This window comes from Lutjanus erythropterus, chromosome 16 (genome assembly GCF_056507025.1).
Source record: "Lutjanus erythropterus isolate fLutEry1 chromosome 16, fLutEry1.hap2, whole genome shotgun sequence".
In the NCBI taxonomy this organism is placed as follows: Eukaryota; Metazoa; Chordata; class Actinopteri; order Lutjaniformes; family Lutjanidae; genus Lutjanus; species Lutjanus erythropterus.
In genome coordinates, this window is record NC_139332.1 from 4,306,868 (window position 1) to 4,440,327 (window position 133,460).

The 133,460-nt window shown below is 37.7% G+C and overlaps 5 protein-coding genes across 9 annotated transcripts; 2 read left to right on the forward strand and 3 right to left on the reverse strand.

Moving 5' to 3' along the window:
* The first annotated feature begins 15,494 nt into the window (after positions 1-15,494).
* tac1 (tachykinin precursor 1) lies at positions 15,495-24,134 on the forward strand. The gene is made up of 4 exons (XM_084738705.1): positions 15,495-15,903; positions 19,046-19,148; positions 19,235-19,258; positions 23,371-24,134. Exons 1-4 carry the CDS (start codon positions 15,793-15,795, stop codon positions 23,484-23,486), a joined length of 354 nt encoding a protein of 117 aa, XP_084594831.1. The 5' UTR covers positions 15,495-15,792; the 3' UTR covers positions 23,487-24,134.
* A 4,861-nt stretch (positions 24,135-28,995) lies between these two features.
* asns (asparagine synthetase) lies at positions 28,996-49,475 on the reverse strand. Of its 2 annotated transcripts, none has more exons than XM_084738982.1 (12): positions 49,382-49,475; positions 44,960-45,215; positions 43,206-43,443; positions 42,911-43,096; positions 42,724-42,825; positions 40,877-41,004; positions 40,644-40,770; positions 37,704-37,810; positions 36,682-36,782; positions 33,021-33,102; positions 32,769-32,924; positions 28,996-29,390 (listed from the first exon to the last, which is right to left on the reverse strand). In XM_084738982.1, exons 2-12 carry the CDS (start codon positions 45,206-45,208, stop codon positions 29,181-29,183), a joined length of 1,686 nt encoding a protein of 561 aa, XP_084595108.1. In that variant the 5' UTR covers positions 45,209-45,215; positions 49,382-49,475; the 3' UTR covers positions 28,996-29,180. The 2 variants fall into 2 exon arrangements, with proteins under 2 accessions (XP_084595108.1, XP_084595109.1); XM_084738983.1 differs by having other exon boundaries at positions 44,960-45,212; positions 49,382-49,442.
* A 4,479-nt stretch (positions 49,476-53,954) lies between these two features.
* Positions 53,955-78,629, reverse strand: anln (anillin, actin binding protein). Of its 4 annotated transcripts, XM_084738783.1 has the most exons (25): positions 78,472-78,629; positions 74,887-75,028; positions 74,343-74,780; positions 71,433-71,764; positions 69,778-70,135; positions 68,710-68,912; positions 68,511-68,618; positions 68,301-68,412; positions 67,487-67,803; positions 66,022-66,170; positions 65,542-65,683; positions 65,287-65,422; positions 64,162-64,344; positions 63,885-64,011; positions 63,597-63,645; positions 62,595-62,648; positions 62,387-62,431; positions 62,134-62,166; positions 61,981-61,999; positions 60,984-61,096; positions 60,727-60,771; positions 60,373-60,459; positions 60,173-60,280; positions 57,031-57,203; positions 53,955-56,946 (listed from the first exon to the last, which is right to left on the reverse strand). In XM_084738783.1, the coding sequence occupies exons 1-25, from the start codon at positions 78,487-78,489 to the stop codon at positions 56,832-56,834; spliced, it is 3,606 nt and encodes a 1,201-aa protein (XP_084594909.1). In that variant the 5' UTR covers positions 78,490-78,629; the 3' UTR covers positions 53,955-56,831. The 4 variants fall into 4 exon arrangements, with proteins under 4 accessions (XP_084594909.1, XP_084594910.1, XP_084594911.1 ...); XM_084738784.1 differs by lacking the exon at positions 62,387-62,431; XM_084738785.1 differs by lacking the exon at positions 60,727-60,771.
* Positions 78,630-80,349: 1,720 nt separating this feature from the next.
* On the forward strand, positions 80,350-95,246 carry matcap2 (microtubule associated tyrosine carboxypeptidase 2). Its single transcript, XM_084738948.1, has 7 exons — positions 80,350-80,629; positions 83,893-84,563; positions 88,639-88,782; positions 90,329-90,461; positions 90,754-91,059; positions 91,245-91,342; positions 94,101-95,246. The coding sequence occupies exons 1-7, from the start codon at positions 80,605-80,607 to the stop codon at positions 94,257-94,259; spliced, it is 1,536 nt and encodes a 511-aa protein (XP_084595074.1). The 5' UTR covers positions 80,350-80,604; the 3' UTR covers positions 94,260-95,246.
* Positions 95,247-99,774: 4,528 nt separating this feature from the next.
* Positions 99,775-104,201, reverse strand: LOC146312649 (stonustoxin subunit beta-like). The gene is made up of 4 exons (XM_084738600.1): positions 104,038-104,201; positions 103,364-103,463; positions 101,384-102,847; positions 99,775-101,249 (listed from the first exon to the last, which is right to left on the reverse strand). The coding sequence occupies exons 2-4, from the start codon at positions 103,452-103,454 to the stop codon at positions 100,699-100,701; spliced, it is 2,106 nt and encodes a 701-aa protein (XP_084594726.1). The 5' UTR covers positions 103,455-103,463; positions 104,038-104,201; the 3' UTR covers positions 99,775-100,698.
* Positions 104,202-133,460: the final 29,259 nt, after the last annotated feature.

Sequence of the window (133,460 nt, forward strand, 5' to 3'; positions counted from 1 at the left end):
TAGCCAAGGAGGCTAACAAGAACGTAAACACCAAAGACAACAAGTGCCTTTGCTAGCTGGCGGAGCTAGCAAAGCACACGGGGGTGCCCAAACAAGTGCCCTTGCCAACCATGGAGGTTAACAAGGCACATGAAACACAAAGACAAGTGACATCACTAACTGTGAGAGCTGGGCAAAGCACTTATCACTCAACCACCACGAGTAGTCTAACCTGCCACTGCAGGACCAGACTACAGACCTACAGACTGTAGTCTGTCGAATGGCCCACTGACCCTGACCGGCTGCACTCTCCAGGCTTGTAACACAGAGGTCCTGATTGCAGAGCAGCTGCACCTGCTGCCAATCACTGCAACCTGCAAGGGGGGAGGAGCAGAACCTGGGTAGAGGAGGGTACAACAACACACAGACACTGTGGCACGTAACAGTCTGGAAAGCTGAACTCCCCCAAACTTTTTTTCTACACTCTGTGGTTGATCTCCACAGCAGGGCCATGGTCACTGTGCTCTTTTGCTATATTAACAGCTATATTTTTGTTATGATCTTCTTGTAACCTCCCATCTTATCATACAATTGGGACATGGATGTAATGTTTGTAATAGAAAGATAATGGAGGGAAAGTTTCACCCACACTCGTCCTGTGCAGCAAATTCAACATCAGTGTCTGTGATGCTCGTATGCTTGTTTCCTCCTTATCTCAGACAGATATCAATATGCCTCTCACATCAGCCACCCGCCCACAAGTGAGCATCCATTATCTAGATGGAGCCCAGGGGACCAACTCCATCAGAAGGTCACAGCATTGTTCATGCAACCAAACTCTCAGCATATAAAGTAATGTGGCCACAAGGAAAAGAGCAGATTTTGGTCAGAAACCAAACTTGATCCTGTGCTGTTTTTCGAAAGTATGACCAGAAACTTGTACCATAGCTCATGGAACACAACTAGTCATATAATCATTGTTTAACAGAGCTAAAGCTGCTGTTTCTACTCAAAAAGCAACACATTTGCAGATTAATGGGTGACCTGACAGACTTTGACAGCTTAATGTGAGTCTTAAATCTATTTGAAGATAAAGCTGTGCCCTGTGGTTCCAACACAGACTGAAAAATTGTTGCACACACTGAACTGTGTTTGTATTCCCATAACTTTTTAAACAAGTCAGCCTGAGATTCCCATAGCCTGTTCTGTATCCTCTGTATCCAGAGGTGTGAGTTGCAGAGTTCTGGAGATATCAGCTGTACAAATGTCTGCTTTCTCTCTAGTATAATGGAACTAGATGACACCTGGCTTGTGGTGCTTAAAGGGTCAAAAAATGCATTAGAAAAACTCAGCACCAGTGTCTCTTTCCAGAAATTATGACCTGCTTATTTGAGATGATCTGCAGACCTTGTTTTGAGCAGTTTCATGTAGGAACTATTTTTCAGCCTTTCATGGTCACAGGTTGTAGATAATGGAAGGATGGATGAAATTAGTACCTTTTGATAAAGCTATTATCTTCTTTAATAGCTTTAATAGATCTTATTGTAATATAAGAACAAAAGAAGAAAAAGAAGAGTGAGTCTTGATGCTGTATAGCTCTATGCTCTCCAGAAAACCAAGTTTAGAGAGGAAGAAAAGTGGAGAGAAAGCTTTGCTGTTCTTAGACTCTTATTACTTGTGGAGCAAAATGACAAGTTTGCTCAGAGAGCAGTGCCATTGGATCGGCTGTACTTCAGCCTCCTTACCAGATAAAAAGTGCGTGTTGATGTGAAGTGGACGTAGCTTATTCCGATTGATTCGTCCGTTTATTGTTAGGTGGGGCCCCCTAGCGGATGTAGTAGATATGACAGGAAAAATATGGGGAGACTGGGGTTTGAGTCTTGTGTGGAACAAAAAGTAATTGTAGAGTTATTCAAAGTTTTGAATAACTTGGGGCGCCTGGATGGCTCAGTTGGTGGAGCGAGCACCCCATGAGGCTGTGAGTCCTCTGCAGCGGCCGTGGGTTCAACTCCCGCCTGTGGCCCTTTGCTGCGTGTCATTCTCCGACTCTCTCTCCCCATTTCCTGTCATGTCTTCAGCTGTCCTGTCATTAAAGGCATAAAATGCCCTCCACCCCCCAAAAAAAGTTTTGAATAACTTAAAATGTTGCCATCAACATGACATCTGTTGCGTCGCTTCCGTTGCATAAGTGATGTCACCTCCATCACGTGACATACATAACGTAGTTATTTTAACACAAACCACCATCTTCTCCTTAATCTAACAAGTAGGTTTTTTTGCCTCAACCTAAGCAAACTGTGACCATTATACAATGTAAATTACATGTTTCACGTGAATTATGTCATCACGCAAGTGAAATCACTTCTGTCATGTGACATATGTAACGTAGTTATTTTAACCCTAACCAAGACCTTTTCCTGACCCTAACCAAGTACTTTTTGTGCTAAAACCTAACCAAACTGCAACCGTTTAACAATGTAGACTACATGTGTCATGTGAGTTATTGTTGTCGGGTGAGTGACATCACTTCAGTCATGTGACATATGTAATGTAGTTATTTTAACTCAAACCACAATATTTTCCTCATCATAACCAAATAGTTTTTGTGCCTAAACCTAACCAAACTGCAGCTGTTCTACAATGTAAATCACATGTGTAATGTCATGTGTGTTATGTCATGTGACCCATATAACCAACTTAAGGTCTGGTAAGCCTATTGATGCCAGCACTTTCCACTGGTACCATAGTGACAATCAACCTGTTCTTACATTTAGGTACAAGGATGTGTTGACTCAGTGTGGTGTCCTTTTGACATTGTAGACTCGAGTTCACCTCACTGATGTCTTCATCACAGACAGGACAGGTCCTAATGGGCCCACATGATTCCTAATATTTGAGACCCAATTCGGGCTAGGTCCAAATTATACTTTCATACTTAGCCTGTTTGCTTCAGATAAGTTTTCCCTGTTTCATATCTGAACTGACTGCCTGAGAAGGTCCACTTCCTCGCAAATTCTGGTGAGGTTTGTGGTGTGACAGCAAAGTAGACCAAACACGGAATTCTGTGTCTCCTTTGATCCAGACCAAATGAACCATCAGACAGGTGTGAAGGCACCCTCAGGCTGATTGAGTAGGATCTTATTTTGCCCTGGGTTTTGGATCTGTGCATCATACCCATGTGGATCCAAGCTGACTTGCGATCAGATCTGATAATGTCGCCCATCATAATCATGTCAGAGAGTGAGCTGTGAAGTAAATATTACATGTATTGCTGCTCTTTTGACTGCAGCTGCTCTTTAATTGGTGGAGCACCATGCTGCTACTAGCGTTGGTGTTGTCTACCTCATTGGGTTTGATGTGCTTGACTGCATCTTGGATCAGGTCTAATTATCCTCTGCTGTATTCAGGTCTGAATGTCCCTTTGGAGCTGATCTCTTTTTTGAAAACTAAATTTTGCACTTTGAGTTCCAGTAGATTTTCCATAGGTCTTTTTCAGATAGGGTCCAGCAATTTGTAAGATGGTGAAGACCTCTGCTGAGCTGTCCTTTTATCAGTTTTACATTATTTATGTCAGCTTTGGTTATAGTTCCACTCTTACTTCTATACTCCACTGTTTTGTGCTTATTGCTAACATTAGCGTGCTAACATTAGCATGTTGCAGTGACTATATAGCAGTAGTATATAGCAGCCATTTTTCACTTCCCATGCATCAAATACAGCAGCTTGGACAGTGCCCCTTTGCTTTGAACTATGACATTGTGAGTCAAGGGCTTGGAACTGGGCAGTGGTGGACAGTAGTGAAGTACATTTACTTGAGTACTGTACTTAAGTACATTTTTTGAGTATCTGTACTTTACTTGAGTATTTGTTTTTTTGGAAACTTATTACTTTCACTCCACTACATTTCAAAGACAAATATTGTACTTTTGACTCCACTACATTTCTAGGAATGTTGTTGTTACTTTTCGACTGAGCTTTGAAGTCAGCTGTTGGTGTTTTTTCTTTTCTAAAATGCAATTGGTCACATGCTGTGTTCCTCACAAAAGGAAACCAATCACAGTAGCTCCTCTCAAATGGGATTGATGTAAAAGTGGAAATACATCATCCAGGCGCTCTGTAACAAGAACAAGCAAGCTCTCCCTCTTTCATTCAAACAAAAAGTGGTAATGGTGACAGCAGGAGAAAGACGAAATTAAATCTCAAGATGTTATTAGAATTATTCATTATTCCAGGTAGCTTTTAAATTTGGATGGTTTTATTGGGGTGAAAAATACGGTATAATTCATGTATATACTGCCTCTGAAGACAGAAAGAAATCTCAGTTATTTAACAGACTTGGAAAACTCCTTACAGTTATCTTCAATCTAATGTTATGATGTGATTTTAATACTGTTACATCAGAAAATGACAATAACTGTCCTTTTTGTTTTTGATTGTATTTCTATGTGTATTGTGTTTCTATAGACTTTGTGTAGCAGAGTGGTTCTACAAGCATCAGTGCATCATTTGATGGTTTCAGAGAGTTACAAGCTTCTGTAAATGCATCATGAAAACAATACAGCATGAATTGATATTAGAAAATGTACTTTGTAATTTGTATTTTTGAATACTTAAGTATTTTTAAATTTTTAAAAGCAAGAACTCTAGTACTTTAACTCAAGTAAAATTTTGACTGAGCAACTTTCACTTATAGTTGAGTAATATTTGACCAGGAGTATCTATACTTTGACTCAAGTACTGGGGTTGAGTACTTTGTCCACCACTGGAACTGGGTAGGGATGGTACGGACATGTCCATACTAATATCCAAATATCCAGGGACTAATAACTTGTTTCTAGCAATAATTTTGACTTTAAAAAAAAATACAACCACTTTTGTCTGTCAGTATCTAATCAATGTTAGGTACTGAGGTTCAGTGTCAGGGCAAAGCACCTGTGCTAATTATTGACACAAAACAATGTGTTTTTAAGTTCTGACTCCCCCCTTCAACCCTCATAGTGGTTTGGTCCACTGTCTACCTATAGCCATGGGTCTCTTTTTACTGCCCAAATATTTAACATATGAATTTGTGACTTGCAACAAATCTAGCGAGTTATTCAGACATTCAGAGTGAAAGTGAGAAACATACAAAAAAGTGTTATTGCAATTTATTCCCCTGCATACTGTAATCTAAGTCAGCACTCCTCTGGCAGCAGCACAGCATCTCTTCATCTCCCTTCTTCAGGCAGGAGACTGACAGCTTTTACTAACTTAACAACAGGAAACAGAAGAACAGCCACACAACATAGAAGAACAAAGTTGGGTGGTAGAAAATACTTAGTAGTGATGAGAAAATGTAACTTGGTTTGTTTTGTTCATTTGCCAGGAGCGATCAGACTCATGATGCTGAAGATGAAGATATTTCACCCAGGAGACTGAGGTTTGAGCCCATATGAAACCAAAATGTTGACTTTAAGTTGGTTGTGTACATAATAGGGATGTTTCTGGTAACTAATTTCCCTGTCAATTAAATGTAAACTTTAATTTAGACCAGTCGGCTAGTCTGTCAGTAAGAAAACATTCAGAGAGCAGTTAAAATGTATCAATTGATAACACTGCCTACATTAAGAGCCATTTGAAGCTGTTAATCAAATCCTACAATGACCAAATCGTATTTGGAATGCAAATGTGTGGCACCTTTGTGCCCTGCAATATGAACATTGTGCATTATCCTTCAAAACATGACAACTCACTAAATGCTTCACCTTTTCAGACCGAACATCCCTAGTAAGCAAGTTACAGTTTTACATTACATGAACTTACAGAACTAACATATTTATTTAACCGATAATATGATTTTTTTCCTAAACTCAACCAAGTGGTTTTTGTGCCTTAATTTTGAAAGTCTGAGTGGATGTTGCATATTTATTATACAGAGCCCTGCACATGCAAAACTGACGCTAGAGGGGTATCTATAGCATGACAGTTTGTAGTGTAGAGCCACACTGAACAACCTGCTGCATTTGGTAGTGTGAATGTGTTGTATATAGTAGTTAGCATGCAGAAGTAGAGTACTAGAAGTAAAAGTACTTTTGTAAAATGTAGGTCACTTAAAAGTAAAAAAGTAAGTCTGTTATGTTTCGGGATGTTCCTGGCAACTAATTTCACTGTCGATTAAATGCAAAATTTAATTTAGACTAGTCGACTAGTCTAACAGTAAGAATACACCCAGAAAGCAGAAAAAAATTGAGCACAATTTATTAATTGATCATGTTAAACACTGTCTGAAAAAATACTGTGTGTGTTAAGAGCCATTTGAAAAGCTGCTGAAATGCGTCACTTTGCGCTGTGCAATACAAACATTGCACATTAACCTACAAAACATGACAAAGAGACAAAGAGAATCAGTGTCAGCAGACAAACGACCCCGAGCTGACATTAGTTGCCAGTCTGCTACACAGTGTGGCTAACATTAGCAGTGCTAGCAGCAGCAGCAGCTAGTCTGGTTGCAGGTTAATGTCCGTGTCTGTGCTGAATGTGGTCACATGTTGCTCCAGTTGATTGATTTCCAACTAGTGGAGGATGACTACACAACACTTTAGAGGCAACAGATAACTGGCATTGTGCAAGAATAACATATTGATAAATAGTTTAAACGACTGGTATTTCTGGTGCCGACTAGCAAGGGTGGCGATATTTAATTGTGTAGTCGACTGTGCACACATCCCTAGTTAAAATGTACTCTGAGTAAACATTAGTTACATTTTTTACATTAGTGTGTGTGTGTGTGTGTGTGTGTGTGTGTGTGTGTGTGAGATAGAGAGCGAGAGATATGGCGCTGCTGAAATTAAAGTAGACCTTAAGGCTACAATTGCAGTAAAGGGCCAATATGTAGCAATTACCTGTCCAAAAATGAGACCTACTGGCTGTAATGTTGTTGTCAAAGAAGTCAGTTCAGTTCAGTATGTTTCCTGAATCTCTGATGGCATATCATGGTTATTTTATGATAAATTATAGTAAATATATTGCAGATTTCTCCTTGAAATGTGAGTCGAGCACTTAAGGAACAGCATAGTGACTTTTGTTTTCATGTTGTAATAGATATGGCTTGAAAGGTAGAAATAAAACACTTGTTATAAAAAGTACACACAAAAAAAACGACTTTGTTACAGTAATCAAAGTAAATGTAATTCATTACTTCTACCCCCGTTGCTATGTTACTGTGTTAAAATGTATTTACTCTTTTGTTGATCTGTCGTTGTTCCACTTGTTTCTGATATTTCTGAGCGAGGAGGAGGTTTTAGGTTACTGGTCACCAGAAAAATAATGAATCAGCCTTTGCAGACCATTAAATTTCATGGCAATCTGTCCAGTTTTTCTCAAGATATCTGAAGCAAAGACTGGTCGACAGATCGACCAATATTTCCATCCTCGGGGCCAACAGGTACAAGTCCAAATTTGATCACATTCTCACTTTGTGGTCCTAAACCAGGTCATATCTGGACTGGATCTGATATCTGTGTTCCTTTGGATGTAATTCAATCAAACAGCTAGGAAATTAAATAGCAGTTAGATTTAATTAGTGTTTTGCTGGGAAGCTTATTGGTGGCCCTTTGTGACCCCTTGACGCCAGAGTTTGAACCACAGGAGTAAACCGCTTCACTTGTTGTTTTAATCAAAGCACTGAGTGTCCACCAGCAGGAGACTGATTATCCTGGGTGACAGCAAAATAACAGAACATACACAGTTTTATGACTGTAAAATAAAGCAGACGATGCTGGAACAGAGACTGTGTGCTCAGCAAACCTATAAAATATGTGACAATGATGATTTAGGCTTTCTGGAGCCAACACAATAAAAACAATTCAGTAACACTTCCTTGGAAAGTTTAACTGCAGCCTTACACATACATATTTCAGAGGGGTTATTGGCCTCCTTGTTGGATCTGCTGCGTGGTGTTTTGTGCTGTAATTTAAATACATAAAATGCAACAACAAAATGCATTATCCTCGTGGTTAGTACAGGCGGTCAGCACACTGACCTGCATGAATACACATGAGATTCTAATTAAGAGTGAGGCTGCGTTACGCACACATAAATTTTATTTCAGGTCCTTTAATTTGAGGATTGAGTCAAGTCCTCTTTACTGCAGAAATGGTAAAAATTGTGTCTTGGAGTTTTAACAGGCCTCTTTGGACTGCTTCAGAGAGGGTGAGGGGAACAAACGACTGAAATGTAAAAATCTTTAGGTATCATGCTGCTCCAAATTCTCTTTTTTGAGAACCGGGACAAAACCTTATTTTTAGGAGGTTCTGATTTTCACTCTTCGATTATGCTGGAAAATATATATCAAAAGATCAAACTCTTGGCTATTAAACCTTGCAACGGGCCAATCTCCTGATGATAAATTATTAAATGTAGGCGTCAACTCCATCAAATGGAAAATCTGACAGAGTTGACCAAATGTTAGTTTTTTCATTTCACAGCATCATCATAGTGAGCAGCCATTTTAATTTTTAAAGTCTAAAGAGTTCTCTTAATGTTAATCAAAATACACATTTTTAAACCATAATTCTTATTTATCTTTGATTTAGAAGGACTACAGAGTCGACATGTTATGGTTGAGACACATCTGATAGAAATATTATTGAATGAATTTGTCTAAAAATAGAAGGTTTACCAGTGTTTGAGCTGTATTCCTGCCTTTTTTAAACCAGGAAGTGAGACAGGGGTCCTTATGGTATAGCTAACCCTTTTTATGCCTGATTAAATCATTTTCAGAAATTGATTTTAAAACAAAGATGATTATAAAAGCATGTTTTTTTATATCTATGTAATCAGTAGGTATTGTTAGTTTTAGATTTTGAAGGCTTTTAACACATTTTTAAATTGTTTGAAGTTGTGAATTCTTGTCAGAGACAAGGGTGTTTTCTGGCACAGAGCAAGTTTAGAAATTAAAAAAATTAAAGCAAACATTTCACAAATTACATTTATTCAAATGTATAATTCTTGTCTAATCAGCAGGGATATTTTAATGTAACATATGTTAGGTAATACATCCCAGGAGACCTGGGAACATGTCCTGTGTGAAACCAAAAGTCAACACTGATAAACTATGACACTGAGTAACTCTACTGCTGTGAAAATTATGTAGTAGAGTTACTTATTTTAAATTAAAAAAAAGGATCTTTTCCAAAACCTAACCAAGTAGTTTTTGTGCCTTCATTTTGAAAGTCTATCCAGATGTTGCACGTTTGAAACCTGACTGCAGTGGAAAACTGATATTAGAAGGGAACCTACAGTGTGATAGTTTGAAGCATAGAGCCACTAACCAAGCTGCTGTATTTGAAGAGTTTGCAGCGAGAACATGTTGGCCTTTCACAACTAAAGACGCTGACTAACAAAGTTGTCCTGGCACCAGATATGAACACTAATTTGTGTCATTTTTGGTGGGATTATAAACAACCTGTTTTGTTTTTAGTTTGCATGAATTAAGCATTGTTGTTGCAAATCATATTTTCTTGCCTATCTACATTAAAGGCAGCTCAAATCTGTCGCTGCCATCAGGTTCTCATGCTGTAAAATTAAGTGCACCAGCTCCTGTTGTGAAATATCTAGAAGTTACCCACAGAGAAAATGAACATGTGTCGGTCCTATTTAAATTATCACTGCATCTTTAATTTGAAAAGAATGAAACCCTGATGGTGGTGAGTTATTTTGTATCAAGACTCATAGAGTTGGCCGGGGTACCGCATGTATCATTTAATATCAATAAATTATGACCACATTAATTGCAAGACAGTGTAATTACAGAAGAATTAATTACCTCCCTCCCTCATTTGACATGTCTTACATTAGGTAATATATAAGGCAAGCGGGGCAGTTTCACTATAATGAGTTTATCTCCTGTATATATTTCTATGGAAGATCAAAAGATCCTTATTCAAATTTTCTGTTCATGATTGTTAATATTTTAACTAGGGCTGCAACTAATAATTATTTTCATAGTCGATTAATCGGTCGAATAATCAATTGATAGTTGTTTGGATGATAAAATGTCAGAAAATGGTGAAAAATTTTGATCAGTGTTTCCCAAAGTCCAAATGATGTCCTCAAATGTCTTGTTTTGTCCACAACCCAAAGATATTGAGTTTTACTGACATAAAACCAATGAACCAATAAGGAAACCAGAAAATATTCACATTTAAAAAGATTTTTTTTTTTCCTTAAAAAATTGCTGAGAGTTGGCGATTAATTTAATAATTGATTAAACATTGCAGCTCTAATTTTAACAAGTCAGTTTTTATTCATTTTATTCTATTATCCAGGATATTTTAATTGAAATATAAATTGAATGTTTGGCAGGATCCCTGTTCACACTGGGGATTTTTTCATTCCAGTGGCTCATGTATTAACTATTGGCACTGTGTTGCTTTGACTCAGTCGTCTCTTCCCACAAATGATCTGTTTTGGATTCATTCCATGCACGAAATCAACTTATCCTCTAATATATTCATGCATCTCACAGTCCCATTTGCTGCTGGGTGTCTTATCAAAGTTAGAGGAGTGTCCACAGTGACCAGCTACACAATCCAGCTGCTCATATTACCTACACAGCGGTACCGACCACAAACACCTCTCAGCCTCTATGGACTCATGTCCTATTTGTCCACATCTCCACACGTAATCTGCATATCTGTTTATCTCCTCAGTGGCGCCCTGCTCTTTTTACCTCCTACGTCTTCCTTCTCGATCCTCCTCCTCCTCCTCCTCTGTGGTAACTCCCTCCCATGGCTCCAACAGCTCCATCACCTCTCTCTCCACGGCTCTCTCTCCTCACCTCCCCCTTCCGTCTGTTAATTGGATGAGCTGTCACAGTTGTGAGGATGATTAAATTCCAGTCGGGAGTGGCTCTGCGACCGCGGAACCCCCCGGTTGAGATCAGTAATGACTATTAGTGTAAACCTACCCACACTTCACCTGCACAGGAAGTTCAACAGGACTTCTTCACTTACAACCAGGCATAATGGGAATTTAGAAAAAGAAATATAATCATGTTCATGCTTTGAACTCAGTGTTCTTGGCTCTTCATTCTCAGAAATAACAATAACCAAATATGAATATCAAGGTCAAACAGAGACAGTCAATGCAAAGCGTCCCTCCGTTTATGTAAATTGGCATTGCACCGTGGATTAATTAAACAAATAGATGAATAACAGACAGGGAAAACATTTGCATTTGCCAAGAGCACATGGGTAAATAAAATGAACATATTGTTAATGGAATAAAGGCACTCGAGCAAATCGAGCGCTCGTTGAGGTGTGTGGACACTGAACTTGGTGTGGCAGTGTGGTATCTATTCATCCTCAACATGCTGCTCTTTATAACACAGCTTTTCTAATGGAAATCAGAGATGCCCTCAGGTTACACCAACCCTCCCCTCTCCATTCAGGCTTTGATATGAGCAGTCTGTATACAGTATTTTCACTGAGCTGTAAGAACAGGCTGTATAGAAAAGTCAAATCCATGTCAGTGTAAAATTTGAGCTAAATATGATTTTTCTTACTTGTTGTTCTGGAAAAAATATGATCAAATTTGCAGATGTTTTACTTGGACTACCTTTCGACAGTTCGCTTTTTCTTATGGAAAAATACAGCAGAGAAAATGTATGTATTAAACCTGAATTAAGAAAAGGGATCAAATGCAAATAATATATACATAATATATATAAAGCTAACAAAACACAATCTGAGTTATGTTCTTTTAAAAGAAAAGTTTTGATGTAGGTATATATCAGTCAACTATATGATACAATATAGATCAATATAACTATGAAGGGACAACATCAGGCCGATAATACTGGTTGACCGATGCATCGGTCGAGCTCTAACAACAGGTAACACTTCCTGCCTGGTTTCAAAGCAGCTTTTCCAAAAAAAAAAATGTGTTGCATGTTGTAATGTTTCAGGTGGTTTTTTTTTATTGCAAAGAAATTGCAGGAACAAGTGAAAAATGCAAAAAAGTTGTGATTTCTTTTCTTAATATCCAAACCTTTTGATTGCATTTTAGTAGCCAATCAGGTGATCTGATCACAAACCGGCCAATGAAAACGAAGACAAATGTATGGAAAACAAAACAAAATGATTACTCATTAATCAATTAGTAGTCATTAAGAATTTAACCAATTAAAAATATTCCTCCTGGATATTTATATTGTATTTTGACATTGTTTTGTCTGGCAGAGCCGTTTGTTGAATACGGACGATTAAACTTGGACAGGAAGAAAGAAAGAAAATGAGGGAAAAAATGTGCTTTGTATCTTATAAATTATTAATGATTGATCAGTTGTTAGCATTTCAACTATTGGTTCAGGAAAACACACATTTTTCAACCCTAGTTTGGAGAGATGGCTGTGACATCAGCGTTTAAAAGTATCTAATACTCTGAGTAGTTTTTGAGACCAATACTTTGCACAGTGTACCAGTATTTGTACTGGAGTGCAGATTTTCTGTACTCTTTCTACCACTGCTGTCAGGAATATAGAAGAATTAACAGCATCTCATGCATGACTTAATGAAAGAACAACGTGTTAATTAATGCAACAACTTAGGCATTTCAGTCATTATTATTAATTATTATTATATTAATGATGTTCATGTCTTCTTCAGGTAAGTCTGTAGTTAATGGGACAAGGCAAAAAAGGACCAGTCAGAGCAGTGATGAAGCTCAGTGTACATTCAATCAGGAAGACCATCTTTACGGCTCATTCATTCACCACTCTCTCTTACTCTCTTTCCTGCTTATTCTCAATCAGCTGATTATGAGTGTTAACTCGTCAGTTAGCCAACCAGATGTAGCCGCTATCTCCATCAGCCAATCATGTCGCTGCCAACAAACTTTAAAATCTGTTCTCCTCTCTGCTGTAGTCAGCTGTCATTTCAGTGCGGGATCGTTGCGACCTTCCTCATCCTCCTCCAGTTCTTCTAATCCAGAGCCCAGGTTGAGCTCATCAGAAGTCCAGACCTCATCTCATCCTGATCTTCAGCCATCCCATCAACACCACCACCAGTCTCTAGGCTCCACTGGGGGGTTTCCTATATTAATCACGGCTTAACTACACGATGACGCTACTGTGGGGTTTAATCACCAAAGACTTTCCACATGTCTCATCCAGACTGTGCACATGTCAATTCAGTATGTTTTGTCACTAAGAATGAAGTCTTTCCTGATTGAACTGATGTATTCTGTTGAATTCCAGGTGCTTTAATCCTGATTAATAAGCATTACTTCTTCACTAAATCATCATGTTTGTGGCACTTCAAATAGAGTGGTGAGCTGTCTGTCTTTAACACTGATCAATAACATATGATTAATGGTGTCATAATTGTGACATCACATGTTTTAACTCTTTGGGGTGGCAGTAGCTCAGTCTGTGATGCCAGAGGGTGGATGGTTCAAGTCCAGCATGGACCAGTCATAGGGGGAATTATTATTATAGTATGCCTTCTTCTTTGCTGCTTACATACATACATAATATGTACACATTTTCTTCTCCTAAATAATCATTGATAATTGAAGTGGAGTTGAGGAATCATTATTTTGCATTTGCATCTTTTTTAAATACATGATGCCTAAATATATGAGAGGGCTGATTTTATTATGAGTGCCACAAACATGATGAGGTCTTTAAGAGGTAATGCTCAGTTAATCATGAGTACATCAGTGCTTACTGTCCTGACTGGTCAGGTTGTTGTCCTGTCCCTTTAACTGCAGACTTACCTATGAAGAAGACATGCATGAGATATTGTTAATTCTTGTAGGGTAGACTGGGGACAGTTGCAACATGGGGCATTTGCAACAGGGTCTTCTTTATCCAATCAGCAATTTGCTAGCGAGATGACACTCATACTGCACATGCTCTGTTTGACCCTACCCCACCAGGAAGACAGAAGACACATTCAACATCTGCTAATGCATTTGTTGATGTTTTTTTTTTTTTTTTTTTTTTTTACAAATTCATAGAAATTTACTGACTTTGAATTGTTGTTTTGTTGACATGGTCAGTGTGTCTAACAAGCACATGTTTTGTCATGGCCCAAGCCAAGTGGCCCTATCAAACCATACAAAAGTATTTTTCAACATAAACAAGTCATTGTTGCAGTTTTGCACAATATATGCATGGTTAATAAAAGTTTGTTGCAGCCCTCTGTACTTCCTGCTCACCCTCATATATGGAGAGTGAATGACATCTTTAACATCTGCACATAGACTCAAGGTAGGCCTATGTTTAATAGATAAAACATGGTTTATGTGTACTCCAAGGGACAGAACTGGCTGAGGTGATAAAAATCAGTAAATATCACAATATTTTTGACCAAATACCTTGATACCTTGATGGAACGACTTGATGGGATGACTACTGGTGCTTTCACAAAACATTAACCCAATGAGACTTTTTGACAAACAATCACCATTAATGTGGATATAGAGACTAAATGGGAAAAGGAAAATCATAGAACAGTGTGGTAAGTTTAGAAAATGACATCACTTTACTATAATGCAGGTTCTGAAACCAGGAAAAGACAACACTTATGCTAGATCACTGTATTATGATATCCTAAAGCTATCATGATATCTCTCATATCATGATTCAGTATAATATGAATATATTGCCCAATCCTTTTCCAAATTGTCTCTGAGGTAGCAAGATCAATGCAAAATGTGTTGCTATCGTCCCCACTCTCCCCTATATTCATGATAGTTAATGAAGTACTACATGAATGAACTCAAGCTCTTTCATGCATTCAGTCATGTATGAATTCATTATAATTCATGTATCCTTCCTAGAAAGTACGAGTACAATTACATTGTAGAATAAAAAATAAAAAAAAATAGATGCACAGACTTACCTCATGCAGTCAAGCCTAAAAGCTACGTAAAACCACCTGCGTCATCATAGACTTACGTGGCTGTTACGTTACTATGTAGTTCTCCGCTTCTCATACAGGTGACATCTGCTTTTAGATGTTTCCTCTAAGCTTTCAGATGATAAGGCACTAAAGTAACTAAAATCACTCAATCTCTAATTTTCATCCAAAACATCACATAGAAGTAAGCTACAATATTTTTCATCTTTTATCATGTAGAATTTCCCAATTTTAAACTGTAATTTTGCTTTTTTAATAAAATATGGCCTTAAATTAAGTGTTAAGCAAAAATATAAACGTCAATATAACACTGAGCTCCCTCCACTCTTTTTTCCTTTCGTTTAAAATCTCTTCAAAGTAAAGAATAACGGCTTATATAAGGCCTTTTCACCATTCTGGACTTTAATTTTCCGATGCATTCATATCAATCAGAATGACAGATGGTTCTGGTGTCACAAATCTTTTCTGAATGTTTACTTAGACAAGTGACGCACATCATGTACAGTTTCAAAAGTGCGTTTACTGGTACCTCGTGACTGAGCCGGAGTAATCACACTACAGTAATGGCGTTACCTGGCAGGGCTGTCCGGGCTCATATATAGGAGCGCGTGCAGCCTCACTGCCCAGGAGAACGCACGAGACTGAAGCAGCTGCTGCAGAGTGAGCGCGCGGAGGCTTTTGGAGACAGTGGTGGGAACCAGGCACAGCGTTCTGACGCACGAGCGCACTATGGACTACTGTTGAGCTGAGAAAGAGAAGAAGAAGAAGAAGCAGTGCGCACACAGTCCAGCTGCTGAAGAGTCTCAAAGCTTACTCATTTTTGTTTTCAAGTTGATTATCGACGGTTATTTTGATAGAATAGTGATTTTAAGTCAGTTTTATTGCGTGAAAAAACAGGTTTGGCATCATGAAGTTACAGCTTTTACCTGTTTTAATGGCTTTGTTCGCCGTCGCCCAAGTTTTTTGCGAGGAACCAAAAGAAGAGGCTGACTACTGGACGAGCAGTAATCAAATCCAGGTAGTCCACAGAAGGGCTTTATTATATTCTCATTCATAAATAACACTTTTTACTTAGTACTGGTCTAGTTTGAAGCAAAAAGGGTACGAAATAAGATTTGCTTCTTCTGTTCTGGATGAAATAAACCTGTACCTATTACTGTAAGTTTGTTTAACTCAAATATGAAAGAGCCAAATGTAAGCTAGTGAGATAAAAGTCGAAATATGTTTAAATTTTTCTTTTTCTTTTAATTTAGGAAGAGTAGTCTAGATAATCTCACCATCAAATGATACAGCAGGCTATTTGCTACTAAAAGCTTCTTGCACCTTATAACTGCTGTACATTTTTGTAGACAAAATTGGGCAGGGAAGTGTCTCAATTTTTAGACTATGCAGTCTATACGCTATACATCTCAATATTGTATTAAAATGTTTCAAAAATATAAATTATCATGTTATATATTAACATAGTGAGATTTTTGCTAAATAACCTTCATTTATGTGAATATAAGTGGGTAAAGGCAACAGTTAGAACAGGCTGGTATGTTCAGAAAATGACATCACTTTACTGTAATGCACCCTTTAAAACCAGGAAAAGACAACACTTATTCTATGTCATGATATATTGATATCCAAGACAATATCTAGTCTCATATCACTGTATCAGTATAATAGATATATTGCCCAGCCATAATATGAAGTTGAGTAATATTGATGAAAAAATATGGATAAAGGATAGATCATAATATCAGCTTGGTGGAAACATGAATCCAGATGTTTTCTGTAAAGAATTTTTTTAAGATGTGGTCTGATGGCTTTTTGTTATTTTTACTCATTCTTTCTTTGCTCTCTCCATTAACCATAATTTTCAATAGAATATGATTGATTACTACTAATGAGAAGTGAGAGTAGCCCATAGCATATGCACGGTGTCACTGTGTCACCACTGTGGACTGACAGTAGTTCTCTGATTCAAATGTATGTTCAAAAGTCCACCTTACAAGTGAATTGGTTTCACTTTCAACCTCCCAGGCTTCAAGGCATTTCCTACACCACTAGGGCTGGTGCAGACTATTATTGTCATAATTGATTTATCTGTCGACCATTTTCCTGATTTTCCAGAAAATGCTGAAAAATGTATTTCACAAAACTCAATTTGACATACTCAAATGTCTTGCTTTGGTCAGAAGTTGTATATATTCAGTTTACTGTCATAGAGGAGAAAAGAAATCAGAAAATTTTCACATTGAGAAGGTGAAATCAAGAGAGTTTGGACATTTTTTTCTTAAAAAATGACTCATAACAGTTGGCAACTCATTTAATAGTTATTTTTAGACTATGCAGTCTATACGCTATACATCTCAATATTGTATTAAAATGTTTCAAAAATATAAATTATCATGTTATATATTAACATAGTGAGATTTTTGCTAAATAACCTTCATTTATGTGAATATAAGTGGGTAAAGGCAACAGTTAGAACAGGCTGGTATGTTCAGAAAATGACATCACTTTACTGTAATGCACCCTTTAAAACCAGGAAAAGACAACACTTATTCTATGTCATGATATATTGATATCCAAGACAATATCTAGTCTCATATCACTGTATCAGTATAATAGATATATTGCCCAGCCATAATATGAAGTTGAGTAATATTGATGAAAAAATATGGATAAAGGATAGATCATAATATCAGCTTGGTGGAAACATGAATCCAGATGTTTTCTGTAAAGAATTTTTTTAAGATGTGGTCTGATGGCTTTTTGTTATTTTTACTCATTCTTTCTTTGCTCTCTCCATTAACCATAATTTTCAATAGAATATGATTGATTACTACTAATGAGAAGTGAGAGTAGCCCATAGCATATGCACGGTGTCACTGTGTCACCACTGTGGACTGACAGTAGTTCTCTGATTCAAATGTATGTTCAAAAGTCCACCTTACAAGTGAATTGGTTTCACTTTCAACCTCCCAGGCTTCAAGGCATTTCCTACACCACTAGGGCTGGTGCAGACTATTATTGTCATAATTGATTTATCTGTCGACCATTTTCCTGATTTTCCAGAAAATGCTGAAAAATGTATTTCACAAAACTCAATTTGACATACTCAAATGTCTTGCTTTGGTCAGAAGTTGTATATATTCAGTTTACTGTCATAGAGGAGAAAAGAAATCAGAAAATTTTCACATTGAGAAGGTGAAATCAAGAGAGTTTGGACATTTTTTTCTTAAAAAATGACTCATAACAGTTGGCAACTCATTTAATAGTTAACAACTAATCGTTGCAGCTCTAAAACCCACCAGCATCAGATATTTCCATCTGCTGTCAGCGGAGTTTCAATCAGTCTCCACAAATGAGTGTCATTCCAGAGATACACAGGATACAGCAAATCAATTATATTATTCTTATTAATTCATTCATTAATATCGATGAAATATTTCAGACTTGATTCAAGAAAACACAGGAACAGGTGAAAGAAAAGAAGCTCAGCATTAGGACAGAGACTGTTTTGCAGTGGTCAGAGCATTCGGCCAATAGGAAATTAGATAAAGCTGTAAGTGCACAGTAAAGCTCAAACCGTCTCCATTGACATGAAATGCACGTCCCGTGTTTGACATTGCGAGTTGGAGTCGTGCCAGTATCCTAAACTGTAGGCCGGGGCCATTCTGCAGATGAATGAGCCTCCGATAAATCATTACAGCTCAGTGTGCGAGACATTAGTGGCCCCCAGGTCCATATCTCAGTCACACTAATGCATACTGTGGAAATATATCCGGAGATGGAAATAGAAACGGTTAATGAAAGTTCAAAATTAAAGCTTCATATGGATTATAAATGTGTGCAGTGTATGTGTGTGTTGCAAGGAAGATGGAGGTTCAAATAATACACATATCTGGAAATATGATACCCTAATAAAAATAGAAAAATGTCACATTGCAATGCATTCAGGAGCAGCGGCAGTTTAATAATTTCTATCTCTGACCAGATTAAAAAATACCTTTTCACACTGAAGTTATAGCTTCATTTTCTCCAAAACATCTTTATAGAGAAACAACATTTTGTCAGGTGACATTAAATAGGAGGACTATACAATTGTGCTTCTCACCAGCCTGGTTCTACACACTCCATGAACATTCATTGAGATTTTTCCCCCTCAGGACGGCTGGATTTCCAACGACCCATTCAGAGAAATCCTCCTGAGGATGACGAGGAAGCCGCGGCCGCATCAGTTCATCGGCCTGATGGGGAAACGCTCCATGGGTAAGAGCTCGTTCTCAACACTCTGCAGGTTTTGTTTCCCTCGGTGGACCTGGTGTTTAAACATTGTCCTCTCTTTTCTCCCACAGCAAACGCACAGATCACCCACAAAAGTAAGTATCACATCACATTCACTTAGTTTTCCTCAGAAGGCAGTAAAAAGGGCGGGGATCATCTCTAACCCCTAAATATCATTTAATTTTACTGGAACAAAGATCTAATCATTTATTATATCAGGAAACAGCTGTGTGTATGAGCTCATGCCTCATTTCTGATCATTCTTTCATCACTCTCAAGTAAAACACCCTGTCTCCATTAGGACTGCAACTAACGATGATTTTCGTCTCTGATCAAATCTGCCTATCATTATTATCTACCTATTATTAATCGATAAATGCTCACTACAATTTCCCAGAGCTCAAAGTGACGTCTTCAGATTGCTTCTTTTGTCCAACCAGCAGTCCAAAACCAAAGACTCTTCATTAACTGTCAGAAATAACAAAGAAAAGCAGCGAATCCTTATATCTAAGATGCTGGAATCAGCAGATATTTGATGTTTTTAATTAGAAAATGACTAAAACGATGACTTGATTATCAAAATAGTTGGCAATTCATTTTCTTTCAATCAATTAATCACCCAAATGTTGCAGCTCTAGTGTCCATTACTCCCTCCCAATACCACCCTGTCCTCCCAGACACCTAAAAGATGATCTCTAAAATGTTTTGTGGAGGGTTTTTTTTTTTTTCATTTTTTATAACAACAGTTATGTTTTCTGTAAGTTTTATTAAATAATTGCATACTTTTTTTGTTGGGATAAAAGCCATCACATTTATATAGTCAAAAAAATTTAAAAATACCCTCCGTGTGTAACATAGTTGTCACGCCCTTCATGGTCTCATACTGATGCACAACATGCCTTTTAGTGCTGCCAGAAAGCCTTTTTAACATGTGATTAATGTTGTGAAATGGTCACAGTTTGGTTTGATTTAGGGACTAAACTACTTGGTTAGTACGTTGATAAGTACGTTATGTTCCGTAAGTCACATGACGTAATTATGCAATCACATGATGTAATGACTAGGGCTGGGTATAGTTTAAAAAATAACAATACCAGTACCAATATCAGTGCCCTTATGGAGTCTTTCATTTGATAACTATTTTGAATGTTCTTCTTTATGAAGAACGCTTGCAATGACTGGCTGAAAGCAAACCATATAAATAGTCATTTTTTCTAGATATGAGTACCAAAAAGATTGAATGTAGGTATCGTTTGACTAGAAAACCTTCGATAGTACTGAGTACTGATACCCAGCCCTAGTAAAGAAGTAATTGTATGATGTTAATGTTGTGAAACAGTTGCAGTTTGGTAAGATTTAGGCACCAAAACTACTTGGTTAGGTTTAGGACTAGATCACAGTTTGTTAAACATTACACTACACAAGTCACAGGATGAAATCTTATTTGGTTAGGTTTAGGAAAAGATCGTGGTATATGTTAAAATAAGTATGTTATGTTATATATCTCACATGATGCACATTATGTAATTCAGAACTTTAAATAATTTTGACTTCTGGTTTGACACGGGACATGAACTCTGGTCTCCTAGGTGAAAATTCATCCACCGCACCTCCTCCATACAAAGACTTTCTTGTTCTATATCCTACGTCACCTGACGTGGATGGGTTTATGCTGACGTTACTTGAACGCCTGGTGCGTCTCATTTAGACACTAAAGGGTACCTTGTGTGTGAGTCACCGAGGGGCGGGACCAAACGTCGGTGTTTGACGATTTGGGAATGAGAATGAGCTGATAATTGTAGAATGTAATCTCCCCCCAGGTGGCTTAAAACACCCACATTTCCTGAACAAACAACATGACATGAGTGTCCTCAGTGGAAGTTACGCCCCTTCTTCTGTGTCTCAGTCTTAAAATAAACCTTCTAAGAACCCATTCAGTTAGCTGATAATGACTAACACTATACCATCAAATTGGATTCCTATTGCCTCATCTCCGACAAGAGCCATACTTCTGATAAACTTGTGGATGCTGCATAATATAATAATAAACTTAATTTGTACGGCACATTTCATATAAGAAATGTAGTTCAAGGTGCTTTACAACAAAGATTTTAAGAACTACATGCAACAAATGGTCTCCTTTAACAAGTCATAGAATACACAAAAAAAGCAAAACAAAAGTAAAATAAGGATGAAAAAAGAAAACATAGAAGGCATAAAACTGTAATATACAACACTTTAAATGAAGTGCAGCAGTGCATTGTTGTGAGGCAAAGTGCAAAAGAGAGTTTTAGGCCTGCATCAGGAAAATCATGATTATATAATGTGGTAACATTTGCATTTTACCACATTATTAGCAGTTAAAAAAGAAAAAGTATGCAACCAGCAGGTGTTTTAAGGGCTTATCCCAGAACATTACACTTCAAACATTAACTGAAAGAGGAAAAGCTGAACTATTTAGTTAGAGATGCTCAGTTTGTGTGTGCACAAAGAGAAAAAGTGCATCTTTCGCCCACAGTATTACTAATTGAGTAGAGTATGTATATTTACGTCAGTGGTTAAGACAGAGTGGGCAAGCTGGGGGGCGCACGCTATTTCACAGGGTTTAATTAATTGACAAGGACCACTGATGATTTTGTTGTTGCTTTTCTTTTTGAACACTGCACCACATTAATTTGTGTGTAAGGAAGGTGGTCCAGAGCAGACGTCTGTGTGTGACAGAGAAGACAGAGATAAGGAGGAGCGCGGAGGAGAAAGGAATGAGGAGGAGGGGATTTTCCCTTCTTCTCTGTCGGGGGTATTCTGTTTTTTTTTTTGTTTTTTTTTTGTCTAAATTAGTCACCCACTCAGTGATGCAACACAGCGTAGCATAAATAAGTATACATCTAATTTATTCCTCTTATGCAGGCATGACTATAAGTCAGTCATCATTAGGGAGAGAGAGAGAGAGAGTGCTGGGATCAATGCCCCAAGGACATCTGAGAGTTAAATTGGATTGTTTACGCTTGTGATGGATCGAGGGAGCTTTGCATTTCACCCTTCACTTACAACGAGGATGTCTTCTACCCGGACACTTTTTTTTTCTTGCACAAATGAGTCAAAGGACAAAAAGAGTGAGACAATGAAAGACAATATTTAGTCAGTTGTCCAGGAGGTTCACGATTCAGTTCTGAGCAACAAGGGCGTATTTTATTTTAAGTCTAATCAGTGTAATGCGAATATTGATGTTTGTAATGTAAGCTATTCCCTCAGGGCTCCCTATAGTTTTATAACACCCCAATCCAATACCACCCCCTCCTGTCATCATATTACAGTCCATTACTGTGATTGTCAGGGGCCCCCGACAGTCTGTGATCATCTGTCTGTCACACTGACACCCCTTCAAACCTGACAGCACCCAGTGACTCTCTAGAGTTCAGTTTCGGTCTGTCTCTAAACAAACCTGCTCTGATTTCACAAAGTTAAAGCAGTGACATGTTACTAACAGGTTTGTAGCTGCCACTGAGGACACAGAGGTCACAGCCATGCTGTATTGTGAGGGAATCCTTTGACTCCTGAGGAAGAGTTTACTTTCTACAGTCACATGTGAAGATGGTTAACAGGGTAGGAGAGCAGAAAAATCATTCACACTATGATTTCTTTAGTTCAGTCTCCTTGTTTGCAACAAGGCACAGCTTTGTTGTAATGAGTCACAAGTCAGAAAGAAGAATCACTAGACTAAATGTCTTTGAGTATTTTGTTTGTTTGTTTTTTTTTTAATATTAAATTAAGTTAAAATATACACCAGAATCATACTCTGGTAGTGTGGAGATGGTTTTGAAACATTTAGACCAATATACAGGGAGATTGTGGGGATGTAGGGCAGTTTGCAGAAAATGTAACTAAACTTTCAGACCTCTTTATGGATCTTTTTTTCTAAGGGAGTTGGGCTTGTGCTTGGTGAATTTGAACTTTTGAACTTAATATTCCTAAAATTCTGGCTAAGGCACTTGTCAAAGTTAAATAATACTTCATCTATTCAGCTATTCAGACTAAGGAAGAGTAAATAGGACAATTATTTCAGCATTCTGAGTTTTAAGCCAGAAGCCAAGAGTCTAACCTCAGAATTCTCAGAACAAAATCAGAATCCTGACTTTAACCTGATTCTTCTGTACTAGAAAGGCTGGTCTAAGAGGACAGTTTCTAACCAAAATGTCTTTCCTTAAAGGGCATAAAGTCAACTCCTTTGTTGGACTGATGGGGAAAAGGAGCCAAGAGGATCCAGGTAAGTTCAATTCAAGCAAAGCTGCACCTCATAGTTGTAACTCCATCTTGTCAAACTGATAAAATGATTAGACAGGCACAATGCTAACAAGCTCTCCCCCCCTGCAGAGTCCTACGAGTGGAGCACAATACAGACATACGACAAGCGCCGTTAAACAGTCATCTTTTCCTGCCTGCTTCTCATCGGGCCATTCCTCATCCATGGGAGGGGTACCCGACGCTGGTTTTGTTTTCTCCAAACTGTGTGTAGCTGTTAGTCAAATAAAATGATTCTGTTTCCACATTGTAGTGATGTAGCAGTGCTGTACCTGTGCCAGTTTCATTTGTCCCAGCAGAAGGTAGATCAGGGCAAGAGGAGGAGGGAAATGAAGTCATTATCAATGTTAGTGTTTTCTGTGAGCGTTTTCAACCATCTGCCATGCTACAAAGACTAAATGTTGTTGTGGACCATCAAAGCAAGGCCATACTCCTGCTGGGTATGCTGAAAATTGCACTGCCAAAGTCACTGTATAGTGCCTCATAACTGTTTAATTGCAACTGATTGTTCTATAAATGACACACTGACTGGGACAGGTTCTCATTTTGGCTTTTAAGTGACTTTAGAAGAGCTGTCGTGTTCTCCACCTGGACATACGGTGTGATATGACAGGATACCTGTGTGTTATAGTGGTTTATCAAATATTAAAATTATTTTCTTTACTGGTTCAACTTCAGCTTGCAAGTCGTGAATTCCTTTTGATATTTGAGTGGTGAGAGCATCTTAAAAGATGAGGTGTGGGCACACTCTGGTGGACAACAGAGGTACTACACCAAGACAACACATTTCAGTGCTACAGTAAGAGGTGAATTTATTTTAGCAGCAGTTAGTAGAAAAAAAAATGTCATTAAGGAGAAGGCAGGTCAGACATAACATAAATAGGAGGTAGACAAGATTACACACCTTAAAATATAATGCAGTCCGATTAAATAGCCTTGGAATAAATCATTTCAAGAACTATGAATGCGAATGCTCAATTTTTCCTCAGGGTGTCAGCGTTTGATGCTGTAGCTGATGGTACTGAATTGTAATATACTGTCAGGCAAGCATTATGTCATCATTTAATGACATTCACTCATACCTAAACACTCAAACTAGTGGCAGGTGACATAGATAAAATCTTATGAGATCCGATATAATTTTTTATCATGATCAGAGCAGTGGGTACCTATGTTTTTAATGCTATCCAATTCTAATACTTGAATTTGGATATTTGCTGATACCAGTACCAGAGGTGGGACCAAGTCACAAGTAAATCTCAAGTTTTATGCACACTCAAGTGAGTTTCCAGTCCCTTTTTGTTAACCACCTCATAGTTTTTCTACATGAATGAAATCATCTTGGTAGTATCACTGGAGCTCAGCATCATAACATTAGTTTTTTCATGGTTCTCTTCTGCCACTTGATTGAATGCCGTCGGATTGGTTCAAACAAAGTGGATCCTGGGAATGAACTGCACTAATGTTAGTTGATTCGGGAAATGAATAAATTTTTGATTTTGTCACGTTGAGTCTAAAGTCATCAAATTTATGACTTGAGAGTCCACACCCTTGACCGACACCCAAACACAGGGGTCAGGTACCTTAACTATCAAAAGATTAAAACTGTCTGGATGCACAACTATAAAATTCTTTAGATACTTCACGTTGTTGTTTTGTTTTTTTGGATATGGTATCCCTAGCTAGCCTCGGGAAATTGAAAACACCAACAAAATTTAAAGAAACAGGTGCCAAGCTGTAGACGGGCTATCACGCACCTTTGATTTGATAAGATATTAAAAAGTTTATCTTATTCGATGTATAAGCTACAAATGTCTTCAGTTGGAGCATTTAAAGATCACTTTAGGCCTAAAACAAAGATAAATGACAATTTGGAAGCAGTTGTCAAAAGTCACAGTTCATGATCAGGTTATCTTTTAAGAACAGTGTAATTACTAATCAAGTAACTGATTTGTGCTACTGCATTTTGGTTGTGGTTTTAAAATAGCATTATTACACATTTATAATTTATGAAAACATCAGAGAAGGGATTCTGGATTGGTACATCAGTATCAGCACCCCATACTAATATTAGATCAGATCAGTCCCAACTCTAATCATGATAAAGTCGATTCTGTGGAAAATCTATTTAATTCATTGACACATTAAGGTTCTTCACATCGATGCAACAGTCCAAAGATTGACCAGTTTATTACAGTACATGACCTGACCCTAACTTCAACATTATCACCTGTAAAACACTCTGTTTGCATAGCCAGTCCTGACCAAAGACCTCATTCCCAGTGAAGAACACCAGAGGTGGAATTAATCAGTGTGAAAAGTCATGTCAGTCTCACTGACGCTGTTCACGAGTCACTTCGTTCCATGACGAACTGTAAAGATGTCCTTCACACAAATTGCATAATATACTAGTCAACAAGCTGGAGCATCAGCATTTTTGGTGTTAGCAGCTCTAAATAGTCATCTGTTAGAGGTTCAACCCAACACAGATCCTTTATCACACAGGCATCTAATGCACACACAAGTCAAGATAGTCTGAAGCTACTAAAATAGATTTATCATCATGTCTGTGGTCATTACTGAGGCCACAGTGTTTAAGAAGTATCAGCAGGAAAATTCTCCCGAACGTAGTTCAGTTAAAGTGTAGACTAGAACTCTCCAGAAGAAAACGTCCCGCTCAGAAGCTGACGTCACATGACGGTCTGAGGACAAGACCGATGTGGTGTTGTTTTGGATCCAAGATGTTGATATGGTACATATATAAAAATAAAAACAGAAAAGCTGATGTAACAGCATGTAACCCATATCAACAGCTCAGACTCAGAATGTTCAGCTCCGTGGAGCAGGTTTTACAGTCACACAACCCAACAGCTGCTCTGTCAAATTAGCCACTATAATATATCCGTACACACCCCAAAAGATAAGGTGTTTCCTGTTTCAAGCAAGTTTAAAATCTCATTTTCATCTCCTACAGTAATGAACCGAAACCAACGGCTGCCTGGAAAGTAGGAAATAGAACTCATGACAAATTGTATGTTTTGGAAAAAGGTTGACAAAAAATACTACAAAATACATTTGTAGTAAATGGGCTAAAATAAGAAACAAAACACAAGTCTGGTTCTTTAGGAACACTAAATACAGTCTAACGCTAACTTTCATTAAGTTTTACCAGGTCAGAATTTGATGGAGTTTGTCAGATTTAACAGTAGAAGAAGAACTGATTAGCTGCACAACAAAAGATTTGAGTTGGACTGATTGTTTTGGCTACCACACAGGCCTTTGTGGCCACTATTACACATGAATGGCACTTGCTGCATAGTGCAGTCAACTGCACAAAAGCCAACAGAGTATTTGATCAGGCTGGGTTGGACATTTCTTAGCATTAGCTATCAGTGTGCATATTACCTGTTACTTTCATTTGACAGTAATGTCACTACACAACATTACTGTTTGTGTATAGAAATGTGTTACTGGTTACAGTAGTTTCACCAAAATAACCACAGAAGTATGACTCACTATTATAAAATGGAAGATGTGGTTGTTGTCGATTGTTGATTCACAGCAGGTAATCAAAGGTGGGTGGGTGCTTGTTCAGCTGGATAAATGCTCTCCTCTCAGTCATACAATCACATGCATGTATTAAAGGACCAGTGTGGAGGATGGGAATACTGCTCACCTCACCCTCCCCTTCCAAGCCTCGGGTGCCTACGGTGGCTGTGAAACTTGCAAAAAACATGACAGACCTTATCTACAGACAGCGTTTGTCCGTTCTGGGCTCCTGTAGAAACATGGTGGTGCAAGCCGACGTTCTCCGAGGGAAGAGAACCAGCTCCCTCTGCAGATATGAAGGGCTCACTCTAAGATAATGAAACTGCAATGATTCTTATTTTCAGTAGGTTATAATGTAGGTTAAAATATTGTGGGAGTCTAGCAATGGCCCCATTTCCCATCATGCTTTGTGTTGCACTGAGTAGTTTTATTAAGTTTGGTCGTTGTTGTTGTTAACTGTCATTTCAAGCTGTTTTATAGTTTTAATCGACGTAACTCCCCCCCGCTTTCTGCTACTCCTGCCGCCCCCTGGTGGAAGTGACAGTGTGGATGAATTCAGATGGTAAGGTGAGGAGGGTGTAGCTGGAGTAGAGGAGGAGGCTGCAGTTTCAGGACCACATTTTCAGGACCTAGTTTTTTGCCACAGCATCACCCGCCAAAATGGACACTCAAGGACCACATTTCATGATTTAATCACATGATGATGGATGAAGAGAGACGACGAGCAAGTGTGAGCACTGAAAATGAATAAAGTTTTATTTGTACTGAACAGTAAAGTGTGCTTAATCTTGTGGTTAATCTTAGCTAACTATGATAAGCTGATGATAGCGTGCTGCAACTGTTACCCTTTGTTTGGCCAATTGTTTAATCTTTGCACGTGGACATTCCAGGAAAGTTGTCCTTATTTAGTGTTATGTCAATTTCAAAATGAACACAAGTTAATTATACAGGTGGTTGTGGTCACCTATAATTAACCCCACCTGTGTATATTGATAGTGATACGCTGAAAGAGGTGAGACGTCTGTGTAAAATTATATTAAAAAGTCAAACTGAACAACTGTCTTAGTCTTTATTTTTTTAATCTTTAACTTCTTAAAGGATCCAGCACCGATCTTCAAGGTCTAATTGTGATTTGAGCAAATTGCTTCTTTTTTTTTTTTTTAATGTTTAACACTAATGAAACCATAGTGTCTTATAATTATCTTTGACTTACTATTATAATTAATTTTAGCCAGCACATTTATTAAAATTATAGAGAGGATAAAAGCATGTTGATATGATCCATGTCAGCTAAATTAAATCTAAGTTTTGTAATACGGGATGAAGATAACTGGCATCGTTAACAGTTATGTCGCCATATTCTGCAGGCCTGCACCCTCACCTACACAGAAAATCAAATATATAAAATAAATAAAATATTACTGTTGACTCAGCAATGATTATGCTGCCTGTTTTACCATTTGAGTGAAATGGAAGAATTTAGCAGAGAGATAAACAATCAAAGAAAGAAGGAAGACCAGTCAGCTGATAAGTAGTGTTGTTACCAACTTCACAGTCTAAGGTTAGAATAGAATAGAATTATTGACTTTTCCTGACCCTTCAGTATTCAAATACTTTGGTGGAATAAACCTTTAGAACTATAAGGAAGTATCTGGTCATTGAAGGTGGCGCTGTGATGAAAAACAAGGGTCCTAGAAATGAAATATAGCTGTGCTCCTGAAACTGCAGCCTCGTCTACTGCAGGAACATAGTATCAGGTAAGGCAGTAATTGACATAATAACTGTAATATATTTCTGAAATCCTATTAGCAACTCATTACATTAATTCTGTTAAAAGTAATATATCACTGCATCATGTTTGTGACTGTTGTCCATGCCTGACTGGCCAGAGGTGCATAATCCACCTGCTAGTTGTTTGAATTTCGTCCCTCGGGTCTCATTCTGACACACAGAACGAGTGTGCAGATTTAAGGTCCCAAAAGTTGCCCCTCAAAGCTCCCTGAACACCAGCTCTGACAGGCACTGTGAAATCTGACAAACTCCTTTACAGTAACTAAATCCAAATGAGTTAAACAAAGTAAAGCTAAGTATGACACATGTAGAATGCTGGAAGAGGCCTGACGTACTGCTGACGGGCAGACAAGAGGCACGCAGCTGCTCCACAGCTTCTCACTGATCTTTATCAGGCTTGTAGATGGACAGGGTGCGGGCTGACGGGTCGGTGGCGTTGATCCAGCGAGGCATCCAGAAGTGTGAGAGCCACTTGGCTCGGCCCGGGTACTGCTTCTCAAACACCTGTCTGAAGTAGTAGGACTCTTTGGAGCGAGGAGGGTTGTGAGGAAACGTCTTGTGAGCCTTCTGCATCTGGTCGTCATTCACCTGAGAGAAGATACAGGGCAGCTCAACACTGTGTCTGTGGTCCTCCGATGCTTATTTATTTATTTTTTATTCAGTCTAATATGCATTTGAATGAATTTTTGTAATCCAGGTTGGCCAGTAAACTGCTTAATCTGGGTCTAAACAAGCCTGTATGCACCTAGATCCCAGACTTTCTGACCAACAGACATCAGGTGGTCAGGATGTGTGGTCAAATGATTATTTTTATAGTTGGTTGATCAGTAATTAATAGTTTTAAAATGTCATAAAATGGTGAAGTGTCAAATCCCAAGATGACGTCCTCAAATGTCATACTCACAACCAGAAAATACTCACATCTAAGAAGCTGAGATCAGAGATTTTTAACCATTTTCTTATTTAAAAAAATACTCAAACCAATTAATTGATTATCAAAATAGTTGGTGATTAGTTTCATAACTGATTAATCATTGCAGATCTAAACACTAAAGTTCCCTAAGGTTGTGTGCTGTCCCTTTTGCTGTACTCTTTGTTAAGGGTTAGGGGGAAAACTTGCATTGTGCTGTGGACACGGAAAATTCTGAATTGATTGACAAATATCAAAAAAATTTCCTCAGGTTTCCTAAATTTTAGTTGACAACATGATAGGCCTGTGCGGTATACCGGTTCGTACCAAAAACCGGTCTTTATTTTCGTTATGATATGAATTTTTCACATACCACCATACCGGTGAATAGCCCAAACAACGTCCGGAACGTGCGCAGCAGGAAAGTGTTTCAGCGGGGACCCATTTCACTGCTGCACACACACACACACCAATTTAATTTAGACTAGTCTAACACTAAGAAAACACTCAGAAAGCAATTAAAATTTAGCAGAATTTATTAATCTATAATGTTAAACACTGTCCGAAAAAAATACTGTGTGTATTAAGAGCCATTTGAAGCCTTTAATCACAGTCTACAGTCGCTAAATCGTACTTTAAATGCTGCTGAAATGCTACTTTCCACTGTGTAATACAAACCTTACACATTAATGTACAAAACATAACAACTCAATAAATGCTTCAGCTTTTCAGACTGAAGAGGGTCACAGTGTCTGCAGGTAAGTGACCCAGAGCTAACGTTAGCTTCCAGCCTGACACACAGTGTGGCTAACGTTAGCAGCTAGTAGTAGCAGCAGCAGCTCCGCCTGCAGGTTTATGTCTGTGTCTGTGCTTAATGTGGTCACATTTCTCCAGCCGAGTGAATATATATCAGCTTATTCTGTAACAGTCTACATTCATCTGTCCGACTTCGCTGATGTAAACATCCGGGGTTGCCAGGGCGATCGGTTCATACGCGCTGGGTGAGAGGAGCTGCTGTCTGACAGTGCTGCAGCCCAAACTAGTGGCGTGCAGCTGCATAAAATCTTAGAGGCAACAGATAACTGGCATCATGCATGAATGAAAGATTGATAAATATTTTATTTTTAAATATTTTAAACTACTAGTATTTCTGGTGCTATCTAGTGTGGGTGGGGACATTTAATCGTATAGCCGTCCCTACCATGTGATGTAACCATACTTTGAAGGCGTCATGCTTTTACCTGTGTCTGGACGTGAAAAAAAAAAAATATGATACAGTCCTTATGACAGTAAAATGGGCTGTTTAAAGACAATCAACTGCAGTAATTCTGTTCTCATTAGAAGAAAATGTGGGTAAGAACACTGTTGCATGAAAAAAAAAATACAGTCAAATACCGTGAAACCAATATCATTTAAAAAAAAAAAGTGAAAATTTAGTCATACCGCCCAGCCCTACAACATGATGTTGAAATGGCAGAACTCAGCTGCGAAGGCAGTGCAGCCCCTGGACAGTCTACAGCATGTGTATGCTGCAGTTATCAGCAGGTAACTATACACATTAGATATAATGTGTTGCTACTCATTTTTTCCCAGTGGCCACTAGCAGTATCACAGTGAAGATTCCTCACCAGTCCACAAAGCATTTTCCCCCATAGATCACCGTTATAAAAGAGACATCTGTAAAACTGTTGATGGGAGTCGCCCCTCCTAAGCTGGTAGAGCGTGCGCAGCATACTGTATGTACACATGTCAAGTCTATGAGCCGATCAGGAACTCGCAGGCAGGGGAAGGTGGGAAACACTACTTTGCATTTTCAGTGGCCCAGCAGCTAGAAAACGTATGCGGCTTATGCGCCAGGCGAGCAGCTCTCTCTTGTCTGATTGGTCTTTGCATTCACTATCTACATGAAGCTACAAGAACATGAAGTTCATTTTGAGTCCGTTTTATACCATCACCCAGAGACTAACGTTAAAATGTTAATGGAGCGGACCAGCATTCAGCTGTGACAAACAAGACCGGCAGTATGACACACACTGATGCATTAAACAACTTCAGCCAACTCTGTGATGAAGAAAATCACTCTCTGCTCCACTTGTTTCATCTCAAAAACACTTTGCCCACTCTTGGACAGTGATGTGTTTCCTCTGCTGCTCTACACTGCTGGAGACACAACATTAACACAGCAGATCACTCCACCTCCACCTCTCTGTCACTGTCATACAGGCAGAAGACTGCAGGATGCTTTCAGATTAATTCACAAAATCAGGCAGTTAAAGTTTTAAAATAAAAAGGCTGCAGACCATTTAATGGCAAGTTGTGTTTCAAATTGTTTTTCAGTGAAACTGAAGCACAGACTGAAAATTGTGCTCCCTTTTCTATTCTTTCAATCAAAAATGGAACAAAAAGTTCCCACCCTGAAATGTAACATATGCATCATGTTTACTTTTAAACCAGGCAACTTCTTGAGTTTCAGTGAGGATGGCTGAGTGTGAACAACTGCAGGTGGATATAATCCAACCGGCCAGCACCCCATGACCTAAAATCTTAAAATTCTGATGCATCAAGATGCACCGTTACTCGTTTTATCATTGTATTGTAGCCCTCTGAATCAAAATTGAATTGAATCATGGGGTACAGAGAGATTTCCACCCCTACTCCTTATACACAGATGACTGCTTCTCCTTCTTTCCTTCCCTGTTTTTAACTTTCCTTTTTTAGAGCAGGCCACCTCACCTCACCTAAATAAATATACTGCATATAAAAATAAAGCAGGATAAAAGAGGGAGGGTTACGTTTCATAATAATTAAGGTTGTGAAGATAATAATAATGCTAATGGCAGTGGAAAAAAGAGAAATCCAAGTGAGACTAGTAGAGAAAAAATAAAATAGAAAATAGAATAATTCAATAAAAAATAAGTACATAAAAAATAGCACAACGTATAAGTAAAAATACATACTATAGTACAATAATAATCAAAGATAATTGATGTCAAATAGGACTCAGTATCATTTAAAATATTCTGATAGAACAGCAGTGTTTGTCTTGATTTTCTCACCACAGACTCGAGGTGCTCCTGCAGGCAGGTATACCACGACTTCTTCACAGACATCATCCCGTCACTGAAGGCTTCTTTGCGTCTCCACAGGATCTCATCAGGGATCAGGTTCAGACCTTTGAAGGAGTCCCTCAGGAGATGCTTCTCCACCCCGTTCTGCTTACAGGGGACAAGCAACACTGTTATTACAGTGCAAAGCAATGCTATAACACTGCCTCCACAGTGAAAGAAACGCTGTACAGACGTACTGACCTTAGGGATCCTCATCTCTTCGGGCAGAGAGAGGTAGTACGCTGTCAGTCTGTGGTCCAGGAAAGGCACTCTGAGCTCCAGACTGGAAGATACAAAGTAAAGACATATGAATACAAAATAATAGTCCATAATTTATCACATGATCACATACAACCACAGGGATACACAACTTTCTTTGCAAAACGACAGGAGGCGTACATGCAGGTTTAACAGGCAACTGATCCTTTTCTCGCTGCCAGTAGAAAAGTTTGTTTCTGCTTTTTTCTGATGCGCACTAAAAAGCAAAGACTCAACTCGTGTGTGCAGGACAGCAGAGAGAAGAGGTCTGTGTACCTGTTAGTACTTCCGCTGTACTTTGAAGTTTCTGCGTCGCTATTCATGGTTTCAGGTATCTGCTTTCAGCTGAGTCAATCAGTCAGTCCCTCCAGGAAGTGGCAATCTCAATAATTAACACAAATCCAACCAATCCCTGTGAATTCTGCACAACCTTGTGTTGTAGATTTTATCCTTTTGCCCATTCATCAAGAGGAGAAAGTCCACAGGAGTCCAATATGTCTTACACTGAGCTCTGGTCATCCAGGATAATCTTCAAACATTCACATATAAGGTCATGATGAACCTATGCCCTAATAAGGTCAGACACAACACACCTACAGCATATAGAATTAGCTTGTTGGGCTGCAAATCCAAACCTGGGAGTGATGAATACACAAGATCTGATACCACAGCTCAGCACCCTTGGCTCCATAACTCAGGCTCAGTGTTATCCAAACCAGATTACAGTTACGTCTTTTCCGTTCAGAGACACAAGACAAACACCTCTCCGACCTCAGCCACCATAGCAACACTATCAAATTGTTCCCTTGTTTATCTGAAAGGAGAAGACAGCTGCATCTACTGTCTAGAAGGGAGACAGTATGTCTGTTAAGAATTAGTGTAGGCCTCGCAATGACTCCAAGCCTTTGTACGCTACCTGAAATTGGAAAAATTTTGTCCAGTCACCACAACTTTTCTGCAAATCTGACCAATCATTCTAACTTTCTGCAACTTATTTTTGCAATTCTCTCTTGCTGTCACAATTCCATTGCAAAAAACACCTAAAAACATTTGCAACATGCAATTTTTTTTAGAAAAGCTGATGTGAAATTAGGCATTTTTGGCTGCAACAACCCCAAAAAAGCACACTAAATCCTGAACGGACTAGATAGCAAGTGTGTTAACATACTACTGATTAAAAAACATTTCCTGATTTTGCTGCTTCATAATAAAAGCTTTTAGATAACAAAATAATGGGTAAGCTTTTATTGCATAAAATTAATTGGAATGAAATGTCAAGTGTTTTACAGACATCTGACTTTCTATCAAAGTGAGTCAAGTAGCATGTGTATGAAAAAGGAGCACAAGAGCTGCAGTACGTTCTGATGGAGGCGACAAGCCTTCAGTGCACTGAAGACTAAAGTCAGATGTTAGTGGGTTTTTTGTCCAGTGTAAAGGAGGCTTTAGCAGTAAATGCTTTGGTAAAATTTTAAGAGTTTATACAACATTAATCATAGCTGGAACATTTTCCATCCTGCAGTCACTGAAATGCTGAAATCATTCAGGAAACATAAACTGCTCCTGTCAGAATGAGGCAGATATTTAACCTCTGTGGTGTGAAATGCATCTCATAATCCTCAACTTTTGCTCCACTTCAGCTAATAGTTGTCTTCTCCTGCAGAGATCACCATCTGATCTGCCTGACTGTCACACACAGTCTCATTTATCCATCACAGAACTGACATATCTGTCCTTCCTTCCTGGGAAAAACTGTGTGATTAAAAACTCTTTTCATTGCGAATTAGAAAATGAATGGAGGAGCCAGATTTGGCCCATGAGCCGTGAGTTGAACATCACAGTTTTAGTATCTAAATGCTGTTTTCCTCAAGACCGTCTGAACATGTTTTCCTGTGTTTTGCTAATAGCTGAGTGGGAGTTCCCATTTGAAAAACCCTGAAAACAACACAAATGGAGTCGGCCCTTAATGAATTTACTTCTATCAGAACTAGTATTACTTTATTGGTTTGGAGGCTTTCATTCCTGCAGATCCTCAGGCTCATTATTAGGGTTAATTAATCACATCTGGCTCTAATTATAATGCATTATTCATTTAAACGTCGATGCTCTTCAATCATGTTGCTGTTGACCAGTTTATTTTTTCCTCTCCTGAAGGAATTACCTTTTAGTGGTTCAATTAAAGACCAGACCTGAAACCTTTCAGGCGTTTCATCAAAGCTACTGGAAATTAATGTTCCTAAAAGCTGTTGCATAATATTAATTAGTGCAATTTCTAATGTCAGTCAATTATGTCAGTGTTTTTCTTCCCAATTAATTAACTGACTTACTAAATAAATGTATAAAAAAAAAAGAGAAAGCGCGCTGATGGAGCAGAATCTGTTTTTGAGTACAGACATGCAGGCAGGACAGATTTGCACTCAAACAACTGAAAACTATATTCAGTGATTTAAGTGAGTCGGACAGAAAGAGTCCCACAGTTTACCAGAACTGAAACACTCACAAGATCAGTTCAGCACAAACAGAACATTAAAGGAAACACATTTAAACCAGCAGAGGTCAGATGCATGAAGACTGTGATGGCATCATTGTATCCGAGTGTCCTGGGTTCATCTGACTGGATATAATCAGGACAGGATGTCCAAACTTCTCCATTCAAACATTTTAGCATTCATTTAGAACATGCTACTTATTTGGAACATTGTTATTTATTTAGAACTTTATTTACTTACAACATTTAGTTTTTTATTTGAAAGAAAGATGTTGGTATTGATTTTGAACATTTTGTTATTTATGTAGAACATTTTATTATTGATTTAAAACACCTCATTTATTTAGAACTTTGTTATTGATTTAGATAATTTTGCAATGGATTTAGAACATTTTGTTATTCATCAAGAACATTTTCTTATTGATTTAGAACATTTTGGTATTGATTAAGAGCATTTTATTATTGATTTAAGACTTTTTTAATTGATTTAGAACATTTTGTTATTAATTAAGAGCATTTTATTATTGATTTAATACTTTTTTTTATTGATTTAGAACATTTAATTATTGATTTAGAACATTTTGTTATTGATTTAGAGTATTTTATTATTGATTTAAGACTTTTTTAAATTGATTTTGAACATTTAATTATTGATTTAGAACATTTTGTTATTGATTTAGAGTATTTTATTATTGATTTAAGACTTTTTTAAATTGATTTTGAACATTTAATTATTGATTTAGAACATTTTGTTATTGATTTAGAAGATCTCACTTATTTAGAACTTTGTTATTTATTTAGAACATCTTATTTATTTAGAACTTTGTTATTTATTTACAACATCTTATTTATTTATTCTTCTCTAAATGTACAATGAATACTCCAACATGGCAACAGCATAGAGGCTTCCTTACAGTCCAGATGGCATGGAGCAAACAAAAAAAAGGATTTATTCATCTAACTTAAGTGGATCATAGCGTCTCAAGAACTGAATCAAAGCGCAGGTGCTCTGGTTGAAGATAACACTGTTTCAGTTGAAATAATTGCTGGATGCAACATTTTCTTGCAGGGTACATGTACCCAGCCTGAATTCTTGGATAATGAAGTGAAAGGTGTTACCCGTGTGCAGCAGTGGTGCGATCAGCACGAAGGACATCAAACAGGTAGAGTTCCTTCATGAGGCGAACACTGTCCTCTGCTGCTGCTTTGGGAGTTGGAGCCTGGAGGAGGAACAAACCTAAACTTTATTAAAGCCTCTTTCACACACACACACACACACCTGTTTACATTCATCTGAGGATAATTTAACATGTTCACACAGACACTCTCACGTCTAAACACCGTCAGATGAATGTAAAGGCTGCAGCAGCAAAATAAAACATGCTGAGATATCAAATGTGTGTTTTATTCCATTTTCTAAATTCACTGCAATAAATGAATGATCTCAGTCTTCATCTTTTATGATCACAGAAATAAAATCTGTTTCATAAATCATGAAACATGATGAAATAGGTAGTTTTAAGTATTTCAGAAGACAAAAAAACCCAACTTCACTTCTATACCACTACAACAAGATGAGAACTTCTTCAGCCACTGGAGGGCAGCAAACACGAGGTTTCCTGTTCAGTGTTCTGCTGTTCTGTATGAACTCAGTATACTTCTTTCAGGGAGTTCAGTTGGTCACATGATCCCACATGTTGTTTCTTAACTTCCACTTCTTTGTCATAGTTTGTTCGGTTTGGCTACTTCTCTACTGAATTAGAGCAGCTGTGTCAAAACTTTTACTGCACTTGTAGAGGAATGAAAAATATATAAAAGACCAATACACTATGGCAATTAAATTATGAGAAGAGGAGGAGTAGAAGTGGAAGGGCAGGAAGAAGATGAAGAGGAAGGAAGGAGGAGGGGAAGAAAGAAGAGGACAAAGTAGAAGAGGAGGCAGAAAAAAAGGAAGAAGAAGTCATAGAAGAGAAAGAAGAAGAAGAAGAGCAGGAAGATGAAGAAGAAGATGAAGAGAAGGAAGTACACAAAATCTCGCCATACAAACAAAAGAAAAAATCTCAAGTAGTGAGTTTGCAGTGAGTGAGTGTAGTGAGTAGTAGTGAGTTTGTGTTGTGTTGTGTGGTTTGTGGAGGACTGACCTTGTGGAAGTAGATGTATCCCTGAGTGAGTTCATCAGAACCTTCTCCAGAGAAGATCACCACACTGTCTGACTTCTCCCTGATGTACTTTGACACCAAATACATCCCTGCAGTGGAAGAGACACAGACGAGTGGTGGATTACAAAGACATGGAATCACAACATGAATTTATAGAACTGAATCATGAAGGTGTCCTCGATGCCAAATCCCAAATATTATAATACTGCATATGGAAGTATTTGATAGATGACAAACATACAATCACATCTCTCAATACAATAATAAGAGGAAAACACACTTCATAATGACAAAAGTAATTTACATTTAATGCATTATATATAAATACATGTTACTTTAGTACTTCATATTTCAGAACTTATAACATGTCATTCAACAGACGCCCTGAGAGTAATGAACATGACTGGAACATGGTGTCCTTCAGCCTCTTGTGGCCAAAGTGAGTATTACAACAACAAACACTAAAAATGTTCCACCTTTTTTCACTGATAAAAAAAAGTAACTAAGAAAAATGATCTTTGAAAGAACTTTTTCCCCCACCTCTTTGACAGATGAAATAAAAAGAAAGATCATCTGACAACTAGAGCTGCATTAATTATTAATCACCAACTATTATGATAAGTGATGAATTATTTTGAGTCAATTTTTGATCTAAAAATAATATCAAACTTCTTTGATTCCAGCTTCTTTAATGTGAATATTTTCCGGTTTCTTTGCTCCTACTCCTTATGACAGTTCAATGAATATCTTTGGCTTGTGGACAAACTGAGACACTTGAGGATGTCAGCTTGGACTTTGGTCCATAAAATGTCAGAAAATGGTGAAAAAATATGATCAAACAACTAATTGACTAATCGAGAAAATATTCACCAGTTGGATCGATAATAAAAAATAATCATTAGTTGCAGCCCTACTGACAACAACATTTTTTTACTTGTCTTTTGAGTCCTAAACACTGGAGGGAAAACAGTGAGTGTGCAGGACAATAACTGTCTGACCACATAACACAGACCACAGGGTTTAACTCCCCTCATCACCACAAATTTTGTTTCGTAGAGTCAATCTTATTTTACTCCAATGTGCCATGTGTTTGAGATCAAAGCTAAACACACATGTCCAGTCAGGGTCACTGCCTCTGACTGATCAACAGACTCAACCCAAGTGTTTTCAACATGGAAAAGTGTATAAATAATTACAGAAGACATTCTTCTAAGAAGACGCTGCAGTTCAAGGCTGGTTTCTATCTGAAGGGGACACAGTCTCACCTGAGTGGTTCAATAGAACAGCAGTTTCCTGTCAGAAAGGGCTGTCTGACAGCAAGGTAAAGCTATGAAAACACTTAAACTGACATGGATATTTTTAGGTGTCAGAAATCTGTTCTGTAGCTTCCTACACCAGTACATCTGCTGCCTCTCCAAACCGGGTGCCCGTTGGCCGCCATCTACTGTAGGTAATACACTGACTGTGGATGAGTACCTCATACATGCACGCTGCAAATAATTTGAATTATCCCTTTAAAGTCCCATACAGTGCCCCGCTGACCTCTTTGACCATTTAACTAATCTCAGTGGATTCCAGTGTGATTCAAACAAGCCAGTCAGGTGGAAGAGGAATGCAGTGATGCAGCATACGTCAGTGAGCACCTCCATCAGCAGAAATGTGAAGCATTCAAACTTTCACCCACAGACAGAATATGGACGTGTTATTTCAATATGTTTTGGAGGAACTGGATTTTGGATCAGTGGTGGATCAGTCACTCTTGGGCTGAATCAGTTGTTGTGACCTCTTAATATCCATACTGGGATTAGATACATTTTAAATAAGTTTCCTGTAAAGAACGATGTGATATGGTGCTAATGATAGAAACTCAAGCTCCAGTTAATCTCATGGAAATTATTACTGGAAACCAGAGGTGGAAAGTAACTAAGTACAAATACTTCATTAGTGTACTTATGGAGAATTTTCAGATATCTCTACTTTATATAAGTATTTATTCTTCTGACAACTTTTCACTTTTACTCCCTATATTTGAACACAAATATCTGGCTCATTATTTTTGTTTTAATACATTTGAGGAGAATTATTGATTGTTTCCACGAAACTTTTAGGAAATTATTATTAGTCAAATTATGTAGAAACTACAGGCCTAAAAAATATTGTGTTACCTGTAATTATCACAAAATTACGGTAGCATATTGCTGCATATGACATGAAAAGTTTGTTATAACAAAATGCTTTTTACATTATAGAAATTATGGCAATTATAAAAAAGAAATTATATACAATCATGTCTCGTTATTACAATATACTGTTAATCTTGTTATGACATGAAATGTTTCGTAGCTTTAGCCTCTGTCTTTTAGCTGTCAGGTAACTTTACATTTGCACTTTCACAGGGTTCTTTTTATTAAAATGTGTCAGATGGAAACAATAAGACATCAGCTGGAGACAGACTCTTCAGCTGACTGAAGGACGTAGCATTAGCTTACATCAGCTAGTTACACTTACGAAATCTGCTTGTGAGAGTCGTCATTTTAGCTCACAAAAACCACAACTGTCAGCTAATATGAGAAGTTGCGTTTGTTTACTTCTCTTAGGAATTAAAGAGCGAGTGTTTCAACAATTCTGCTGCCGTTATCACTCTAAACTCCATACATGCTGTGTGAGAATGGAAAGCTTGACAGGTGTAGCAACAGTAAGGAGGGTGGTGCTTAGCAAAGGGTCAATTCATTCGCCACTTCCTGAGCATATTCTGAGATCTGTTCACTGCCGTTAGCTGCAGCTCGTTTACTATAAATTAAAAAGCTACTTCTTTAGCTCAAGCTCATTACAGCAGATGTACATTAAAAATAACTGCTATTAAACTGGCCTAAAGGAGGTATGGAGGCCATGTTACAACCTGTTTATTTTTAATACACTCACCGACAGAGGCACGTATGGTGGTGATGTCATAGGTCTCCAGGTGGAAGATGACTTCCTCTACAGCTTGGATGCCTTCCTCCACACTGAAGTTCACCTCGTGGTGTTCACTGCCGATGTGAGCTGCAACCTGACAAACACAAACCAGCTGACTAAACACACACCAAAGTCTGGGTTTTATTTTCCTTCAGCGCTGCACCCAGAGGAAAACGCCGTCTTCTGTCGGGAGAACTGACCTTGCGAGCGGCGATGATGTCTGGGCTGTCCTCTGAGCCGATTGAAAATGTCTGAATGGGATACTGCAGCTTCTCCTCCTTGGCCAGCTTCACCAGCGTAGCAGCAACCAGGCTGGAGTCCAGACCACCTGAGTGACCATCATCAACACAAACTACATTAATCCCCACCTGTTTTATAACACTTTCCAGATAATAGCTTAGTTTAGCTAAATTAGCTTAGATCAGCTTAGCTTTTTTATAAAATTATCTCCATTCATATGTAGATATCTGTTTATGGGACCTAAAAACTTGGCATAGTCTTGCCTTGTCATGGTTGCAGCTGGGGATCAGTACAAGGAGCCAAAAGCTAAGCGCAACTCAAAAAACTAAAAAAATCATCACTGATTGAAGTTAGAGTTAGGCATGAGGTGTCCTGTAGGTTTTAATCTTGCGGTTAAGGAGAAGATCCAGTTAATAGATCACTTTTTAGGTTATGGTTTTGCTAGTTTCTCCAGAAAGTGACATGACCCAAAAAATTCAATTATAGATAGAAATATTGATTACAGAGATTAGTTGTCCCTCAACCCCAACTCCATTCCCATGTCTCAAGTTGTTAATCAGACTGTAAACAATGACCGGCACGTGGAAGAGGAAGTCTTGGTCCGGATATCTGTTATACAGATATCTGCTGGCTACCTTAGAGGTTAAATGGTCATCAGACAAAAGCCATTGGGTTCCAAGACAGTGGTAACTATTGCAAAATAATCAGACCCACACACAAGAGTGAAGCGGAAGTCTGAGGGAATAGATTTCACAAGGCCAAGTGTCTAAAAGGGCCTGTTAAAGACAAATAACTTTATGGTGTGAAAAATAGCTATTTGTTCTTTCAGGGTGCAGTGGAATATGGGGATAATTATCAACATTTTTCTGCACCACTGTCGCCTTAGTGTTTGCTGTTGGTGGGAACTATTATGTCTCTTTATGACTCTAAAAATCGTTGTAACTTAAGTGGATAGTGAAGCAACTATAAAGCTGCAGTCTGGACTCCATCCACTTGATTTCGAACAGTTTCTACAATTAATTAAAAGTAGTGCTATTTCTCAATCTATACTGTTTTTGGCACAGAGGTGTCTGCCTTCTCTCCAATATAATGGAACTAGATGTTACAAGCTCAAAGCACCAAAAACATATATTTAAAAAAAAATCAAAACAGCAAAGTCTCTTTCCAGAAATCAAGACCTGGTTGCTCAAAATAATCCACAGACCTTTGTGTGAGCAGCTTCATGTAAGACCTACTTTCTTTCAGCAGCAGAATGTAACAGAACTACTTTAGAAACTACATGAAAGTGCTCACGACAAGGTCTGTGGGATATCTTGAGTAACTGGGGTCATGATTTGTTTTTATTTTATTTTTGGGCACATTGAGCACCTCCAGCCAAGTGCCATTTAGTGCCATTATATTGGAGAGAAGGCAGACATGTCTACGGCTGATATCTCCAAAACTCTGCAACTCACGCCAAAAAAATCTGGATTGATAAACAGCACTGCAAGAAAGGGGGAAATGCGTATTTTTGTTTTTAGGGTGAATTGTCTTTAATAATAAAAGGTATTTTCTAGACCTGCTCTATATGAAAAGTGCCATGAGATAAATTCTGTTATGATTTGACTTTATAAAAATAAAACTGAATTAAAAATTGAACTGAACAGAATATTTAGTTGATTTATTTAATCTGTATGAGGAGCTTTTTTGTCACCCAAGACGTTGAAATAGTGTAAGTTATGTATTTTTCCAGTTTTCTTTGCCATCACTGTATTAAGTAAGAAACAGCCACTGGAGTTGGTTCAGTACATAGATGGCAGGTTCTCACCTGACAGAAGACAGCCGATCCTCCTGTGAGCCATGAGACGTTTCCTTACAGCGTTCTCAAACAAGGTTCTGATGTTGAGTTTCACTGTTTCCTCATCAAAACCTGTGGGGACATCAGTTTTTTTTTAAGTTGTATAAAATGCTTACCAAGTGACTAAACAAACAGGTTACAATGAAGCGTTTCATACTTGCAGACAGTGTCTCCACAGTGTCGTAGATGGCATGAGCAGGCTCTTTTGTGCAGCAGTGAAACGGCTCCATTTCAATGGACTGAACTTTCCCGTTCTGTTTCAAATCAAACACCTCAAAGTGTCCAGGGAGAAAGGGGACGATGTTGGCAGGGGTTTCCATTGCATGAGTAATGTCTGTGAGGCCTTCGATCAGAATAAAAACAAGTTGAGCAATGCTAAAACGCTGTAAAAGGTATATCACAAGAGTATAAAAGGCTCTGATTCAAGGAGGGGTAATAAACCATCCCGTTACCTTTGGCTTCTGAGCAGACTGCAAGGAATCCATCGTCTGTGAGGAATTTGAACAAAGGCCGGACACCGTACGTATCTCTTCCCAGAAAGACTTTTCTGTTGGCAGTGTCCAGCAAAACAAAAGCAAAGACACCATCCAGGAGAGAGGCCATCTTCTGGATGCCGAAGCGGTCGTACAGATGGAGCAAAATCTCACCGTCCACTTTAGTCTGGTAATCAAACTCAAACTTCTTCCTCAGCTGGAAGAAAAATGGAGAAGCACAACTTATAAATACTGAATTAAAAGAAAAATGTGTTATCTTGGCAAGGGCAGAGTTTGTTCTCTCCACCCTGTAGTTTCAGTAAAACCAAAGCAACAGTAGAAAATTTGAGACAGCCATGAGAGAAAAAATACCATTTCGATTTTATTCTTCACATAGTATTTAAACTTTATTCTTAACACTTTGACTTCATTCTCAAAATGCAAAATAAAGAAAATCCCCTGTTACTTTTCTCTTAAATGTGGCACCAATACTCCACCATACAAAGCTGATCTTATAAAACAGGCTGGAAAGTTTTATATGGCTATTCCTAACAAACTAGACAAGATGGAGAAAAAGGTGATGAATGAAGTTCTCCTTAATCATTTAAAAATCTATTGGGGAGTTTCAAAGTCTGAGACTGAGTCTGTGACATCATAATGTTCAGCTCTCTATCAGTCCTCTGTCCTCCTCTGTAAAAACAGTCTCTAAGTGAAGACAGCATGTTTCTACCTGGAAATTATTCACTGGAATCACACATGTATAGTGAGAACTATTATTTAGCCAAAAAATACATTTTATTAAATTGCTTCAAAGTCACAGGTTTATATAGTGGTAAGTTCTACATTAAATTTCTTCACTACAGACATTATATGAGTGTGGACAGACATGGACATGAACTGTAATTTGACTGGTTGGTGAAGACAAACAACTGTGAGGCAATAATTCTAATTCTATTACTGAGCTGAAATATCCTAATACTGCTGTTTTATATAACTTCCGTCAGTCTGTCCTAAGGCATTCATTAGTTTGTGACTGAGAAAAACTTTAGTAAAATTTGTTAAAATTGTTTCTCTTTGACCAAATCACACACATTTAGGCTACTTTGTCATCTCCTTTATATAACTAATGTAATATCATTATATTTATAATCATTATTATTAGTAGTAGTTAGGTGTAAGCTGCCTGTCTACAAAAGAAAACCCACCAATTTGGCAGATGCATTGCAAATTCAACCCACTACCCAGACAAAAAAAAAACAAAAACAAAAACAAAGACTCATTGACCTCAAGGTAGCACTGTAACAATAAAGTGTACATTTTCACAATCATCTTGAAAACAGAATCGCTTGACTCTGAATTCTTTTGCTACTTTATTCTTTCAGTTCATCTACATCTTTTCTCAATTAGTCTTTTGTTTTAAAAATGTCAACTTTCATGACCTTTTCTCAGTTTTATCAAAATCCAATTTTCATGAACTTCTTCTAGACCGTTTGGCCAATTGTCCCTGAAAATGAGTCAGGATCCAAACATCAATCTAACAATAAATCAATAGATTACATTATCAGCCTTAGCCTCAAAAGATTTGTTTTGGTCAACCAAAAGTTGACACCAATGTGACAACTGTTCAAGAAATTACAAAACAGAATAAAGTGACTCTGCAGAACAGAGTTTCTCAATGACCACAAACAAACAGTAGTGGTTTGAGAGGCGCAGCGAGCAGTGAGTGTCCTTACTGTGTGATGGTTGTAAATCTCTCCATTGTAGCAGAGCCACAAGAAGGGAAACTTCTTGATGCGCAGGGGCTGCATGCCATACAGCTGGTCCACAATGGCCAGTCGGTGGAAGCCGAAACAGCAGTTGGTGAAGCCGTTGACGTTCTCAAATCGAAAGGCATCGGGCCCCCTGTGAGCGATCTTCATGGCACTGGTGCACTGAACTGACAGGCACTCATCACTGCCAAACAAAGCCCAGATACCACACATCTCACTGCTGACAGAGACGGAGACAAGAACAGAGACAGACACATACAGTGTTGATTAGTGTTCATTTTATAACTACACTAGAGCTGCAACTTATGATTATTTTCACTGGCCAAACATTGGCTCTGTCGATTAGTTAGTTAGTTTGGTCCTTGAAATGTCCGAAAACAGTGAAAAATGATGACCAATGCTTCCCAAAGCCCAGGATGGTCTTCAAATGTCTTGTTTTGTCCACAACTTTACTGGTTTTCTGTCATAAAGGATTAACAGCAAAGGAAAATTTCCACATCTAAGGAGCTGGAATCAGATCACTTCACACGAGGAGTTAATGCAGCAGACAGTGTTGAATAGTGTGTTTGTTTCACCTGCTCTACATTTGGTGAATTACAGAGAGGATCAGTTACACATTATGCACAGAAAGGATCACTCTATTCTGCAGGGACACTCTGTCCTTTCTGGCTTTAATGTGGTGGAGGACTTATGTGTCCAAGGAAGACAAAAGGACTTGAGGTATTGCTCACACACAGGGCTGCATGTTACATAAGACGCTGTGTGAAAAACTTGCAGGGGCAACTGGCACCCGACAAACAAGAAAGTCCCATCTTGTTATGCACTCAGACTACATCTTTGAACTGGTGCCAAAATATGTGCTAACGCAAAACAACCTGTGTACCAAAAGATGAACATCAACAATACATCTTAACTGCTCCTAAAAAATAACCTGTCAAACTAGAACTACTTTCACAAAGTAGTTCAACTACATCCAAACTACATCAGAGGGAATGTTCACAATCCGAGTCTCTCATCTTGTTAAACAGAGATACAACTAAACTGACAATGAGTAAAGTGTAGGTGTGTTGGATTTAAGGACGAGGGCACGCCAGTTCTCACTGAGACAGCCTGAGGACTTTAGGGAGCAGCAGAAATCCATAGTATTCAGTTGCAGACATCTTGGTCATAAACTGCAGGTGATTTTTATTAGAGCTGCACAATGAATCGCAATATTATTGAAATTGCAATGTGGCCGAGAGCAATATCCAAATCACAGAGCCAGAACCAAACTGCTATTTTTTTAAAAGAGGGAAAATGTATGAGGATGACATTATTATGAAGTATTGATGATCTGACCTAAAAATCTTCTTCTCCACATTAAAGAAATCATGTTTGTTTTGTCCAGACCTCAACAAATATCACATTATCATGATCTGTTTTTTTTCCAGTAAAAATTAAAATCACCATTTCCACTAATTGTATCACATATTGTAATTGCAACATCAGTCAAAATAATTGCAATATGACTTTTTTCTTAACCATATCGTGCAGCCCTTACTTTAATCAAATAGCAGGTGATGGTCATTAAATGACACTTGTGGCAGTATGCCATACTGTATGGCAACACACATCATGAGAATACTATGAATTAGGGCTGGGCAATACAGACAAAATCAAATATCACAATATTTTTGACCAAATACCTCACTATTGATATATTTCAATATTTCTTGATACTGTGACACTATTTTTGCAATGACTACTAGTGCTTTCACAGAATATCAACAGAATGTGATTTTGATATATAATAATAATAATTTGAATTATCCATCTGCTTTTTTGTAGCCAATAAGGCTATCTGATCGCAAGTGGGCCAAAGAAAATTTTTATATACTAATGGAAAAATAAAAATGCTGCAGCAGGCGCAGGTTTGGAGAGGCAACTATGACCACTGACAAGAAAAGAGCAGGAGCTGGGACTCATTTATCTCACAGGTCTTAAACATTTTTCAGGCCAGAGACAGTGCAGGGACCCGCTACAACATACTGTATATTGCAATGAATATTTTTTGAGACTTCTCAGCACATAACAATAACTGCTAAATCAGTAGCATGGCTAATGTTAGCTATGTTAGCATCATCTTCTGCACTTTCGCCGGTGGTTTCTGAGGTAGAGGTGGAGCTGATTTATCTTTTCACCTTTATCTTTTTCATCTTTTAAGTTGTTTTCATTTTGTTACGTTCGTAATGTCATTTTTGTCTTGTTACATCATATTTATCATGTTACATCTTGTTACATCATTTTCATATTATGACATCTTATTGTGCTGTTTTTGTCTTGTTACACCTTTTATGTCATTTTTGTCTTGTTCTGTCATATTCGTCTTGTTACTTCTTTCATGTCATTTTCACCTTTTCTTCTTCCATCTTTACACCATTTAGACTTGTTACATCTTGTTAAGTTCCTTTTTTGTTAGATTGTTTTCGTCTTGTATTAAAACTAAAGTTACGAGCCTGTTTTGAGTAGAAAGTACAGATATTTGTTTTACAATGTAGGGAGTAAAAGTAAAAAGTTGCCAGAAAAAGAAATACCTAAGTACAGATACCTGAAAAATCTACTTAAGAACCACAATGAAGTATTTGTAATTAGTTACTTACCACCTCTGGATAATGTGTTTTTTCAGATAAATTTTTATTTTGGAGGGGAAACACTTTCAAAAATTATCAATACAACAATAATTTTAGGGGGGGGGGGGGGGCTGCAGTAACTCTGAGAGGACCCCCTAGGGGTCCCAGACCCCTTATTGAAGACCCATGATTTTAGACTGAAGATCTGGAGAAACTGTCTGTATGGTATTGATAATACACTAAACATTATTTATTAAAAAATCACTAGTACTCTGAGTAGTTCTTGAGAAGAATACTTTGTAATTTTACTTTAGTATATCTTAAACACCAGTAGTTTTACTTGTAACTGAGTAATTCAATCATGTAACAGTACTTGGACTTGACTAGGGCTGCGCAATTCATCAAAATTTTATCATAATCGTGATATGACTTGCTGCAATTTTCAAATTGCAGGAGGTGGAATATTTGTTAAAGGCAAAATGCATGTAAAAAAAAAAAAAAAACTTTTAGATGGATGAACGTGGTGAGTCAGATATACTGTCCTACAAATCAGACTCGACAAACTTAAAAAACATCTTCATCTGTAAAGATTCCTGCAAAAAAAGGTCACACCATAGTCATTTTAACATGTTTTTCCAATATAAATAAGAATAATGATGTTAAAGGTATATAATATCAATTTATGGCAATAAATCTACTATGAATATCCTATGTAGTTTGTAAAAGAAGCTTTTCACGGCAGTCATTCTGATATGAAATAGAAGAGCAAACCCGGGTGTTACCAGACGTACTAATTATGGTTTCATTCCATTTAGTATAGCAGAGCCTTTCCAGTGAGCCACCATGCTAGACAGCAGCACTCTGACTCCGTTTAACCTGAAGGGAACAGAACCTCATTTGTAACACCTGTGTTCATTTTATTTCAAAATGGCTGCTGAGAAAAACTACATGACCCAAAGTAATTATCTCTCCAACACTGTATACTGTATATATACTGTAACTGTGACTCACAGAATATTTTTTTTTACTTGAACTTGTGAAAAGTTTATTTTGTTCAGATAAATTTAATTAATAATGTCCTATTTTTTCCAGAAATTATGAAAGTACGTAGTTGACTCATACATATGTACCCCACTGTCCTATGAAAGAATTATTGACCAAGTTTAACTTAATTAATAAATATCAGACATGACGTATACCAGCTCAAAAACTCTGCAGACTTGAATATGAACTTTTATTAGTTCACAGATTTTTAGGTGCAGACTTTTAATTTAATTCGGCTTACGTTACACTATGTTCCCTCCTCTCGTGTCAAGTGCACCCACATCCAAACTCCATTCAAAAACCGACCTATTAAAAGTTACCATTACTGCGGGAAATAACTTAAGCCGCTAACAACACGGAAACTGAGCTCTTACAGATTCCTATGGTTTATTAGCAGACTCGGAAGCGTTTATTTGCATAATGACAGATTGGCTCCTTCTTAATTCCCACCGTTTGCTTCCAGCTCCAGGGGCGGGCGGAGGTAATGTGCACTGAAATATCCGGATAAATTTTAACGTTAACACGCTGCTTTGTTGGCTCAACATACACGCCGAATTTTCAGACACACCCTACTGGGTCGGACTTCATTAATAGTAATGGTCTATGTGTGTTTTCATTGATAACATATCAAAGGAAATTTCAAAATTAAGGAGTTTTTGAAGCAGAATTCGTTTAAAAACTCCTTCTATGAAAACATGAACAGAAGACATTTAGTCCAAGATCAGCCACTTACCTCGTTTCTTCAAATGATTCCGGAAAGATAAAGAGAGAGACAGGACCGTCACTTGTCTGTACTGATGCTACTGCTCATGGTCTTTAGACGCGACAAGTGTAACCGGAATTACTCATTTGCCTTCAAAATAAGAGCGCATTAATCTAGCATACATAATAACTTTGTACTTATGAGGGGTAAGAAACTATGATGAAGCTGAAACTTCCATTAAAATGTGTTGTAATGTCGACAGAATATATTAACCCTTCAGCTATTAGACAAATATTTAGTATAAATACAGTTGAAAATACAATTGTTTGTCATATGGACATAATTTCAAATAAGAAAACTTGTCACAGTCCTATGATTATAGGCCTATATATAGCCTATATATGTTTACATTCACATTAAATTTCATTATGGAGGTTTTTGCTCAGATATATTTTAGGTTTAAAAAGCCAAAAATATTGGAATTATTCAGGAAAAGGCGTTTTATTTTGAAGGATATACCCACAGTGATTTGAATTTTGACGGTGCAGCCTCACATCCGCCTGCAACATCAAGTACTGTTGCATCACCTAGGTTACAGAAGTGTCATCACAGTATATAGTAGTTTGATGTAGAGATAGCTACAAAGGCACATGTGAGAAGTAGCCCTTCGGAGCTTCCTGCCAGAAAACCCTTTCTTGCAGAAATCTCGACATTATAACCCAAACCTTGATTTTTCCCCCCTAAACCTAACCAAGAAGGGATTTTTGGCAGAAAGCCTTGAAGGCTGACTTCTCCCAACTACAAAGGCAAAAGCCCAACTATGTGCCGCTTGAGATCCATGTATCTGATAAGGTACAAATTTTTGTACAAATTGTACATTAAATTGTATATTTTTACACATTAACTTCATCAACTCTGTTACAACTCGTTCATGTCTACATGCCTGTACTTGACACTGCAGCGTCTGCGTGCGTGACTTTATCACCAGAAGAAATGGTGTCCAGATGAAGCAAGTCTGTACCTGCTGGATACTGATTTGTTCACTCCCCAGTCATTAAAAACTATGGGAATCTAGCAGCGTAACATGGAAAACACGGAAGTATGAAAATGATATATTTTACTGTAATTTGCTGTGTTTTAGTTACATGCATTATTTTATGTTGTATGTTTTATTTTGCACATAATTATGATTTACATTATGTTTTGCTTTAATTACTGCTTGCAATGTAATGCAGCAAACCTGTGTGGAGGCAGTTGGTGGAGGTGGAGCAACCCACCATCCATCTAGCAGCAGAGCTGCAAAGGCCAAGTTGTACCCAGGCAAGCAGCACACAGTTTGGACAGCTGGGACCTGATGTCCAGACAAAGTGTGAGTACAATGGGGTGAAGGGTGGATCAGGAGCAGCCCTGGGTGGTTGTAGATCTCTCCACTGGCAGGTATGCTCTGGTCTCCCCAGGTGACAGCAGCCTTAAGTGTGTGAAGCAGGAGCGAGGACTGGACAGGGTCCCAGAAGAAGACAGAGTGATAAGATGACAGCAGGTGAATGGACAGCTTACTGTATTTTACATTTACATTTTTAATTATTTTTAATAAACTTTTGACTTTGTAGTGGCAATCTTTCCTCCATTCAGTACTCCGTATTTACCACCACTATTAAGCAGTCCCTTGGCAATAAGCTTGACACAAAAAGAATCTTCTGAGGCAGTAACTCCATTCAAAAAACTTTACTTGAAAAGTAAAAACAAAGATACAAGATTCTCTTTCGGCTCAACTAGGCATTTTGGCATTTGCAGCGCCTGACTCTAAAATCTGTGGTCACCTTGGTCTTGTGAGGTTATTGTTGCCCACATGTGCATGATGTCAGAGCAGGCAGGATCAAGTCAGACACAAACCTAACCAGCATGCATTGTGCAGTGATTGCTGGTGATCGATTCTGCGCAGGTCTGGCTCATCTTGAAGACACATCTCAAGACAGGAAGAGAAACAACAGGAGATTCTCCCTGCCTTCCAAATCGCATACTGTTTCTTTTTACTTCTAGTTAATACATTTGCATGCAGTATGCATACAATGGGGAAACACTACTTCCTCATCACACTGTGCCTTGAGCTTTGAACATCTTGCTCATTCACCTCATCACAAAGGACTGTGGGTCAGAGGAGCCCAAAAAGCTGGCTTGCATACTGCAAGATGCAACTGGATGCAGTAGGACGTCCTCTAATATTGGGGCATTCTAAATCTTTTTCTGGCATACTAAATAGTATGCTGGTATGGGTATTGGAACATACAGTTTAGTGACCTAATAGATCTTTTCTATCGCAGCCTCATTGATATAAAATAGTAAACACAGGTGTTACCGATGATACTATTTAAGGTTCTGTACCATTTAGTCTAGCAGAGCCTTTCCAGTGAGCCGACATGCACACCAGCAGCACCCTGACTCCATTTGACCTGAATGGAACGGGACCTTAGATTGTATCAGTCCCTCCAGGAAGTTGCAATGTTGCAGTCACAACCATTAGTGCAGTCGATCTCTCTGAATTCTGCTGAGTTTCCTGTGAGTCCTACCAATCATAGCAGTCCCCCATGCAAACATCATAGATATACACCAATCAGGCATAACATTGTGACCACCTGTCTAATATTGTGTTGGTCCCCCTTTTGCTGCCAAAAACAGTCCTGACCCATCGAGGCATGGACTCCACTAGACCCCTAAGGTGTGCTGTGGTATCTGACACCAAGATGTTAGCAGAAGATCCTTTCAGTCCTGTAAGATGTGAGGTGGAGCCTCCATGGATCAGGCTTGTTTATCCAGCTCATCCCACAGATACTTGATTTGATTGAGATCTGGTGAATTTGGAGGCCAAGTCAACACCTCAAACTCGTTGTCGTGCTCCTCAAACCATTCCTGAACCATTTTTGCTTTGGGTCCCGGAGCATTATCCTGCTGAAAGAGTCCACAGCCATCAGGGAAAACTGTTTCCATGAAAGAGTGTACATGGTCTGCAACAATGCTTAGGTAGGTGATACATGTCAAAGTAACATCTACATGGATGGCAGGACCCAAGGTTTCCCAGCAGAACATTGTCCAAAGCATCACACTGTCTCTGCTGGCTTGTCTTCTTCCCATAGTGCATCCTGGTGCCACATGTTCCCCAGGTAAGTGATGCACACACACCCAGCCATCCATGTGATGTAAAAGAAAACGTGATTCATCAGACCAGGCCACCTTCTTCCATTGCTCTGTGGTCCAGTTCTGATGCTTTCAGTGGTGCACAGGGGTCAACATGGACACCCTGACTGCTCTGCAGCTATGCAGCTCCATACACAACAAACTGTGATGCACTGTGTATTCTGACACCTTTCTGTCAGAACCAGCATTAACTTCTTCAGCAATATGAGCAACAGTAGCTCGTCTGTTGGATCGGATCACATGGGCCAGCCTTCACTCCCCACGTGCATCAGTGAACCTTGGCCGCCCATGAACCTGTTGCCGGTTCACCACTGTTCCTTCCTTGAACCACTTTTGATAGATGCTGACCACTGCAGACCAGGAACACCCTACAAGAGCTGTAGTTGTGGAGATGCTCTGACCCAGTTGTCTCGCCATCACAATTTGTCCCTTGTCAAACTCACTCAAATCCTTAAACTTGCCCATTTTTCCTGCTTCTAACACATCAACTGAGGACAAAATGTTCACTTGCTGCCTAATATATCTCACCCACTAACAGGTGCCATGATGAAGAGATAATCAGTGTTATTCTCTTCACCTGTCAGAGGTCAGAATGTTATGCCTGATCTCTGTATGTCTCAAGTGAACAGACTCAATGTTTTATTATGTACTTAGAATTTTGTGCTGTTTTGATATATATATATATATATATATATATATATATATATATATATATATATATATATATATATATATACACATATATATAAATACATATATATAATTTTGTACGAATAAAAAGTCCCTTGCACATCAGATTTATTTTCCAATATCATATCATGGACTTTTTATCAACCCAACCCAGTCCCACCCCTTTTGACTCTGTGCTCCAATAAGAGCTTGGTACTTGATGGAATTAGTTTTCTCTTGTACTTAGATGCTAAATGTTTAGCTTGTCTGTGTAAGGGATGTGTCCATAGCAAAAGTCTATTCTTCATAGCAACAGTGTGTTATGTAAGGGATAATTTAGAAAGATTTCATTACTGAACAGAGTCACGTGAGCACAGGAGCAACCGCCACAGTCTGTTATTTGTGATCCTTGACATGTCGGTCCTCATAAATAAAGTTAACAGAAATCATTCCTTTCCTTTTCTAGTACATGAAAGACACCATGACATCCAAATATCTCATAGCTTTGAAAATCATTGTACGTTCAATTTAATGTGGCATTTTGATAAAATGACAAGGAAAAAAAAGACTTGAGCATTAGCGATGTGGTCCATTTTGGTCAAAGCAGGTATTTATTCACGTCTCACCCACAAATACCTGACAAACGAATCCAAGTCTCTTAAAGTATCTAAAGTATCACTCATTCATTCATTTTTCACGATGAAAACATATGTAGGTTCATAGAAACAATACATGTTGTGTAGTTGTTGTAACTTTGTATTCATTATCAACATGATGAAAGCATCGTCTCTTACTTCATACACAAGTGAAAACTCTGAAATTATATTTACCAACACCTGCAGGGTCCCTGTAAAGTCTGTTACATACTCTCCATAAGCAACACTAGCTAAATATGTAGTAAAACCACATATTTCACATATTACTGCTTAATGAGCAGCTGCAAAGTATGGGCTTTTGGTGGCCATCGCTTCATACACTGAAAAATCAAATATGATGCTGGAACCAAATAGCTTTCTTTGTGTACATGAGACATTTTTTTGTTTTTCCATCAGACATGGAGTAAAGCCTATAATTTTAAACAAATGCGTCTGCGTCAGCCATCTCTGTATCACGTCAAAGCATGTAATCGATCCACCATGACAGTATGGATATTTAAGTACAGAAATTTAAATTAAGACTAGTCAGTCACTAAAAGTAAGTAAGCACTTGGGGGCTGTAAACAATGTCATGGCTTGCAGGGAGTGGCTAATGTTAGCATGCTCTTCTTGCAGGTTAACATCCACATGCCTGTCCAAAAAGCAGTTACACATTACTTTAGGGCTGAAGCTAATGACTATTTTTATTATCAATTAATCTGTTGGTTAGTTTCTCAAATAATCAGTTAGTTGTTTGGTCTCTGGTGTTTCAAAAGCCAAAAGTGACGTCCTCAAATGCCTTGTTTTGTCCACAACCCAAAGATATTCACTTTACTGTCAGAGAGGAGTAAAGAAACCAGAAAATATTCACATTTTAGAGGCTACAAACATAATTTGGACTTTTTATTCCTTAAAAAAATGACTCAAAATGATTAATCAATTATCAAAATAGTCTGATTAAATTTAATAGTCGATTAATCGTTGCAGCTCTACTATATGTTGGCTGAGTGGTTATATAGGTGTTTATTCTGACAGCTCACATAACATCTTATTTCATTTTCTAGATCAAAATACTGCCAAACTGCACTGTTTTACCAGACATCAGCTTTACTTTCCAACAGGCTGGTTACATCGAGGCATTAGTGCCCGACTGTTTGTGCTGCAGCTCAGCAAGTAGTGGCTGGCTGCATAACATCATAGAGGCAACCATTAGCCAGGGTTGTGCATTAATAAAATATAGTTAATATTTCTGGTGATAGCTAGCAAGGCTAACTACAATGATTGTCATGTTTTGCCATGCCTAGGTGTGAAAAGTACACGCATTCTCACTCTGCTATCAAATTAGCAGTAACAGATTTGCAACGTCCAGTTAGACTTTCAAATTAAAGCTTCCTGAGAAACATTTCAGGTGATGGTCACTGTTTAGTTTTGGCAACAAAAGTACTTGCTTACATTCAGGAAAACATGATGGTTTGGGTTTAAATAAGTACTTCCTTACAACCATCTACTTTCACCATTTGTCTCACACAGGACTGGAGTCCTGGTCTCCTGTGTTTGACCCATCCATCCACCCCGGCCTCCACCCACGCACTTTCTCACTCTCTGTACTTCGTCTGTCCTTTGCTCTCATTATTTCCCCCTGCTCTTACTGCACCTTCTTACACAAGTGTACTTTTCAGACCTAGGTGAGCCAAAACTTGGCACTGACATTGCATCCTCTGGTGTATTACATGCTTCAATATGAGATTGTGCTGCAAAGTATATACCAACTAGGAATAAACTCGTACAGATAGCACGAGGTGTTCCAAACTGCCAGAAAACTGCAGGTCTGCTGCAACTTCCTTCTTCTTCTTCTTTCAATTCAAGGCTGAAGACGGTTCTGTTTGCTTCTGCCTTTCATTAAACAAAATCTGAGACTTTGGATTAATAACTTAAACTGCATTCTAACTTTTACTTCCCTGTTTTTTCTCATTTTATTTCCTATTTAATTCTTAATTGTGTGGAAATGTTATTTTATATATTTTTGCTTTGTTATGTTCCTTTTGCACTTTGTCTTGATGCTTTTTATGGTTTATGCAAAGTACTTTGAATTACCTTTTTGTTGAAATGTGCTACACAAATAAACTAGCCTTGCCTTTAACAACCTTGTCACATAGTTTATCCAGAGAGCACTGACAACTTTATTTCTGTACGGTAAAATGTTCTGATTTGTACATCAGTTGGTCACAAGTCTGTATTATCAAAAATGGGATCCTTATATAAAAAAAAATGTATTGGCCAATATGCAGTTGTTGGATTTACAACTCAAATATCAATCAGTGTAGCGTAGAGTATGCAAGAGACTTTACCTCCACTTATCCAAATTCAACACTCAAACAATAACAAAAACACTGAACAAACAGTACAAATAGAATAAAAGCTGGTGTCAAAAATCTGTGCATGACAATGAAGACACATGTGAAAGTCCTGCCACAAGTTATAAAAGCTAATATATAAAGTAAAAACTTGCCAAAGATATAAATCAGTAGAATTGTGTGCTGTCATGCAGGATAAAATGAGAGAAAACTGTGGTGCTTTAAATCAATATTCATCATTTATATACTGATTTCAGCACTGAAACCAAATAATTTAAAGCCATGCATTATATGTCAATTTGTCTAAATATTTGCATTAACATAATAATGCGGAAACTCAACAATCCCCCAAAACATAAGAGTATCGAACCAGTCTGGAAATGTAGAAAATACAGTGCCAAATGTCCTCCCCACTCCTACACAAAATACTGTCCTGAAATGTTTCAAATGTATGGCTTTATTTACTCTCCTCTCATCTAGAACTTGTGTGTTTGCTTACCAACTCCTGTAAAACATCCACAAGTAGAAATATTCAACTGTTCTCAGACTGTATTGCACTTAGTAATTGCATGTGTCACTGATACTGACAGTCCAGTAGATAGAAGGGCTGCTTGTGACGCAGTGCAGAGATTACTGTGGCCTGTAGCAGGCGTCTGGTTGCCACATACGCAGATCCACCAGAATCTGGTTCAGTTTCTTCATCCACAGATTCCTCTCGTCTTTAGTGTCCGCACTCAGCCAGTTCCTGCGCACAAAGACACTCGGTGTTACTGTGATTTACAGACACATTTATTAAATAGACATGTAAGGATATATGTATGGAACTTACTTGGTGACACACATAGTGTCCTGGCATTGACTGACAAGTGTCTCTCTGTCGTCCTCTCTCTGTGGTCGAACTGTGATGAGCTCAAATGTGTTGGGTCGAGCGCAGAACTCTCTGTTGGCTGGTTCCACTTTCTTGCTGGTGCAGTTGGCCAGGTTGATGCGACCAATGGGATTCTGACAGAGGAGGAGAAAAAGGGGACAACACAAACATTAGGTATGAAAGTTCAAGGCTGAGTGGGTAAGAAGTATCTCCTGTTGACATGTCATATCTAGTTTGTCCTGCAGTGTTTCCATTGCATAACAACATTATGGGATGGTAATATGGATGGAAACTGATAAGATTTTATTGATAACAATGCCATTCTGCTTATCGATCTGCGACTATCGATTGCCGTGGATTTTCTGTGTGGAGGAAAAAAGTAGGCCTATTGTCATCATCAGTATCATTATTATTATGTGTAAGGTTATATGAGGCTGAAACTTAACTTTAGTTTAGTGGTGAAAATTTCTCTGTCTTGTGAACTGTTGGACTGTGTTTGGGAGTTTTTCACCATCTGGGAGTCTTGTTTAATGTTCACGGCTTCCTTCAACCATTGTGGGGCGCTGTAGGGTTCAGACTTGTGAGGTTCATGTGTACTGACGATAAAATGTATCTGCTCATGATGCATTGCTGAGAGTTTAAGTTTACTATTTTATGTTCCAAAATACAAATGTTACATTTTGTTGGTGTTTTTAAATGTACAGATGTTACTTTCTGTTGGCGTTTGTGATGTGTTTGTTCAGAAAATCAGGGTTTATGTTGTTAATTGTCACATTTGTGCTGGTTTGGAGATGTTTTAGTTGACACAACGAATTAGCGATCATGTACATTTCTCCACTCTAGCTGGAGTTTCTATGAAGAGGTGAGGACTATTGTTTCCAGTGCATAGTGTGCTGTAAGATGTAAAGGTAATGCTTCTAATGCCATGCTTCAAATGTCTTAGAGAAGGTAAACATGTCATCTTCAGATTTTGATTGCAAAAACACATGAATATATAAATTAATGTTTTGTTTTCTTCTTTATATTTTTATGTCAATGTAGACATACAAAAAGAAAACAACAACCACAACAATAACAAAAACAGCAACAAAAGCTACAAAATGTTACAATGACACATTTTGTGACGACTAAATTTACTAAATTACTGGTCTTAATTTTTCTTCCTTTGGCCAGTCACCATGGTATTAACTGGATAATGTACATCAAGGTGCCCATTATCAGGAATTAATGGACTCTGCAGAGGCAACTGCCCTCAACTGCACATCCAACGGTTCTGGCCTCCATGTCACAGACACATCGTTGGGCATGATTCCTTAAACTGATTTGTTGTCTCGATTTAACACATCTTGTTATTAGGAGCAGTGGGCACTCAGGTACTGACTGGAGAACTGACATGATTTTCACAGTCGGGGAAACTGGAGAACCTAAAGGAAACCCATGTAAAAACAGGGAGAACATGCGAACTCCACACAGAAAGGCCAAGTTTAAACTAGGATTCGAACTCAGGACTTTGTTGCTGTAGGGTGACAGTGCTAACTTTACTATGCAAGACTACTTTGTCTTTATTTCAAATGAGCTGTTCAGTTAGTGCCGCTCTCTTCCATTTCAATTTCCACTCTCACTGGAATGGTACTGTGCCGCATCGCCCATGCACATGCTTGAACAGACACAGAACAGCATACCGATGTAAGATAGAGCTTGTTCTACTCTGGCTTGCCAGCCACAGCACAGCAGTTACTCCCTATTTACAGATGAGTTTTGTAAGTAAAACAAATCAACATCAGATGTTGCCAAGCTAAACAGGACAGGGAGTCTCAGGGAAGACACTAAATTTTGATCACTCTGTTTGAGACGTGGTTATGTTGTGGCCAACATGATACATCAGCATAACCAAAAAATTGCCAGCTTATCAGATATATTGGTAACCATGGGTATTTGTTGGTCAGTCATTATCGGATGATATTCATTCTAAATCTAATCTTATTGACCAGATGACAAGGCAGCAGGGTCCAAAATTAACACCCACCAAGAGACAAATGCGGGTAGATTTTCCATTTGGCACATAATTCACCATCACAATTGTGGGTAAATGTTTGCACAAAAATAGCCATGTAATAAAAAAACTATGCTTAGTCGCACACAACAGAGGACATATGACAACAAAGCACAGTAAAGACGCAACACATGCGCATGCATGACAGGTTCATGGTGCGTGCAGGTGCACCTCATAAAGCCTGAAATCTACATCACTTTGTTTGGCAAAGTGCATGGGAACCAACAAGGACTCCATGGTTCATTTAAGTGCACCTCATAAACTTGTTAATCTTTACATAAATGCCAATGAAAGTTGTTTAAAACAGCAAGTTTTTTTTCTTTTGTTAAAATACATAGGTCTATATCTGTCATTACTTTCTTGTTCTTTCACTTAAGCATTTTTAAATGTACAAGTCTCAAAGTAACTCTGTGATAACTTTCAAGTTGTTTTATACTTAAACAATGTTGTTAAGTGTAATTAGAATATACCATGTGATCCATATCAGTCTCCATTACACAGTTTGTCCACCAGAGAGCACTGGGGAGCACTGTAAAATATCCTGGTCACTACATTTCTTGGTCACATTTCTTTAAGAAGCAACTTTAAGGGATTATCAAGTCACAAAAAGTCACATTACGACATTAGCATTGTCTTGGATAGAAGCCTCATGTATAAATATCTAAAAATATTAATATATGGGATGTCATAAAGTTGATGGAGACTAATATTTCTTCAGCAATACTGTTGTTTTACACTATTAAGTGTGCCAATGTTGTTTAACTCCCCCTTTTTCTGTATTGTTGTATATAATAGTAAAATGCACATATTTTATAACATACAATTTCTATTTCCAATCTTATACTTTCTATATTCATATATATATGTATGCTTTTGAATGGAAGCAACTGTAACACAATTTCCCCCTGGGACCAATGAAATATTTCTGATTTGGGTCAATTTGCAGAGCAAATAGCAACAACTACAGTCTTTCTTGATCATCCAGCAGAAGTCTATGAAAACTAAATAAAATGCAGAAGCTGTATAACAACTGTAGAAGAGCTCAGTTACCTTGCGCTTCTCGTCGTCTGGGTAGGTCCAGTAGGAGATGCAGTATCCTGATAAGACACACCACCTCCTGTGCCAGGCTCCAAATCCACTCACATCTTCAAACATCGTCTGGGGGGTTGAAAATCAAATGACAGAACATTTGTATCAGCAAACCAGTGGCTGCCTCATCTGTGGTGGTGATCTAATGTGCTGTCACTCACCAGGAAGCCCCTCTCCTCCACCTTTGAGCCGACTTCACACTGCATCTTGAGGTAGATGTGGCCCTCCAGGGGGCACAAGAATGGCACCTTCAAGCCAAAGTACAGACGGTTTACAAAAGGCTCAGGCATCACGTTCACAATTTAAAAAACGTTAAAGTTACCTGACATGCTTTTAATTAAAGGTTACAGTGTAAGTTTCTGTTAAGATAACAACACAGCTGAAAAAAGATTTATATCCTCGGTGAGAAGAGCTTTGTGATCAGAAGAAGCTTATAATGTTAGTGCTGTTATGGTGTGTTCACCCTCCTTCCCACATAAACACAATACAAGAAACACAATGGGACAAGTAGTAACCTTGGTATGAAACATGCCACTGAGTAGTTCTCCTTCAAATCTGATCTAAAAGAAAGATAGTAAGGCAGGAGAATGAGATCACAGGCAGAGAACAGACAGGGTTACTGTGAGTCTCTGTAAAGCCTGGACACAAACACATGACTAAGAACCAATATAGCATGAAGAAGAGTTTGCAGACAAAAAGAAAACTGTCATGCAAGTGTGGAAAAAAAAGCCACGAAGGGAAGATGAAGAGGTGACATTAGTGGCTTCTGTACCTTCTCCAGAGAAAATTTGTTTTTCCCAATAGAGGACAGGGTGAGCTTGTGTGATCCAACCAGGACGAAGTTACTAGTTCGAACAGCATTGGGGCCCCCTGGACTGGCCACAACTACACAAAGAAAGAAAGAGACCATCAGTACCTTGTATGAATCTTAAAGTGACACTTCACTGATTGGTTTACTTGTCCTGGTGAGTGCTACTGAGCCAGTGTAAACTATTGTATAGCATCTTCTCTGTAAAATCTTAGCAAATAACCCCAATGATGTCAGCAGACAGGTTTCAAAGTAGTGGAGTGTTCACTGAGCAGAGAGGGTGACCAAGAGACATATTCCAGTTGCATTATGTTAAGTGTGGGATTAAATGGTTTTAGAGCTTGACCCATACTCATGATTGCCACTCTTTTGTAAAGACACATTTTTCAAGGACAAACATTCAAGAAAAATATATTTTAAACTTAAGTACCAATAATTTACATGGATGATAACACATAGCAGTCTAACCCAGCACAGTACTATAAGAGGACTCTATTGAATGGCTCATCTTAATTAGAAGGCAGTAGATATTTAAGTCCGGGCAACATTCAGGAATATAAGGAAAATGTTTTTATAAATGTTTTTTTTCCCTAATTAAATTATTTCACTAATTAATAATTAGTAAATTAAGTAAAACATTTAATTGAATATTTGCTAATTTACATATATGTAGAGACCAATTTTAGGCCCAACTTTTTCCTTGCTTTATTGTGAACATTAATAGATGGTGATTGCCAGAGGCTTTTGACAATATATTATTTTAAAACATGGTGAAAAATGTGTTGTGTCCTGAAAAAAGGGTTTTCAACCTGAGCACAGGAGCTAATGGGGACTGCTGACCAACATCTACTGTAGGTAATACACTTACTATGACTGAGTACATCATAAACCCACATAAATAATCCAGACTATCCCTTTAACTGTTCAAATTGTTTTAGATCAATCTTATGTTTTGACATACCTGGTGTTTGGACACTTTTCTGCAAGAAAAAAATTAAAGAAATTACAAACCAAGTTTGTTGCAAGTTGCAGGAAGATGAGAAGTTACATTTTGATTTAAAATTCTTCTAAAATATTATTGCTGGGCAATAGAAAATAAAAGTCAAATACTTACAGTGATGGCGAGGAATCTCTTTGGAGTGATAGCCTAGAAAGATGAAAGTAAAGAAATGAATAGATTTTACTTGAAAAATGTGTCTGAGGTTTTGTATGTTGCTGACCAGTAAACATTACTCTCCACTAAATGAAATGAGCACCCAGAGCTGTGTAGACAAAGTTTGACAGTGGTGACATTATTCAAACGTCATGTGCCCACACAGTGCACACCCACCAACATGTGAGCGAGCTCATACAGAAACTGTTCATACCGACATACACAAATCATGGGCCTCATGAACCTGTCTCCAGATCATCTGAACACACACACACACACACACACACACACACACACACACACACACACACACACACACACACACACACACACACACACACACACACACACACTTTTTTAAGTATTAAAGCATGTTCCATCATTGCCTGATAATGTATTTAACATTTAGTGTGAGGTTTTACCTTTGACTTGCTTGGTTTCTTCTTCTTGTCACTGCACTCCTCACGCTTCTGCACCTGTGGATGTCAGCAATAAAGGCACACGATTGTAGTCAGCCAGTCATTTTAGATAGCAACTCAACACTAAAAACACCAGCTATCCAAAATAGGTCATCAGTAACTGCAGATACTCTTCAGTACTGGAAATTATATAGAAGTAAACTGAGGGGGAAAAAATTAAGTGAGTACGGAGCAGTTTCTACTGGTTGCTGATAATGAATTTGTTACAAGACATTTTTCCTATTATCTTACACTTGAATTTTTTTTAAAAATCATGTAATCAACAGATCTGCATCTGCAAGATATCACAGAACTGAGTTTCCCAGACTTTCAGATTTCATTTGCACCTAAAAAGAAGATGCAGATCAGGAAAACTCCAAAAGACATGAATGTCTGTGGAAAGTTCAGGGGTGCAGCATCTGTTAAAAGGATAGTTCACCCCAAATCAAAAATACATATTTTTTTCTCATGACCTGTAGTGCTGTTTATCCATCTTGATAGTTTGGTGCGAGGTGCCAGAACTACTTTCTTTTCTACTAGAAAGAAAGTAGTTCCTACTCACAACAAGGTCTGTGGATTATCTTGAATAACTGGGTCATGATTTCTGGAAAGAGACACTGTTTTTCAACTTTTCAAATGTATTCTTTTTGTTGTTTTGAGCACCACAAGCTGAGTGCCATTATGTTGTAGAGAAGGCAGATGTCTCTATGGCCGATATCTCCAAGATCTCTGCAACTCACACCCAAAAAAAAAATAAATAAATAAATAAATAAATTTAAAAAAATGGATAAAACAGCACCACAGGCCAAAGGGAAAAAAACATTTTTTTGATTGTGGGATGACCAGTCCCTTTAAAGATGCAAGAAAGTTTTCCTTATGAGATGAAAATGTAATCCAGAAAATACAGTGCATGTGTACAGAGAATCATTATTTTGGTATCAATAAACCATGACGGAGGACACTCACCAGGCCGTAAACCTCAATATCAATCTCAAAATTACTGGAGACATCAGAGCTGAAAGTGAAGAAGAAGAGAGGTATTTATCAATATTCAACAGTCGTGATTAACACAAATCAGACACAGTTTGATCTATTCCCTGTTCAATATAGACTAGTTTAAATTTAATCTAAAAAGTCAATTTTTATCACAGTAAGCATCATAATGTCAAAGGTAAACAAAGTCAGAATCACAATCATAATCAGTCGTTATCAAAAACTTTGAAGTGTGTTGGTTTTACTGAGTGAGTGATTTACATGGTAAACTTGGTGGGGAAGGCGAGGGTGTCTCCACTGAGGCCTCTGTGTGTGCTGGCTAACGGTGTAGCCACAGTGTTCTCTGCTCCAGCACGGATCATGATGAAGAAGGAATGTTTGGTCGCATCTAAAATCATCAAAAGACACAGTAAGATTGATAAACATCACATTGTGACTAAATCCCCTTAAAAACATCCATCCAACTAAAATGGAGTTTTTATTATTGTGATTCCTAACACATCAATTGCAGAGACGCAAGTCTGAATTGTGGGTGTACCTGGTTTGTTTGCAGTGGAGCAGACAAAGTCTGCCTTGAGAGGCAGCCGTAACTCCTGCAGGGTGATGGAGCCCTTGGAGGCAGACGTGCCTGTAGGTTCAGGAGCTGCAGGGGCCTTTTTCTGGCCTGTTGGGTCTCCTTTCAGACGGTCCAGCTCCGCCTTCAGTGCCTCCCTCCTCTCAGCTAAGAATGTCGAAAGAAACAAGAAGGAAAATTTTGATACTACCACTAGGAATTGCCATAGCCTACATATACATGGCTTAAATTATATAAAGACAAGCTGTAGAGGTCCGATGTGGGAGGCAACCAAGTACAAATACTTTGTATGTATTAGCACTTTTAGTTGCAGTATTAATTGTTTTTGTACAACTGTGCTCTCAAATGTCACATGCTGATTCTTAGTTAATATGACAGTTCATCCAAAATCAAAAATACATATTTCTCCTCTAACCTGTTTTATCTTATCTTATCTTTATTGTATTTATCCAGCTAGATAGTTTTGGTGTGTGTTGCAGAGTTTTGGAGATATATAGATGTTTGCCTTCTCTCCAATATAATGGTACTAAATGGCACTTGACTTGTAGTGCTCAGAGCACCAAAACAGATTAAGAAACATCTGAAAAACTCAACAGGAAAGCCAGTAGCGATCAGCTAGTGTTGCCACGGGGGGGGGTTACTGGAGTTCTCCCCCCCCCCCACACACACACACACACACACCCCTCACCGTCACCTACACACCTCCGCTCCAGAGCCAATGGCCACCAACACCTCTTTGTCTACTACTGATGACCGTTACAAGCCTCTTTCCAGAAATCATGACCCAGTTACTCAAGATAATCCACAGGCCTTGTTCTTATTGTACTGGACAGAAGGCAGACATCTCCACGGCCGATATCTCCAAAACTGCAACTTTTAGTTCAATGGATTGAGCAAAAGTATGTTTTTTGGGGGGATGAATTGTGTTTTTAAATATTAAACCCTAAAATGAATGTGATGGCTAGATTTAGAAATTTTAATAAATAGGAATACAATAAGGCATTTACAAGGACAGTTAGTTTTACAAATAAATAACTTCTACGTCTAAGTGTGCTCAGTACAAGTCATGTATTGTCTGGATGAACTCACTTGCCACCAGCAGCAGCCTCTGTGCCTCAGCCTCCACCTGGGATCCTTTGCCGTGCTCCTCATCTGTACAGCAATTGAGAGCCTGACTGGCCTGATGAATGACTGTCTGCTGCAGGTTCATCTCATTGGTCAGAATCTACACACACAACAGAAAGATAAGCTGTTTGAAATTTGTTTCTGATACATTCTGCCGCTAGAATCGTGTATTTTCAGAAAATGTACTCGCAATGAAAGTTCAAAGTGTTTATTTCAAACCTTCATCTTCTGTTTGATACTGAAGAGACTGGATCCTCTGGGCTCCTCCGCTCTCTGAGAAACATCCTCTTTTCTCACAATCACCTGCTTCAGATTGGGTCTCTCGGTCTCTTTCACCCTGGTGGACCTGTAAGCATCAATGCTAAGACACACAGAGAAACAAGCAAATACATATGAGAAACACATTTGCTGCAACAACAAGGACAGCTATCTTTAAAGGATATTTTTGGGGGGCTTTTTGCCTTTATTGATAGTGACAGCTGAAGGTATGACAAGGAAAGGGGGGTGAAGAGAGAGGGGATGACACGCAGCAAATGAGCCGCAGGCGGAATTCAAACCGGCGGCCGCTGCAGAGGACTAACAGCCTCAATACATGGTGCGCACGCCCTACCGACTGAGCTATAGGGGCGCCCCAAGGACAGCTATCTTTAATACATCAGAATGCTACATATAGAACATGTAGGTCAAGACTCTGCTTACCTGTAGGGCAGTTTGTGGTCCTCATCTGAGGCCTCGATGCTGTCTGAGGAGGCAGTGCGTATCATGTTAGTTCTCTGGAACTTGCTAGATTTGGGAACAGCATCTGGAGTGTTGCTCTTTACAATGAATGAGCTGGCTGGAGTTGACGTCTACACAAAGACATGAAGAAAATGTTTTTAAGCCTCACTCAGAAAAGTCTCAAGTGTAACTTTGACATGTACAAAAATGTACATGACATGTAAATGCATGTACAAAACCCAATTCCAAAAATCTGGGACACTGTACAATAAAAACAGAATGCAATGATTTGCAAAAACTTTCATTTATACTGATGGACACTGACAAACTGATTAACTTTGCAGGCATCAGAATGAGTGTATATATACGAAAAAGTAAAGCGTTCCAAAAAAAAGTGTGACAGGAGCATGTTTACCACTGTGATACATCACCTTTTCTTTAACAACTCTCATTTAGGAACTGAGGACACTAATTGTTGATGTTTAGAAAGTGAAATTCTTTCTCATTTTTGCTTGATATACGACTTCAGCTGCTCAACAGTCCCTGTTGTTGTATTTTGTGCCCATAATACACCACACATTTTCAGTAGGAGACAGGTCTGGACTGCAGGCAGGTCAGTCTAGTACCTGAACTCTCTTACTACAAAGCCACACTGTTGGAATATGTGCACAGTGTGTATTGGCATTGTTTCACTGAATTAAGCAGGGACATCTCTGAAAAAGACGTCGTCTGGATGGCAGCATGTGAGAACAGATGTGACAGTTACCCATGATGCCAAGGGGACTAACACATCCACATACCATCACAGCTGCTGACTTTTGAAGTTAGTGCTGGTAACAATCTGGATGGTCCTTTTCTCTTCAGCCTGGAGGACAAGACGTCCATGATTTGTGAAAACAATCTGAAACGTGGACTCATCAGACCACAGGACACTTTTCCACTTTGTGTCAGTCCATCTCAGATGAGCTCAGATCCAGAGAAGTCTGCAGTGTTTCAGGATGTTGTTGATATATGTCTTTCTCTTTGCATGGTAGAGTCTTAACTTGTATTTGTAGATGTAGAGACAAACTGTTTACTGACAACGGTTTCCAAAGTGTTCCTGAGCCCATGTAGTGTCCTTTATGTTATTATTTATATCTTTTAATGATATTATGGATTGTAGATTAAATAAAAAAATCCTTCAGTTTTGTGTTGAAAAGCATTCTTACACTGTTGGACTATCTGGACAGTCTTTTGTTGCTGCTGTCCTTTTTTGAAAGGTCTATAATTACAAAAAACAAAGTTTATCACTTTGAACATTAAATATCTTGTCTTTGTACTGTTTTCAACTATGAAAAGGATTTGCAAATCATTGCATTCAGTTTTCATTTGTGTTTTAACCAGCGTCCCAACAGTTTTGGAACTGGGGTTTCTAAGTGGTAGAGAGAGACATCATGTTGCTGCCTACCATCAGTCTTCTCTCTGGACTCTTCACCACAGCAGCCACAGTCTCTGCTAGTGGAGTGAGGAGGGACATGGAGGAGATATTCAAAGCATCTTCCTCCTCGTCCTCATCCTCATCATTCTGATCTTCACTCTGCTCCAGGACTCCATCAAACAGCTCATTGATAACTGCAGAGTTGATGGACTGGTCCACGTTCATCTCTATCTCCCTGACCACCTCCTCGTCCTCTGGAGTCTCATCAGTTGTTTTCTCTACGGGAGGGGCGACCACCCTCAGAGGACTGGATGTTGAGGCTGGAGGTGAAACCAGCAACTCATGACCTATTATTTAATATAATTTAAGTTAGAGGACAACATATTTTCCCATCTTATCAACAAATTGAAGCTCACCTCTCATAATGCTTACAAACTCTTTAAAAACTTGATTTAACATTCAACACCCTCTTTTTTCAGTCAAGTGAAACAGAAATATTGACACACTTCAGGCAGGAAAAGAACTACTCAACATTATGCTAGAAATTTCAAGCAAATGTCAGAGATAAAAATAGATTCTTGTCAGAAAAAGTCTCTAAAATCTTGCAGCAGGTAGACTCATGAGCAAAATACGGCTGGTAGCACCATCTGGTGAGTAGTAAAGGTGTTGCCTTTAGTTCAGCCAGGATCACACATTGGGATGGTAATTCCTAACTTTACAAATACTTTAGAAAATATTTAAGTCAAGTGAAATTTGTGCATCAAAGAACCCAAAGCAACAGCTGCCAGTGTTTGCAGCTGATCACTAAAACTGTTCAATCATCAGTCTGAAACATAATTGATACCTGGAGGAGTGCACTTTGTTGGTGTATCTGTACTATCAGTAGAGGGCGCTGTGGGTTCATCCTGTGGCTCCCATGAGGCAACCACAGCTTCCACAGGCTTGTGAAGTTGCTCCTAAAAAAGACATAAATTAAATTTAATCTTTCATCTCGTATGACAACATGACTATTTTATGTCAAACATTTGTGTGTGTCAGTTGCTTCTTAGCCCACCTTGATGTCTGTGTTTTTATTGGTTTCTGCTGCTTCATCTTTGTTTTTCCACATATTATTCCCCTTCTGAAAGCGATTGCGAATCTGAGCCAGCTCGGACTCCCGCTCCTGAAATTAGGGGGATTTTTTTAAATGCTCATTTTGCTCTTGTGATACCAAACAATAAAAGAATGCACTGTAATATCGGACATGAACCTACCAGCTTCTGTCTTTGGGTGAGATCAGCAGTGGCTGTGTTTGCAGCATGGGCAGCTCTGAGCCTCTCCTGGACCAGTCTGGTGTTTGGTGTGACTGATGGAGTTACAGTGGGAGTCTTGACATGGGTGGTGCTGCTTGCTGGGGAGCTCTGGTTGCTCCGCTCCTGGCATCTCTCTCCAAAGCGCTCCAGGAAAGATTTTACACCTGTAGATGTACATATATTTTCATAACATATTCTTTGAAACATGGGGAGGAAACTAATCACATCAAACATGAATGAAAACACTATGCTCGTAAAAAAATCAATTAAGGATAATTATAGCAATAAAACAAACAACACCAACAAGGACATCACGTTCCTAATTCGTAAACAGGCCAGATGATTTGAAAACACAACAATGGAAGTGTTCAGTGAGGAGCTCCTGGAACATATCTGAGTAAAAATGGTTGATTGATGGACAGCCTTTACGGGCATTTCTATGTTTTCAAAAACTGTGGTCTTGTTATTTTTTTTACCTGACCCTAACCCGTCCCTCACACGACCACATACTAAATCTGCTTGATATCTTTCAGGTATCCGCAAGTTCTTGGATTGTGTCTCTGTACAGTTCACACATAGCCATCGTCGCTCACAGAAACATGTGGCAATTTCATTCTGATCTGGGGCCTTTTCTTGGGAATCCCCAAAAACTGTCAGTGAGTAGAAAATGAGGGCTAAAATCCTATAGTGTGAACTTTGCTTTAGACCACAGGTCTGACCCAATTTGAGAGGATTTTGTCTTAAGGAAGGATTTTTTTGGTTTGACAATAATAGAGTATTTATAGTAAAACAGGGATCATTATAAATTACAATGAATGAAAACGGCCCTTGGTGTTCCAACTTTCAAATTATGAGATTTCATGTAAAAAATTTCCTCCTTTTGCTTGGGACCCCAGTTTGAAAAGCAATTACTTAATATGTTTGCCCAAGTAATGCAGCAACTGTGACAGAGCACATGTGAAGAACTGGGTCATCACTCCTCATCCAGTCTTGTAAAATAATTCTTAAATGAAGTGCAACACGACTCACCAGGTGCTCCAGCAGCGACCTTTTCCTGGGGAGCAGAAGCACTAGTGATGGCGGGTTTGGCACGGAGTTCTGGCTTCTGGGGGCTGGAGGTAGGGGTGAGACCCCTGGAGACTGCCTGATTCTTCAAGGGGCTTTGAGGCACTGATGTTGAGGACGAAGGGACAGACTTCAGGGGACTGGACGGTAAGGCTGATCGCTGAATGGTGCTTTTCTGGGGACTTGAGGGGAAGTTCATCCCCTGGTTAGAATTCTTCTGAGGACTGGTTACTGACTTGAGTGCCGGTCTGGTTTCAGGGATGTCAGCTTTCTGAGGGCTTGGGAAAACCACATGGCTGGATTTCACTGGAGAATACACAGCCTGCAAAAAGACATACAATCCATTTATTCATAAGGTATATTCAGTACAAGTTGGTTATCAAGGGGTCTGCCTGGGCGTTCAAAACAAAGTCTTGTGTTATTATACAATATAAATTTATTTTGGGTGAGCACGTTGACAAAGTTTTCAGTAAAACTGGCCCAAGTCAGACTTCTTCCTATCCTACAATTAAGGATTTAAGAAACTTAACGCAGCATGCTTAATTCTGTGCCACCTGGACTATTGTTCAACAGTATGTCCCATTAGAACTGGTGCTGAAAAGTTGCACTCTTAATAGCTCATCACTGAGCAAAAAACATATCAAGCCTGGCAATTATTTCCATCTGTACTAGTAGCTTAAATATGCAACCAACTAGTTTGCTACAAGAACACAATTGCAGCCTCCTGTTAGGAAGCTGCGATTACAACAATTAACGCAAATTCAACCAATGAGCAGGAATTCTGCACAACCTTGCAATTTTGTCTAATCACCATTATTTTTCCACAAATTTGACCAATCATTATATCGTCCCATGAGTTCCAGCACTGAAAAGAATAAAAACAAAACAGAACAAAGTTTGTCATTGTTACTGACATTTATCATTGCTTTGTGCATTTTTGTGTTTCATAATTTCATGCCGGCTGTTTTCACTGAGTTCACAAACTCAGTCAAATAAAGCTTTTTTTTTTTTTTTTGACTTTCTGTAATCCTAAGCCATTTTGTAACAGTGTGTAGGTTTTCTTCTCCATGGGAAAAAAAGTTAAGTTTGATTTTTCAAGAATTATACAAAACAACAAACACGCTTACCAAACCAGTAAATTCTCACATTTCGGGACTTGGAACAAGCAGATATTTGGCAGGTTTGCTTGAAGAATGACTAAAACAGTTAATTGATCAAAATAGTAGCCAGCTAATTTTCTGTCAATCAAGCCATCATTGTAGCTTTAAATGTAATCGCTACAGAGTCATTCAGGAATAAAGTTATTTAAGCAGGAACAAAGAGAGACTTACTTCTCTAAGACATAAGCAAACAAAAATAGACTATAGACTATACACAAATAAAAAATGTGTAACAAATATAAATATCCTGGGATGCAAAATATTCACAAGATAGATGTTCTCACAATGTATATCCATCATATTTATATAATGCAGCCAAGTCATGAATCACTGTAAATGGATTTTAATCAGGTCAAAATCAAAAAGTAGCCAAATTCACAGAAGCAGACAGCTCATATAATATCATTCAGAAAGAAATAAAACAACATTAAAGAATAAATCAATTCCAGGTAAACCTACCTGAGTAGAGCTGGATGTGGTCTTGCTGCTTGCAGTTGAACTGACCCCCACACAGCCTGCAGCACTTGGTTTGGTGCTGGCAGTCGCTGTAGCATCTCTGACTGCTGATTTGGAAGCAGCTGTACCAGGCTTCTCTGTTGCATTCTTATTGGGAATGTTAGCATGGCTCAGGTCGTCTTCCCAGGATCCAATGGTGGCAGCAAGGTTAGCCAGTCTGCCTTTCCTCCCCAGAGGAGTTCCTGAGGACACAGTGGGGACGGTGGCTGCTGGGACCTCAGCTTGTTTCCTCAACAGGGACAGAGGAGTACAGTCTGAAACTGCATCAGAAGTCTCTGAAAAGGGACAAATGATATGAGTATCAGACAACTGAACGAGTAGATGTTGCACCAGTGACTATTAGCAATCACAAATGTTGACTTCCAACAGAAAGAAAAAAAAACAAAAAAAAAAAACAGATGGAGCATTTTTCTTTTGGCACACCACAGCTGCAACTAACTTTTATTATCATTGTAGATGAATCGGTTGGCTATTTTCTCAATTAATACTTGTTTGTTTGAAAATCTCATAAAATGGTAAAAAATGGCAGTGTTTCCAAAATCCTACAGTGACGTCCTCAAATATCTTGTTTTACTCACAGTCCAAAGATATTCAGTTTACTGTCATAAAGGAATAAAGAAACAAAAAATACGCACATGTAAGAATCTGAAATCTGAGAATTCTGACTTTGCTTCTTAAGACAAATTATTTTACTAACAGTTGGTGATTAATTTAATTATCGATGAATTGTTGCAGCTCTACAGCACGCTGTGCCCTTTCCTTTCTTTGACAGCTTACTCTTGTCCAGCTGAGGACAGGAAGAGCAGCTCAGTCTGAATTTATTTTGATTAATAAAGTTATACATAAATAGGAGTCCAGAGGTTGTAGCAGGTGCAGTTTTAAAGCTAAACAATGCTTCAAAGTTATCCAAACTTTTGGCAAGGGAAAAGTTGGCATTCTATGGCTACAGTTATACTTTCTGTTTCACCACATGTTTAGGTTCCTGTCCTCAAAGTTTTAAAATCTGAGGATGTGCACAACCATCGCTCCAAAGGATATTGCAAGGCAGCCATGCCCACTTCGTGCTAATCCCATGCATTTTGGGCAGTAAACCCACTGTACTAAAATGTTATTTTCACTTATTTGATTATTCCAGCATACTGGGGTCCCTATACAGCATTGAATGTCAAACTGGGTCTGACTGGAAAGCTGAGACTCTTGTGCATTCAGTGAGAGGAGTTGTATCCATGTGTGATGATAGACTCCATCGTAACAATTTCATTGTAGTGAGATCTTTTTTTTGAAACTTGAGCTCAATGTATAAATGACCTTTAGTGACCTCTAGGATTATCACAGCCTCATGAAACTTCACAACCACAAACTAGAGACCTGGATCAGTCAGAGGGTGGCTGGTTTACCCTAGGTGTATGCACAATAACATAACAGATAAGATAGCAAGATAACAGCCAAAAAAATGTCAAAAGTTTTTGACACCAAATCACAGCATGACTCAAGACCTAAAGGTCTTGGTGTCTTCATGTGGTATTCTGGAGAAACATTTAATAATTTTTTATAAATTTGAGTGGTCAAAAATGCTTACATTTTGCCCCAAACCTGTAATAAAAAGGTGTCAACTCAAAAAAAAAAAAAAATTGGCTCGGTGATATGTCTTGTATCTCAATATTTCCAGCCTATAGGATTTCGCTTGATATACACATTCTCTAAAATAACATATCCTAAATTATCAAATGAAGCAACCATAAATGATCTTATAAAATATGATGCATTGCTATACATTCACCTACTGAACAACAGCACTGGGTGATACGGACAAAATCAAATATTTTTGCTCAAACCCCTTGATATATACATTGCGACAATATTATAGGGATGACTACTGTTGACCTAACTCGCCAGATGGTTTGTTACACAGAAGTTGTCCTCAGAGCCTGTTTGGAAAAGGGCATGCACTTTCAAAAAACACTTGACAGGTGATTGGATGAACCATCTGTCTATCTCATCTAACACAGGCTAACTTCCACACACGCCTCTCACTTCTGACACACCTAAAGCCACGGCCATGGCTGCCAGTAGTCTCTCCTAGGACACTGATTGGCTGCACCGCTTTTAGTGCAGACACAAACAGATAACTTGAAGTGGCAAGATTCTTGTGTGATCTCGCAAATTCAGCTGTCTCCCAAGTTAAGACTTTTGGTGCTTTCACAAAACAGTAACACAACAAGATTTTTGATAAATAATCATCAGTAATGTGGATATAATGAGTAAGTGGATAAAGACAAATAATAGAACAGCAGAACATTCTCTTGAGTTCAGAAAATTACATCACTTCACAGTAATTCAGCCTTTAAAACCAGGAAAGGAAAACACTTATGCCATGTCACAATACCACAATGTCTGAGATCTAATAAGATATGGGAGAATGGGAATGGCCATCATAATGTTCTTATATACATTATAAACTTTCAAATTTGAATAGATCCCTAAAGAAAACAACTTGTTTATTATAGATTTATGACTAGAAAAACTTAACACAGAGTGCTGAGCTGAATTTCAAAATATTTTTCCTAAACTCTAAAAAAGACAAATGGGTTAGTGGTATAAAGGGGGGAGTTAAAGATGTTAAAAGGAACGGTCAGACAGAGAAAAAAAAACTTCATTAAGTTTTGATGTGGTTGCTGTCTGCTGTCAGTCAGATATAGCAGATTTTAACCTGTTTTGTTATTTTGGTGTGAAGCTTTTTTGTTTTGACTTTGATCATGGATTGTGTCTTTAAATACTGACTGCTATTTTTAAAATATTTTATCTGAAAAGCTAAAATCATATCAAAGAGCATGACTAGCAAACTATTCTTACCGCTGCCATCCCAACACTTCCTCTGCTGTGCTAGCCTCTGTAGACGAGACCTCATGCCAGCAGCAGATGGAGGTAGATCTTCCAACATCTCCTCCTTGTTCCTGTGCAGGGCTGAACTGCTAGAAACCATCTCTGCATCTCTGCTGCTGGGAGCATCAGGAGCAGGGGTGACAGCCATCTTCTCTGGCTCTGGTTGCACAGCTTTCTGCTGACCTGGCTGAGACTGGACAGCAGGCCGGGCAGCGGTTTTCTCCAGGGAGGAGGAATGTCGGACGCTGGCCGGGCCCACCGGGGGTTTCTTGTCTGTAGGAGGATCTGATGGGGGGGCCATGGGTCGTGTTATCATCGGCTCCTGGTTCTCCTCGCCGGCTGCAGGTTGAATATTTTCCCCTGACCGACTGCGCTTGGAAGGAGAAGGTTTGGAGGACCCCTGTGGAACTGAGAGGAGGTGATGGGGAAATAATTAAAGAGTAAAGCCGCTACTTAGGTAGTAAACTGACAGGATCTGTCTCAGCACACAGCAGTCCAACAAATATCTTAATACCTTTATCAATGACTGGTTCACTGATCACACTGTTGGTGTCAGCCAGTGGCCTTTTTACCATCGACCTGTTTGCTGCATTTGGTCTCTCTGCCATCTTCTTCTGCAGGTTTTCTCTGCGAGCCCGGGTCCGCTCCAGCAGTTTCTGGTTTGACAAAAAAAGACATTGTTTAATTGTTACTCCAACAGCTATTTTATATGGATACAATAAAATCATCATCTTTATGATATTTTATAGCGAGGCGAAATCACACCCCTTCCAGTGTACCGCCATGGGAGCTAACTTGTGAAAAACATAACTGTAGTCAATGACAAGAGATTTTTTTTAGTCCTGTTTGAACTGTATCACAAATTACATGTTTGTCATTTTAAAATATAATTTTACAAGATGAGGCAGCTGCCGTTTGTTGTAAAACTGTTAAAGAATTAGATGTGATGATACATAATTAGAAAGACTACACGCCCAGAAATCACATGGGTGAAAAGACATCATGACCTCCTCCATCCAAAAGCTGAAGCTGCTATGCCTGTATACTTTTATACTGGGATGAAGTCACACCAGCAATGGGTCTTACTGGTTCTTTCTCTTCCAGACTGATAAACAACCAGGAGTCACTGGATAAAACACTTCCTACCTACACACCTTCCTGAGTCTGACTGGTATCAGTATCTGCAGAGACTCAAGGTTGTGGTCTTAGTATCAGATGTGAAAAAGTGGTATTGCACCATTGCTAAAATTAACGCACTACTTCCTTAATGTGATAACAAGAATTTGTTGTTATCTTTGATGTCAGAAATAATGCAAACCAGATCTTTCCAGCATTTTCCGACCAGGCAAGAACACAAAGACGCTGCCACTGAAATTGATCCTCAACAGAGACAAGCAGCAGGGGTGTCACAATATCTGTATTTATCAAAAATCGATTGAAGTGTGCTTTAATTGAAATCAACAGCAGAATCGCAGATTCTCACTGCATTTTTTCTTTCCACCCTCACCTACTTGCAGTGCCTAGTGTGTGTCCAAAGAAACAAAAATTACACAGCCTACCTGGTGCTATATCACACTTGAGACCATACATATTTTTTAAAGAACGAAAGTTGTCACTGCATGAAACCAATGTTCATTTTTACGAATCGATTTGATATTCTAACATCGGCAAAGCCCTCCGTGCTAAAAAGAAATGGTTAAAATGCTAAATCAAATCAAATTGTGACCTTTAAATCAAAAGTCAAATCAAATCATTGGAGAATTGTGTCATCCCTACCAAGGGAGAAGATGTTTGTGATCCAGCAAACTTCTTCACTTTGCATTTCTCTTCATTAACCATAACAACTTCCATTCTCCTGGGGGCTTGGGGAGAGAGGGAGTAACAAAAAAAATCTCCAAAAGTTTCATGATTGCTGTCAGGGGGAAACAGCAAATGCCCTAAATGGGTTGGAGAATTTTTACAACTTCTAATTGTACATTTTGGCTCTGCAGCACAGCTTGTGACTTCCAGTAGTTTGTTGTACACGGTGACAGAATGTGAGACTCAGATATTTTTATAATTAGACTCTTGTTGCTGTGAGCCTTAAAATTAGCCTGGGGCTTTTTCAAATAGGCCAAAATATGCTGATTCTCCATCTTCTAGGATTACAACTGGATAAAGGCACTGTGTGCAGAAAAAGGCACAGCACATTGTCACTGTATGGGCTATTTTAATGAGGAACATAACAGCCAAAGACACACACAACAGTTGTCCTCCACAGAGATAAAAAGGTCCCTGTTTGCTCGCCCTCTTTCCTTCCTCTTTTCTTTGCATGACATTCCCCTCCCTCTGCCTCATCACACAATCTGATTTACAGTGCTGAGCGTTAACTGTGCAAGCCCCAACACATTCCTGCAGCTGCTCCTAACAGCTTCTCCAGGCAGTGTGGAAAAACTCTAGTCACACATTTAGCAGCATTCCTCAGGAATGAGCCACTCCTGCTTGTGGTTCCAGGATTTGAAATTTCAAACTCTACTGGCTCGGCCACTGGAGTGACAAGAATTGTTGTAAGGTATAATAGATCATTCCTAGTTTTAGCTCACAACAGCAAGGCAAAGAGAGAAAATCAAGCAAAGACAGCCAAGTGCTGGACAATTTCCAGTCCTGACACATACCATTGCCTTAAATGGAGACAAAGCTGTTTCGTTTGAATAATGTTACGTTATACAGGTTGTGGTGTGTTTTGGTTCAATGAATTGATAAAGTACAAGGATATGGATTTTATAATACTGTAGAAGGAGCTGGGTAGTCAGCAGCTGCCTGGCCAAATTACTTACTTACTTACTGCCAAAGGTGGGAAATAACTGAGTACAAATACTTGTTACTGTACTTAAGTAGATTTTTCAGGTATCTGCACTTTACTTGACATTTTTCTGACAGCTGTTTACCTTTACTCCTTACATTTCAACAAAAAATATATGTACTTTGTACTCCTTACATTTTTGAAACAGGTTTATTACATTAGTTTTAATGCATTTAAGGGGAATTGTTGAAAGTTATGGCTTTGCATAACTGTGCAGTGCCTTTCCAACATCAGGGCCAATTTCAACCTAAATGGATGGAACAATAACACACACTGTAGAAAATACAATTCCTTGGAGCATCCATTGATGCATATCACCCACAAGCATGACAGATAACAGGACAAAACAGACTGAGGGAAACTCAAGTGCAAAAAAAGCATGCAGTGAATATGTCAGCTGCCTCTGAGAAGCTTTCAGCACTGCAATACTTATTTTTAGACCCAGAAGGGCACGCCTTGCCTCAGAAAACGTTGAGAGCCAGCCTCTGCTGAGACTGAACATAAGATTTTTGGTCATCCTGTAGGGGTGAGATCATCAGTGTTTTCTCACGTTGACCATAATGTTTCACTTCTGTTACTGACATTAACAACCAATTTGCACACTGGAGGAAAATTAAGGTTCATTATTTTCAGTACATTTGTTAAATTCCAAGTTAGAATGATTTCAGTTTAGTAATCATTGTTTCTTCAGTCAGTAGCAATGTCCTTCAGGGATACTTTTTATTTTTATACTTTAAGAACATATCAGCCCCTATACATTTTCACTTTCACTAAGTCAGATAAGCGCTTCTGCTTCTACCAAAGAAGTATCTGTCCTTCTACTTCTGCTTCTAAGAAAGCGTGTACTTTTGCCAACCTTGCTAACTGGTCTAACATGTAGAAATCTAACTACATATATGGCCGTTAAAAGTTTAAGGTCCTGGCTAATTGTTGTTTTTATTGCAGATCTGGGGCTGCTTAAGGCTGACAAGACAAAGAAACAACACGTGACATGTTTTCATTTGCCACGATTCCACGTACCTCCACATATTTCTGTATGGTAACGTTATCTTACGTTAAAGTACCAAGAGAGTAAACATGCTGTATGTAGATGTGTCTTACAACATTGCGAAAATACAAAATATTACATTGTGTAGCTTAGCATTAGCAAGTAACGTTAACGTCACTAACTACTTCGACTTAAACTCAGGTTAGTGAGCATACATACGTGACAGCAGCTAACTAGCAAACGTTAGTTAAGTTAGCTCACGGACTCACCTCAGTAAATGGATCCATTTTGGACAGTTTCTCCCTATTCGAATAATATTTCAACAGCTGAGTGATTTAAAAGTCTTGTACACCGCTGTGTGTACACTCCCAGGACGGCTCTCAGCTTCTCTTCTCTCCTCTCGGCTCCTCTTCTCTCTGGACAAAAACAACTACCGTTCAAATTTGAAATTCAGCGCTACGCTTACTGCGCAGACTCCAACCGTTGAACGAGGCGCTTGAGAACCAATGAGAATCAAGAGCCGTGCTGAGCCAATCACAGCCTGGGCGTATGGAAAAAGACGATCGTGTCTAGAAGGGAACCCAGGCCCCCCAAAATCTCGCAAGAGTTATATTTTTAATCCGAATTACGGTCGCTCCCTTAGCCCAACCGGGTGTTTTTGAGCCATAAACCCTAACACATTAGTTATACATTATAAAATAGTATTTGTTTGTACAATGTGGATAAATAAGAAACAATACGTACAAATCTCGCGAGCGTTTCACAAATAAAAGGTTCCTTTCTAGACACGATCGAAAAAGAGCTGTCACTTCACAACAAGCCACCGTCTAGACCACCAGAGGCCGCAATTCACATCAGTTCACCATGCTGTCCGCATTGTTTATTAATCACTCATCTGTGAATTCAAATGCTAAAAACAAGCGGTTAGAACGGACGTTGATCTAATACACAGACTCATTTTCAACAGAATCGGTGCACAGAAGATTCCGTTCATTAGCTAATCTTTCATTTTGAGTGAACTAGAGAAAATGTGAGATTCTAAGTAATGATAACATATAACATATGGATTATCGTAAGAAATAATATATATGGGATTAAAAGAGTAGACAGCGTTAGTGACTTCAAAAAAGTTAAACTATCTGTCTATACTGTATATTATTTTGAAAATATAATTTATATGAATATATTATTGTGTGAATAAAGGTAAAGAAATATATTCAGAATTCGTTTATTTATTTATCTATCTATCTATTTAATATGCCTTGTATTAGGGGATCCTGACCTATTACACAGGAGTGTCTATAAAAATGGGTTATTTTGATAGTTATAATCAATTTACCAATGGCAGTGGGATAAATTCCTGACTACATTTTGTTTGTTGCTGACATTACTCTGAATTGCTGTGAAAATTATGGGTGGGCTTTAGCAGGGGCCACCAGTCAATGAAAACAGCTTTTATTATGTCTAATGGAAACAAATGTCTGAGTTTGAATAATATGAGCACTAAATTCAATTAGAATTCATTGACCTGTTTATTCTTTTATTCATTCATTATTAATATATTTTGTTATTTTTTCACAGATTTATTCTTTCTTTTAATGGCCTTCCTATGGCTCCATATACAGGATGCTAAAACAAAGGAGCCACCAAATAAAGGTTTGCAGACATGCCAAGAAAAAGGGCAGCATTTTCTTTTGTTTTTTTTAAAAAAATTAGTTAACTTCTTTTTAGGTATTTGTCCGCCTTCAAATAAATAAAATGCATTATTTGGGTAATCAATGCTAGCAAGACAAAACTACTTGCCGTATATTTAGTTTATTGCTGACATTACACTGAATTGCTGTGAAATATAATAATATAATAAATTTTATTATATTATATTATATTTATAATATAATAAATATAAATAATAAATATAAAGGATAACAGGTGCAACCAGTCAATGGAAAACTACTACTAAGTGCTGTAGAATTACAAGTTATGTGTGAATTTCCGACCATTTCATTACAAAGCCCAAACGTCACAATCCATTCTTGAAGGGACTTCATTTCCCATGAGCGTCAGTGCGTATGGCGTAGCTGCCAATGAAACCATGGAAACAGCTCAGTCAATGCAGGGCTTATAATAAAGCACACGGACAACTCGATTCCTTCTTGTCAGTTTGGCTGCAGCTCAGTGTAGGCGGAACAGCTAATGTCAGGCAGTTGTTAGCCATGGATATGTTTTAAAAATGTGTTTCTGCGTGTCGTAATACACAGTCACGACAGGTTTCTGGTTCTCTTGTTTCTAATTTGACGTTAATAGCCGGCTAATTTAGTTAGCTAGTTGAACTTGCTAAATAACGTTTATATTCTTGGGAACAGCACTGTGTTGTTACAGGTTTACAGACATCGTCACAGAGGATGCTGGAGTCTATAAAAGTAACAGGTAATGTTGACTTTCTCTTGTGTTTCTCTTATTTTCCTGTGACTGTATGTAGGAGCTTGTCTACTTAACTGATTAATAACGAATAATACTGTAATAATTGTAGTATGGCAACTTTTCTTTAAATTACTGCTGTGGCATTAGTTATTCTAGTTGTTAAGGGTATGTAAGTTGAAATATGAGCTCCAGTTATCTGCTAAACTAACAAGAGGAACGTTAATGAACAAACAAAAAACATTATATTTTAGGAAAGTATTAATTTGTGGTTATCCTTTGATATTATATATATATATAACCTACATTCTACGCTATAGCTAGTGTTTAACATTCTCTGTCCTACGCATTTGTGTAGGAAAGACTGATGGTAGTCCGAATAGCAGGTTCCTTGTGAGCTTACTCACTGCTGAATCATTCTGATTACTAAGAATCATGATAATTATTGCTAATCATGTGCTTTATTTTGATAATTTGATGGATGGCAAGTCTTGGTCACACAGTGGCCAGGCTGACTACAAGTCTTCAGTTAAAAAGAAGTAGGCTAGCTATTCTCAGGAGTGCTTAAAGTGGTGGAAGTAACAATTATTTCCATTTTTTTTGGATTAATCGATTAGTTGTTTGGTTCAGAAAATGTCTGAAAACGGTGAGAAATGTTGATCACTGCTTCCCCGAGTCCAAAGTGATGTCTTCTGATGTCTTGTTTTGTCCACAATCCAAAGATATTCAGTTTACTATCAGAGAGGAGTGAGGAAACTAACTAAAATATTCAGATAAGAAAGGATGGAATCAGAGAATTTAGACATTTTTTCTTAAAAATGACTCAAAATGGTAAATCAATTATCAGAATAACTGGCGATCAATTTAATAGTTGCCAGCTAATTCACTAATTGTTGTAACTACAAAGATAGACCTTTAGTTAAATAATAAGAGCCTCTGACTCACCAGACTCCCTTTGCAGAAATGGTAATTTTATCATTGTCATCATCCTCTCCATTCAAACTCAACAGTAGGATTGAAACTAGAGGTTATTTTGATAGTTGATTAATCAGTTGATATTTTCTTGATTAATCAGCTAATAGTTGTTCATAATTTGTCCATAAAATGTCAAAAATTGTGAAAAATGTCAACCAGTGTTTCTCAAATGCCAAGATGTCATCTTCAAATCTTGATTTGTCCACACCTCAAATATATTCAGTTTACTGTCATAGAGGAATAAAGAAACCAGATAAAAAGTCAAATAATGACCCAAAGAGATTAATAGATGAATTACTCATGTCACACTCTTGTCAGCTGAAAAGCTGACATGGATCTATCTAGTGTATTTTTCAAGTATTTCCTGTAATGATTATTTTCATTATTGATTAATCTGTCGCTCATTTTCTAGATCAACTAGTTTTTTGGTCCATAAAATGTCAGAAAATGGTGAAAAATATTGATCAGTCCAAGATGGCATTCACATTTAAGATGTTCAAATAAGAGAATTTTGACTTTTTTATCTTTAAAAAATTACTCAGACGGATTAATTGATTATCAAAATAGTTGGTGATTAATTCTGGTTTGGTTGTAATAATTCCTTAATTTTGCAGATTTAGATGAGTAAATATTGGGAGAGGAGTGAGAGAAAGGTCGGACATCAGAGAAGCAGCAGTAGGAAACAGCGTCGACAGACATATTATTTTCACATCTAATGCTGCGAATTAAGGGTTTATTAGACCAAACCAGAGTTGGTGATTGTTGGAATAGTGGAAATATGAACCAAGACAGTTTTAGTGAGTTTTATTTTGTTTTCTGTGTGTTACAATAATAAAATTAATGTTTCTGTTAATGGAGTCTGGTGGATTTAGCAGGAGCAGCAAAACAGCTGGGTCTGTCTCTGTAGGAATCATTTCCATAATGTTGTCAGACACATAGAATAACAATTTGAGCCTGTTAGCACTTTTACTGGCCAGAATTTGATGGGATTACATTGTAGCTTAGTTTTGCAGCATTCTCCTTCAATCATAACAAGAAATACTTTAATGATTCCTGGGGGGAAATTACAGAATAGACATTATATAAGTGTAGAGAGAATATCAGTATATAAAAATATGTACATTATACTACAAAAATTAACAAAAATGTTATAACAGAAATATATATACAAGTATGTGAAAAAGACAAGTGCCCTGTTTTCTGTTTTCTGAAGCAGCAAATCTGTTTATATACAAATATAATACTATATATCTTGGAAAGATAGAAGAAATAGAAAATAACCAATGTCATGAATTATGCACTCTAATGTGCATCTGACTACAATATATAAAAGTGTAAATAAATAGTACTGTTCTATGTATAGTAAATTGAATTACTGGACTAGTGCACAGAACGTTGCAGTTGAGTTACTGTACATTATTTTCATGTAAGTAAGCTGTACACAGTTGAATTATTGCACCTTTGGGTAATTGCACAGGAACTGTATTGTCAATACCAGGCCACCATTTCAAAAACTGATGTTCCCATATGGGAAAATTTGAAAAAATAGGATCCAGATTGAAAAATACAGAAGTTACCCTTTAACTGTCTTGAAAATGTCTTAAATTAACTTTCTAAAACTTTCCTGAACCAGTATTCTGGGTTGATTACTGTCTTGCCCACAGTATGATATGTTAGCAGTCTGTCACATCAGTGGAAAGTAAATGATGAAATACCCAGCTGATGTGTTAGATAATAGTATTTGATTTGGTGGCTGTGCAAACCAATGAAGCCACAATTTGCACTCTCCCTCTTGCAGTCATTACTGGGCTGCAGAGGTCATTAGTTTGTGCTGTGTGTGGTTGCATGGATTCCGTCTCAGTGCTCCTGTCCCATCAGAGAGCCTGCTCTCACCGTGATGATGCTCTGTGCTCTCTGACTCTTAGCTGTACTGCCAGTCCCTGGAGACATAATGAGAATAATTTCCTCTGTGATCACAGGATACTGACTCTTGAAAGTGAACACTGTATAGCCATGGACTGCTGACAGAACAGGAGTCCAAGACAAGTAAAAAGATTTCATTTGAGTCAGATCATACTATTATGATTGTAGAAGCACAGATTACAAGTTCCATTTATTTAGTAGTTTGTTTTTTTTTAGCTTGGCATTGCAATAGATCTAATTTTATCCTGCCTTGATAAGAGGATTTGTCTATCAAGCTATCTATGAAAGGTCTGCACATGAAGCGGATTCTAAACTAAGCAGCAAACACATTCACACTCCCTTCCCTTACTGGTGTCTCATCTTACTTCTTTCAGAAAGACTCCACTGGCCAGAAGTAGAAATGTCCAAAAAGTATGTCTTAAACTCTGCTGACAAGGTACTGAGTCCAAGCCAGGTATACCTGGAGAAGATTTCTTCAGGTGTCCTCAAAGACCTTTTTAGCAGTGGCTCCAGTAGCTACAACGTCCTGCTGCAGGCAGAGGAGGAGGAGGAGAAGAAGAGCCCGAAGCAGTCCCCATACAAGAGGCCAAAAACATTGAAATGTGGCACCACATTAAGTAAAAGAAATCGTCCAGGCATGGCTCCTAAAAAAGTACGTGCTGCAGAAGGTGGCGGTAAACCTGCGCAGACGAATCGTGTCCACTCAGGCAGCAACTCCAATCTCCCTAAACCAGCACGCAACATCGCAGTAGTGGGCAGCACCATGGGCCTTACACCCCGTACAGTTCCACAGCTCAGGAAGATGATCCCCAATTCCCCTCGCACCAAACTTCCCTCGTTGCACAAAGCAGCAATCACGCGGGAAGTGGAAAATGCCAAGAAGCTCTGCATCCTCACAGCCATCAAGCCGTCTAATGTTGAAAAAGAGAAGGCCAAGTTCTTTAAGTCTGACTTCAACTACAATCCACAGTTTGAGTACAGCAACCCCGTCTCTCCGCCCGTCCTGGCACGGCACAACAATGCCTCAGATCGTTTTCTGACACAGGTAAATAATGGTGTGTTTGTGCTGCATTGTTTTGGTTTTGCTATTCGTACATACATGACTCAAGCATTCATTTCCAAAGACAATTCATTTTTTGCATGTTTAGGTCATAGCTGATGAATTTTATTTTATTAAGGAAATAAATCAGAACTGTTTTAAATTAAAAATAGGGCTGCAAATTCTGTGCATTTTCCTTTCATTTCATTTCCTTACAATTGATTAACCAGTTACTAATAATTAATAAGCTACAAAATGTTTTTTCTCTCAGTTTTTTGTCATTTTTATTTTATTCTTGTTTTTTTTCCTCCCTTTTTTCCATTGTAAGTTTAAGTTCCCTTATTCAGTAACAAACTTCCTTTGTTTTTTAATATTGTGATAAAAATCATAGCGTGGACTTCTGAAGTGTCACACCTGCATATACTGATGTTAGGAGCAGGGTTCCAAAGTCAGGTATCACCTTTGGACCAATTCTTACCAATGTCAAATACATAGTCTCTGAAACTCTCGGAGAAATGCAGGTAAATATGGGATAGAGAAACTCAAAAACCTGAAACGTGCTTACTTGCATGATGAAAAAAAAGAGAGTAAGCAGTCAGTGAGTGCAGAGGGCCACCAATTTGTGGCCTGGAGGCAGTGACAGGTGATTCATCACATCTACAGCAGTGTCCTCAGTGCACAAAAATAGTGCTGAGCTGGCTGGTTTGAGCTCACCTACCTCCTCATGTGCAGTCAGGTTGGATACTGTGATCACAGAGACCTGCTGCCAAAGCTGTTTAGCGTCAGGGCCGATCAGAGCTGATGCAGGCTGAGTCTGTTGTCTCAAAGTGAAGTGGCTGGCATTAAATAGCTCAGGATGCAAATGCATACAATGCAAATACTTTGTTTAGCAAACACTGGAGGGTTAGTTGCAAACTGTCTCAGCTGATGTCTTAAATCAACATTTACAGTGTGAGTACATGCAACAGTAATAAATCACACACAGTGTTTTCAGGTTTTTGTTCTGGAAGAAGACAAGAATTCACGTTCTGCTCAACTGACCCACAATTGAATGAATAAGTGTATTAGATCCGACGAGTTTCCAGTGAACAGGATAACAGCCCTGTGGTGTTGTGTTGCAGGCTCTTTAGTAACACAAGTAAACAGACACTAAGATAAGGAAAGAGTCAGTGAGCTGAACAGGAAATGCAGTAAAATGATCCTGTGGAGGATGCTCGTGGCTTGTTTTGTTTTTCCTGTTTGCCGCCCTGGTTTGTTTTCTTTATCTGTGTTGAACTTTGGAAGTGGACTGTCAGTTGAATCATATTTGTCTTACTGCGTGATATTTATAGCGTTTGTTGGGGCAAATGGAGCACTCTAGTACTCAGTGGAGCTGTCATTCATGCAAATGTGAAGCAGCTCTTCTAATGTAAAATAATATTCAGCATGAATCTTTTTTCCAGACTGACTGTTAAGAGTTGTACAGGAGAAGAACTTGTAAAAAATTAAAAACAGCATGAATTAGGTCTGCACGATATGGTAAAAAAGTCATATTGCTATTATTTTTGACTGAAATTGAAATTGATAATTTTTGTATTACAATGTAATTTTTACTGGAAATGAAAATATTAAAATTGTGATTATGTGATATTTGTTGGATCCTGTACCAAACAAGCACGTTTTGTTACATCTGGAGTGCAAGATTTCTAGGACAGGTCATCTCTGCAGCACTACAGTACATTAAAATGCTGTTTTCTCACAGATTTTTTCTTTTTCAAAATATTGTGATTTGCAAATCTGGTTCTGTGATGTGGATATTGCACTTGTCCATATTGCAATTTTGATAATATAGTGATTAATTGAGTGTGAATCAACACTACATGCAAGAATTCTTCTTTACATATTGGATGTTATCCAAAATTTAAGGGTTGAAGAAATAATCCAGAGAAAAGTCAGATGTTACACTTTCTAATATCTAGGGATGTCCCAATACAACTTTTTCATCTCCGATACGATACCGATATTGCAGCCTTGAGTATTGGCCGATACCGATATTGATCCGATACGATATCAGCACGAATCATACATACTTTTATTACTTATTTTGTAGTGTGGACTGTTAGAAAAGGCTTGATCAAGTGATGTTACTCAAACAGAGAACAATAGTCAGCAAACAGAGTCACCTATGGATAGAAGTGCTGGAGCGGAAAATGGACTGCTTATCGGAGCGCTTATATCGGAGATTGTAGATGCAGTCCGATAAAATCTGATACTCGTTTTTTGGCTGATATCGGACCGATATCTGATATCAATTTCGGATTGGGACACCCCTACTAATATCCATCATTAATAAATGGTAAACTGAACTGTTAAACTTTTAATGTTATAATTCATGTTATTTGATCAGTTTGTGTAATATAAAAACTTTATTTTATAAAATACATAGTTTTACAGTTGATAAAAGATGATCACAGTTACATTCTGATTACTGATTAAATTAGTCAACAGTTTCTTGTTGCACACACTGGCATTTTATATACTATATTAAGTATTTGTCATTGATTACCAAATCATTTGTTAACCTTTAACAGAGAGATGAACCAGTTATTGGAAAAAATTGTTAATGGTTAATAATTAGTTTGTTAAACGTCCATAAACATTTTGATGGCTATGAAGCAAGTGATGTTTATAAAACGTAACAATTTCTTAATACATGGTTTATAGCATATAAACAAACATTATTTGAATGTTTTGAATGTTAGAAATAATTATTTATCATTTATTAATGATGGTTATTATAAAGTGTTACCTTTGTCCATGAAGTATACAGTACAGTACAGTGTACTGTAGAGTATAAATTTGATATGATTTGTGGGTAATGAATCTCTGTCTGCTGTAGAGCTGGAACGATTAATTGAATAATCATTTACTAAATCAGTCGCCAACTATTTTGATAATTAATTAATTGGTTTGAGTAATTTCTAAGAAAAAAGTCAAAACTATCTGATTCTAGCTTCTTAAATGTGAATTTTTTCTAGTTTCTGAGCACATTGGACTTTGGGAAACACTGATCGACATTTTTCACCATTATCACTGATTAATGAAGAAAATTATTGTCAGATTAACTGATAATGAAAATAATTGTTACAGTAAAGACTTGAAGTACGTCTGTGTGCTCCACATATTTGGACCTATTCTTGTGACAGGATTAATTAATTGAGAAAATAATTCACAGATTAATCGACAATGAAAATAATTGATAGTTGCAGCACTAATAAGTTATGATAACATCAAATGATCAGACTTTCCATTAATCAAGGCTGGTGAGTTATCAGCCATCCAGAATTTGATGTTCTGGAGACAGTTATTTACATCAGTTTATTGTAATTATTAGTAGAGCTAGGCTGATAAATCTTAGCTCATTAGAGTCAAAAGAGGACCAAGTATAGAACTTTGAGAAACCCCATAGGTTAAAGAGGACTTGCCATTTTAATACCAGCTTCTCTACATCCCACAGTTGCTGATTTTACCCTGTCTTGTTATGTTTTCTTCTCTGAATAAGTTGTTTGACTAACTTGGTCTGTTTAATATCTGTCTGATTGTCTTACTGCGTCTGGCTGCACAGTTAATCAAAATATTATCAAAATAGTAATACATCCAAGTTGCTGTAATTTTTTGATAAAGGAAAAATGTGTGACAAAACAGCGTTATAATGAACTACTGTGGTGCTGCAGAGACACCCTGGTCTGCAAGTTTTGTTGCCTGGATATTGGTAAAAACCCCAACGAATGTCACATCATCATGATTTTAATAATGACTTTCGGTGAAATTAAAAATGGCAATACATAAATAGTCGTTCCCACTAATCTTGCAATTGTAGTATCTGTCAAAATAATTTCAGTATGCAATTTTTACCATATCATGCAGCTATATTTTAACAAAGCACTGTACAGTAATAGTTGTCATTTCTTGCTACCACTTGGAGCACCATAGTTAAATGTTTCTAAGTTCTGCCTACCTGTCCAACGCGTCACCAACACAGGATGTCAGTCGCTCAGTAATCATGGGCAGCTTTTACATTATGAATTATCATCTCTTGCAGGCAGTGCACATCATGGAGCTTGCCCTGCAGCGATATGGCAGCTATGAGAAGTTTGAACAGGTCACTGGGGGCAACCTCCTCACCAAGAGTCGCATCTGGCACAACGTCAAGAAGTACATGGAAAAGGAAGGCTGCTTGGGGGAGGTAAGAGGACATGTGGCTCAGGCTTATTTGATGCATTTCAGTTAATTTGCTCACTTCCGTGGTATTTTAGAATATTTTTTTTACAGTTTGAGTGTAACATAATGACAAAGCTAAGACAGCTCTGGCAGTTCTTGCTGTGGATTATTTACGTCCAGTAAAAAAAGTCATTAAGAGGCTATCGTTTTGGAGCGTGGTATTTTTCTGTAGCCGCACTCTGCAGTGCATGTCACGGTGGATTTGCACATCATCCTTACAGAGACAACAGGGCATCAAAGTGAATGAGCTCCAGGGAAAAGCAAGACCTTGCAAAAAGCCGCCACATCACTGAAGTCATCCTGCAGTTTGCTTGTGCAGAGCTGCGTTTATGTAACCATCAACAAATACATGTTACATCACCAAGTTAATAATGTTCCACTGAACACATTACACCACATATACACACACCTTGTGTGTGCTTGGTATGGTCCTAATGGGTTTAGACGTAGAACCGAAAAGAAAATTCAAAGCCAAACTCTGCGCAATTCTTGCATTTCTCTGCCCAATATTTTGAGATGATAAAAGAACATGTTTCAGTGTAACATGTTTAGAGTGTACATGGTGAGGGTTTGCAGAAAGCAGTCCTAAAAGCTGAAAATAAGTTAGAACATTGGCACCTCCATTTCCCTTGTCTCAAAGTCAACAGGATTTTTGAATGAGTTTTTGGTTAGATGGCTGAAATAAGGTCTGTGGTTAACACAGGTTTTGTTCTACAACGTAAAAAATGTCAGCAATTACCTGAAACTTTACCAGTCCCTCCAGGAAGTTGCAATGTTGTGATCACAACAATTAATGCAAATTCATGTCCTTGTCCTTGAATTCTGCACAACCTTGCAATTCTGTCCAATCCTGCAACTTTTCTGCAAATTTGACCAATCATTGTAGCTTTGTTTTTTATTTTTACTTTTTATGTTGTCACAGGTATTGAAAGAACACAAGGTTTGTCATTGTTACTCATATTTAAAATGCTCTGTGCACTTTTAGATTTTATAATTTTGCGATCGCTGTTTTGACTTTAAGTTAGAGCTACAAAAAGTTTTTCTCTTTTTGTGTAATACCCTCTAAGTGCACTTCTTCATTTATAAATAAAGCATATTTTGTTAGAATTTTTATAATCTTGAGCCTTTTTGGTGATGGTTTTTCAAATACTCAGAACAGTGTGGTTTTGTTCTTCTTGCAAATTTTCCTTGCTTCCACAGTTTCATTGTAACTAATTTTATTTTATTAATTTATACATTTTTAGAAAAGCTGCCATAAGATTAAACTTGATGTAGGGTGGGATTATGTTGTGACAAGTAAATATGTCTCGTCCCCTTTTTCTCAAAAATGAATGGGGAGTAACTTGATTTAGGGGCACTCACAACCTTTTTTCAAGCCACTTTCCAAGAAACAAATGGATGTATCATCTAATGCTAATCTAGTGTTTTTGTTGTTGTCACTAATATCTTGGATCAAACATTCAAAGAAAATACTCCTAAGTAGTAACATTGAGTTGCATCTGTGTTGATAGATTGTAGTCCAGGTGACAGATGACCTTCTGTCCAGAGCCTCCATGACGGTGGTGAACAGCAGGCCCACACTGACCATCAACATCTCCACAGCCCGAGAGCACTGGCTGGAGGGCATGCTGAGGCATGAGATTGGTTGGTACAGCAGCTCTCAGATATGGTGCATGCTATATTCTTAATGTGGGGCTCCTGGGGGTCACTAGCTAAATGGAAAACCATTGAAATTTGACTGTAATGCAGTTCATTAAATTACTTCTCGAATCACAGGTCTATTAGACTGTCATAGCCTGGGTCCAGACCTACTGTCTTCCTCTTTCTACTAAGAAACTGTTATTGATATTTGTACACTGTATCAGTAGACAAGTGTATGAATCTATGGTCAAAATCAAGTACAACTCTACAAAAGGTCCTTGTCTCTGTCCACCAGGCACACATTATTTCCGTGGCATCAACAACTGCCACCAGCTGTGGAGCAGCAGCGCAGGCAGGAAGAAGCACAACCTGAAGCCTCTGAACCCCACAGAGGAGGGCCTGGCCAGCATCCATAGCGTCCTGTTCAGGAAGGACCCCACACTGTGGCGCGCCGCCCTGCTCTACTACACAGTCTACCAGGCCAGCCACATGTCCTTCTCTCAACTCTTCCACAATCTGGGACGCTTCGTCCAGGACCCCAACACCCGCTGGGACTATTGCGTCCGAGCGAAGAGAGGCCAGACCGATACAGCACAACCAGGTCACCATGTCCCTAGACAGGGTTTAATACTCAACAGAGAGTATGCTGATATATTTCACCAATGTTGGCTTTGATTATGCATTTGATGTAGAGTCAGACAGTCCTCACTGGTTGTCTTAACCTAACTTTATTCACATGTAATACGTTAAAAATATTCATATCTTTTCTTACCTCCCACATTGCAGGATGCTTCAGTAAAGACCAGGTCTACCTGGATGGTATCCTGAAGATCCTGAGATACAGAGACAAGATCAACTTTCCTCTGTTGATGGCTCTAGGAAAGGTGATACAGCTCAACTATCTCTGTCTCATGGCATTAGTCAGTTCGTCAGTTCACTAAGCAGTAATGAATAACTGCTTCCTGGATTATCCTCACGTGAGTCTTTTATTTACAGTAGATGAGTCAGTGCTGTTGTTCACAACCTGAACCAAGCAGGTTGATCAGACCTTCACCAGGTGGCTGCTCCTCCTCCTCCCTGAATATAAATCTAGACCCTTGCAGGCATCTGTGATACATACTGTGATGTGTTCTGGAAGTCTGTCAAAAGTCCACACTTATCTGTCAGTGTGGTGAGGTCCTGGCATTTGGATTCAGCCAGTGTCCCATTTGTAGAGCAGCCTCTTTTGTAGGACAGGCTACAAAGGTGGGCCCTATAGAAGACAGAAGAAGTGGCTGAACTGACTAGTAGTGGCCTTGTTCCCTTGTTCCCTTGATACCCACCACTGCCAGGCACTACTCTTTCCATCTTCTCTGGATGCACTCATTAACCAGAGACTGATACTTGTATGGCTGCCCCTTGAATGTCCATGTCACTGATGATGGGTTCTCTGTTATAAATAATTTATCTGACCTCACACTCAGTTATGTTCCCTCTAAAAGCTACTTTCCTGGGTTCTGTTCTCACTACTGCAGACAAATTGTCCTGCTCTGTTTTTCGATTTTCCTGTCAGTGGCGTCATGTTTCTAATGGTTTCTCCTCCCTGCCAGTGCTACTATGACACCAACTATAGTAGAAAGTAACAGCAGAAGAATATCTTTTGTGACATTCAGTCGCATGAAATAAAAGTTCAACTTCATAGACGCTGGTTACAGTTCAGACATAGAGTAAAATGGATAGAAAGCAAGGCCGAATGTCTGAGGCTTATATAAGAACCTCTCTAAGAAAAGAACAGACAGTGTTCTGCTTCAGAGGAGCTGAAGGCACTGATGATTAAACAAGGTTATGATTCCAGCTGTAGATGTTGAACATGATGTAAGACATGTTTTTAATAACAACAGAAGCTTGAGGGCAGAATACACAGAATAACTGGCATGAAATGATGAAATTAATTGAAATCCTGCTTGTCACAATCCAGGTCATCACTCACTTTTCACTTTACACAAATTCACTTTATTTTGAATTTAAAGGTAATTTAGTCATGACTGCTGTGTGGTTTTAGGGATGGCAGTGCTGGTCTATCACTTTGGTCCTCATTGAAATATCTCAGCAACAATTTCATACATCATCATGAAATTTAGCACTTTCACTAATAACTGTCTTCTGCTGACTTTTCCTCTCGTGCCATTAGTTGATCATCAGGCCAAAATGTCTGTCTGATTCTTTTCTTTATGACCACATACCTGCCAACTGATGACATTACCATCAGTCTTGTAGCAAACCAAACTTGGAACCAAGCAGCAACCTTCAGGGCTGAAAAATGAGAAGTGCCAGGCTGGCTCCAAAAATATAGATATAATATAAATATAATTATATAAACTCCTATATTAAAATGATCAGCTGTGCAGCAGAAATAAACATGTTCACAGCCTGGTACGAAAAAAAAAACGGTTTGGTAACTAATGGTGTGACTTTTTATGTATCTCACTCAGTTATATTAAAGGAGTAATATGTAGTTGTAGTGCCTACAAAATCCATTAACATATCAGTTAACTTAACCATAATTAACAACTACACCTTCTACAAGATTATTAATTATTTCTTATGACACTAACTCATTCAGTGAACATTCAGCATTAATTTGAACTCTAATTAGGCAACATGAAAAGGGCAAACAAAAACTGCCTGGAAAAGAAATTTCACTGTGGTTGCAGCATTGATGTCAGAGAAGCGTGCATTTCAATTTCACGTTTCCTTGATCTCTGATGACATATCTTGGTCATTTTATGATTTATTACGGTAAATACATTATAGATTTCTCATTAAATAATTAAGGGCATGCCTATTTTGAGTGACAGGTGGGTACCATCACAGATGGCTAGCAGCTAGGTAGCCTTCAGCTGCACCCACGCACCACCTCTTTGCCCATTTTTAGATTAGCCAGGAATTAGCTAAGTTAGGCACTGCCTAGATACACTGGAAACCTATGGGTGATGTCCTGGACATAATTTATATACAGTATATGATTGGGACAGCAGTAATCATTACATACTAAACATCACCATGTGTCAGCATTTGTTACTGTGAGCATGTTAGCATGCTAGCATTAGCCTTGAGCTCATAGCACCACTCAGCTAACAAAGCTATGCATTGTTTAAATTAAATCTTAAGTAATTAAAGGGTGACTCCATGTCTTAATCTAGGATTACAAAGGTGCTTTGTTTTCTCCTGTACTTTTGTACATAATATTTCTTTTCCAAATATAAAGGTGCATTTGTTTTTACGCTTTTAAATTCTTAACTTTACGGGTCAAACAAAAACAATGTCCAGCTCCTCTGCACTTTACTTTATTTATGTATGTATGTATTATGTATGTATTTATGTATTTATTTTTCCAAATCTGGCACTTCTAGGCCTGAGATAGGGATTTAGATGTAGCAACATCATCATGCAGAGACCTATGTCAGGTCATGTGGGAAAACATTTTTAGAAGGGCTTGGGAAAAAAGCATTTTGATGCTAAAACATACGACCAAAAAGTTGAATGTTCAGATTTAAATGCATGAGTAACATTACTGAGTGGATACAGAATGATATAAAAACAAGTTCTGGTTCTGATCAGGAGGTTGCTAATTGTGTCTCTCGTGTGTTCCTGTGAGCTAAGGTGTCATATGAAGATGTAGACCGCCTGAAAGCACTGGCTCAGATGGAGAACGTCCGGATCCCGCACTTCATGCAGGACCAGGCGAGGTACACCGAGCAGCTGACCAAAATCATGGCGGTCAACCAGCTGACTGATGAGGAGCTCAAGACCATCATCTGAGCCCGCTCTGCGGCCCTGCACAAACCCGAACACGCCTGAATAAAACCTGTCACACCACTGCCAGCTGTGGCCCGCATGCCTCAACACCACCACCGTGCATGGTAACAGAGTGTGTGACTTGTGCAGCGTGCTGTATTGCATGTAGTTTAGAGTAGTGTCAGACAGAATATGTGAGTTTATTCTGTTTATTATTAATCTGTTATTGGCTTTGAAATAAAAAAATACCTATTATTTGACCAGCTCAATTCTCCACTCATACAGAGGAGATGACCTGTGGAATCATTTCAGTTTGTTGTGTTTAGAGTTGGATGTAGTTTGAATTTTGTTACCAGTGCCAATACAATACCTGGATTACTGTAACAATACAAAATGATACTTGTTTGTTACCTGACTTTACTTTTCTATAACATTTACCAAGCACTTAGTGCCAATTCAGTTGTGTTTGTGGTGTGATATCCAGTCTTACCTCTAAAGGATTTTCATTAATAGCTTCTCTGTAGCCACATTAGCATGCTTTTCAAAAGAGAGCTTTAATTTCCCACAGTGACCTAAATTAGAGCCTGACTTGATTGGACTAATACAGATATTTGAGACTTAAAAAAAATTGATAACTATATGTCAGCCAATATTAGTTTTTTAACATGAACGCATCACATTAACAAATGTATTTGATTAGGATGCCTTAAAGGGATAGTCTGGATTATTTGAAGTGGATTTTTATGAGTTACTTATCAATGGTCAGTGTATTATCTGTATCAGATGACAGTGGACACACCCCTCGTTTAGAGAAGCACAGAGGGGCACCAGCATGGAAGCTAAGCAACGTACTACTTTGGATACGGTCAGCATCAAAAGGTATTTTAGATACTTAAAATGTCTACCTAGAAAAATTCATATCAGCTTAAGTGCACACTATATTTAGAACATTTTCATTGCTTTACCTTGACTTCAGACAGTCTTTTCCAAAAGGAAAGTGCCATTATATAAGACAAGCCTCGAACTGAAAGTATGTTTGCGTCACTGTGTCATCCGAACTATCTGTTCAAAACACTATAGTCACACAAGAACCTCAACAAACCAACAGATCAAGGCAGAGGTAGATCAGCAACTCCCGTGCTCTGTGTGGTAAAATGACTGATTTTACTCATGGAATTTGGTTTGGACAGAGTGATATTTGCCTTTGTTGTTGCCCCTGTCCGCAGCAGTACATTTCTCTGCTTCTCAAAATTGGGGGCGTGCTGGCCAGCATCTATTGTAGGTTTTACACTTCACACACTGTCGATGCAATGTGAATAAACCAAACAATATTAATTCTACAACATATTTTAGCATTAGGCTAATTGGGTTTAATTCAAATTCAAACAAGTTATTTACTAATTTGAAAATATTCAGTAACTAATAACAATAACTCTGCCACAAACTAAAGTAGCAGGTGAAAATGGACGCTGCATCCGTCAGGCTCTAATCTAGATGCTACCCCATAAGGCAGTTTCAACCTGACAAAAATGAAGACGTTTACATGCACACTAATTTTCCACTATTATTCTGAATATGACAATATTCAGAATTTTATACAGGTCATGTAAATAGCATATTCCGAATTAGGCGTTATTCTGAATGTAGCATTTTCCGATTAAGACCTGGGATATGCTGCTGCTGTTCCGATTTTAGGAACATTCTTTGTATCTTAATTTGGAATTTGTGTTGCAGTTGATACATGGCCTCTTGCCTGTTAGTGGTCTCTTGCTTCTTGGACACGAAGGGGGTCTTTGGATGTGCTTTGGTTATGATTTAAGCTGCAGGACATACATTGTTACGTTACTCGGAGTATGCATGTAAATAGGAATATTAGTGGAATAGTGGTTGTCATTAGCCATGTAAACAGCTTAAATTGTTTGCTAGCTAAAAAGTTAATAAAACATTACATTGTGTTCTAACAAGCTAAAAATGTAACAGAAGGTTAATTTGTTTACTAGTTAACTAAAAGGTAACAAAATATGGCATTGTTGCTAACTAGCATAAAAGTAAAAAAAAAAATTATGTTGTTTGCTAGTTAACTAAAAGGTAACAAAATATGGCATTGTTGCTAACTAGCTAAAAAGTTGACAAAAAGTTATGTTGTTTGCTAGCTAACTTAGAATTTAAAACGTTACATTATTTGCTATCTAGCTAAGAAGTTAGTTTAGTCATGATGGCTTGGCAGAGAAGCCCTAATTTTTCCTCTTTTGAGAAAAACCTGTTGGCTGAATTTATGGAGCAATGTGGCCAAATAACAGAAGACAAAAATGCAAACAACAGGACAGTATGGAAAAAAATATTACAACTTTGCAGGAATATTGTGTGTTCTTTGAAAAAGGGCAAAAACTGGAATATTTTGTGCATGTAAACAGCCAATGAAATTCTTGGAGAATATCTGAATGATTATTTTTTTGTGAGCTCTTGTGCATGAATATGGTTACATTTAGATGTGGAATATTCATTAGTTTTAGCATAATCCATCAAGAAATTGTTGATCTTGTTCTAATATAATGATTCTTTCTCTCACGCACCTATGATCTAAGTGTACTTACCTAGTGTTTATATCTGTCTCTTTAGTGAAGATGAACACATTCTTGCACTTTGTTTCCTCTAGATACCACTTAGGGTTACAAATATTTTTGTAGAACAGATTTTAGTCACTATAATAGAGAGTTGTTACTGGTGAAAGCAGGATGGTTCACAACAGTTCTGTCCCGCAGGAAAAAGATGGACAGATAATGCTGCGAGTGCTTCATCAGCGCTGTCGCACACAGGCCTGCTAATTAAAGCCGAGCCTGTCAGCATTGTTCTACACTGACTGAATAGAAAATGTTCCTGAAGTGTGAAAGTCACTTGTAACGCTGTGTCTGAGACTTTGAAGGTGTGTTTCTCATTACACTCGATGAAACCCTTAGTGGTCCAAGTGCACTGATTTGAAGCCCTGTTAGACTATTTGCACTTTGTAACCTTTGATCTACCTTCTCCACTGCACTGATATGGGCAGTTACTGTGTTGGTGTCATTTATACAGATTGGTATATTCATGTTTTACAAAACAAACCAAATGCCTCGTGGTTTTACTGTGATACTTGATGAGTGTTTGTGTTGTTAAAACCAAGAATGACCTAATATTGGGAGCATGTGTGCTACTGTTTCCTCAAAGACCTCTTAAATGGTACAGTTTAATAACATGGCATTTCTATGTGATGTTTTCTATTTGAATGACTTTTTGTGATATTCATATCTAGAATCTTCAAATAAAGTAACAAAGTGGACTCCCTGAAATGAGTTATATGCATCATCCATGTGTTTATGTGATTGTATCATTACTCACAGCATTAGAACAAGGGTGTCATATTGATTTTAGTTCATGGCAGTAGAATTTTTCTACAGGGAGGCTACACTGAAAAACAGGCAGACATCTTAAAGTATTGCACCAGTCTATTTTAATACACAAAAAGGGCCTTTATTTGTATTTCCTTTTTATGTAACAATTTATGCCGAAAGACCAATGTAAGCAAAAATTTCCTCAATAAGTATGAAAGAAATCTGATAGCACAAACTTTCAGATGATGGAAGAAAATTCTGAACATGCTAAAATCTATTAGAAAATAACATTTAAGAATAAATAAATAAATAAATAAAAATGGTATTACATTTGAAATCTTGTGTCTACCAATATGCTTTTTGTAAATAAATTCTCTGAGAGATGTAAATTTCTCTGACTGATTAAATATATTTGCCAGGATTATATAAAACACCTACTTTAAGGTGTGTTGCTCACTTTTTTTGCACAAAACAGCAACTATTTAAAAGTTTGTAAAAAAAAAAAAACAAAACAAAAAACAACACCACAGACTCAGCCTCTATCCTCTCTGGTGGGGGAATGTAACTAAGTACATTTACTCAAGTACTGTACTTAAATTGAATTTTAAATTACATCCATATTATATTACTTTGTAGTACTACTCAACTTTTTACTCCACTACATTTGCTTGACAGGTACAGTTACTAGTTACTGACAGGGACAATTTTACTACACAATGGTTACTTTTACTTTTCATACTGATAACAGTTGGTAATACATAACAAGTTTTAACAACACATTTTATCGCAGATGACATGTTTTACTCACTAACTGCATAATACTATCCTTTTAATAAACAGTATATATTTCAGAGTAATTAAGTCTTATTCATAGAGGTTTTAGGATGGAAGAAGAGGTGGGACAGCGCCCTCTATTGATCAGTCACCACAATGGGCCACATACAGCCCAATTTGATGTCAAGTGGGCCTGACCTATAAAACCACTGCATTATAACATAAATAACAACACTTCTAAATGTTTCCTTTTTAGTGTAAAGAGGTTAAATTCTGCAAACAGTCACAATTACTGAACTAATAAACAAAACAGAAGAAAAAGTAAAATAGCACAATCTCAAGTGTCTCAGTTTTTCTACATTCAGTCATTTTACTGTCATGATATGCACATTACAATATACAGATCACAGTCCATCTACAAATGTACAAGATATTTATGTATTTCAAACTGAACAACAATATTGTATTTTACTCATAATATATTTTGCACAACATTCAGTATCTACTCATTTTTTTTTGCACTTTGCAAAGTCACCCTGTGGGCTAGACTGGACCCTTTGGTAGACTGGTTTTGGCCTAGGTTTAAAGTCCACCTCCAGTCATGTTTTAAACAATATAAAGTATAAATATAATATATTGGGGTTTTTTTGCCAAAATAACTTGAAATGCCTTGTTAAAATGTCTTACATATGCCCTGAAACGCTGAGAGTGTGTCCACTCTGCTGTCTCAGTGTCAAACATCACTACGACTTGAAAACCACTAGGGGTGTGTATCTCACTGACTGAGACGATTCGATACGTATCTTGATACATGTTCAACAATACGATATATTTTATAAATCTTTAAGTGGCCAACAATTCGGTTTGATACGATTCAGCTCTGTCACAATACGATACGATACGATACGATACGATACGATACAAGACAATGCAATGGGTCAGTCTTTACATTTTGATTCAATAATGCTACATTTGTAGAGTGCTGTTAGTTGCCAAAATATCCTGATAGTTTGACTAAATATAGTAACAGTAGAGACAGAGAGAAGGAGACATTACAGTGATGTTTATATCTTATTATGAGTCTCATGTGTAAATGAGATGAGATAAATGAGAAACTTAAAAACTGTTTAAAATATGAGTATTTTTGCAGTAAGATGATGTGCTGCTCTGTTTCATATGAAGAGTACTGATGGTTTTGATCAGTGTGGAGGAACAGTGAAGTGTTACCTGCTCTCACAGTGACATGATGTCTCTGTGGATCAGACTCGTGTCTCTGTCCTCTGCTGTCAGACACGTTTTACATAAATGATCTGTAGCAGAGTTTCTCATCTTTCTTATAAAACAAACTTATTCTTGGGCATTATTAAAGTTTGGTGGTGCGACGCGGTACAAAGAGTAAATGAAAAGGAGACACAGGAGAGGGAGGAGGGAGCGCTTGTTTTGTGAGCGCGGCAGCGGGCGTCCAGTTGGGTTGTGAAGATAATGTTATGGAGCATGCGCGACAGTCGTTTCGTCAGCTCTCGCGTTATTTTAGAGATGAAAACTGTAAAGCCTCAGGCAACCGATTCCTAGTCTCACGATAGTCGATCTATAGCTCTACAATCGATTCATATATCCGATATCCGGTCATATCGGTTTATCGTTCCCAATCCTAGTACAGACTGCAGAAAAACAAAAACATCCCTCTGAAACAAATTAAAGGAAAATGAAGAAATGCCAAACAATATTCCCCTCAGTTACCTTATGTCCTAACATAATCAGCTAAATTCATCAAAACAGATGAATATTTTTAGATAAAATCAAGTGAATTATCTGTGATACATCAAACAATGAAAGTTTAAAGTGACTGCAAAGACATTCATTGAACCTTGTGTCGGATCAGACTTGAGAAACACAAAATCTTCACTCTTGTACTCTGAAAGAAAACAATTTTTAAAGTACCTCACAAAGGAAAAAAGAAACAAATGTTAAATAACAATAAGCATTTTAGCTACATTACTTCATAACATAATCAACATGATAAATTCAACAAAACAAGCTTTGCAGACATTGTTTTAATTGAGCCATACATTTCTGTTTCAACATACTAGTGTTAACACAGCAACTGTGTACTGACTGAAGCTCTGTATCTTTTTGCATCAGGGGTTATAAAGTTATTGTAAGCACCCATCAGATGTTGTTTTACAGGAGGAAAACAGATTTCAGATTTATTTATTTATTTATTTTACCTATATTGGTAGCTGTACAATATGACTGGGACAGGATCTAAAAGGGTTAAAATGATGCTTTTCAGTTTAGCTTGCGTTTAGCAAACCAAGAATCTAATCAAATGGACACAGGTATGCAGAATTGGTATAATCGTACACCCAGAACCCTGGGTAAAGAGGCTCAGTGAATGTGGTGTAAAAGGTGTAGATGTGACTCAGTGTGTTAGCAGAGACTCTGTAGAAGGACAGCGTGCCAGCAGGCCAGTCAAGAAACACCCCAACTCTGCTCCAGTCACATTCAGAGCTACTTTGCCACACCTCACCGTTATGAAATGCCATACATGGGTCCGACCCGTAGGTGGTTTTGCCAAAAGCCCAGGATAAATTATTATTTCCAAGTTCAGCCTGTGAACTGCTATCTTTTCTTTCAACTCCCTTGTATGCAGCACATACGTAGATTGATTCAGGGTTACCATTACTCCACTCTACCTCCCAGTAATGGCACCCAGTCAACCCCTCTTTGCACAACACCTGAGGATGTTCATCAAACCTCTCTGGGTGATCAGGATAGTGCCTCCAGGCCCCACATGTTGCCTTCTTGTTTCCCTCAGACAGATGGAGGTAGCCGTTTGCAGTGTTTGGGTCCAGGTTGAGATCACAGGCATCTGATAAAGAGACCAAAACAAGATGTTAGAATTAGTCATTCAGATGGTCAAACCTTTTTCTGCTCCTCCAGAAACATGTTTGACTGTTTGTACAGTGTTTTCTTTAAATTAAAACAGCAGGGAAAATGACTTACACCAGATCACATCTCCCCTGTTTGTGATGTTCTCCACAGGAGGGATGTTTGGCTTTGAAAAGTCATCAGTGACCAAGATGCTGTTCTTGTAATGGTAGATGGTTGCTCCTGTGTACTTCTCATTTGCAACAGCTGCTATAAGGAACCGGAATCGACTGTTGTTCTTGAGTCCTTCAGCAATGTTGTGGAAAGCCTTGGCTTTTTCTCTCATTTTGATTACAACTTCACCTGAGTCATACCACGTGTATTCAAGGGTACATCCGAATTTAGGTGAATCCAAGTACTTGGCCTTTGCATCAAGGCAGGGGTCAGTACTCTCCAGGGAGGTGAAGACGAGGCACAGAGCATCTTCAACGCCTGCAGCAAGAACCTCTCTTTCCAGCTCTGACTGATTGTGGACGATCTTTGTTCCCTTCATGGTATCCACACAGGACCTGATGACGTTGATTTCTCTCTCTTTATGATCCAGCCACTTGGTCAGTTTTTCTTGACTGAATGGTGACTTGTCTCTGTCTTCAAAGAGTTGTACTACTGAGCTCTCATCTTCTTTACCTTCACGGATGAGGGGAAACTTCTTCACCATGGTCTGCTTGAGGTTAGATTCGTAGTTATCACATAACTTTTGGAACTCACTTAACTCTTCTTGAATCTGTGGAAGATTCTTGACCACTTCTTCATCCAAAGAATCGCTGCATCTCATTCTGATTTCCCTGAAATCTTCTAAAGTACTTTGCACCTTCCTCACTAGTCTGACACTGATCTCTCTCTTCAGCTCAGCAGCTCTGGAGTCAAAGTGTTTCAGTGGCATCAGCCAGACCTTCACTGGAACACTTTTCTCTCCATTTTCTCCCAGCAGCTTTGGAAGTTCTGCATAGGTCTTCACTGCATCTTCAAATGTTGTTGGGTTGCTGTTGAGAATGAAGTCTCCATAAAATTTGCAGGAGAATTTGTTGGTCAGTGCTTTTTCTTCATCAGTCAGCTTGATGTCAACTTGCCCCTCAACATTAAAATTGGGGATCTTCTTAATCACAGCTTTCATGCTGCCCTGGATCTCCTCAACGCTGCTGCTGTCTAACTTCTCACTGTCAAACACAAAGAAAGCATTTGCCCCATAAAGGATCCCTGTGACTACATGTGTTGCAAGGCCATTCTCAATCACATCTGTCTGCTGGGTGTCCACAGGTTTACGTTGAGACACTGACAACTGTTTGAAGTTGGTGGTAGCTTTGTACTGACACGTCACTCTGCTCTGATTCCTGAATTTCTTCGTATCATTCAGATACTTGGCAGATCCTTCAACTTCAATCAGTCCACTCATGAAACTGGCCTTCAGAGAAGCATCGACATCCAGCAGAGAGGACCTGGATTCAATGGAGTCAGATACAGAGATTTCAAATCCACTGCTGTGATGAGGAGTTTCACCTGTTTTCCCTTGGAGAGTTTTATCATCCCACAGTGTCAAACCTACAGACGTTGGAAAACATCATTAATATGATAAAACACAAAGTTAATCATAATCATTTAGATTTCTACATGTTGCAGATCCTTTTCATGTTCGCAGGTTTTTTAAACAGATAATATTTAATGTTTAATCAGTTGTGGACATGACCCCAGTTAATAAAGGAATTATGGTAGGGTTTCTCATCAGGGACAGTACAACCACCCAGGGGGTGTTCACAGATGGTCAGGGGGCACAGGAGGCAGTATTTCTGAAAGAGGGACATTGAGGTGTTCTTGCAGACTGCTAGACAGCAGTGTGGTGATCTAAATTCACTGTTCTGATTTCATAGAAAAGTTTTTTTTCTTTTCATTCAGATGTTATGCATATGGTTGTGTGTTCTTTACAGTGACAGGTTTCCTCAAATGATATTTTTTAAAAATGTATTGAATTGCAGTCCCTGTATTGTGATATGTATCCTGTCACCAGATTCTTGCCAATACACAGCCCTAATAACAACATAGTCTAAGTCTTTGACTTACCCGGGATGAGTTGATCTTTCCAGGCATCATAGAGCATTCCCAGGGTGAAAGGTCGACCCAGAGCAGCGACTTCTATGATGTTCGAGTCCATTTCTCCAACCTATTGAGAAATGAGTAAGTAGCACTCAGCCTCAGTACTTAATTCACACTGTTTTAGGAAGTTGGATTGTCAAGTTTATCACAGTGGGAGTCGACAGTGTTGCGTCACACAAACAGGAGGAGACAGAAAGACTGACAGTCTCCAGTTCTCTTTTAACAGAATACACACATTTTATATTATTATATCTAGATGCTTCCTCACTGTAAATGACACAACATAGCCAATAGTAGGTAGGTTGCTATTAGCTAGGGTACGATATGATACGATACAAGACAATGTGTCAGTCTTTACATTTTGATTCAATAATGCTACATTTGTAGAGTGCTGTTAGTTGCCAAAAACTCCTGATAGTTTGACTAAATATAGTAACAGTAGAGACAGAGAGAAGGAGACATTACAGTGATGTTTATATCTTATTATGAGTCTCATGTGTAAATGAGATGAGATAAATGAGAAACTTAAAAACTGTTTAAAATATCAGTATTGTTGCAGTAAGATGATGTGCTGCTCTGTTTCATTTGAAGAGTACTGATGGTTTTGATCAGTGTGGAGGAACAGTGATGCTCTGTGTTACCTGTTCTCACAGTGACATGTCGTCTCTGTGGATCAGACTCGTGTCTCTGTCCTCTGCTGTCAGACACGTTTTGCATAAATGATTTGCAGCAGCGTTTCTCGTCTTTCTTATAAAACCCAAACTGACACAGACACAGGAGAGGGAGCGCTTGTTCTGTGAGCGCGGCAGCGGGCGTCCAATTGGGTTGTGAAGATAGCATGCGCGACAGTCGTTTCGTCAGCTCTCGCGTTATTTTAGAGATGAAAACTGTAAAGCCTCAGGCAACCGACTCCTAGTCTCGCGATAGCGGATCCATAGCTCTACAATCGATTCATCTAAGGATTTGTGGCTGATTACTATCAATTGGGCAGTCTGCCACCCATAGACATATATACTTAGACGCCGCATAATGGACACAACTTCACAAAGCGCCTTTCTACAAAGTGATTTAAATTAATGCCCTTTATTCACCCATTCACACACACACTAATATATTTGGGAAACAAATAGGCATCAAAAACAACGTATGTAACTTTTAATGTGATGATTATAAATGTTTATTCCTTATATGTTTAGGATATATAAAGAATAAACCAACATATGTATTTTTCTAATGTTTTTATGAGTTTTTACAGCTATCAATGTACATAACACTGTTATTGTGATGATAAATATTGAAATATTAATATTAAACATCTGTGTTTATAGTAACCAGATCCTAAAACGTAGATGTGACAGGTTGGTTTTCTGAATAAAGAGCATGGACGTTTAAATTTAACTGATTTTGATTAATCATTTTGATATTCAGTGATGACATATTACACATATATACATACATATATCTGAACATATATATATATCTATCTGTACAGGGGGGCATTGATGAACATATATTAGGGGTGCAACAGATCGCAGTTGCCCTATACGGATCGCCCTCTACGGTTCGGCACGCATGTGATCCGCGGTCCACATGTGAGCATCATAGTTAACCGTCACTGTTACTTTTGTATAAGTTATAATACCTGAAATCTCAATGCAGAGTTGCAGTGAACAGACAGGACAGATGCTGCTGTGTGCAGCTCATCTCTGATTTAAAAGCCGTCACATCACCTTGAGTGAAATCCAGACCATAACTTTTTTCACTGATGTAACTCTGCTATCACCAAAGAAACAGATCATTAAACTGTGATGTTCATTGAAACTTTGGTGATATCAGCTGTCTTAACTTCTACACAGCTCCTCTCTGCTCACCGGTGCAGCTCTGTCTGTGACACAGTGTGTCTGCTGATTGATCATGACTTCTAACCAATCAGATGTGCTGCTGTAGGCGGGACATTGAGCCAGACTACAGAGCGTAGTTGTGTATTATACTGTACGGTGTATAATGATCTAATATATTTATAGTATATACATAGTACAGCACTGTATAAGTTTGAAGTTTTCAATATTATTACCATTATCATTACTATTATCATTATTATTACATTACATAACTATGGTGATAATTATAGACAGACAAAGATCAAAGACAAGTGCATTTTTAAAATAATTTAACCCTAATCCCACCACTTTTTTCTTTTTTGCTGATCCGAAAAATGATCCGATCCGTGACTCAAACCCGTGATACAATCCGAACCGTGAATTTTTTGATCCATTGCACCCCTAATGTATCTATACAACTATACAACTACAGTCTCTCTCTGTGTGTGTGTGTGTGTGTGTGTGTGTGTGTGTGTGTGTGTGTTTGTAAACTGAAAACCTTGGAAAAGAATGGTCTGCATGAATGAATAAGGCATATTCTCTGTTCGCTCTTGCCACAATCCAATATGGCGGCGACATATGATTCAGGACTCAGTGTGGCATCTACGTAAACCACCTGTCCAGATGCTTTATCGGACATGTCAAGACATGTTTGAGCCACCAGAGACAGAGGATGTTTTTTTTTTAATTCTGTGTCCGGTTGTTCAAAGTGAAGTGAGCTGAAGTGAACTGCTGGGCTGATTTGGACTGAGAGAGTTGCAGGGCTTATAGTGTTGGGCACCATGGCTCCAGCACGTCAACAAGCCATGTTTCAAGTCCACCGAAAAAATTGTGAACAACAGTTTAATGGTCTAACTCCACAATATAGTTCTATATAGTTCAGTTTTCATGTGTTCAGCAACTATTTTCTAACATGTATAATGTGTTTAGAGGAAAAACTCTGAGTTCCCTTTACAAACCACCTGTTTGAGTCCATTTACTCTGCATATCTATCCAATGTTGAAGGAAGATCCAGATTTCTGAAGGATTACATGAACAGAGTACTATAATACCAAGTGGATAAAAATGTATTAGCCTAATACTAGCTGATATCACTGAGGTACGAAGCTTATAATGCTAACAGAATATAGACTAATTATCTGGAGCTCATCTCAGTGTCAGAGATCAGTGAGGAGTTTTCTGAGCTGGACGTGCTGCTGACCCACAATCTGAGTGAGCTCAGTAACCAAATCTGTCTCAACACACACTGCTGGCCTCTCCAGACGCTGTCCTGAGGTGTCACGCCGCCCGTTCATCGGCGTCTGGTTTCACTGGGAAACTGGAAACCACTGACTGGTGACTGACAGCTACAAGCAGTGACATGCTGGACAATAGGTGTCACACACAGTTACCCACACACCTCTTTACACCTGGCTCTGGTGTGATCAGACATGGGGAGTAATTGATTACATGTAGCACAGTTGTGTAATTAGCATACAGAAAAAACATAAGTGGATTCAGCAGTCACAGAACAAAAGGACATAATCAGATTATAGATACAGTATATTTAGTAAGAATTTATGTTTTGCAGGCTTACAATCATTAAACTGACAGTTCTGCCTTCACCTGTGAAAATACTATCATCATCTGAGAAGTCAACATCTAATTTAAATAAACAGGTAGACAGACCAACTGCTAACGTTAGCTACACAGACCAACTGTTAATGTTAGCTACACAGAAAAATGGCTAACTTTAGCTAAACAAACCAACTGCTAAAGTTACTCTGACCAACTGCTAATGTTAGTTACACAGACAGACTGCTAGCATTAGCTACACAGACCAACTGCTGCAGTTAGCTGCACAGACCAACTGCTAATGTAAGCTACACAGACCAACCACTAACATTAGCCACACAGACCAACTGCTAATGTTAGCTACACAGAACAATGGCTAACTTTAGCCACACAGACCAACTGCTAAAGTTAGCTGCACAGATCAACTGCTAACATTAGCTACACAGAGCAGTGGGTAACTTTACCAACACAGACCCCCTGCTAAAGTTAGCTACACAGACCAACTGCTAACATCAGCTACACAAGACAATGGCTAACTTTAGTTAACTAGACCAACTGCTAAAGTTAACTACACAGACCAACCACTAACGTTAGTAACACAGACCGACTGCTAGCATTAGCTACACAAGACAGTGGCTGTGTTTAGCTACACAGACCAACTGCTAAAGTTAGCTACACAGACCAACTGCTAACATCAGCTAGACAGAACAATGGCTGGCTTTACCTAATAAACCAACTCCTAAAGTGAGCTACATAGACCAACCTCTAACATTAGTTACACAAACCAACTGTTAACATTAGCTACACAGACCAGCTGCTAATGTTAACTACACAGAACAATGGCTAACTTTAGCTTAATAGACCAACTGCTAAAGTTAGCTACACAGACCAACTGCTAACATCAGGTAGACAAAACAATGGTTGGCTTTACCTAATAAACCAACTCCTAAAGTGAGCTACACAGACCAACCTCTAACATTAGTTACACAAACCAGCTGTTAACATTAGCTACACAGACCAGCTGCTAATGTTAACTACACAGAACAATGGCTAACTTTAGCTTAATAGACCCACTGCTAAAGATAGCTACACAGACCAACCGCTAACATTAGCCACACAGACTGACTGCTAACATTAGCTACACAGGACAGTAGTTAGCTTTAGCTACACAGACCAACTGCTAATGTTAGCTACACAAACCAACCACTAACATTAGTTACACAGACCAACTGCTAACATCAGCTACACAGAACAATGGCTAACTTTGACTAATAGACCAACTGCTAAAGTTAACTACACAGACCAACCGCTATCATTAGCCACACAAACTGACTGCTAACATTAGCTACACAGGACAGTAGCTAGCTTTAGCTACACAGACCAACTGCTAGAGTTAGCTACATGGAGCAATAGCTAACTTTACCTACACAGACCACCTGCTAATGTTAGCTACACAGACCAACCACCGGCATTAGTTACAGAGACCAACTGCTAACTCAGCTACACAGCAATCCTGTTAGCTTGTTAAAATGTCAACACTACTACTAGTACAACCACTTCTGAAAAATATTTTGAGACTGTAGGTGCTGCTGCTGGTGACCAGAATGGTCTAAGACACAAGCCTCAAAATAAGTGTGAATAGCATACCTAAGAAAAGAACATTTAAATGTATATAATTACCATTATTAATCTAAACGTGTCTTTGTGCATAAATAAGGAAGAAATAGCTGAACAAACAATCAATAAACCTACAACATTATATGAGGCTAAACAATTTCACAAATGACAAAAAAACAAACAAACAAACAATAATATACAGTTGTAATACTGTTCCTAAAAACAACAACATTAAATCACAGAGAATAATCTACTCAAAATTCATCCAAATCACACATTTTACACACACCTCCTGTAGTTACTGTGTACTATTATTGTTTTTCATTGAATATAATGAGACATATCCATAACACACGTCATTTAGTTAGAGGTTGTCAGTTTACTGATAGAAAACTGGTCCTTTAATGAACCATTGATGTAGACAGTCTGTCCTGCTGAAGTAAGAACATGTCCTCATCACATGAAGACACAGCAGCAGTGTGAAATGGAGCCACATGTCCACTAGAGGACAGCAGCACACAACTTACAACATCCAGAAAACCCAGAGGTCCACCAAGTAATCATCATATGACATGTCTCTGCAGGCTGAAAGCATGGACATTAAACAATGCACTTTAAATGTTTACTCTGTAAACCACAATCAGCTTTAGTGCAAGGAATTTATATTTGTATTTTGGTGTATAACAATAAACATAGTAAGAGGAAGATAAAAACCAGACAAGAATTTACTGGAATCAACTAAAATCTGGGGATGGGTGGGATGCAGTGTTGTTATTAGTTAACTGGAGAAGATGGGACTGCATCATCCTGTGTGAACATGATTGGCAGCTGCTGAATGTATTATAATAAAGGTCTAACTGTTAAATACAGCTCTGTAATATTGCTTTATTTGTCCTGATTTAAGACACAAACATTTTTAAGTATATTTACATCAGATCTAGGTTTATTGCAATGTTGATATTCAGTGGTGGACAGTAGTGAAGTGCATTTACTTGAGTACTGTACTTAAGTACATTTTTTGAGTATCTGTACTTTACTTGACTATTTGTTTTTTTGGAAACTTATTACTTTCACTCCACTACATTTCAAAGACAAATATTGTACTTTTGACTCCACTACATTTCTAGGAAGGTTGTTGTTACTTTTCAATGAAGCTTTGAAGTCAGCTGTTGGTGTTTTTTCTTTTCTAAAATATAATTGGCCACATGCTGTGTTCCTCACAGAAAGAGACCAATCACAGTAGCTCCTCTCAAATGGGATTGATGTAAAAGTGGAAATACATCATCCAGGCGCTCTCTGTAACAAGCACAAGCCAGCTCTCCCTCTTTCATTCAAACAAAAAGTGGTAATGGTGACGGCAGGAGAAAGACAAAATTAAATCTCAAGATGTTATTATAATTATTCATTATTCCAGGTAGCTTTTAAAGTTGGATTGTTTTTTATCGGGGTGAAAAATACAGCATAATTCATGTATATATACTGCCTCTGAAGACAGAAAGAAATCTCAGTTATTTAACAGACTTGGAGAACTCCTTACAGTTATCTTCAATCTAATGTTATGATGTGATTTTAATACAGTTACATCAGAAAATGACAATAACTGTTCTTTTTGTTTTTGATTGTATTTCTATGCTGAAGTTTTTATAGGTGTTTCTATAGACTTTGTGTAGCAGAGTGGTTCTACAAGCATCAGTGCATCATAAGATGGTTTCAGAGAGTTACAAGCTTCTGTAAATGCATCATGAAAACAATGCAGCATGTATTGATATTAGAAAATGTACTTTGTAATTTGTACTTTTGAATACTTAAGTATTTTTAAAAACATGTACTTTTGAATACTTAAGTATTTTTAAAACTAAGTACTCTAGTACTTTAACTCAAGTAAAATTTTGGCTGAGAAACTTTCATTTGTAGTTGAGTAATATTTGACCAGGAGTATCTATACTTTGATTCAAGTACTGGGGTTGAGTACTTTGTCCACCACTGTTGATATGACCAACTACACAATCAGCTGAAACATTTTCTCTTTCACAGGATGTACAAGTGTCATCAGCTCACTGACAATGAGGGTCAGAAGAATTGATGAAATGAATGAAGAAAGTGGAGAAGTATAAATTTAGGTCATGGTCTGGATTTTATTTCATGGTTTTTGTCTTCACAGCACAGAACAAAATGAGTGAATCAATCAAGAACTTCAAAACAACTTTGGTACACATTTTTTCTTGAAGTATGAATGTTATTTGATTACAAAGACTTATTTGTTTAAAATCCTTACAAATGTGCCTCAGATTTTAAAGCTGCCCGGAGACTCACTTTTTTAAGTTAAAACAAGCAGCTCATGTTTAGAGTGGACAACAAACAGACCACTGACATCAACATCAAGTCAAAGAAACTTTACATTCACACTGTCAGAGAGATTAAAATGGATTCATTTTACAAGCTTCTGCAGATTCACAGTCTGAGCACTAACACACTGATTTCTTGAGTAGTCTTGGGTCCTTGAGCAGCGTGAAAATGATCTAAAACATTGGTTCCCAACCTTTTTTCCTGGAGCCCTGCTACCTGTATCTAAGGAAAGCTGAGCCCCCCTCAGCTGGAACACAGACTTTTGTATAAATTGAAGGGTCCATAAAGGTGCTGGAAATCTTTGAAAACACTTGAATTTTATTGTAGTGTTTTCAAAGTTTGAAAAGTGCTTGGACTTTGGATAAAGTGCTTGAAACTGCTTGAAATTGTAATCAGATTACTTTCATGATAAGTTGCTTGCTGACTGAATTAGTTAACTTTTAGATTAAGAAACAAAATAAGTCAGATATTTGCTGAGCCAGATTGTAGTGGAAGTTAGTGATTAATCATTAATTGATTAACTGATTGCTGATTGCTAAATTTAAAATTTAACCAATTAAACATGTATTTATTGATAATTAATCAATAATGTAGAAATGGCAGTAACTGCACCTCATTTGACACTATTTAGACTGGCAGAGCCAATCACTGGATAAGGAAGCTTAAAAAGAAAGAAGAAAAAAAAGAAAAAAAAAAACAGGAGAAAAAACAAGATTCAAAAAACATAATTTTGATTGATAAAGGCACAATAAAATCTGATTTAATACAATGAAGAGGTAAAATAGTCATTTTTACATAAATATGTTATTTTCCACAGCTGTAAAGTGCCGGAAATCTTGAAATACTTGAAAAGAGCTTCATTTGATTTTAGAAAAGGTGCAGGAAACCTGAAATTGTGATTTTAGTGGACATGTGCAAATCTGACTTTGAAGACCTCAGAACAGACAAAGTCTTGGGGACCCCCTGTGATTTCTGACAGCACCCAAAGGGGGACCTGGAGCCCAGGTTGGGAACCAATGATCTAAACCTATGTGAGATACTCAGAAAGTATGGCAAGAAGTGCTTCATTTACTAATAAAGCTTATTTAGTTAGAATTTTTATAATCCTGAGCTTCTTTGGTAAGATTTTAATTGCAGTTTTTCCTTGCTTCCACAATTTCATTGCAACAACAACATAAAAAAATGCGACATGCATCACTTTTTTTAAAAAATAGAAATGCTGCTGTGAAATTCTGGCCAAAATAATCCTCAAACAAGCCCATGAAATCTTGAAGGGACTGAACCATGTCCTGCTGTGGACTGGGTCCACACCAAAATGAATAGACTCCTAAAAAAACATCTGAATCAATATAAGTGTGTGCTATATTTAGAATATTTTCACTAGCCAAACATCATCCTCCAAAGTTAGTCATTTTACGTTGCAGAATACAGGAGTTGCTGTTCTGCCTCTGCCTCGATGGGTTAGTGTGTTTCAGTGTTTTAAAATATTTTAAAATGTTACTTTAGATTCACCAAAGCCACACAATAACACAAACTAAAAGATCGAAGCAACTGTAGACCAGCAACTCTTGTGTTCTGCTAGATACAATGTTTGCAAAAGGAGTGTGGTTGAATGATATTTGGCTTATATAACTGTGGTTTCCCATCAGAAAAGACTTTCTGACAGTAAAATAAAGCAGTGAAAGTATTCTAAAAATAAATTTAAACTAAAATCGATTTTTTTCACGTGTCTTAAAACATTTTACTGCTGACCCTGTCCACAGCAGGACATTTCTAACTCTTTTTGCTTGTCCTCCTCTCTGTTTCTCCAAACTGTGAGCGTGTCAACCAGCATCTTCAGGGCGTAATACAGCAGCTGTCGAACTATCCCTTTAAGATCAATTAATGTTTGCTGTTTACCACAGAAATCTAAATGTTTTTGAAGTTTTGAAGAGCCTGAGCAACAGACGGCGTAGAAAAAGCATCGTCCACATCCAAATGAGTTGTGCTGACTTTTTTTTTTTTTTATAGAAAATGTATAAAAGCCTGATTTCAAAAAACTAGAAGATGTTGTAAATTTATAAAATATGAATATAATATAAAATATATAAAAACATGACCCATGTGTGTAGTTGCTGACAGAAACCAGCTTTCAGTTTCTGGTGCTACACGTTGTTTTCAGCAGTGGAAGATATTTGGAGAGCTGAAAGGCTCTGGTCCCAACCAATCACAGCTCCTGTTGCCTCTGAGAGAGAGAGAGAGAGAGAGAGAGAGAGAGAGAGAGAGAGAGAGAGAGGGAGAGAGAGAGAAACAGAAGGTCTTTACCATTATTAAACCAGAAACAAACAAATCATTGAAGGAAATACTGACTGACAGACTTTCATTTCCATTTGAAATGACTGAAATGATTGGCTGGCCAGAGCTTCCTGGGTTTCCTGTCATCATGTGTCCTACATGCCTTAATATGAAGAAATGTGGCCTGTTTGTTACAGGAGGAGTCAGTGGTGTCTATATTGTGAATTCCTGCATATTAAATGCTCATCTGCAATTTTCTGTAGAGTAATCTTGTCACAACAATGTGAAGGCAATACAATCCTTTCTATTTAAAACCATATTTGAAGCAGAACTACAAGGTAAAGGTCAAAGTTCTAGAGGCAGAGGATTATTTTGTCTCTGGCTGACTGCACAGACTTCTTGTAAGACTGTATACAGGTAATGTCATCTGATCACATCTGAACAAGTTCTCTCTGTTTGCCCATCACTGGCTTCATTACATGATTTATTTGGGGTTTTTTTGAAAGTTACTACACACTCTTTGATTGTTTGGTCATTGCAAACCCAAAGTTCATAAAGTAATTCAACTGAACTCAAGCTTTAACATCTACACTTTGGCAGATCTGGGGAGAGATTCATGTGGTGACAAGAAGGTGGCATGGAGATTTTAAGAGGTAGCAAATAGTAAAAAATGCTAATTTAATTGCAAACAATATCATATATAAATATTTGCCTGGAAAAGCTCCCAAATGAAAATATTACTGTGGCACTTGAGCAAGCCATTGAATAGGAATATCTAAAGGAGGCAATGAACAGCAATAAATTTATTTTCATATCTTGAAAGATTTTTCCACATATGTCTGTTAAGTTACATGTGTGCAGTAGTGATCAGGCAGGAGTTACAGATCAGACAGCGCTCCCTTTCAGGTCTACTTTTTCTTTTTGTCGTTCTCTCTTTTCTCCACACTGCTCGGCCACACACACTTCATGCACTGATTGAATGTTAGTATGGATGTGTGTGTGTGTGTGGCGGGGGGCTGATGGTCAACAGTTCTGAGGAAAACAGTTTGTGCTGATTCATTTTTTGATCTATTCATTTCAAAAGTATCCTCATTAGCTAATACCCATGACAGCAGCTAATCTTCCTGAGGTCCAAAATTCAGTTCATCATATCCATCATAAGCTCATACAGCATCAAATTATTGTTACATTATGTTCACATGTGCATCTCACTTATGGTCAGTGGTGGAAAGAGCACTGAAAATCTCTACTCAAGTACAAGTACTGTTACACTGCTAAAAAATACTCAGTTACAAGTAAAAGTACTGGTGTTAGAAATATACATGAGTAAAAGTACAAAGTATTCATCTCAAAAACTACTCAGAGTATTTGTTTTACTTTTACCCACTGATGTCATCTCTCCAAACTAGGACTGCAAATTTTGTGTGTTTTCCTTCACCAGTAGTTTAAAACACTAACAACTGATTAATCAGTAATCATTTATAAAATACAAAGCACGTTTTTCCCTCTTTTTCATTTTTTTCTCTGTTGTGATCTTTTTTTTTTTGTCATTCTTTATTCAACAAATGGCTCTGCCAGACAAAACAATGTCAAAATATAATATAAATATCCAGGAATACTTTTTTAATTGGTTAAAGTTTTAACGACAAGTAATCAATTAATGATTAATCATTAACCTCCTTACTTCAAATGTGTGATGCTGCAGTGTTTTGTTTTGTTTTTCAGTTGTATGTCTTTGTTTTCATTGGCCTGTTTGTGATCAGATCACCTTATTGGCTGCTAAAATGCAGATGAAAGGTTTGGATATTGGTTCAAACTGTACTCAATAATCAGGCACACAGTCCAGCACTTTACAATGAGACATACTTCCATTATAATACAATAATAAATCAGTAAACTCCATCAGTTTACTGAGCGCTGGGAGAATAGTGATGAGTCTGCTGTTCTGCCCTGCAAATGTTAATCTGCTATCTTCAGGTAAAGGATTTATTTTGCCATCTTTCCAGATACTACAGTAAATATCATCCTTCAGATATTTCTTTATTTTATTCCATATTGGATCAGAGTTGTGGTCAAGCTGCAGTAAAGTACTTTATTGTCCAGTACATCAGTGCCCACTGAGTTGTGTTCATGACTTCAATAACTTCCTCACTTCACTCACATCCACACCATTAAATTGAAATGTACAACTTTTATCAAGCATTATATTCTTTCTTATGAGTTTGAGAGGATCAGAATCAGTGCTGCTCATGTTTTGTCATAGTGCATTGACCCCATTTAGAAAAAAAACATTAAAATAATGTACTATATCTGATGGCTTGGTCACAGATCTGCAAAAAGAAGGGCACCATGGTTAATTTAAAGTCTTAGTTCCCTAACATCTTGTTTTACTGCATTTATTCTTTTAGTCTTTTATTATAATTTTTTTGTTCTTAAGTTTTGACACTTGATTTCTTAGTTGACAATATTTCAATGCTGATTCATTTTGGAACAGCACCAGCCAATGATAAACTGCTACTCAGCCACACCGATGCTTTAATTCACCACTCAGCTCCTGGTCAGTCCAGTTCTCATGTTTGTAGGACTGCACTGCTGTTGTGGTCCAACCAGTGAACTGTTCCCAGGTGTGTGTTGTCATTAGAGAACCTACCTATGCTTGTTTGGACCCCACATTTTGTCTCACAGTCCTTTGGGATCTTGGACCGTCTCCTCAGAGACACAGTGTCCCCCTTTGCTGGTCTCCAGGTGGAGCTTTCTCCTCTTCCTGTCTGGACTTTAGTGCAGAAGACAAACATGTTTCCATCTTAAATCTTCAGAGTAAATCATCAACAGAAGTGATACAGAGTGACACCTACCTGCTGCTGTGCAGTGGAGTAACAGCCTCCAACTTTCTTTTAATGGCTCGTGTCATTCTGGCCTCTGGTGGATTCACCGCTGATCCATCAGCAGGATCCTTCTGGATCGACAGGTCCTCCATGAAGACATCCTCTGTGTCTCTGGGACCAGTTTGTCTGCTGATGGACAGATTTTCCATGAGAGCTGTGAGCTCCTTCACAGATTCATCCTCCATTCTGAATCTGAAAGACTGAAACACACAACATTTGGTTACTTTGTCACTGCACTGACAAAAATAAGCATTTTAATCAAACTTTTAAAAGCTTAAAAAACAAACAAACCTCACAACTAAATAAATGTTTGACAGAAGAAATAAACTTGAGAAGAAAACTTGTAAAACTTTTATTAAAAGATTATACGACTAAACTCATATCTGAAAAAACAAGTAATTTGTGACACCTGAATTTATTAGTTTTTCTCAAATTATATTTATGATTTGATTGAACCTTAAATTTAATTTAATACCAATCAAAAATATTTATTTGCCTTAAGACAAAAAATTACATTCACACAAAATAAAAACTTTTCTTAGTGAGAAAAAAATTTCCACATCAATTAAATTAATATTTCACTTTGGAATAAACTAAAAAAAAAATGAAATACTGACTCAGTAAACTACAGTTCTATCATTTTAATTCTATAATTTGAATTCTGCATTAACCAGTATAACCAGTATACTTTTTATACATATAGAAATGCTAACAAAAGACATTTCTCACAGCATCAAATCAAGGTTTTTGTTGTGGAGGTTGAGACAAAATAAATGTTGTTTGGTGGACACAGTGTGGACATTAGAGACACCAGAAAGAGTGTCAGCATGAGACGCTGCTGTCTCAACAGTCAGTCAGTGGTCCAACATAAAGGAAGAAGAGATAAGATTGATCATTTCATATATTCTGTTTTGTAATCAGTTTATTTTTGATGTCTTTCAGTTCGTGTTGGGGACAGAAGAAGACACACAGCGGATAATTCAGGTAGACTGTGAGATGAGAGTGAACCAAATGCACTAATAGATTTATGTGCAAAAACAACAAGGATTTTATTCATTAGAAAAAATTCTGTTTCTTTTATTCACTGTGTTCCAGCAGGTCAGAAGCGCGGCGGCTGTTTGCAAACGCGTGTCCTTAAAGAAACGATCTACTTCACACATTTAAACACAGAAATAAAACAAGTTAATGACATAAAAAATAAAGAAAAAACAACATATGAAATGATCCACTCTTCTCTGTCCGACATCAAAGACAGTGTCAGTATAATGTAATCTGTCCTCTGTTCACCTTAGCGAGTGATTTGTCACAGAAAAAAACACAGAGGGGGACGTTTTTGAAAGATTTTTATTTTTATTCAGTGATCCTACAGATTATGAAGCCTGTTGCTATTCCTTGCAGACATTAAAGTAGCATTTATAGAATAATTAGGAACCTTAATAAGCGCGGCGGCTGTTTGCAAACGCGTTTCTTAAAGAAACGATCTACTTCACATATTTAAACACACAAACTGAAAGAGCTCGGTAAAGTTGGAAAGATATTCACAGATTCAGACTTCCGGCATCAATAACTCATTAGTGATACGTTGTCAAAACATAAACGAGGCCTCTTTCCCATCGTTGTAAGGTAGACAATGTGCTACAAGCCCAGTTTTATCAAAAGTAGCTGTCTTTCAAGCTGCAGAAATAACATTGGTGTCTATGAGCAGCCGGCTGTGAGACGAGTGTATAGGGACCGTCTGCAAATTGCAAAACTGCTACAGCAGCGAAGAGAAACACTACACAGATATTCAATAACTTCACTCTTAGACAATGTAGTGTCACCAAAATCACAGCAGCCATCAACTGGCCCCTGCTTATCATACTACAACTCTTGGTTTGATATTAAAAGCATTTTTTCAGAATTTTAAGAAATTTTATTAATAATAAAATTTAATAACCTCTCTTTTATGTACTGTAGTGTCACCAAAATCACTGCAGCCATCAACTGGATGCTGCTTATCATACTACAACTCTTGGTTTGATATTAAAAACATTTTTTCATAATTTTAAGATTTTTTATTAATAATAAAATTCAATAACCTCTCTTTTATGTACTGTAGTGTCACCAAAATCACTGCAGCCATCAACTGGCTGCTGCTGATCATACTACAACACTTGGTTTGATATATTTTTTAAAAATCATAATTTTATGGAGGTTTTATTAATAATACAATTTAATAACTTCTCTTTTATGCACTGTAGTGTCACCAAAATCACTACAGCCATCAACTGGCTGCTGCTTATCATACTACAACTCTTGGTTTGATATAAAATATTTTTTCGTAAGTGAAAAAGATGATGTCATTGCTGCCTCAAGGACACTCTGTTTAAACCAATCACACAAGGATACAAAAGTGTGATGAAGCCACTAGCCAATCAGGAACACCTTTCAATTAAGCTCTACCTCAGATCTTTTCAGTCTGCATAACCTGCATATCACCATGAAGGAGAAGATTATGATTATTTTTTATTATTATTATGATTTTTTTTTAAATATCAAACCAAGAGTTGTAGTATGATCAGCAGCATCCAGCTGATGGCTGCAGTGATTTTGGTGACACTACAGTACATAAAAGAGAAGTTATTAAATTTTATTATTAATAAAATTTCTTAAAATTATGAAAAAATGCTTTTAATATCAAACCAAGTGTTGTAGTATGATCAGCAGCAGCCAGTTGATGGCTGCAGTGATTTTGGTGACACTACAGTACATAAAAGAGAAGTTATTAAATTTTATTATTAATAAAATTTCTTAAAATTATGAAAAAATGCTTTTAATATCAAACCAAGTGTTGTAGTATGATCAGCAGCATCCAGTTGATGGCTGCAGTGATTTTGGTGGCACTACAGTACATAAAAGAGAAGTTATTAAATTTTATTATTAATAAAAATTCCATAAAATTATGATTTAAAAAAAAAATATCAAACCAAGTGTTGTAGTATGATCAGCAGGGGCCAGTTGATGGCTGCAGTGATTTTGGTGGCACTACAGTACATAAAAGAGAAGTTATTAAATTTTATTATTAATAAAATTTCTTAAAATTCTGAAAAAATGCTTTTAATATCAAACCAAGAGTTGTAGTATGATCAGCAGCATCCAGTTGATGGCTGCAGTGATTTTGGTGGCACTACAGTACATAAAAGAGAAGTTATTACATTTTATTATTAATAAACCCTCCATTAAATTATGATTTTTTTAAAAAAAATATCAAACCAAGTGTTGTAATATGATCAGCAGCAGCCAGTTGATGGCTGCAGTGATTTTGGTGGCACTACAGTACATAAAAGAGAAGTTATTAAATTTTATTATTAATAAAATTTCTTAAAATTATGAAAAAATGCTTTTAATATCAAACCAAGTGTTGTAGTATGATCAGCAGCATCCAGTTGATGGCTGCAGTGATTTTGGTGGCACTACAGTACATAAAAGAGAAGTTATTAAATTTTATTATTAATAAAAATTCCATAAAATTATGATTTTCAAAAAAAATATCAAACCAAGTGTTGTAGTATGATCAGCAGGGGCCAGTTGATGGCTGCAGTGATTTTGGTGGCACTACAGTACATAAAAGAGAAGTTATTACATTTTATTATTAATAAAAATTCCATAAAATTATGATTTTTTTTTTTAAATATCAAACCAAGTGTTGTAGTATGATCAGCAGGGGCCAGTTGATGGCTGCAGTGATTTTGGTGGCACTACAGTAAATAAAAGAGAAGTTATTACATTTTATTATTAATAAAAATTCCATAAAATTATGATTTTTTTAAAAAAATATCAAACCAAGTGTTGTAGTATGATCAGCAGCCGCCAGTTGATGGCTGCAGTGATTTTGGTGGCACTACAGTACATAAAAGAGAAGTTATTAAATTTTATTATTAATAAAATTTCTTAAAATTCTGAAAAAATGCTTTTAATATCAAACCAAGAGTTGTAGTATGATCAGCAGCAGCCAGTTGATGGCTGCAGTGATTTTGGTGACACTACAGTACATAAAAGAGAAGTTATTAAATTTTATTATTAATAAAATTTCTTAAAATTATGAAAAAATGCTTTTAATATCAAACCAAGTGTTGTAGTATGATCAGCAGCATCCAGTTGATGGCTGCAGTGATTTTGGTGGCACTACAGTACATAAAAGAGAAGTTATTAAATTTTATTATTAATAAAAATTCCATAAAATTATGATTTTCAAAAAAAATATCAAACCAAGTGTTGTAGTATGATCAGCAGGGGCCAGTTGATGGCTGCAGTGATTTTGGTGGCACTACAGTACATAAAAGAGAAGTTATTACATTTTATTATTAATAAAAATTCCATAAAATTATGATTTTTTTTTTTAAATATCAAACCAAGTGTTGTAGTATGATCAGCAGGGGCCAGTTGATGGCTGCAGTGATTTTGGTGGCACTACAGTAAATAAAAGAGAAGTTATTACATTTTATTATTAATAAAAATTCCATAAAATTATGATTTTTTTAAAAAAATATCAAACCAAGTGTTGTAGTATGATCAGCAGCCGCCAGTTGATGGCTGCAGTGATTTTGGTGGCACTACAGTACATAAAAGAGAAGTTATTAAATTTTATTATTAATAAAATTTCTTAAAATTCTGAAAAAATGCTTTTAATATCAAACCAAGTGTTGTAGTATGATCAGCAGCATCCAGTTGATGGCTGCAGTGATTTTGGTGGCACTACAGTACATAAAAGAGAAGTTATTACATTTTATTATTAATAAACCCTCCATTAAATTATGATTTTTTTTAAAAAAATATCAAACCAAGTGTTGTAGTATGATCAGCAGCAGCCAGTTGATGGCTGCAGTGATTTTGGTGACACTACAGTACATAAAAGAGAAGTTATTAAATTTTATTATTAATAAAATTTCTTAAAATTATGAAAAAATGCTTTTAATATCAAACCAAGTGTTGTAGTATGATCAGCAGCATCCAGTTGATGGCTGCAGTGATTTTGGTGGCACTACAGTACATAAAAGAGAAGTTATTAAATGTTATTATTAATAAAAATTCCATAAAATTATGATTTTCAAAAAAAATATCAAACCAAGTGTTGTAGTATGATCAGCAGGGGCCAGTTGATGGCTGCAGTGATTTTGGTGGCACTACAGTACATAAAAGAGAAGTTATTACATTTTATTATTAATAAAAATTCCATAAAATTATGATTTTTTTTTTTAAATATCAAACCAAGTGTTGTAGTATGATCAGCAGGGGCCAGTTGATGGCTGCAGTGATTTTGGTGGCACTACAGTAAATAAAAGAGAAGTTATTACATTTTATTATTAATAAAAATTCCATAAAATTATGATTTTTTTTAAAAAATATCAAACCAAGTGTTGTAGTATGATCAGCAGCCGCCAGTTGATGGCTGCAGTGATTTTGGTGGCACTACAGTACATAAAAGAGAAGTTATTAAATTTTATTATTAATAAAATTTCTTAAAATTCTGAAAAAATGCTTTTAATATCAAACCAAGTGTTGTAGTATGATCAGCAGCAGCCAGGTGATGGCTGCAGTGATTTTGGTGACACCACAGTACATAAAAGAGAAGTTATTAAATTTTATTATTAATAAATATTCCATAAAATTATGATTAAAAAAAAATATCAAACCGAGAGTTGTAGTATGATCAGCAGCATCCAGTTGATGGCTGCAGTGATTTTGGTGGCACTACAGTACATAAAAGAGAAGTTATTACATTTTATTATTAATAAAACCTCCATTAAATTATGATTATTTTTTCAGAAAAATCAAACCAAGTGTTGTAGTATGATCAGCAGCATCCAGTTGATGGCTGCAGTGATTTTGGTGACACTACAGTACATAAAAGAGAGGTTATTAAATTTTATTATTAATAAAATTTCTTAAAATTCTGAAAAAATGCTTTTAATATCAAACCAAGAGTTGTAGTATGATCAGCAGCATCCAGTTGATGGCTGCAGTGATTTTGGTGACACTACAGTACATAAAAGAGAGGTTATTAAATTTTATTATTAATAAAATTTCTTAAAATTCTGAAAAAATGCTTTTAATATCAAACCAAGAGTTGTAGTATGATAAGCAGGGGCCAGTTGATGGCTGCAGTGATTTTGGTGACACTACATTGTCTAAGAGTGAAGTTATTGAATATCTGTGTAGTGTTTCTCTTCGCTGCTGTAGCGGTTTTGCAATTTGCAGACGGTCCCTATCCACTCGTCTCACAGCCGGCTGCTCATAGACACCAATGTTATTTCTGCAGCTTGAAAGACAGCTACTTTTGATAAAACTGGGCTTGTAGCACATTGTCTACCTTACAACGATGGGAAAGAGGCCTCGTTTATGTTTTGACAACGTATCACTAATGAGTTATTGATGCCGGAAGTCTGAATCTGTGAATATCTTTCCAACTTTACCGAACTAACTGAAAGCCATGAAAAATAAGCGCATTACAAAAAACAATATTAATGATCCACTCTTCTCTGTCCGACATCAAAGACAGTATCAGTATAATGTAATCTGTCCTCTTGTTCACTTTATTATTTATTATAATAGATTTCCGAACATGCGAGCAGGAGGTGAACTGTGTAAAAAACAGAGGGACAACGTTTTTGAAAGATTTTTTTTTTAATGCATTCATTTGATCCTATAGATTATGAAGCCTGTTGATATAGTCCTTGCAGACATTAAAGTAAAATGTATAGAATAATTATGAACCTTAATTGATTGAAACACTGCATTAAGGGAATGTTAAGAATGTGGTACCTCTCGGTTTTGGGAGACCCTCTGTACGTCTGAGAAAGTGATGTTCTCCCTTTAGACATAACTTATGTGGGAGATTCCCTTGATGAAAACCATATGTGTGGGGTTGTTTTTGTGAACTAGTGGACACACAAATGTTTATAAGCCACGTTACATGACTTGTGGGCAGAGAGATTCATATTGGCTTCGAATCCTCTCACAGGCAAACCATGGTGCCTGATCGATGCTGAACTTTTTTGTAATAAACTTTTTATTATATAATCAAGTCCGTGTCAGCGGACGTTTTTCATCATCCACACATCAGCAATGTTGAGAAACAACATTTCCTTTTTTGAAAAATCAACATTTTTATTGCTGTTGTTGTACTTTAATGGTATTCTTATTGGTATCTTTTGATGACTAAATACAGACCTGCAAACTCATAAGAGGAGAAAAAGGTGTCATGTTGGTAAACCAGTCCCCTGTCCCCTGTCCTCTGGGGGTCTGGGAGCGTCTGTCCTGCTCCAGAAGAAACATGTCGTGATTTTGAACAGAACAAAACATTCTGGTGACTGTTTCAGTTAAAAGAGTTAGTTCAATCTTCTGTTTGTGGTTTTCTGCAGACATTACTACCTTTACTTTTACCTTTGTACTTGAAAAAAAAAAGTAAAAAGTAAAGTAAAAACAGTAAAGGTAAATCTACAGTAAAAGTAAAGTTACTTTACTGAGTATTTTTACTTTAGCAATTTATAGTTGTTCATTTAATAGACCTGTCTTATCTTCTCTTTTGTATATTACCATTGTTCTTAAATAAAGCAAAAGTAATGTAATAGAAAAAAATGCAGAACACGCAATATTTCCTATCTGATTACTTGATTAATTGCCAGAATAATCAATAGATTATGCTTTAATTTTACTGGTCTGGCCCACTCGAGATCAAATTGGGCTGTAAGTGGCCCCTGAACTAAAATGAGTTTGACACCCCTGATCTATAACAATGAAAAATTAAAATTAAAATGTAATTTAAATAAAAACTAACTGTTATTATTCATTTCCATATAATTCTTTGAATTAGAGAGGGGCTAAAATGTCACATGCAGCTCCAGAGCCACAGGTTGCAGACCCTCAACATCAGCAGACAGAATGTGTTTTCCTTATCACGATTAGACTCTTTGATGATATTTGTGACTCTTTGACATTCCATAGTAATGAAGTTGTGTCAGACTACAGAGCACAGAGGTAGGATGATAATTACCAGTGTAAGGCCCCGGCCTGCTCCTCTCTCTCTCTCTCTCTCTGTTTCTCTTGGCTAAAGGCCCAGGCCCCAGCCCCGGCCCAGGCCCCAGCCCCGGCCCAGGCCTGAGGATATGACATGGCTATTTAAGTGGGGCTATAGAATAGTAAGATGTGTTGTGGGTTCATCTCTTGATGTACCAACAACTACTATTAAGTTTTGGTCTCATGGGACAGGGGGTCCACAGAGTTGCAGATCTCATGGCAGCTGCAGCATATTAGTCTACAGCAGTCTTCTCTCTCTCCCAATAAATCCCAAAGTCTTTCAGAGTCACTTAGGAAATCATTTTCGTTATTCTTGTAAATGTTTGCTCTCTAATCTCTTTGTATTGCTTTCACTGAGTCAGGAGGTGCAGCTCTGTCTCAGCTGTACTCTGGTCAGGAACACAACCTCTCCTCTCTGGGCAGCAGGTCTGTCTGTGTTGGTCTGCCTCCACTGCCAGGTTGTGTTCACTCAGTCTGTATGTAGTGTGGGTTTATTTGTGATTTTATTTGTACTGTCCAATGATCTATGTATGTGTATTGTCTTTCATCATAACTTGGTTGGGTCTAATTTTTTGAGTGTGTGTCATGATGCTGAGGTGGTCGTGGCGTAATGATCAGAGAGGTCACACAGCTTCAGGATGAGTTGGCAGAGTGGTCTTCTTTTTCTCCCAGAAGATATTTAATTGCACTTTGATCAGCAAGTGCATCGAAATCTTTGTGTTTACTTTTAATATTTGTGAAGAACATTGTCCTAATATCTTCATATTTGCCTGTATCCTCTCTTCATTATTTTAAACTGCGCTATTCTTGTTTTAAGTTCCTTATAGTTCTTTAAGATGTTGTTCCATTCCTCCTCTGAATATGAAAGATTGTAATCAGTCTCCCAGGCTGACTTCAAATGGGATCCTTGCTATTAGAACTTTAAAGCAACAGGGAGTCATATTTTGCAGCCTTTTGCCCGGCCCAAATACCTTAATCACAAAGGATCCCTGTCCTGCTCTGATGGTTCTCCTTCTCTTTTAGTCTGTACTCTGTCCTCCAGTCCTCATGAGACACAAGTGCAGCTCTGCATCCTACCACTGTTACTCCTGTAACTTTATTAAATAAACTACTTTAACCAAAAACAATGACAAATATTGTCCAGAAACCATCAAAGACACTGTACTGGTATAAAAAATATGTTCAAATAACAACATGACAAACAGAAGTCCATCAGGCACAGATGAGAATATTGATCTGCTTAATTTAACATTCAGGCCAAAACTAAAAGCTTCAATAGAAAAATCAACTGTAGTTTCTATGGAACTGCAGGCTTCAGATTTAACATTCAAACACCACAGAAGCAGCTGTGTTTTAGGAAAAGGTTATTTATTTATTTAGTATTATTGTTGTTAATATGTGTGTGTGTGTGTGTGTGTGTGTGTGTGTGTGTGTGTGTGTGTGTGTGTGTGTGTGTGTGTGTGTGTGTAGGGAACACATTAAAAAAAACTGTTGTGAAATTTGTGATTTTTTTTTGTTTTTCTTAAATTATATTTCTGATTTAGTTGAACCTTAAATTTTTCATGTAATACCAATAAAATATTTCTTTAAATAATTAATTTAACTAATTAATTTTTAACGTTGGAATGGATTTCAATATATATAAAATATAGTTTTTACTTTGGAATAAACAAAAACCTCAAAATGCTGATTAATTCTATAATTATCTCATTTTGATTACACACACACACACTCACATGCACTTGTCCTGTTGCGCTCAAAGCTCCAATAAAATACATTTGAAAACCTCAACAGCAACGTCTGTCAAAAATCATGACGTCGGGCCTCAATTTTAAAACTGTACGATTCACTTTTAAAGATGGCGGACGGACGAAACACAGAAAGAGCCTCAGAACAGAAATATTTGGATTTATAAAACAGAGCACGTCCTACGGTGGCTTCCCTTCAATCACAATCAACTGGAAATGTGGCGGACCTTCTGTGGACGCCATGTAATGTCCACATTGTCCATAGATGGACAGTTAAGATTAATATTCAATCATACTGACTGAAGACGATCGTGGATAACAAACTTCCCAGAGTGTGAAATCAACACTGTAGTTATGGAGAATGAGACAAAATAAATGATGATGTTTGGTGGACTCAGTGTGGACATTACAGGAGACAAAAAGGCCTCAGAGTGGCAGCATGTGGTGGAGGCTGTGAATGCTGCTGACTCGGTCAGCGAAATGAATGCTGCCAATTTAGGAGGCAAAAATACCAGTCTCAGATATTAGTATGTTTAGGCTGCTCTTTGGAGAAGGATGAGAGGAATACTGGAGAGGAAGGAGACACAAAGTTTGTTAGATGGACACTTTAATTCAGGCAGTCTGCGTAATTTGTTTGAGATGAGAGAATATGAAATACATCAACACATCTACGTATAAAATTAAAAACAGTTTGTTTCTTTTCCTCACTGTGGTCCTGCGGGTCTGAGCTGCTGCAGCTGTGCGTCTGAACCCTCCAACTGTATCCATGTCTTTACAGAAACAATCTACTAAACACAGAAATAAAACCAAGTGAAAGACATAAAAAATAAACAGATTACAAAACACGGTATATTAAATTATCATGAGGCATCGACAACAGCATCAGTGTAAATGTCACGTTTTAGATCAAACATGTTTCCATATAAAATACATAAAATACATAAAATACAGTAAACAGTGAATGTTAAAAGTGAAATAAAACGAAACGAGTAATATAACAATACTGTAATAATATTAAAATATATAAACACATGGTAAAAAGGAGTAAAAGGCAGAGTGAGAATGAAGAACATTTTTCATGTGTCGTGGTGTTTTTGTCCTTTGTGTTTTTCTTCAGTGAAGAAGAGAGTTATAATTTTCTTAAAGGGCAATTAGATTCACATTACAACAGAACTGTACTATAAACTAAAGTCTGTTATTTACCACCGTTAGACCTTATTAGACTTTATTAGAGGTAAAATCACTTATCTGAAATATGTGAACCAGATCTACAAGGTAAAGATCAGAATTATAAGAGTTAATGATTATTTTGTCTCTGGGTGACTGCACAGACTTATTGTAATACTCTAATTTGATCACGTCCGAACAAGTTTTCCCTATTTGCTCATCAGTGACTTCATTAAATTATTATTATTATTATTATTATTATTATTATTATTATTATTATTATCATCATCATCATCATCATCATTATTATTATCATTATTATTATTATTATTATTATTGACATTATTATTATTATTATTATTATTATTATTATTATTATTATTTTATTTAGTGTTTTGTCAGATTGATTGACTGAACTATTTCTCCTGTTTAACTAAACTCCTTAAAAACCCTTATACCCGAAACATTCCCAGATCTTAACCAGAGCATTGTTTTATTGGACAGTGGACTCAAAGGGAGGGTTCAAAAACCCGAAGCAAAGAGTCTTAAAATCGATTCTTTAAAACTTAAAAGAGTGGATTTTTTTTTTTTTAAAACTTGTGTTTCCTCACTGAATGGCGCAGCGTCGCTCCTGTGCGTCCTGCAGTTTGACACCAACAGACAGAATGTGTTCAGTTTGTCAGGTTATAAACAGTCTCTTTCATCCTGTATCATCCTAAATCATTTTTGCGTATGTGCTTAACTCAGAGACTATCAGACAAACAGCTGTTTGTTTATTCACTGTAAGAAACGATAACTTGATGTGACACGATGAGTTTCCTCTCAGGAAAGACGTCCAGTCTGCCCTCAGCCGCTCCTCCTTGTCTCTCTCGGCAGCTGGTGGTCGTTGGACTTAACGTATCTATAGGTAGTAGGTCTGTGTGTGTCGGTGTCCCACCACCGTCAGCTTTTGTTCACTCAGTCTGTATTCAGTCAGGGTTTTTCCTCAGACACACTTTAACTGCAGGTTGCTGCTGTGTACTCTCTGTTTAGGGTTAGATAGGTTTCCACTTTGTTCTGTGTTTTTTTTTTTTTTTTTTTTTTTTACTTCTGTCCAATAATCCATGTATTTGTCTTTGTCTTTCTTTAACTTGGTTGGGTCTAATTTTTTGAGTGAACTCACATAGCATAATTGGTCTGGCCCGGTTCTGGCCCAAACAATGCACTTACACTCGGCCCACATAGAATGACGGCCCTTTGGTGGCCCACATCTGGTTTGACAGAGGTGGCCCACACTTGGACCAGCATGAGGCCAGCTGAGGACACACTGGTGGCCCAGAACAATTTCAGCACTGGTACCAGATGTCAGCTTAATGTATACTGTTGGCCACCGCCAACAGGGGATACAGGGGAGGCAGGGGCATAGGAACAATAATAACAATAATAGTACCACTACAATACCTTAATCAAGCCATGTAGTAACGACATGTACTGTGTTTGGCCCAGATTAAAAATGCTTAACAATGGTGATACAATTATACAAATAATATTTATTTTAAATTCAATAACTTATTCTAAATAACAATATATATAAAATAACAATATATTAAATGAAAATCAAATTAACTGTAAACTGAAACAAGACTGGAACATAAATAGTGCAAGAGAAAAAACAACAACACATTTTTGCATTGGCACACTGTCAGTCCTTAACAGTTCAAACACTGAAATTTGTGGAATAAAAACACTAAAACACACGTTTTTTTTTCTTCTTTTTTAAAAAATTGGCATCCATCCAACCTTTTTCTTTAATTTAGGGCATAGGTTACATTTTTTGTTTTTTTTTTACAGTTGGAGAACCTAAGAAACACTTTACACTGTAAAAGAAAATAAAAAACAGTTGAGAAAACTCAAAATTTCAAGGCAGTTTTGGAGTTTTGTGCCCAACTCAAACTTTTTGACTGCTGAATAAAAGTTTTACCAACCTGTAATCTTAAATTGAGATGATGTACTTTACTTTTTTTTCAGATAAATTTGATTCTTTGGATTTTTTAAATAAAAAAACGTACTTCCTCTGATTGTAGTTGCTTTATGATGTAATTATCAGATGTAGATCGAGCCAGTCGCTCTCTGCTGCCACCCAGAGGTTCTATATATAACCATCCCACCAAGACACTTTAGCCTGGTGTAGTCAACAAAAAACAAGCTTGAATTGTGAGCACAGAGAACTGAGGCAGCCCAGAACAGCTGATTGTCAAAAAGAGGATAAGATGTCACAAAAAGAAGAGAAAACAAGAGCACTTTTCTTCTCAGCAGCAGAACAAACTCTGAAGATCAAACTATACAAAGAATATAAAGGGTTCATCATGACAAAAAGGCCAATATTACCACAATTAACAAAGCAAAGGTGACATCTTGGCATGAAACCATAGACACAGTAAATGGGAAATCACTGGGATTCTGTGGAAGTTCACTTCTATCTCTATATGTCATTTGGTTGGTGTCCAGCTCATGTAACTCTACAACAGTAGAGGTTTAATTCCAGCTTGAGGCCGACTTCATGTCAGCCTTTCGTTCTCATTCCTCCTTTTGCTGTCTTCAGCTGTATTATGTAGCAAAAAAGGCAAAAAAAATCACAATAACCATTTTTGAAAAGATATACAAGCCTACTTATTGTTTTATTTGTATTTGTTAATAAATATCTTAGCACTGCCACCTCACAGCAAGAAGGTCCTGCGTTTGATCCCCCAGCTCCCCGGCTGGGGCAGGACCTTTCTGTGCGGAGTTTGCATGTTCTCCCTGTGTCTGTGTGGGTTCTCTCCGGGTTCTCCGGCTTCCTCCCACAGTCCAAAGACATGCATGCTAGGTTAACTGGTGACTCTAATTTGCCCGTAGGTGTGAGTGGTTGTCTGTCTATGTGTCAGCCCTGTGATGAACTGGTGACTTGTCCAGGGTGAACTCCGCCTCTCGCCCAATGTCAGCTGGGATAGACTCCGGCAGCCCGCGACCCTTACGGAATAAGCAGTTACAGAAAATGAATGAATAAATATCTAACCTGCAGCAGGACATGAGTCAGTACTTGTTCAATATTGATGTTGATATCAGCACCTACATAAACAGCTGCTCCTTAAAACATTTTCTTATTCACAGGATGTCCATTTTCATTTACAAGCCTCCTCTGCTCATTGGCACTGAAAATCAGAAACTGGACATGAAGCAGAAAAATATAAAAATTATTAGTTGAAGTAGGAAAGAAGAAACAGCAGAAAGTTGTGGTTTGGACATCAGTGATTTTTGTCTGCAAATCATGAACAAATGAGTGAATGAATAAAAAACTTTTTTTTTTTAACTCTGGCAAACTTACTGATTATTGATTATTTATTATGTATTATTATTTAATTAATAAATAATAATTATTATTTCTAAATTTTAAGCTTTTAAATAAACAGTGAGGTCCAGGTGAGCAGGATTAGGTGACTGGTAAAGAGCAGGAAAGTCTGGAGAATAGAGGACAGAGGGACAGGACAAATATTCGTGACCTTAAAGATGCACTAAGCCCTAGTTTCTCAAACTGTGGTATGTGTACCAGTGGTGGTACATGGGTTCCCTCTAGTGATACTCTGCAGAATGTCAGAAATATATATTTTAATGAAATAAATCAATTTAAAAATGTAAAATACTATCAAAATTCTACAGAATTTCAAATGAGAATACATAAAACATGGCATCACTGTGATGTAAAATAAGTTTAGCATTCCTGTTGTAGTATCTGTTGTTCCATTAGTTGTGCATGGATAGATGTTTATCTTAGGTTAAGATTAAGTATATGTGTGACCATGATTGGAATGTTAAAAGGTTAAAGGTTAAAAGGGTGGAAGTGAATTAGGTATAGGAGAGGGTTCAGTGGTAGGTTTATAGGGGCCTTGTTTACAGGGGGCAATATATCTGTAATTCCTTTGTTTGGAGAAAGAGATGCTCTGGAATTGACAGAAACCATGTGCTAAGAGAAGCCCTGTTGTTTATGCAATCCTATGTTAAAGAGATGTATGCATACTCCTATAAAGGCTGGTCGAAACCACAGTTCTGGGAGAGAGACTCATCCTGGCTTTAAGTCATCTCCCAGGCAAACCATGGTGCCTGTATGATAACTGGTCTTTTTGTAATAAACCTATTTTATACAAGTAAGCCAGTGTCAGCGAGGTTCCTTCATCATCTACACATCATCAAGGCTGAGAAACAACACTGTATTTTTGTTTCCGTATCTGCCTGCTGCATAGAATCATGCATGTAGTGCTTACAAAGGCCAGAAAAATGTTGATCACTGTTCCCCAAAGTCCAAGATGACGTCCTCAAATGTCTTGTTTTGTCCACCATTCAAAAATATTCATTTGACTGTCAGAGAGGAGTAAAGAAACCAGAAGATATTCACAGTTAAGAAGCTGAAATCAGAGAATTATTACTATTTTTATTAAAAAATGACTCAAGATTATTAATCGATTATCAAAATGGATGCAGATTAATTTAACAACAGATTAATACAATTAATTGTTGCAGCTATATGCAATATGTCCTGGCTTCTTGCAGTAGAAACAAATCCTATCTGAGCCTCCATTTTTAGAGCTGGAGACTTTGATAGTGGAAACAGGGAGTGAAAGTACCAGCAGAAACCTTACTGGAAACACAAGAACACTGTGGGAGTGTATGAGTCTTAACCTCAGTGTGATTCTTGTCAGTAAGTGTAGTTTTATGGGCTAAAACATACTCAGCCAACACAACACATAAAGTCCTCTATAGTTTTTGCTCTCTCCTCACTTAGATAAATGGAAACCACCACTGGAACATATTTTTTTTAACTCTTCCAGAAGAATCAGTTGATGCAGCTGCTCTTTTTGCACCAACAGTCAAAAAAAATGTTTTTTTCTCTGGCAGGTTCCACATAGGTTTTCTTTTCATCTTTAGAGTAGTCATGAAAACACTGTCTATAAGTCTCTGGTACAAGTTCATAGGTGCACAATAAAGCAGCTTTAACAGTGTCATAGTCTGTGTTTTGGCCGCTCCAGTGGCAACATCTTTCTCATTAAAAGGAGGAACCAAATTTATATTTCTATCCTCATCAGACTTTGAACTGTGAGAGGCAGCTGGATTATCAGTAACTTCACTTCCTGCTTGAGCTTTTAACTCTTTCTCTTTGAGATCTCACTCATGTGCAAGTTTAAGTTTTTCATGTTGCAGCTCATGCTGCACAAATGTCTCCACTGAGACTCTAAACTGACAGAGGAGTTCACAAAAGCTGTATGAATAGTGACTATAAAGCCACAAACAAATTACAGTCAAAAAAGTACAAATATTCAAAAAAGACTGTCACACACTAAAGCACCCTCAGTACAAAATACCCTGTAAAGTACCACACAATGTGCAGCCTGCAGAGCTACGCAAGAAACAACTCACACAATTAAAAGTGGGTCCAATCCACAATGACTGCTAAACTAGTAGCCACACACAAAATGTACAAGAGTTGATCAAGTGAAACAGTTTTATTTTCAAAGCTCAACACTAAACCTCAAATATCTTAACTACTACTCTACATGTAGAATATAAAAAAGGTTATAAATATATAATATACATCTGTAATGCTTGCAGGCTGCTTGAATGAACATGGCTGGATTCACCCACTAGGGGGCTCCTGTGAGCTACAATATGGTTAACAGATGATGACCACGTTTTCACAACAGGGGCAGCAGAGTTGATCTGTGGTTCTGTGACTTGAGAGCAGGTATATGTAACCTGCTGTTGTGTTTAATGAGGGAAAAAAGCACAATACTGGTAGACATTTTTCAACAGCAGCTATATTTACAAAAAATAGTAAACACGTGTTACCAGTGATAATAATTAAGGTTCTGTTCCATGAAAATACAGATGGTTCATCCAATCACCTGCCTACGTTTTTTGAAAGTGCCTGCCCTTTTCCGAATGGTTTCTAAGGATGACCTCACCAATGGTGCAGTGAAGTGTGCTCTTTCATTTTTTACATTTGGGTTTACAGCTGGGTTTTAGTGAGCTTCTCGCACAGAACATGCATCAAAGTCTGCTGCAGGCAGAGCATAGAATGATCTATAGTGATGTAACATCCCTTGATTTTTTTCAGTAGATCTGGACAAGTTGTTTGAGTCATTAAGAAGTAAGATATTATATTGTTGTTCAGTTCCACAGTTCAGAAATGTTTTGTGCATTTGCAGGAACTGCTTTGATCTGTACATTGTAATGCACATGTGATAACAGTAGACAGACATTGTTGAAATTCCACCCATTTTTCTTAAGGCATCTCTGACTTTTCATCGTCTGTTTTGCAGACTTTATTGTTCATTAATTGTCGGTGTTTTCAGAATGTACTTGTCCATCTTTACACTAAAAAAGAAAGGAAAAAACTTTGGAGATGTTGTCATTTATGTTATGCAGTAGTTTACTGGTCCTGCCCTCTTGAGATCAAATTGTATGTGGCTGTTTGTTTTCCATAGGTTGTCTGTGTTGTAATGTGGATCTCTTCATATGCGTGACATAA

What these genes read in the sequence shown, in the direction of transcription:
- tac1 (XM_084738705.1), top strand. Translation starts at nt 15,793, where the DNA reads ATGAAGTTACAGCTTTTACCTGTTTTAATGGCTTTGTTCGCCGTCGCC. An exon ending in CGAGCAGTAATCAAATCCAG is followed by an intron (nt 15,904 to 19,045) that starts GTAGTCCACAGA and finishes TTTCCCCCTCAG; the next exon opens with GACGGCTGGATTTCCAACGA. An exon ending in GATGGGGAAACGCTCCATGG is followed by an intron (nt 19,149 to 19,234) that starts GTAAGAGCTCGT and finishes TTTCTCCCACAG; the next exon opens with CAAACGCACAGATCACCCAC.
- asns (XM_084738982.1), bottom strand. Translation starts at nt 45,208, where the DNA reads ATGTGTGGTATCTGGGCTTTGTTTGGCAGTGATGAGTGCCTGTCAGTT. An exon ending in AGTCTGCTCAGAAGCCAAAG is followed by an intron (nt 43,097 to 43,205) that starts GTAACGGGATGG and finishes TTCTGATCGAAG; the next exon opens with GCCTCACAGACATTACTCAT. An exon ending in TGTGGAGACACTGTCTGCAA is followed by an intron (nt 42,826 to 42,910) that starts GTATGAAACGCT and finishes ATGTCCCCACAG; the next exon opens with GTTTTGATGAGGAAACAGTG.
- anln (XM_084738783.1), bottom strand. An exon ending in TGAACCAGTCATTGATAAAG is followed by an intron (nt 74,781 to 74,886) that starts GTATTAAGATAT and finishes ACCTCCTCTCAG; the next exon opens with TTCCACAGGGGTCCTCCAAA. An exon ending in ATAAAAACACAGACATCAAG is followed by an intron (nt 68,413 to 68,510) that starts GTGGGCTAAGAA and finishes TGTCTTTTTTAG; the next exon opens with GAGCAACTTCACAAGCCTGT.
- matcap2 (XM_084738948.1), top strand. Translation starts at nt 80,605, where the DNA reads ATGCTGGAGTCTATAAAAGTAACAG. An exon ending in AGGAAGGCTGCTTGGGGGAG is followed by an intron (nt 88,783 to 90,328) that starts GTAAGAGGACAT and finishes CTGTGTTGATAG; the next exon opens with ATTGTAGTCCAGGTGACAGA. An exon ending in TGTTGATGGCTCTAGGAAAG is followed by an intron (nt 91,343 to 94,100) that starts GTGATACAGCTC and finishes CTGTGAGCTAAG; the next exon opens with GTGTCATATGAAGATGTAGA.
- LOC146312649 (XM_084738600.1), bottom strand. Translation starts at nt 103,454, where the DNA reads ATGGACTCGAACATCATAGAAGTCGCTGCTCTGGGTCGACCTTTCACC. An exon ending in GAAAGATCAACTCATCCCGG is followed by an intron (nt 102,848 to 103,363) that starts GTAAGTCAAAGA and finishes CAACGTCTGTAG; the next exon opens with GTTTGACACTGTGGGATGAT. An exon ending in CAGGGGAGATGTGATCTGGT is followed by an intron (nt 101,250 to 101,383) that starts GTAAGTCATTTT and finishes TCTCTTTATCAG; the next exon opens with ATGCCTGTGATCTCAACCTG.